The following is a 144,179-nucleotide window of genomic DNA, read 5'->3' on the forward strand; positions in this document are numbered from 1 at the left end:
TGCTTCAAATGGAAATTAAAATGGTTTACAAATATTTGATTTCCAAACTTTCTGAAAGTTTTTTCCCCCCAAGATCTGACAGAAAAATGCCTCGCACAACGGACAACAGCACTTTCCCAAGCTTTGTAATACTGCAGCAATTTATAATAACCAAGCCAGTTATAGAGATGCTGACCTCTGTGATGAGAAAACTGAAAACTTCAAAAGACTGGTTTATCTAAAAAATTGTTTCCAAAGATTTAAACAACCTTTTAAATGTTAAAATTACATCCTTTTAAATTGCCCAATTGCAAAACAAATCACTCCCCCCCAAATAAACAGTAATGGAAATAAAAATTGGATAGTCTCCTCATCTCAGGAGCAATTTATTTGTGTATTTCTGTAGGAATGTGGTAGTTTCAGGCTATGCCTAGAAAATTTTTCACACACCTTGAGCAGAAAGTAATAGAATGTAAGTCCATCACTATTGGATGTGAAAAGGAAAATAATGATAAATTCTAAACAATCCCATTGGACAGATTACAGACATAAGCTGGTTGTCTAGGCTACCTTTCTCTCTCTTTTTGGCTTCCTCGCTCTGGGAAACACTAACTTGTGCCTTCTGCTTTGTTGACCTTGGCTGTGTGGCTGAGCATCCTAACAAAACTATTCTCTGTTCTTTCGCTTGTCCCTTTGCGTCCAGTGGGGGAAGGAGGGGAGCAGGGAAGGGGAAGCTATTAGCTCCCCTGTTTTTTTTGCCAGGGGGGTTCTTGTGCTGTTTATAAATTGTAAATACCTGTAAATATATGTAAATATTGTATATTTTGTACATATGCATTGCATTTCATTTTAGATTGCAGTTTTGCTTGTAAATACAGCTTTCATTTGCTTCCAACTGAGCTTCTCTGGCAATTTAATGTTGGGGGGAATTTTCAACCCGCCACAAGAGAGAACTCATACAACCAAGACTTCACAGCTACACCATACATGGTTCTGTATGCAGTAGTCTATTGTGAAGAAAAATAGGTAAACAATAAAACTTTTACCTCAAATATGACAGAAGGTATGCTTCAAAATTCTTTTACAGTGTTTCTAGTATGTTCAACATGAAGCTCTTACTTCTGCAGTATGAAGCCATCCTTGATGAGTTAGCCACATGGCTTCTCAGCCATGACAGCTGACATTCAGTACTAACAAAACCAAGTATTTATTAAAATTAAATTGGTGGTTTCAAGATAAATGGATAAAGTATGTTCTGCCACTTGTGATTATTATTTTCATTTGCTACAAATTTGATTATGATCTGAGATAACTGAGTCATCTCAGGAGCAAAGGAGGTTCATGCTGTGGTTGAGGAATGCCTTACCTCCAGCATGACGTATCTTGCACAAGAGCTGGAAACCCAAGTTTTCTCTACACTTGTTCAGTTTAAAGGGACCGGTTAAGGGGTAGCAGGAATAGCAAAATCAAGACCCTGTATGGTTCCTCAATATGCTTGGTGTGTGACTAACATCTGAAATGGAAAGAGTACTTTGTCTTTTATTTCTGCATAGGATTTACATAGCAAAATACACTAAAGAGCACCAAATATGTTCCAAATATGGAACAGAGCACTAGCTGGTGTATAAGACACACAGTAGACAGGATTTTGAAACAACATTTGGGATGGACCTGCCTAATTACTAGATAGACAGCCTCTCTTCCCTAGCAGTGAATCCCTCACACAGAGCATATGCTTCATAACAAGGAAGCTGAGACTGCAGCACTGTCATCTGTGTCACAGCTGCCTCCAGCCTCGCCCAGGTTCATGGAGCCACTATGTTTCTGTAAGGCATGGGGACCTCATGGTCCCCTCTGTCATAGCAGGTTGCTCAAGAGGAATTGGGGAATGTGGGCGGTTGCTTACCCCACATGCATGCACAAACCCAGGTGTGTCTCTGCCCCATAATTGCTCACAGACCAGAATTACACAGTTGGTACTTGCTGAGTGCACTAAGAAGATTTCTGGAAGATGAAGTTCTGCTGATTGGTGTCATAGGGGCTGAGTTATGAGCTATGTCTTTCCTGCTCCACAGCATTTAGAGAAGAAAAGGAGGTATTAATTACACCCTGGGCCCTTTCCTAGTCATCCTTTCCATAGGCACAAGCGGAAGCTAAGCTTAATTTTGCTGCCATTGGCAAAGTGGAGCAATCCTGTCCCTGACTTAGTACAAGCTAATGAGGTTCCATAACATGACCATCTTACATCATGAAATTGACCCATTTTAATTTTTAACACACAAGGCCATTTAGACTTTAGAAGTGTGATGAATGCTGTTAAATATCTACTTGCTGCCAATGTCTCCATATTCAAACAATAATAAAAAAACATAGAGGTTGTAGATTTGACCTTTGACAATAAAAACTTGTTCAAACTTTGGCTTTCAAGAAAACCTGTTAAATAATGTGGTGGGTTGAAGTTTCCCATCAGCATTAACTTAGCATGACTAGCTCATCTGGAAGCAAATGAAAGCTGTATTTACAAGCAAAAACTATACTCTACAATGGAATGCAATGAATATGTACAAAATATACAGTATTTACAAAATCATACAGATATTTACAATTAGCAAATAACACAAACACACACCCCCCTGGCATCCCTCTGGTTTCCCCAGAGACCAGGGAAAGTGCTCCACTGCCCCCCAAACCTCCTCACTCCCTGTAGCAGAGGTAAAAAAGGAGTTGAGAGAAAGCAGTGTTAGTTCTTATCTTTCTCAAGGCCAGCCAGAAGCTTTATTATTATCTCCCAAGCAGAACAGCCAAGCCAGAGAAAAGAAAAGGAATGGGAATGGAAGTGAAATGTGAAAGACTGTTACAGTACAGCTGTGTCTGTCCCAGACATTCTGTTCAATGAATTTGTTACGAATAATCTTTTTGTTTTCCTTCTTACACCCAATAGTCATTCATTTATGTTTTTCTACTTTTCTGCTCAAAATCTGCAGCTAAATTTTAAAGGCATAGCCTAAAACTGCCACAAACAACTGTCATGTCAATTCAAAAAAGCAATGCTCAATTCTACAACTTGCAGTCCCAGGCTAAATGCTACATGTACCAGCTACAAATAATTCCGACACCGGTGGATTTGGGATACTCTAACACAAGCCTTTCATAGAAGTCTTGAATGGCTGAGGTTGGAAGGGAGGTCATCTGGTCTAAATCATTAGCAAGGCAACGCAGAGCCCTTTTCTCCAGCTGTATCACCTGTCATCTTCCTGCAGAAACAGAAATAAGGAAAGATACACAATCCTATACCTTAGGTCTGTTGTACAGAAAGTCTATGGTCATAGAAAGTTGTCTAATGCCCACAGCATACTTCATGATTAAATTTTGGAGGTTTCACGATTAGAGGATGACATTAAAATCTTAGAAACTATCTATTCTGAGTGCTTTTGCAGTTTTTAAGTGGCAACGGCTCAATTTGATTCAATTCACTATGCAGGAATCAACAGTTAAAACAAAAAGAACTATATATTCATATAAATATTGATCTTTTTGAGGCACAGTTGAGTAATACAAAGCTGACCTTCTGCTCCATTGAAGCACTTGTAGGTGTTTTTATGGGGAAAGACAGAAGTGCTTCAGTTTAGAGATGCTCAGCAGCATATAGACATTCACTATTTATGAAGGATGGAAGTGGGAGGGGGGGTCTTCAGATCTGGACCCATTCTGTGACATTATCCTCAAAACTCATGTTGATGCCTCCTGAGATAAAACTCTCTATAGAGAGCAGACAAGGAATATCAGGAAAGCAGCTCCACGGAGAAAGACCTTGGAGTGCTGGTGGACAGCAAGTTCTCCATGGAACAACAATGTACCCTTGTGGCCAAGAAAGCAAATGGTATCCTGGGATGCATCAAGGAAAGTGTGTCCAGCAGGTCTAGGGAAGTCCTTCTGCCTCTCTAGTCTGCCCTGGTGAGACCACACCTGGAATACTGCATGCAGTTTGGGGCTCCCCAGTTCAAGAAAGAGAGAGAACTGCTGGAGAGAATCCAATGAGGAGCCATGAAGATGATTAGGGGACTCGAGCATCTCCCCTATGAAGTGAGAGACCTGGGGCTGTTAAGTCTTGAGAAGAGAAGACTGAGAGGGGATCTCATTAATGTGTATAAATATCTGAGGGATGGGTGTCAAGTGGAGGGGACAAGCTCTTTTTGGTGCAGCATAATAATAAGACAAGAAACAACAGGTTCAAGCTTGGAACATAGAAGATTTCTGCTCAACATGAGGAGAAACTTCTTTACAGTGAAGGTGCAGAGCACTGGAACAGGCTGCCCAGGGTGGTTATGGAGTCTCCTTCTCTGGAGACTTTCAAAACCCACCTGGATGCATTCCTGTGCAGATTACCCTAAGTGATCCTGCTTTGGCAGGGGGCTTGGACCTGATGATCACTTCCAGCCTCTGATACAGTGATACCATTTGACCCTTCTACATAGACCAAATGCAATACTTCTACAGGCACACAGATGTATGTTTATATACATCTAACTAGCTAACAGAAACACCCAAAACTCAATGAAAGTACAAACTACAAATCTGAAAAACATAATTTTTGTTTTGTTTTGTTTCTATCTAGCCATTGTGATGGTATCCAGTTTCATCAGCCCTCCTGTTTTAGCCCATGTATTTATGCTAGGGACTACAGTATGCTGCAGGAATGTGGAACCCTTGACCTCCAGATCATGCACTCAGATATGTCTGAGGACTGTAATGCATAAATGCTTGTTCTGGGAGACACTAGGGATCCCAAGTCTTGAACTGGTAGACTACATCTGCTATGCAAAACCAGAATCACATTTAACATTAGCAGAAAACTGGTAGAGAAGAATATTTAAATCCACCTGCCAACACAACCACATTTTCCTGAATAAACAGATGAAACATTAGGAGGACAGACTGAAGAATGTCATAATGCCATAGACCACTCTGGTAGCTTCTAAAAAATTAAACTCACTTAAAACAAGACACAAACAAATAAAAAAGAATAATAACCTTTTCTTCTGTATGACATAAACACTGACTAATGAAGGTAGTTCAGATATGGCAAAAAGATGGATGTGCCCAAAGGTTATTCTCTTCTACAACTACTTTTCATATTAGAAAATTAAAGGACAAATCTGAGTTAAAAAAAGATCTATGGTCATTTAAGAAAATGTCAGCTTTGAAAGAAAATTTTTAACATTAAAAAATCTCAGATTTTCTCATTGACAAAGATTGTTTATGAACAGAAGTCCAATGGCTCTGGAGAGGAGTCAGTGGAAATAAAATCTCAGAAATCTCAGGAAGCATTTGTATGTCTCTCTCAGATGGCAACATTCAGCTCTCACAGGAGTAGATGAAACAATAAAAACGTAAATAAACACAAGCCATTATTTTTAGATTTCAAAGGTCACTAAACTGAAGTAGATAAGACTACTGAAAACCAAGTGCACACAAACCTATGAACTTTGGGAGTTATTACATATGAAAACATCTCTACTACTCTGAAGAACTTAACAAAGCTTTTATAAACCAAAAGGGTTATTAACATAACAGTTGAATTGCTTTAAGATTATTGATGTAAAAATGCAGTTTACATTAATACACAGAATATACATGTCTGTGTCTGTACATTTGAGGGTTTTTTTTATTACTTATTTCCTCTTAAATGTTTTGAATCCATAGGTTACATACATGGTACAAAACATCACTTTCATTTAGCAACAGGAACTGTTTTTCTAAATCAAGGTGTTAATTGCTGAAACCTAAAGAAAATAGGTGCTCTTGCTCCTTTCCAATAACTTAAAAGATTTGTTTTCCCCTTGTTTTCTTCTTCAGGGCTGTAATTATACAGATACAGAGGAAACTTAGGGTATATTATATTTCCTTCAGACAGTTCATTAATTCTATAATGAGCAGCTAAAGGAGAAATAGAAACTTATTTGTCTGATGGAAATATGACATTCTAGAAGTTAATAATTACTTTGACACTTTGCACAGGTTCTTGATTACATTTCATTAAATGAAATATAATCTTTAGGACTTTTTTTCAGTTAAAGCACTGATTTCACATGTGACCAAAGTCTGATTTAAGTAAAGACTATTTCTTCTTTTGTGTTTTAAAGCTGCAATTAAGAACCAAAAGAAGTTGTGTCTTATGTAGAAATAATATTATATAAATATAAGCCACTTTATATTTCAGAGGAAATGGTTTCCTCACAACTACTAATTAGTTTTACTTTGTATTCCTCTAATATTGAGTTTTACTTTGTACTCCTGCCATGAAATTAAATAAAAATTGCCTGAAAGATGCTACAGAAAATTGCAAGATCTGGGATCAAAATCTTTACAAGGCCTTCAGATTTCAAGTCTGCAAACTCTGGAACTTCAAATGTCACCAGCTTTAATTTACTTTTTTTTCTTAATGTACTTATGTATTTATTTATGGTAGCTATTTTGAATATTGCCATAGAAGTGTGATAACAGCATACTTCTATCAACACAGTAATGCTCAAAAATTACCACATGCAGACATGTCTTATCCAGTGTATAAAATGCATTAATGAAATCCTTTTATGATCACAGATTTCATTTACTTACAGCACTGTGCTTCTGCATGGCTGGCAAGTGGTTTAGAAAATGAAACATCAAACACAGAAAAGTTGCTACCATGATTATATCTACACATTTTATGTGGGGAAGCCTTAGAATCTGTGCTTTCTTGATGGATATTGTATATTCAAGGATCAAAGGTAGTTACCAAGACAAGAGTGATGTGGACCAACACAGTGCTTGCCTGAATTATTTCCACTAGACACTGGCTTTTGCAGTGGACCAGATCCAACCCAAATTTAGATTCTTATCACAATGCCTAATTTCTATGACCTTGTCCCTACAGAGACCCATTATAATCCCAAGCTTAGTGTCCCTTTTCACATGTTCAGGAGGATTTAACATACAAGTTGGTGACTGTGAGCCAAGGACATTTTAGATGTCTACAAAACAGTCTCCTGAGAATTTCAGACTCTGATGATTTTGTATCTGTGGATTGCATGGGCTGCTCACTCTCAACTACACAAGGAAACCAAAGTGTATCTTGTAATTGGGAAGTCCTCACTGAAGAACCTAGTAAGCTGGCAGTTTGTTTGACTCCATTTTTCAACAAATTTTCAAGGATGATAATCGAGCCACAAATAATTGTGTGCAGGCAGCCTTAGACTTGTCTGGCTCTGGTTTAGCTGTCTGGCCAGACACTGGATTTCTTGACAGTCTCTCTGCTGAGGTCTTCTCAGTGGCATGGAAAATCATAAATGAGGGTGATAATTGCCAATGACCTTTGCTCCATTACAGATGCAGCAAAGTAAAGTTGAGCTTTCTTAAACAGAAGTACTAGTGGTCTGTGGTGGGTTTCCATGTGCATGATGAAACTTGGGATGAATTTGAAGGACTTCTGATGCCAGAAAAAGACAGGCCTGGCTGAATGGAGAGATTTGGTTGCAATTTCAGGAAAAGGAGAGTCGATAGTCATTGGAAGAAGGGGAAGGCCACTGAGGAGATGTCATGAGGTTATGTAGGGAGAAAATTAAAAGGGCCATGCCCAGCTAGAAATTAACTAGGCTTCAGCTGTCAATGAGAATAGGAAATGCTTCTATAAATACATAAACAACAGAAGGAGAACTTGAGGAGAATCTCTGTCCTTTATTGGATGCAGGGGGGAACACACTGGTCAAGGATGAGGAAAAGGGTGAGTTATTCAATACCTTCTTTGCCTCAATCTTTAGTAGCAAGACCAGTTGTTTGCTAGATACCCAACCTGCTGAGCTGGAAGATAGGGATGGGGACCAGAATGAAGCCCCCGTAGTCCAAGAGGAGATGGTTAGTGACCTGCTGCACCACTTAGACATCCACAAGTCTGTAGGAACAGATGTCATACATCCAAGAGTACAAAGAAAACTGATGGAAGTGCTCACCAAGCCAATTTCCATCATTTACCAGCAGACCTGGCTAACCATGGAGGTCCTAGTTGACTGGAGATTGGCAAATGTGATACTGGTCTACAAAAAGGTTAGTAAGGAGGACCTAGCAAACTAAAAACCTGTCAGTCTGACATTGGTGCCAAGGACAGTCATGGGGCAGATCATCTTGAGTGCCATTATGTAGCACGTGCAGGGCAACCAGGTCATCATGTCCAGTCAGCATGGGTTCATGAAGGGTAGGTCCTGCATGACAAACTTGATCTCTTTGAGATCTCTTTGATCTCGTTGAGGGAAAGTCTGTGGATGTTGTCTACCTGGACTTTAGTAAAGCCCTGGACACTCTCCCACAGCATTCTCCTGGAGAAACTGCTTATGGCTTGGATAGGTGGATGCTTTACTAGGTTGAAAACTGTCTGAAAGGCCAGGCTCAAAGAGTGGTAGTGAATGGAGTTAAATCCAGTTACTGGCCAGCCACAAGTGGTGTTCTCCAGGGCTCAGTATTGGGACCTGCTTTCTTTAATATCACCAATGACCTGGGTGAGGGAATTGAGTGCACCTTCAGTAAGTTTGCAGAGGACAAGTATATTGGGAGGGACTGTTGGTCTGCTGGAGGATAGCAAGGCTCTGTAAAGAGATCTGGACAGGCTGGATTTATGGGCCAAGGCCAACTATATGATATTCAACAATGTCAAGTGCTGTGTCTTTTACTTCAGTGAAAACAACCCCATGTAATACAAGATGCTTGGGGCAGAATGTCTGGAAAGCTACCCAGCAGAGAAATACATTGGGGTGTTGATTGATAGCCATCTGAACACAAGCCAGCAGCGTGGCCTGGTGGCAACAAAGTCATCCTGGCCTGCATCACAAATAGCATGGCCAGCAAGACCAAGAAAGTGATTGAACCCCTGTGCTCACTACTGGTGAGGGAGCACCTTGAGTACTGCCTTCAATTTTACAGCCCTCACTAGAGGAAAGACATTTAGTTGCTGGAGCACATCCAGAGAAGGGCAACACAACTAGTGAAGGGTCTAGAGAACAAGTCTTATGAGGAATGGCTGAGGAACCTGGGTTGTTTAGTTTGGTGAAGAGAAGGCTGAACGGAGACCTTATTAGTCTCTACAACTACCTGGAAGGAGGTTGTCGTGAGGAGGGTGTCAGTCTCTTCTCCCTAGTATAAAGTAACAGGATGAGAGGAAATGGCCTCAAGTTGCATGAGGAAAGGTTTAGATTGGGTATTAAGGGTATTTTGAAAACTTTCTTTATTGAAAGAGTTATCAAACACTGGAATAGGCTTCTCAGGGATGTGGTTGAATCCCCATCCCTGGAGGCATTGAAAAGATACAAAACATGGTGTGCTAAGGGTCATGGCTTAGCACCCGATTTGGTAGTTAGATAATGATTGGACTTGATGATCTTATTTTTTCCCCAGCTGAAATCATACCACAATTCTTATATCCAAACTTGCCTTAAAATGCCTGCTCCCTAGGGCTCCCTCTGCTTGTTATTCCAACTCCATGTGACAAAGGTAGGAATTCAGGCTACTCATATAAATTGCAAACTCAAGCCAAGACCATGGTTGCTGTCTAAGTCAATCACCTAAAGTTCCTTTCTGTTTGAAAAAAAACAGGCAGGCAGCTTGAATGTCATCCATTTGCTTTACTCACCTTTGTTCACCAACTGTGCAAAACATCTCACTTGGGAGTTCAGGCGAGATACTGGTCTTTCAGAAACCCACCAAGCTGGCTGTGGTACATTGACCCATGGTCATTGCCTTTCTGCACAGCTAATCCAGGCTTCCAGCGAAAGCAGCAACAGGCATGAACTTTTAATGGGAAGGCTCTGCACTGGTGGGCACTGGTTTTTATGGGTCCAGACCACGCAGCCCCAGTGTTATTACCTCTAGGGGTGACCCAGCAGCCACGTGAGCTCAGCTTCTGATCAGCTTCTCCGTCACTTCCACCTTGCACAGCCCAAAGCAGCTGGAGAACCACCATATGCAGGCCAGCATCAGACAGGTGTTGGCATCAACCAGCCCACAGCACTGCACCATCCCACCCCATACAAGGCTTACATTGGGATGAGATTGGACTTTGCTGCCCATGCTCATATTTGCAGGTAACTTTTCTACTCTGCCCTTAAAAAAACAAAACAAAACCCAACCAAAAAAAACCAACCCAAACCAACCCAACCCAACCACAAAACCCAACCCAACCCAACCCAACCCAAACGAAAACACCACACCCCCCCCCCAAAAAAAAAAAAAAAGAAAGAAAGAAAAGAAGGAAAGACCCACAAAAAAAAACCCCAAGCAGCGTTCACTGTGCACCTCTGCTTCTCCAGGGCACGTTTCCTTACTAGAGAACATTCCCGACTACCGGGAACATCCGGCAGAGGCGGACAACACCCGGTCCTCGCAGGCGGGCGGCGGGAGGCAGCCCCCCCGTGGGCCGCGCCAATCACAGCTGCTGGCACGGCCGCCTCCCCGCCCGGCCCGGCAGCCACCGCGCGCCGTCCGTCCGCGCGAGACTCTTTAATCTCGCGACGGCGGGGCGCCGCCATCTTACCCGCTCGCTCGCTCAGTCCAGCTCTGCGGCTGAGGGGAGAAGGGGGGTGGTGCGTTTCTCAGCCGCGCTCAGAGCTCCACACTCTTCAGGCCCGTCGGCAGGACTGTCCTCCGCCCGCCGTTGAGGCGGGAGGGAACTGCGGACAGGCCAGACGGCCCTCTTCTGTTCAGGAGCGGCGTGAGCGGGACCCGCAGGGAGCAGCCGCTGCTTGGCTGGTTCCGCCCCCTTCGTGTGGCTGGGCCTCCGGCCTCTGCCAGGCGCTCTCTGCCGAGCCAAGAGGCAGCCGCGGCCTCGGTGGGTGGAGAGAGGCGCGGCGGGAGCCGGGGTCCCGGCCGGTGGGGCGGCGCGGACCCCGCCGCCGTTGTTGCTGCTGCTGCCGGGGAGGCGGGGGGCCCGGGCCGCTCTGGATGGTGGTTAAAATGATCATAGAAAACTTCGAGGCGCTGAAATCCTGGCTCAGCAAAACCTTGGAGCCCATGTGAGTAGTCGCAACCCTTTCTCTCTCTTTCCCGTCCCCTCAAAAATAAACCGTCCCTGGGAAAAGACGGTGGTGCTCGTAGTCGGGAAACGCTTTGCCGAAGAGGCCCGTGAGGACATCCCAGGAGATGCCCTCCATAGCGCCCTTCTTTCCTCGTCGCCTTCTATAGGGGGCTACGTCGTTCCCCCGCTCTACCGGCGCCGACCTCCGCCGGGAGGTAGGACCGTCTTTCTCCGGAGGATGCAGCTTCCCCCCCCTAGCGACCGCATTCGTATTTCCTTTTGTAGCCCTGGGTAAGCGGGAGATAATGTGTCTGCGTGTGCAGCTCGCTGTTCCCTGCTCTCAGCCCCCGTAAAGGCCAGGTTAACAACCATGGCCTGCCGTCCTGGCCATGGATCTTCTCTGAGAGAGCTCAGGTGCTATTGGGATGATTTCAAGGATCCCGAGATCATAGACTCGTCGTACGTCACTCTCAGTTTTCAATATTTGACGTGATCTTGTTTCCCTTCCCCCTCCCCCCCCCCCCGAATAAAAATTGCATCAGTAGAGCGCTGGGGAGTAGGTACCTCGGAGAATAATTTGTCTGTTTGTGAATACCTACTTGGCCTCTAAGCATAGCATTCATATGAGTAATTGGATTTCTTCTGCAAATAGTCAAGGTCTTCCTTCTCTGATTTTAGTGGAACCGAGACGTGAACTTGGTTTTAAAGGTTTCATCTTCTCTAAGTATGGTGTCTGTAGACATTACAGATCAAAGCACGCACTGGACTTGTCATTCAGAAACACCGTTTTAACATCTCTGAATTGAATGATTGAAGCCTGATTCGAGTCAATAGAACTTAGACATTATTTTTGTTAACTTCTGAGATGTGTGTCTACTGTTGTTTTTAACTGATGCTATGAAATGGGAGTTGAAAAGGCAGTATGCCTCCATGGCCATTACTTAAGTATAGGCATGTATATGTATACTTTGTACGGCTTATGCTGAAATAACTTGAAGTTACTAAATGCTGGGACAGTCTTAGAAGAACTTCACTTAGGTTTTGGGGATGGGTGTGGTGTTTGTAGGGTCTGCTGGGCCTCATCCAAACCGCACTGAAATGGATGAATCTTGAACTTAATTTCGCCAGACTTTGAATTAAACCTGCAGCATATTATGCTGAGTGTCTTTTAATAAAGGATTTTATGATTAAGAAAACAAATCTTGTAAAGGTGTAGTTTTCGAAAGGTGAGTTAATCTTTGTCTTGGGTCGGTGTAAGGTAACCTTAGAACAACAGCAGGTTGTGTTCTGTCGTAATAGAACTAGCTAGTCCTCTGGTGCAGAATGCTCCTTTTTAGTCTCTGGTTACTTGTATGATTATTCTGTTAATGGCAATCAGCAGTTTGATACCTGTATTTAGAGTGTGCCGTTCAAAAGGCTTGGTCTGGTCTTTTCCAAAATACATGTTGGTAATTTGAAAGGGTGAATTACATGCACTTAACTCTCAGTTGGTCAGCAGCTGGGGATTGATAGTTAGTTTCAAACAGCAGTAAGCATTTAAAAATCCTGTGAAATCTGAAACTGGAAGTCTTTTAGTGGTGTTTACAGGAGGTTTCAGCTCACTTCATAAGCCTTTTCTTCAGTAAATACATTAGGTTCTTTGGATTTTACAGGTCTGTATTCAAAACTAATTTATACAGTTTTTATGCAGTTTCTTGAGTATTATTTATAAGGAATTGAAGCTTGACTTTCACCAGTGAATAATGAAAGTTTCCTGTTTACAGTATAAAAAGCATCTAAAGCTTCCCAGATAGTATTTAGCTAGAGGTCAGTACGGCTCCTCATTTTTTTCTACCAAGCTTCATTTGTTTGTCATTTGTAGTAGTAACTTCTTAATCTGGTAGTAAACTCTGTTCTGTGTTTCTCTATTTGTCTGAATGTTGCCCTGTGATATCTGCTAGCGATAGGAGTTGAAGGGTGAAATTGGGATTACCAGATTTTGTGATCAGTGCAATTTTTTGCTTTTTAGTGCTAAAAGAATCACCGTGTTTCTGTTAAGTTTCACGTGGTGCGTGAGCAGTTCAAATGTGGTTCTTATGCTGGAGAATTATATTGTGGGGTCAGGAATTGCTGACTTGGAGTATGTTGAGTTCTCTGAGTTTTTGGCTTTGGATGGAAGCAAGCCAGCGGGGACTCTTAAATAAAACTGTCATTGAGTTTTGTGCAGTTTCCTATGTAACTGCATTATTCTAGTAAATGTTGGAATTGGTGGAGAAGTATTATTTCCTAGCAGTCAAATACTCTTGGCTCTGCTTCTGATCTCAGCTGTCTGAAGTTTGTGCCTACAGCTATAGCTTCTGGCAGTATGAAAATTCTAGTGTGCAGTTCGTAGAATGTAACTTGGTGCAGTACTAGTACAATGAGGATCTAAGTGCTGGCTGTCTAGAGGTGTTACCATAGCCTGGAAATAACATCTACCTTGTCTTTTCCTTAATGATACGAAACAAAAAAAGTGCCAACTGTTCTTATCTTGTGGCTCTTTCAGAAACCTTTATCTGCAAGATAAAATGTATTGGAACCTTATGGAGATGGTGTATAGCTTTAAGGAGAGAAGTGCATTTAAGAAGATAGGTAAATAAATTTTATACACACACGTATAGGTCTTCATTTATCTAGAGTTGAGTAGTTAGAACATCCTTTATTTCTGACTACCTAGCAGCTTTTAATCAGGATTTATATAGCTTGTTCCAAAGGCTGTAACACAGGTATTTCTGAAGCATAGTGTAGCACCTAAGACCCTTAATGGGAACGTTGTGAGTTCAAGCCTGCAGTGGGCAGTAGTGCCCTCCCTACTCTAGTCATGAGGTCTGTGGTGAGAGGTTGGATTCGATGATCTTTGAGGTCTCTTCCAACCTTAGTGATACTGAAAGAGCTTCAAGATATTTCAGAACTAGAAGATAGAAATATCCATAAAGATTAGTTCATTTTGTCATGAAGTTTTATCTTTAATTATGCTAAAGCATTATCAAGAATGGTAACTTTTTAGTGTAATGAAACATGTATTCTATAATTGTAGGGACCAAAAATCATTCGGTTGCTGGATTACATTCATGTGGTGCCTCTGGGAAACACTCTTCATAGTAGACAACAATGTTTGGAGGAATGATGGAGGATTTAAGTTTTGGAATTTGTTGTTTGTTTGCAGTGCGTTGTTGGCATTGTTCATTTTGAACTGCTCTACTGCTTTTTTCAAGCAAAGCCTTGGTGATGCTCCATGCAAACAGTCTTTATCTGCATCTGGTCTCGTTGCAGTGAAGCAGAAAGTGTAAATGCTGCCATGCAGTCCAGCACTGCTTCAGGGGTGGTAGTTCTCTAGTAACTTTCTACAGCTCTCCAAAGAGGCTGCTTTTGTGGTTTTGGAAATGCTTTTTGAGTAGCTCAGTTTGGTGTACTGAATACTACTAAATACGCACACAAAACCATAACAGATGCAGTTATGGGACTGTAGTAATTAATAGTGTAAACAAAGTGGCAAGAGTACTTTTGTGCTGTGGCTGCTGTGTATTTGACTGGAACTATCTTGTAGGTTCAACTACAGTCATCTTTTTAAAGAAGGTTTTTGTTGTCATTGTTGCTTGTAAACAGCAGTATACTTTTTCTAGTGTTACATGCTTCCTGTCCATGGCATGGTTCCTGTTAAAGTGTTTGAAAATAACGTTAAACTTGGAATATAACCTTACATCTTGTCACTTCTAATTTTCTGTACTAATAAAGTCCTTGCTGAGCCATGTCTATAATGATAGATTTCTTTTCTGCAAGTTAATTTGAGATCCTGTATAAACTCTGTATGTAGTCCTTGCTGGAATATCTGTGTTGGCAAATTTCTGAGCAGAAATGTCTTTTTTTGGTTGTGTATTTTTATTTTTTATTTGAAACTCTACTTGTGTAAAAGAATCAGCTTTTTTGTACTAAAGCTGCTCTCATCGTTTTTCATTTTAAGACTTCATGACGTTCTCCCTGTGCCCTAGTTCTTTCCAGTGCAAAATTGTCTTGTTTGTAATTACTTTGTGTAAAATAAAATTAATTAAAATCTTTTGCTGGGCCACTGAATTTTACTTACAACTTGATGAAGTCTCCCCCCTTTTTTTTTTTTTTTTCAACTTCACTGTATTTACACTTTTATGAAGATTTACTCACATACCAAATTAGACTTGCAAGGAAGACGAAAAAATACCTAAAACAATATTTATGCAGTTTATATACATCCATTAAAAATGAAACTTTTTTTCCCTATTTGTTTATTCTGTAAGTGATCATGATGATGTCAGGGGGATTTGATACAGTTTTTGACCAAATTGATAAGCTGGAAATATGAGAAAGGTAAAATATGACTACTATTTATTAAATATATGTAAAAAAAATCTGAGCCAATTTGATCCAGGTTCCTTTGCCCAATCGATGATAGGTTAATTACACACAATAGGATGCTAATGAACAGTGGAATAACAGTCTAGAAAAATCAGAACTTGCGGTACAGAGGAACAAACTAGAAAACTCTCATAAGCGCAAAAACAAACAGCAATGCTGCCCCGGGTGGCAAGATGCACCACCTTGGGTTCAAAACAGAGCTGATCAACAGGTAAACAATCTATAAACCTTAGAAATAGCCAGGTAAATTAGTGTAAGTTACTCACAAACAGCTGAGCTGTTAACTACCAAAACCTTTGCTGTATGATGCCATACTCTTGAGTTTGTGTTTGTAATCCAAAGGGCAGGAATAATCCAAAAGGTAGTATCCAAAATTAGAGGAAGTGAGAGAGAGTGAGACATGCTGCTGTGGTGGTGATCTAAACACTATGCTGCGGGAGTGGGGGAGGAGAAGCCCAGAGCTTTAAGAGAGAGGCTCTGAAATCTTCCCATATAAATTCCCTTTTTGAAAAATGAACGTCCCAATGGTACATTAGCTATTTAAATCCCACCGCTCAGTTCAAAATGTCTGGCAGGCAAAAGTGCACACGCCTTCTCTCATAGCCTCTGACACGTGCAGTTGCCTCTCTGAAACGTGAGGCTTGGGGTCCAGCTTCCACCCCCTCCAGAAAGCCTTAACGGCACCTGCATGTTGGCTCCTCGACCTCAAACCTGGACCCTGCAATGGGATGGAGGAGAAAGGGCAGTGGCCAAACAGGTTCAGCTGGCTTGTTAATGCCTCTTCCAGGACAGGAATAAAATCCAAATTGTTTAAAGGATGTTTTGAATATATTTATCATGGGAATATTTTATGATAAATAGTATGCTTAGACATTCAGTTATGCCTTCACTGTTCTATTTGTGTTTGTTATACTTAACAAAGAAAGGTTGAAAAGCATAATTTTTTGGCTGTTGGATCCTTGCTTAATTGTCAGTAGATTATGACTTAGTTATCTTCACCTAGTTACTTAAGAAAGGTAATGGGGGAAAAAAAAGGGTTTAATACTGATGTAACAAATAGGCCAAAATACTGAAAGAATAGAAATAGAATGAAAAACTTCAGCATTCCGTTCTTCTACATGTAGCATGCCATCTTGCCAGTTATGCTTATTGGCCCACCAGGAAGTTTCAGTCTTGTTTCCTGTGAAAATTCCTAAAAGCAATAGCTGTTTCTTTTAATTTCACTTACTCTGTTAACACTTCACATTAAGCTATTAATGACTAAGATACAAGACATACTGTCTTCAGCATGTCACTGTCTTAACACTAGTGAAGTTACTCTCCTGTAATGAGGAGTAACTCAGGGAGAGCTGCTGTATTTGAGAAGTTGAGATTCCTAACTTAACACTGCTGGTACTGCTAAACTTTTGTGAAAAATACTATGATAGAAATAAAATATTGCTATTATAAGGTGTAGTTGAAAGGAGAAAATAGAGGAGAAAATTACTCTTATTATAGGAAACCAACCTTGTTCTTGCACTGAGCATCACCAGCAAAATGGAACCCTTTGGCTACATCACAAGTCAGAGACACTGATGATTTTTGCTTTCTGCATTGAATGCATCTTGGATAGCCAGCATGCTGACAGCTGTTCTGCCTCATGAGAACTGTCCTGAATCTAGGGGTGACATTTAAGCCTCTGGTTACTGGTTGCAGCTCTATGAACATGTCAGATCTGGATATTGTGAGAATTTAGAACTATTGTAATGTTATTGGTAATTTACTTAACATCATTGGAAGCTGTAGCATTCCTCTGTATTTCTATTACTTTCAATACTGACAAAAAATTAATGAAAGCAAACATTTTAAGTGGTCCCACTCCTTTACAGTAGTGAGAGATCAAAGCTGGATCTGCAGAATGAGTCCATCATTCATTTTAGTTACTGACACTGTTGCTTTTAATAGTGGATTTATTTGGTTGGGGAGTGGGTTGGGTTGGTTGGTTTGGAATTTTTGTTTGTTTGGTGGGTTTTTTGGTTTTGTGTTGCAGAAACACAACAGAATGGTACAACTGCCTAAGTTACGCAAGCTGCTCTGCCCGACGTGCAACATATGTTTTTCTTCACCCACTCAGCCTTGCAAACACAATATGTGTCTCTCAGCTTTAAGATATAACCATGTCCACCTTGGTTTGTGTCAAGAGCTGAGCAGTGTTCTAGAGAACTATAACTTCAATCTGTAGGCAACAAAATTTGTCTCTGGTTGTAAATTCTGAGGTTCAGAGTATGAGAAATAACTTGTACCTACACATTATTTCCTTTATGGAAGGACCATTTAGTGTCTGGAGGACTTCATACATGCCTTTGCAGTTTCAATGTACTGTGATATTTTAAATTCGTCAAGGACGAAGTTCCAGGACTTGCAATACATCCATTTTAAAAAATGAAGGAAAAAACACTAGGTAGTTTCTGTTACCATTTAAAGTAGTGCACTCAACACTAGCTATGTCCAAGATGAAGTCTAAATTGAGGATCTTGGCATTAGCTTGAATTAAAGGTGATGAAATACATCTGAAATGAACAAATACAATGATCTAATGATTATCGGTTTCTTTTGGTCCTCATGCTTCTCCCTCCCCAAAGTACATTTTTTTCCCCTTAAGTGAGTAGCTGTGTTCATTTAAGGAAAACTGTCAGATTACAGTTTGACAGCTTCAGTGTGGGGATTTTTTTTTTGCCTTCCAGATGGTGAAAAGGTTACATGTCTTATAGTTAAACACTGCTTCTGTATATCTGCCTTTGGGAATTTGCATACATTTTGTGAACATTATCACCAGAGGGCAGACTTTGTAACACTACTACATTATTTTTTTTTAAAGACACATAGAAAAGTATGAATTTAATTATATTGCCAGAAGCTTAAAAAGAAATCAGATTTGTTTTCCATGTGATGGTTGAATTGTTGTCCAATACCTGTAAAATTTAAGCAGTGGTTTCTTGTGCAATGCCAGTGAGATTTTAAGCAAAATCAAGGGTTTTCCTCCTGTTAAACCTATTTATTTAATGTTTACTACAGCACCATAGTACCAGGTCTGTATCAAATACTGCAGAAACTACTTTAAAAGAGAAAATCACCAGAAATAAATACTCTTGTAATGTTCCAGTTCTAAGTGGCCACTTTACTTATTAAGAACTGACTTAATTGATGAATTGCAGTATGAGGAACTTCACTGGAGCACTGGACAGGTGTATATTTTTTTCTGAGAGGCAAGTATCTGGGTTTAGGTATTTCAGATTTCCCCTCAGGCTAATTTGTTAATACTTTGTAAGGCTTCAGATTGATATGTATGAAGGAAACCTAGAATATGTATCTTTACTCATTCTGTGCTTTGTCTTGTTTGAGAATGTTACTTGACGAACTTGGACTACAGTAGGATAGACAACATCAATAAACTATTTAAATATGTGAATTTTTCAATTATTTTAGCAACTTCACAGCTATTGTTCTTGAGTCCACTTGCCGTTTTTTAATTCCTTGCTTTTTTTCTTCTTTCTCTTGGTTTAAGAATTCATCAGATGTTTGGGGTATTTTTTGCTGTTGATGTAAGTATTTGAACAGAAGTCCTAGTGGTCTCATAGTTGGTATTTGCTTTGTGGAGAGTTCAGGACCCTGTTAGAGACACATGCCCAAAGTCCTCAGTTGATAGTGGATTATTTAGTCCGACAGACTCTTTCAGACCTGCCTTCCCTTTTGATACCTTTTCCATTAAAAATACTCAGACATGCTATTTGTTTGTTTTGGTTTTTTTCATAGTGATGCTTGAAACAAATTTGTAGGCGCTAACTTGGTAAAATATGTCCTTAGCATACTGTACTCAAAGTTTGTGTTTATTCTTTCTTAATACTTGAGGGGTACTTAATGTGTGCTTATATTCAATGTCTTTTAAAATAGTTTTTCTGCAATATTTATGTACAAGGGTGTTTTGCTGGTTTAGCTGTTCTGCCTTTTTAATTACTTTTAGCTGTTGGTGAAATCTAAGTCAGTGTAAGCTCTGTTCTTAATAAGGGGTTTTATGTGTACAGATACACCAGTAAGATCCAGCTTTTGCAAAAAACTTGAATATGTATTCCATATCCACTGAATTTAAAAGTTAAGGCTGATGCCTGTAATTGCATGGTGATTACAAAAATCAAGGTGGGTTCTCAAAATATGTTTAGTATTTAATATTTTTAAAAATGTCAATCTGAATGTTGATAAATCAAGTGGTGGTTAATGAATTGCTAAGTGTTCAAATAATAAGAAAACTCTGACCACACAGAGAAGTGAGTCCTCTCCAGCTAAATTACTTTTGCTTTCTCAAAACCTTATTATTTAAAAATGCTTATATTTTAAGGCTTAAATTTGCTCTTAACAACTTAAACATTCCTCTTTATTTTCCTTATTTGAAATGATAATTTCAAACCATGACTGCAAAGTAAGTTGATGCGAGAAACAAAGGATTTTGAGCTCTTCTGTGAGGATTTTTGGCCGTTGTGAACTCTTGCTTTTACAATTAAGCATGATATTTGATTGTGTCTTAAGTTTTAAAGTTTTGGTATGGTGCTTAGCAGTTGGAGTTATCCAGATCATTCTCTGAAGACACATGTAGAGCTTTAATAAGATAGTCCTTTCATCTGCGCCTGTATTTTAAATATTGGTTATTAAAGCAGGATTACAAAAGCAATCTCCCATATTTAGTAACAGAGCAGTAGACACTGCATGTTCTCTGATAGACTAGACTCTGCAAAAAAAGCATTACTAGAGGTAAAAACATTTAACTTTACTGGGTAGGGTCATATATTCAGAAAGTGAGTGTAGAAAAGTGTACTGCAGTGTTTAAATGTATCAGGAACTGGGATGCAGATGGACTACATAATGTTTAGAGGTCCCTTCTAACCCAAACCATTCTATGATTCTATGTACTTGCTGCAGTGGAAATGAGTGCAGTTGCTTGTGCCAGCTGTTGGTTAAGGAAAACATGAAAGAGGAAATGGGAGAAATATATCTCATTATTGTTGTTTATTACTGCTTGCAGCACATGCCTACAAAAAGTTGAGGGGACAAAGAGATGGCATTCAAAGCTGAGAAATGTTTTACAGGTTTCAGTGCATGTGACTTTTTCTAGTTGCAAATTTCTAGCATAAAAATGAAGTTATGTGTAAACTTCAGTCAGCTTTTAACACACAGATTCCATCTACATTCAGGTCTGTGATGTGACACTGTATTCAAGTTAAGCTAAGGATGCAAACCTGTGTCTAATAATTGTAAATACTCAATCACTCTGTGAACAATAGAATTGAAAAATAGTATTCTTAATTCTGAGTGCAACTTAGGCTATTTGAAATGTGTAAGTGGTATTTTGGTTAAAAAAACACCTAGGTTGAACTCTGAATTTGTTTTATAATCTGCAAAAACATAGCATGATGCATACTGTATGCTAAGTTCTTAGGCTGACCAGTATATTTTGCTGATGACATCACTGAATAAAATAGCATTGAAAGAGGCTTAGAAGAACTGATAAATTTAGCTTAAAATGGTCGAAAAATTTGTGTATGCACAAAAAAAGGTAGCGCAAACACATTGCATATTTTCACATAAAAAGTCTGCTGTTCTGTAAGAAAATAATGCAAACTGGAAAATGTAAGGATTTGTTTATCAGAAAAACTCAAGGCACCTACAGTCCAAGCCAGCAGGTTTTGTCCCAACAAAAGGATAGAGAATTTTTATGCACAACATTTCAGAATTCAGAAAGGAATTGCTTCAAAACCAGCAGTTCTTTCCAAACAAAGCTATTAACGATGATTTCCACAAATTGAAACAATCATGGTCTTTACAATAGTGTGGAGGAGACATCAATTCGTGGGTGTCTTTGAGCTTTCAACGGACATAGAGAAGTCTTCTAAGTCAGTATAGAAAGAAAAATCAGCTTTTTGCTGGGTAATGATCACTTGAAGTTTAGTTTTAAAAATGGAAATAATACAAAATCCTACTGTCAATTTACACAAAACATTTTCTCCATCTCTCTGTACCACAAAATGCATTTTATTCACTATTGCTTAGTTGGTATTAACTTAAAGTAATTTGACAGTATTTCTGAAAAAAACTTGCTGAGTAGCCAAAATAAATATTCTTACTGTTATGTGCAGGGGAATTTCTAGACTAACACTATGTAATAGTAATAGAGTTCAGTACAATTTCTTGCATTGTTCATATGTGCTTGTATTGCACAGGAGAATGTGATTCTGCTTTGGAACTTATAAGTAACATTTATGTACACTTGAGTGTGTCTTGGAGATGGGTGGGTAGATTCAAATTCTGAGGTTACTCTAGCATGGACAGTATTACTATGATTTCCAAGATCATCATGGTGGGGCGCAGTGACAGCACTACTTACTCATTATTTTTCAACCATTTTTGTTTGCTTGTGTTTTGAAGTTTTGTTTGTCTGTGGCTGGTGGTTTTTTGGAGTGTGGTTGGTTTTTGGTGGCTTTTTTTTTTTTTTTTAACACCTTTTGGAGTCTAGGTGGCTTTTTAGACAAGATTTTCCATTTTCTATACTGCTCATGAGAGAGGAATTACTTTAAACTGAATACTTGTAGTGTATTATCTAATTTCTGTGGTGAATAGAAAGGAGATGAAAAGAACTGGGAATTGCCATGTGAAAATATTCTCTTCCTCCTAAGTTGTTTTCCTGTTATAACTATACCTAGATAATATGAAAATAGCACACTAATTTTCTGAGGCATGATTCAGCTTGAAAGTGGTAGAGGATTCAAAAAAACTGTATTATAGGTTGGACTTGATAATCTCTAAGGTCTTTTCGAACCTGGTTAATTCTGTGATTCCGTAGTAATACTGCTGTTGCATTGAGGAACAGTAAAAAAATAAATAACTTTGCAAATTTGAGCATTGCGAAGTTATGAAATGTTGACCTTGGGATCTTCTGTGTGCTATACCAGGTAAGAGCTCTTCATTGCAGCCTGTGATGAACAGCTCTTCAACACCAGACTTTCTGTTAGTATGTTTGGATTATGTGCTTAGGTACTAATAACATAAAATGACTTTGCAGACCTACCACTCTTGTTGTAGGTGGTTATCTGCCTGCTTCCAAAATATTACAGGAAGGATCTGAAGGTGCTGGAATGTGTCCAGAGAGGAGGGCCATGAGGATGATTAGAAGGGTGGAGCACCTCTCCTATAAGGACAGACTGAGGGAGCTAGGCTGTTTAGTCTGGAGAAGAGAAGGCTCTGAGGAGACCTAATTGTGGCCTTCCAGTATCTGAAGGGGACCTACAAGAAAGCTGGGGAGGGACTTCTTAGGGTGTCAAGTAATGATAGGACTAGGGGGAATGGAAAAAAATTAGAAATGGGTAGACTCAGATTGGATATTAGGAAGGGTGGTGTGACACTGGAACTGGTTGCCCAGAGAGGTGTTAGAAGCTCCATCCCTGGAAGTTTTTAAGGCCAGGCTGGATGTGGCTCTGAGGGATGTGATCTAGTGTCAGGTGTCCCTGCCCATGGCAGTGGGGTTGGAACTAGATGATCCTTGAGGTCTCTTTCCAACCCTTATGATTCTATGATGTGGTGCTTGCATTTTTTCATCTGAATGGGGTAAACTAGGTGTGATAGTTGAAGGAAAACATTTCTGAAGAGTTTTCAATTGATGTCTGGTCTGTTTGTTTGATTAGCAGGGTGTATTTGCATTTTGTCAGTTTACTGCATGCAGGCTGTTCTGGAATGTGGATTGGTTGTGACCTCTCATCTCCTGTATCTATAAATAATGCAGACTAACACAGAATACTGCGGTACCTCCCCTAGCAGCTCAAGTTGCTTTTACAGCATGAAATTCTGCTATTGCCTATTTTCTAGAGGGTGCTGAGTTGTTTGAAGCTCTGACCTTTAACTTCAGAGCACTCTATGCTGGGCCCAAACTATCCAGAGTATCTCAGGATGGATGCTGACAAATCTGCTTCCTCTGCTTATTGGATATGTTTTCAAGGAGGATGCATCTTGCTGTGCCCGAGATAATATTTTGGGGAGAAGAAATTGCTGGTGTGATATAATAATGTATTTGGTTTCTCCTACCCAATGTCTAAAAGGCCTGTCATTTAAATGATCAATATTCAGATTTGTAATTAAGATCGGCAGTGAAATTTCATTTCTTTTAATGTGGAAGAAATTGGGAACTGCTGTTTTATTCCTTTATTGTGACTAGTGGACTTCTGTGTTAGCACGGTAATATGTGTGATACTCAGTGTAACTCCCTGACTACTGCTTAATTTTTCTTATTTCCCCCATTATTTTTGTTGAGGAAACCACACAATTAGGATGCATCAGTGCAATTTTTTCCCTTTTATTGTAGTTTTTAAAAACACTGGTACTAACTTTGATCACCACCAAAACAAGCTTAACTGTCTATCACATGACCAGCACGTGTGTGAAATCCTGCGTTTTGTGGATTCTTCAGGGTCTTTTTTGGTTTATGCTAAATAATGGGATTAAATAGTTCAAGAAAATGCTGCTGGTCTGCCTGATAAACCAGTATCTTACCACTTTATTAGTTACTGGCTTTGAATTATGAAGTGTGAAACAGTGTTTTGCAGTATTCTCATTTGCTTTGGCAGGTTTTGCTCTATAATACCACTACAGAGTTCAGTGTAGATTATTATTCACAAAGCGTTAAAATAAAACTACGTAAGTTATATTAAATAATGTTCTACTTACTGTGCAAATACAGCTTACTTGGTTCTGATTTTTTACTGATGTGTACAGGACCATCAGCTTTTACATGGGAGTGCTCCATACTTAATTTTAGGCTGAATTTAGATGTCTGAAATGGATAATAATCCCCTAACTTTCCCTTCCTCGTGTGCCTCTCATAGTGATTTCTGTGCTAATATAGGAATGCTTTTACTGTAAGCTTTTAAAATTATTTTCATGTTTTAATGATGTTTATATGTAGGTAGTAATATGATTCTTTAAAAATATTTTTAGGAGAGTCTCAGTTTTTAAATTTTTAAAATTTATTTATAGCATAAATCACTTCTACTTTATCACTGTATTCATAGATTCATAGAATGGTTTGTGTTGGAAGGGACCTTGGAGATCATCTAGTTCCAACCACCGTGCCATCAGCAGGGGCATCTTCTGCTAGACCAGGCCCCTCAAGGCTTGATCCAATCTGGCCTTGACCACTGCAAGCAAAGGGGCATCCACAGCCTCCCTTTTTCCTTGTGAACAGTCACGCAATATTACACTCAGAATTACTGATTTCATCTTTGTGAAATTGTGGAAGTATTTGTTGTATTTGTAATTAGATTTAAGACAATTAGGCAGTTGAGGCTGTTCCATTCTAAATAGTTCTAGTGTGCTATAAGGTGTTCCTTGAAATACTTTTTGGAAACACTCTAGGCAGTTACTTCTCTAGAAAAGAAAGATTGTGCTTAACAATCTTGCATATCTGGACTCTTGTCTTAAATGCCACTGGGTGTTCTACAGTTGCTTTGATGGGAAATGTTTTGATGTATTAGTCATACCAGTTTCAGACATAAACTTATGTAATTTAATTCTGTCTATTTAATTTTTTTAAATTAATATTTTTGTAGATGTGATGCAGATCCATCTGCCCTAGCTAAATATGTTCTGGCGTTGGTAAAAAAGGATAAAAGCGAAAAGGAGCTGAAGGCGCTGTGTGTTGATCAGCTGGATGTATTTCTTCAGAAAGGTATGGTCTTTGGCCTGACTGAAGAGACTGTCATGTTTAATTCATTCAGACAATCTTTTAGCACAGAATCATACATTTATTTCTTTATTAGATTTATTACTTTTAACAGTGGAGTAACTCGTTTTATAAACCAGTTGTATGCACAAAATGTGTATATTGTGTGTGTTTTATGTCTCTTTGTATTCCTGGAAGAGTATTACGAATATTAAAGAGTTAATGCCATCAGTGTTGGAGCTCGGTATGTATTCAAGAAGTATTCTTCCAGGTGTTTTAATATGAGACATTATCTAATGTCTCAAGGATTGAAAACTTTTGAAACGTCATTGTTACTGACATATTTCTTGACTCAGTAAATGTCCTTTTTAATACCATTTTGTATAATCATGTAATTTAACTTTTTGTTGAATGCTAATTTTGGAGATGGGGGTGGCAGATATTTATTTATTTTAAAAGCAAATTGTAGCTGAAGGTTTGAGTAATGAATGCTTGTACACTCTTTACTTATAGAAACTCAGATATTTGTGGAAAAACTGTTTGATGCTGTGAATACAAAAAGTTACCTACCTCCACCAGAACAACCATCATCAGGAAGCTTGAAAGTAGAATTTTTTCAGCATCAAGAAAAAGAGACAAAAAAAGAAGAGGTAGGCATTGTTGTGGGGTTTGTGGTTTGTTTGGTTTTGGGGGGGGGTGTTGTTTGGTTTGTGTGGGTTTTTTTCTATTTTTCATTTTTCATGCATTTCTTTTCTCCTCATCCTTTAGTTTCCTTATATTATATTGCTTTTATTATTTTATTAATGGTAGTCTCAAAAGTTACACTATGCTATTAAAATACGTCTGAAGATTTTGTGCCTAGTACTTTGAGTGCTGCTACACAATTTTTCTAAATATATGTGTGTGCTTCAAAAGTAAACCAAAATGGTTCTGACTAGGCAGATGTCAATAAAGTTACCAAGTAGCATATAAATTCCAGTGCAACCTATATTAATTTTTTGCTGGGAATTGCCATTGGAGTTATTACACTCTTTAATTCAGCATAAATCCAGGCTGCCATTCCAAATGGCAGTGCTTGTTCCTTCAGGTGCTCGATCCAGGTAATGACTTTATTCTGTCACAAGTGTTCATGTAGTTCTTTGAGCCAGAAGGGGTTTGTCCTTTTCAGCAGCAGCCTAGGTTTGGCTGCATGAAACTGTTTAACCATGAGCTGAAACAGCTAACCTTCTGATGAAGAAAAAGACCTCGCTGTGTCGATTGTTGAATATTCATGTCTTCCCAGATCTGTCACTTCACCTTAGTATGGATTTTTGTTCACTTGTGCAAAAGCAGAAGTATTTTTAGTGCTGCACAGTAAAGACTACTTATGCTCCTTCATTTTCTCCTAATCCATGTTTTGAATATTCCTAGAAATAGAAATCTATTGGGTTACAAAGATTCTCTAATTGCATTCGACCAAAAATGTCACTGCTGACTTTGCTCAGCCTGTTGAGGTTTTGGTTTTATTTAATTGTACAGAGGTCTCCATTATAGTATACTCATGTTTTGATCCAATTCATGTACTTGAAATTCAGATCGTTAAAGAGGAAGAGCGAGAGAAAAAGTTTTCTAGAAGGTTAAATCACAGCCCTCCTCAATCAAGTTCTCGCTACAGAGATACCAGGTAATAAATTTTGCTTAACCTTTTGTATAATAATAGTAATGAAATGTATCTGGGTTTTTATGATGTTTCTAAATGTTTTCTTTGCGTATTACCACCTAGCAAGCCTAAAAATAAGGCACTCTGCTTTTATGCATGTGTAGTTAAATGATGACTATATAAGTCTAAGCTGTCTGAGTTGTGCACAGCTATCACATTTGACTTCTATGATTCAGTTTTATGTTAAATTCATGGTTTATGCTACAATACTTACTCTGCTCAGTATTGAGATTGAATTGTGATAATTTTAATTTAGAGCTTTCTCTTTAGTAACTGTTACCTTTTTTATATTTCTGTGGCCATTGCAATCCGTTTGTCTGAGTCGTTATTTCTGCCTGTGGTGGGGAGGGGATCTGCCCCAACCCATTACACTTTCCAACTTAGGAAGTGCAGCATTGGTCAGAAAAGGAATTTAGCATGTGTTAAATCTTACTGATAGTAAAGTGTAACACATAAATCAAATTACAGAATTTTAAAAGTCTTCTCATACTACAGGAGTGGCCATAGTAACTTTTCTCTAATTTTCTGTTGCTGTTTCTTGAGGTTTCTGTTGGTAGTTAAAGTTTTAAATTACAGATTAATAATGCTTATGATTTTACTCACAAAATTGCATGTTTAGAAGCCGTGATGAAAGGAAAAAAGATGAACGCTCTCGGAAGAGAGACTATGACCGAAATCCTCCCAGAAGAGATTCCTATAGGGATCGATATAACAGGAGAAGAGGGAGAAGTCGAAGCTACAGTAGAAGTCGAAGTAGAAGCTGGAGCAAGGAGAGATTGCGGGACCGGGATCGAGACCGGAGCAGAAGCCGGAGTAGAACACGAAGCAGAGGTACCAACAGTTGGTCTCTAAAATACGGTGAATGTCGCCTACAAAATTTAGAAACTAAACTTAGCAAGATATACCAACATTTCTTCTGTTATTTTTATTACTTTGTTCAAATGTAGCTTGTTTTTTCTATGAAATTAAGGTTTATGTGATATATTTTCAATGCTTCTTTTCCACTGTCTCCTTCCATTCTTCTATAATATGTTTGACTGTGGTGGCCACTTTTAAGCAGTGTTGTAAGAGAAGCAGAAAAATTCAAGTTAATTATATGTGATTACATTGTAGGAAACTCAGAATCATGTGGGAAGATGCAGGAATTAATACCTATCTACAGAGGTAGAACTGAGAGAAGTTACACATTTGGCAGCAAATGACTTGTCAAGCAGAACAATACAGCCTCTCCTCTTTTCATCTTGTCTTCTGGACATCATAGGGAGGGGCTGAAATGATTATAGTAAATATTTGCATATGCACATATATGTAAGACTAAAGGCTTCAGTACATTAGCTTTTGAAACCAAACTTCTTCAAAAACAAAGCTCTTTATTCAGCAGAAAAGAGTGCTTTCTCCCCCCACAGTAATTACTGATACATTGGAAAAGAGCATTAAGAGTAATTTTATATCTTTATTCTGTGTTAGACAATATAGATAGTGACATAGTCTGATTTAAGTCTCCTGTGTCTTATTTTACTTTGTGTAGAATGGGCCTTGGTAACTCATCCATAAAAGTAGGAATGCAGAGCAGATACTTTCCAAACAACTTAGGAAGAAGCAAGTTAAAGAACATGTAGCAGTTTAACTGAAAGATTCCAGTGTAACCAAATCTTAAAGATTATTTTACATAAGCTGCAATGATTATATCTTACAGTTAAGGATTTGTTTCTTTTTCTAAGCACGTTAAGGAAATTCTGTTCTACCCACACGTCTGCCATACTTAAGACATTTTTATTACTGTCCTTTCAATGTGGGGTTGAGTCTACCAAATGTTCTACCTCATGATCTTTCTGAATATGGATACCTGACATTTATTTGAACATAATATTAGAAAATCAAGACACTAGTTTGTACGCCGAATAAAAGGACATACTACTGCTGTATCTATCCAGGAGTGTTCTACACCTGTCAGGCACTCTTACTTCTCTAGTCACGGCATAGCTTTGCATGTGATAAATACATGCATTTGAATGCAGATAAAATGAAGGTAAACAACGTGATGATACAACTAACAGTCTTGCAATGTTTTATATGTGTAACTTTTGCAGTGTTTTCAAGTGGTGATTACCTTGTTCTTGCCCATCCCTTCCTTTTTTTTTTTTTTGAGTAACTTTCCATCTGAAGTTTTTAGAATATATTTATCAATATAGAACATATACTGTGCTTGAAGTTAAACAGGATTTATGCTTTACTGGGGGAATAGGTATTTTTAAAATACACAGTGTCTGACTGTGTACTTTCAGATTGCTATTTTTCTGCTTAAATCTTTGGAACATAGAATCACGTTTCCAAACATTTCACCAGCTTGTCAGGATTTTGCGCTTTCTCAGGGGTGAATTTCCAGGATTCCACTGCCCTAAGAATTTACTCAGATGTTCCCATACACCCTGCCACTCATCATTATTCAGCATTGTGGCAGATCTCTCAGTGATATTCTTAAGAAAGTCCTGTATTGCCCTGCTCTGCAAAAACTCTGGCCTGCCAGTATCCAACACAGGAGCATCAGAACTGTAAGCCATTCCCCTGAGATAAAGGTTGTCACCAGAAGGAATATATACAAAATGCCAATGCACCAGAGCTGGGTCCCAGCAGAAAGCAAATACTCTGACATAGTGAACACAGCACAGGAGAAAAAAACCCCAAAACTATATAAAACTTTTAACAAGCTTCAAGCCTTAGTTGAATCCCCTTGTTATCTCTTTTTTGTTATCTCAACCCTTTGTGTACTGCTAAAATTGACTGTCTTAATTAAAACAGCTACTTTCGCTGCACCATGTTGGGTGCCCAAATATATGTGATGGTTTGAATTGGAACAAAATGGGTCAAACCAAACCAGTGGATTAACCTGGCTGTTTTCCCAACACAGAAGTGAGGGAAAAGTGACACACAAAAACCCCTGGAATTCAGACCAAAAAAAAAAAAAAAGGTGAGAGAAGAATAGAGTTTATTGATCAAGAATCAGATAAATGTGGTACAAAATGCGTAACTATCCTAGCCTATTTGCAGAAGCATGTCACAAAGCACCAACAAGCAGAAGCAAGCAAGCCAAAAACCCAAGCCATAAAACTACACCCCCATGCCTCCTTGTCCCCCTACCATCCAAGCAGAAAAGACCAACACCCAAAAAACCCAGAGGCAGCAAATGGCACAGGAAGCCTTCTGTGTTGCAATCTGAAAGTCAAGCCCCATAATACTTTGCTTCAGTCAGCACTTTAATTTTTAAAGCTGGCATGACTCTGGCATGGTATGAATAACAACAGCAGGTTCAATTCAATCCATGACAGCTGGAATAGACCTCAGAATGTTACGTGTTCCAACTCTACTTCTCAAAGCAGGTTGCAGTTTGAGCAGGTTGCTCAGGAGCCTATTCAGTTGAGTTGTAAGTAACTCTAATGGTGGAGACCACAGGCACTCTGGGCAACCTCTGCAGCATTTCAATTAACATTTTTATACTTCGAGGTTTATTAATATGGAATATAAATACTTAACGCAGGCTAGTGGCAGCTTCTTTTGAAAATGTGCAAGAGAAATCCTCCAATGTAATGTTGTTGCTTTCTTTTTCTTGCAGAAAGGGATTTGGGAAAGCCAAAATATGATATGGATAGAACAGATCCATTAGAGAACAATTATACTCCAGTTTCTTCTGTGACAAATATTTCATCCGGCCACTACCCTGTCCCTACACTGAGCAGCACTATTACTGTTATTGCTCCTGCTCATCATGGAAATAACACTACTGAAAGCTGGTCGGAGTTCCATGAAGAGCAGCTGGACCATAACTCCTATGGAAGACCTCCACTGCCAAAGAAACGTTGTCGAGATTATGATGGTAAGTCTGTGTTATTGGTTCCTGCAACTATGATTGTCCCCTTCATGAAAAAAATGAGGTAGTTTCCTTATCTCCTTTAAGACTGTGGGGTTTTTATTGCACAATTATTGAATGCAAAATTTATCTCATTTTTCATTAACTTAGGCTTTCTTTATTAGTGTTTCTATAAGTTTTTTTCAGTTATTAGAATTATTTTATATAGATGAAAAGTAATATATTTATACAAAGAAGTTAAAAATCCAGTATTACCTAGATTTTCTGTCATACGTCATGTTTAAGCCAAATACTGCATTGGATAATTTTGACCATGAAGAAGAGCTTAGTGACCTAATTTTTTATTATTTTTTTAAAAATTATTATTCCATCCTGTTGAAGAGTAATTTTTAACTGGAAAAGTCTAAAGCCTGCAACTTCATGGGCTCATGTTAACTCATATTTTCTGTGTAGATGCTTCTTAAGCACAAAACCCCCCATAATTTTGTCTTAGGCTATTGTTTTGCATGTCTTGTGCCAAAATCAGCACAAGAGACTGCTGCAGTTGGCAGTGTCTTAACTGGATTCAGCCAGTTGACCTGTTAGCTCACAGGAGTTCACATTTCCCCCTGTAGTTTTTTTCTGATTTTTTTTTTTTTTCCTGTTGCTTACCACAATGACTAGTTTAAGATCTAGGCCAGTTTACATTCAGAATTATTAGTAGAATAGGTTAATTTTATTTTATTTTTTTTTAGCAAAAAAAAAAGTGAAAGGCTGAAATGTTGGCAGAGTTGTACTTGTGAAGAATTGTTTTTCCAGTATAAGGCACAGCAATACTGCAGAGCAAGTAGAATTGTGGAAGTTTGTTTGAAGTTTTCTTCTGATGCAACCAAGCTGTAGACAGTTGTGTCATAGTCTCCCAGCTCTACAGCTTTTTAGAAAGGAACTAAACGTGCAGGCTAGTCTACTTCTGGAGTAACATTATAAGGGATGACATCTTTCACAGAGTGCCTTCTATAATAGTACATGGTTTCCAGTTTCTGAGTACAAAGCAAATGATGATGTTGGAAAAACTTGATGTAGCTGTCATCAAAATTTTACTGTTTGATGTCCCTCACCCCAACTCTGTTTCTCTATTTCTGACTATTACTAAAATCTCTAGTAGACATCTCTTCCTTTTGCTTTTCTCATGGTTGTTTGTGTCTTCTAAATTCATAAGATCATCTCTCACTTCTGGTCTTCCTTGCTGTGCTTTCACTCTTCTCTGCAGAACTTAATTTTTCCTTAACATTTCTATGTTACATGTTCCATAACTTGCTAAAGAGAGGTAATACAACTACTGAGCATCCTGTTTTGCAAGTGGACACTCGGCTTTCTATCTCTTATACCAGAAATTGTTTTGAGCTTGCCCCTCATAGTGCATTGTATAATCATTGGGTTTTTGGTGGGTGGTGCTGCTAAACAGATATATCGTGGGTTTAGGTTGGAAATGACCTTTAAAGGTCATCTAGTTCCAACCCTTTTGCAGTCAGACAGGAAGTCTTCAATTAGACCAGATTGCTCTGAGCTCCATCCAATCTGACCTGAACTGTTTCCAGGGATGAGGCACCCACCATTTCTCTGGGCAACCTGTTCTAGTGTTTCACCACTTCCACTGTAAAAGATTCCATCCTTTTATATCTATATAAAATATATGTGTATGTATATACATGTATATAGTCTAAATCCACTCTAGTTGAAAGCCGTTACCCCTCGTACTGTTACTGCAGGTCCTATTACAAAGTTTGTCCCCGTCTTTCTGTCAAGTGGTAGAACGAGATGAAATGGCCTCAGCTTGTGCTCCATTCAGTGGAGGTTTAGGCTGGATATTAGGAAAAATTTATGGAAAGAGTAGTCAGGTATTGGAATGGCTACCTAGGGAGGTGGTGGAGTCACCGTCCCTGGAGGTATTAAAAAAAAATGTGTGGACATGGCACTTCAGGACATGGTTTAATGGTCATGGTAGTGTTAGGTCAACGGTTGGACTCAATCTTTGAGGTCTTTTTTGCCTGAAATGGCTCTGCAGTTCTTCTAGGCCCACTTGAAATACCTAAAGGCTGCAATAAGGCCTTCCCAGAAGACCTACAGGGAAAACATCTCAATATTCAGCCTTTGCTCACAGGAGAGGTGTTCCAGCCCACTGATCATTTCTGTGGCCCTCCTTCAGACCCACTCCAATGTTTTACTTGCATGTAAAGAAAACCAAAAGTGAATATATATTCAATTTGACTTGTATGTGTGTATTTTTTATTTACATGTATGTGTGTGTATATACACACACACAGAGTACATATGTAAATAACATAATTTTCTTTCTCTTACATAATTTTATTAAACTATGGCAAAATAATTCTTACTGAAATAATTGTAGAAGAGAAAAAAGAACTGGCATGTGTTTTTTCATGTTAGAATTTTATGATATTAACTTCTCTCTCTAATAAAGTTTCTCAATGTAAGTATCTGCCCATTTTTACTTAGAAACCCTTCATTCTTCCCTTTCACAGTTTGTTACAATTTGGTACAGGATTATATTTTCAAGCAAAATTTGACTCCTGTATGTATTCTGCAAGAATATCACGGCAGTCTCTGTGCTGACTGTTAAATGCTCAATTTCACTTTCTAATAGAAATTTCTGCTGGTATGTGAAGCTTTTAATTTACGAACTGCTGCATTACACATAGAATGTCTCATATCCGCTCTGAATCAAAGTACAGCTGTTGAATAGTAACAACAATTTTCTTCTGATTTTCATGTTTCAGAAAAAGGTTTCTGCATGAGAGGAGACATGTGCCCTTTTGATCATGGAAGTGATCCAGTAGTAGTAGAAGATGTGAATCTTCCTGGCATTCTGCCTTTTCCAGCACAACCCCCTGTTGTTGAAGGACCACCTCCTCCTGGACTTCCTCCCCCTCCCCCAATTCTGAGTCCTCCTCCTGTTAACCTTAGACCTCCAGTACCTCCACCCGGCCCCTTACCACCTAGCCTTCCACCTGTAACAGGTAATGAAACAACACTAAGACTTACTTTTCAGTAGTAAGGCCGGGATGTTCCTTGGGTTGAATGCAGTACGAAAAGCTATTTTAAGAATGCCAGCTATATTTTGGAAAGTTGTAATATGCTCTACTATGGCATAGCTTGCCTCATCTTGATTGGTTTATATGGTAATTGTTGCCAAGTTGCAAAATTTGCATGTGAACCTTGAATTGTGGTTAAGTAAAAGCAGGGCATGGCAAAACTCAGTTCCTTGAGTTTTACAGGAGAAGTTGCCTGAAACTGAAAAAAGTTGTTAGAGAAGAAAGGAAGATCCTGGAAACAACAGATTGGATGATCTTTGAGGTCTCATCCAACCGTATAATATTGTGTGATTCTGTGGTATTTGACATTTCATTTGTAATAATAAAGGAGAATTCATGACTACATGAAATTTACTCCTGAATATGTAATTTGCAATTAAAACCGAAAATTCGGACTAAGAAAAGATTCTCCATCTTGTACTGGAGACTCAAGCACTAAAAATTACCTGCGTGCCTAGCTCTCATTTATAAAATAGTTTAGTATTCTGTTCCCCTATGTGGTTTAAAAACTATGATGTTAGTTTTATGTGATTAATCCTTTGTCTCATTTTTTATTAACTTACATATTCCACTTGCTAAAAATACTTAAGAATAATTGATATTTGATATTGCATGGAAGTTTCTTGAAACTGTTTCAATTTCCAGTTGATAAGGTCTGAATGTATTTATTTCACTGAGTACAGAGAGTAACTATTGCTGGGGTGATGAGTTCTTTTGGATGCTATTTCCAGTTGTTTGGAAAGTCCAAATATATGACTTTATCTTTTTCCAGTGGTTTTGAAAAATTAAATTGATGGTCAGGCTTGAAAACTTAGCTTTGAAAGTGTCATGTTATCTGTTCTAAAATCAACCCAACTAAAAAACTCCACCAGTTTTAAGGAGGATCCAATTGTCTTTCCACAAGAAAAATCAATTCAGTCAAGTTGGTTACTATCATTGTAGAATTTTTTGTTACACTATTAAAACTAGAATTTGTTTCTTTGAGGGGATTCTATAGAGGATTATAAATGCTTTCTGTTGGTAAGGTGAAAGTGTTAGCAATTAAATTTTGCTTACAGAAAGAAAATATTTGGAGATATGTTAAGCTGTTCAAATGCTTATCTCTAAAAATTGTTTTATTTGCTGCTAGGGATTATTCTATGTGAATGACTGGTATAGCATCATGTCTATATGCATACCCTCTTTCTCTCTATTTAAAAAAGGCTTGAAAACATTTCAGGTCAATTCCCTATGTAATGCAATTCTAGTGGATAATAGGTGAATGCAGTGTTTTCCTTTGGCTTTGACAGGACCACCCCCTCCACTTCCCCCACTGCAGCCTGCTGGAATGGATGCCCCTCCAAACTCAGCAACTAGCTCAGTTCCTACTGTTGTTACAACGGGTATTCATCACCAGCCGCCTCCTGCTCCACCCTCTCTTTTTACAGCAGGTGTAGTACTGAGGCTTTGCCCACAAGGTTTGCTAAATAGAATAACGTTGATTCATATTATACTGTACTTTTTAGAGATTATAATTTCATAGTTTGAGAGAATGTTTGTATCATTTAGACTGTGACAGTAACTTAACAGTTTTTATAACTTGGGACAGAAGTAAAATTTGCAAGTAAAGTTGTGAATCTTAACTGTGGAATAGTATTTTCATTCTGTTTAAGCAGAAAACTTGACATGGCAGTTTCTTAGGATAATTCTTATACAATTATTCTGTTTTAACTGTGTCTTGTAATTAAATGAAATATTACATTTGAAACTTCAGGGGTCTTAACTGCATTATATTTTAATTAGACAATTTCTTTTGTTACCAGAAACGTATGACACAGATGGCTATAATCCAGAAGCTCCAAGTATAACAAATACTTCAAGACCTATGTATAGACATAGAGTACATGCCCAAAGACCAAATTTGATAGGACTCACATCAGGTGATATGGATCTACCACCCAGAGGTATGCTCTCAAAGCTACATTTCTTTAGTTTAGCTCATTTCCTTACATTAGTGCAGCTGGAGGCAGTTTTCAGAGAATGTAATATTGGAAAACATTGCATTTTAAAAAATCTGAAATTAAGAGAAGTTTAATTGAATAGGAAATTATGCTCATAGTTGTTTTGTGTGTGCATTTTTACAGGTAAAATGAAATATCTTGCTAGAGTATTGCACGGTTATCCTTGGCTGTAATAACTGGTCACTGACATCTGTTACACAGGAAAACATAAATGTTTCTGTACTGAATCTTAAGAAGATTTTTGCTGCAGAGAGGAGGGAGTAATTTTTATCTGGTAGCACACAATCATGCATGAGTAATCTTAACCTCCTAGTTTCTGTGGCCCTGAGAAGAATTGGCAGCACACAAAATGAGAAGGGAAGAGGGATAAACCCCCCACATTTTAAATGTGGCTTTATTTACATTTGTATATATTTGTATTTAATCTTGCTATATCTCTGATGTGTTTTCATTATGAAATCTTGTAATAAGATTCTTCAGGAAGGGCCACTCCTCTCCCACTCTATACCTAAGTCTTGTGTTTGCCATCTAATAGTAGAGTGGAGGTGTTAGCAGAACTGGTGTAGCCTCAGTGTTGTGTGGGACTTTGTGAATCAGGGAGAGCAGTCATCTTGAGGCACATGCCTTCTGTCGCACTCTTGTTTTCCATATGTGCGATGTTACTGTGACAAGATGAAAGCTGTTAGCTATTTCGATCTGTCACAGCATTTGTTGATAGTTAAGAAGAAAAATCTATGACCAATATTTGATTCAGTTTGAATAAGGATCATAGTAATTTCCAAATAAACAATCAGGCTTTTCAGTGCAAAGTCAGTGTGAGCAGAATACGTTTTTACAATCACACAGAAGATACCAAAAAATACTGTAAAATTTTTTCATCTGTTTACAGAAAAACCTCCCAATAAAAGTAGTATGAGAATAGTGGTAGATGCTGAATCCAGGAAAAGAACAATTGGTGCAGGGGATGGTGGAGTTCCTACAAAGAAGACATGGTTTGACAAGTGAGTGAACGTTAACAGAAGCTTGGCTTAATACTTGGAATTCTGTGGAGCTTTTTCCTGCAATCTGAAACATGCAAGCAAGTTAAACTGTGATTAAGATGATTGTATTAAAATAATCACGCTGTAGAATTACCTATATTAGGCTGTCTTCACTCAAAGGCAGTATAAAGGTAGTTGAAGTTGCTTTGAATGATACCAGGATCTGCTCCTTGAAAGCTGTAACAATCTAAGAAGCAGAGAAGCTGCAGTGTGGTGCTTCTTAGAGATGACTGATGTTAGTTGTCAATTGTGAATTGTGTCATTGCTGTTTTGCTTGGAATTGCCAGGTATGTTACTGGCAGAAAATACAAGGTGTCCAGGTGGCAAAAGGTTGAAGGGGTTTCAAGACATTACTGGGACTGGGGAGAACCCTGGAGTAACAGTTTGTTGGAATGGGGGGAAGATGCTGTGTTGTAGCTGAGAAATAGTTTTTGTAGAGAAGTAATGTGGAAGTTGGGAATTACTGGCAGAAGCACATGACTGTCAATTATCTCCCAGATTTCTGTGCTGGGATAGGCTGAAAGTATCAATGGGGAAAGCTGCAGGCTGTGTGCCATGCTCTTGTACACTTCTCTAAAACTGTTGTTTTTTAAGTCTACAGATACTTCTGTCTCTCATACACACATGCTCGTGTGTAAGCATATGCAATCTAACATTGTGTTTGCTAGCTTGCTATGGATTTCTGGCTTGATTTTTTATTTGTTGCAGGCAAAATTTTAATAGAACAAACAGTCCAGGTTTCCAGAAGAAGGTGCAATTTGGAAATGAAAACACAAAACTTGAATTGAGAAAAGTTCCCCCAGAACTTAACAATATCAGCAAACTTAATGAGCACTTCAGTAAGTTTGGAAACTTAGTCAACTTGCAGGTAAGAGTCCAATATGCTTAGATGCTAAAAAGAGGAAGCCAGGTGTTTATTAACTGGTTCTCTGAACCTGCTCTCATTATTTTCCTAATTTGTTTCTTAAACACGGTCTGATTGTTTTAATGGAATTTAATTTGAAGGTGCATTCCATTTTTTTTGGAACTGAAGATAAATCCCATTTTTAATAGAATTTAATTGAGAATGGAAAAAATAAATGTTCCAGTCCTCTTTCAGATTCTGAGCAAATGTTTTCCTCTTACATGAGACATTCAAGACACCTTGTTTAAAACATTGAAAATTGATGGTAAATGTTACTTCTTCAGCCCTTTTCTCAAGTCTGGATCTGGTATTGTAAACAGTATTTTTTGAGATAAGTCATAAACACAGGAAACTTGTATTTCTCATCCAGAAAACAGTCCCTATGATACAATTGCTTTCTGTTCTCAAAGTAGTGGCAGTTTGTCCATTAGACTTAACTTCTTGGTATATCTGAGTGATGAACATAATTGGAGAAAAACACAGAACAGATGCAAAGAGCTAGGGCCTGTCTCGGACTCATGTATGTTTAATACCAGTATTTCATATCTGCTTTCTAAGCTACTCAATTTGATCCTTCGTCATGCTTCATTATCAAAAAGTTTCAGATGCCAGCTTGTGTTTTTATATACTTTTTCTTGTTTGCACTGAGACGTTGAATGAGGAGTTGTAATATTGCAGTAGATAGTAAGCCTACTGTGTTTATCTAAACACCAAAGAAGTTTAAGTTCTCTTAATTGTTCTTAAATACAGTAAACCTTTTTGTAGTTCACACAAGAATATGGGTCTATTAGCAGGCAATGTAATTCAGTAAAAAATGGTGTGTGGCTATATATAGAGGGACAGACAGATATGCAGATAGATATTACAAGCTATCGTCTTCCTGCAAAAGGTCTCATTTTGTCCTTTAAAGGTGTCTAAAATAATGTCCTCATGTTCAAAGGAGGAAACCAAAATGAACTTTGTTGTCTACCTCTGATACAAGATAGGACATTTATTAACTGACCTCTGTATTTTTTGGTAGTAATTTACTTCTGTGATGCCTACTCTTTTTCAAATAACCTCATACTTGCAATTAGAAATAGTGTTTAGCTGTTTAGGGTATTTTATTCCTGGACTTGTTTGGTTTTTTTTTTTTTTGTTTGCTTTTTAACTATTCTTGAAGTTTATTATCTTAATTTCAAGGTTGCCTCATAACACCAGGCTTTTCAAGCAGAATCATGAATGGGAAATACTTCCCTAAGAACCCATATTGTGTTCAAACTGTAAGCTTTTGAGCCTGATGCAAGTGATTATATGATAAGGCATAAATGAAAATCCTACATGCAGTAAGTTTTGTTCTTCTGTTTTAAATTCTAGGTTGCGTATCAGGGTGATCCAGAAGGTGCCCTTATTCAGTTTGCCACACATGAGGAAGCAAAGAAAGCGATATCAAGTACAGAAGCAGTATTAAATAATCGTTTTATTAAAGTTTATTGGCATCGAGAAGGCAGTGCACCGCAAATCCAGACTACCACACAGAAGGTAGAAGATCTAAGCCCATCTAGAACTTCAATGAAAAATACAGTCCTGTAAACATTTAAAAAATGCTTAGAGAAACTAAACTAGACCCTTTCAAAATAGGAAAAACGTCATGTAATGATTTTCCAAAAGTTACTCTTTATTCTTTGACCTGAGATACAGGGTCAGGTAAGCTAAGACTGCAGGAATTTAAAGAAAGCACTTCTATGACTTGTGGAGAATTCCTCTGTCATCTGTCATGTGAAGCAAGGTTAATGCTGCTGTCTGCTGAATAACATCTATTTTGCTTTAGCTAGTATGGACTCTTCTTTTCTTCTTCTGAGTGTAAGAAATACAGCAGTTATGTTTCTTTGTTCTAAGATAATCTAAGTTTCTTCCTAGAAGGTGCTGCTTTTTTCTGGTCTTCTGTCTTCCTTTACAAATGAGCATGCACACTGCTGTAGAATGTGTAGCAGTAGAATTTGCTTTACTCAAAGCTACCTTACATGTATATAGAGGGATTTACATACAGATGTGTAGAGAGATAAGGCAGGCAAACAGCAGTATAAGAGGAGAGCTGTATTAAACTAATTCTGTAGGAATGAATCAGGAACATTTTACAGTTTTTTTTTTTTAGTGGAGAAGAAGGTGCTGATCTCCATGGTGCCCAGAGACAGGACACATGGGAATGGTTCAGAGCTGCATCAGAGGAGATTGAGACTTGATGCTTGGAAGCATTTCTTTACCAAGAGGGTGGTCAGGCACTGGAACAGGCTTTATAATAGAGGTGGTTGATGCCCCAAGCCTGTCAGTGTTTAAAGAGGCTTTTGGGTAATAGCCTTAAAATCATGTATACATTTTTGTTCAGCCCTGAAGTGATCCTGCAGTTGAACCTGCTGATGCCTGTAGGTCCCTTCCAACTGAACTAGTCTGCATTGTTGGGTTTACTATCAGTGTGGAACATAGTCTACACTGGGAAAATGAGGCAGGTTGTGTAGAAGTAATATTCGTGTATTAATATACACTGATAAAATGAACAAATGAGTTAATAGAGGATTCTTTCAATGGCTGCTGTAACTTTTGAATTCCTTCGTTCTCTGGATGGTGTATGTTGTCATCATCATTCAGAATTAATGACCTAGTTCTCCATAGCAGTCTTGCTGTAGGGTTTTAACAGTTTCTCTCCTTTTGTAACAAATGCTGCACTTTTTATCTACAAAATGAAACTTTAACAACACCAATCTTGCTGTCTCCTAGTTATCATCCTTTATGTTTGAGATTGGAATCTAGTTTATAAATAACTTTGATGCTTGATCTGAACTAGTGCTACTCAAAATGTATTTTCTAAGCTTGGTTTACATCTCATCAGCCAGAAGAGGGCAGTGGAGTATGCCGTTTGTGTTCATGCAAACATTACCTCATTTGAGAAGGATGGCTTAAACAGTTATTGCCATCAGTTTTCTGCATGCATAATCAGCAAATTATAACTGTGTATTTCCAAACAAAGTTCTGATCTCTGTAAAAGACTTAGAGTTTTTAGGGATACTTGCTAACCAGCACACTCTTTTTTGGCAAGTTAACAATGATGATTTGGGAATTAATTCCCCTTTATACCAGATGACCGTGCTACAGGCTCCCTCTTCACAAAGAACAGCCTTTCAACACATCTTAGGAGACTACAACATGAAGTCTTCTATAAGTGATAGATGGCACATGATAACAAGAAATTTTAGCAGGAAATTAAAAGTGCAATGCTTTCATGTTCTTCTAGTGTAAAATGCAAAAATTACCAAATTGTTGAGTCAATAAACAGGTACTTTGAATTCAGAAGCCTTTCAGGAGCATGAATATTTACTTCCCTTTTAATGGAAATTGGTCTGAGTACGTAAAAGTACTGTGAAAACTTTCCTTTACAATACTTCTCATACTTCAAGTATCAAAATTATTGTCAAAATTTCTGGTGTATTAATTATAATGGAATTAGTTTTGGTTATGTTTATAATGATTTCCATGGCTTTTTTTCAGACACTAAAGACAGGCTGTTGAATCTTTTTTTTCAGTGTAAATTCAGATAGATATAAGCTGTCCCTTCAGTAGTATTTGGTCCTGCACAGTTTCTTGAGTTTCCTCAGCAGGCCTACTTTGGAAAATTTTTACTGTGGAAATTCTGAAAGCAGTGGAAGTACTTAGTAAAGATGATGGGAGTTAACCATAATAAATCATCAAATAAGACTTCTGCCAGGGTGTAGAAATAATGTGTACTCCACATTCATGGCAGAAAATAGACACATAGAATTGTCTTGATTGGAAAAGAGCTCTAAGATCATAAAGTCCAACCATTGGCCATTGAACCGTGTCTGGAAGTGCTATGTCCACACTTCCAGGAATGGTGATTCCACCACATCCATGAGCAGCTTATCCCAATGCTTGACCACTCTTTTCATAAAGAAATTTTTCCTAATATCTAGCTGAGGCCATTTCCTCTCATTCTGTAACTAGATACTCGGGAGAAGAGACCAGCAGCCACCTCACTGAAGCCTCCTTTCAGGTAGTTGTAGAGAGCAGTGAGGTCTCCCCTGAGCCTTCTCTTTTCCAGACTAAACAGTATCACAGTATATTAGAGGTTGGGAGGGACTGCCCCTGTCCAACCCCTCTGCCAAAGCAGAATCACCGGGTCATCAACTCCAGGTCCCTTAGCTGCTCTTCAGGCTCTGTCGTTCATAACCATTTACCAGCATCATTGCCCTTCCTTGGACACACTCCAGCAACTGAATTTCTTTCTTGTTGTTAGGGCCCCAAAACTGAACACAGTACTCTAGGTGGAGCCTCACCAGTGCTGAGTACAGGGGCACAATTGTGTCCCTACTCCTGCTGGCCACACTATTTCTCATAGAGGCCAGGATGCTGTTGACCATGTGAAAGAAATTGCAAGATTGCTTACTACTTCTTATTCAACTCAAACAGTTGGAAATTAAGATAGTCTAAGTAGATGTGATTAATAGAAATACACCAGAGTTACCTCACTACTTCTATGAGCTGCAAGTGCAAAATAGATGTTCTTGCTGTGCACTACATAAATAGTCAGCATAATGTCCTCAGTGTCATGAAGTGTTTGTTTTTGCCATCAGGTGAAACAGCTACAGAATGGAAGGAAGAAATGTAAATCTGAATGCTATTGCAGCAGTTTCATTATGTGTTTTTTGAACTACGTATGTAGCATCCTTTTGTTGTTAATGTTATAATGTGCTTTTTTTTGGGGTGGGGTGGTGTTACAGGTAATACAACCCTTAGTTCAGCAACCTAGTTTGCCGGTAGTGAAACAATCAGTCAAGGAGCGATTAGGTCCAGTACCTGCAAGTAATATTGAACCTGTGGAAGCACAGAGTGCCAACACAGAAGTCACACAGGTATGTATGGTAATGAAAAAATCAGTTGCATGTTTTTTTTTCTGTAATAGATTGTATAGTGTATCAATGTGTTACAGTTACTCACAGTGCACATTCCAATTTACTACTTTTAAGTGCATCTAGTTTGGTTGTGAGTGGTGTTTTGGTATTAAAATTTTCTTCAGTGCTATTTGGCACTTTGAATTTTTAGTATCATAACTTCTTAGTTTAAAAACTAAACCAAAAAACCTCCAGCAAACAAAACCCCCAAAACAACAAAAGGCTATGAAAGTATTGCAGTAATGTCATGTTAAGTTCTACTTTTCTGATTTTAACATAAAGCTCTCCTTTTTTAACATTATATCTGTTAAGCCACTAAGTGTTCTCACTGTACTTAGCTATGAGGAAGAATGTAACCTCAGTACCAATATGAATAGTGATGGAATCTGGCATGTTGTTTTCACTAGAAATAGACTTTAGATTTTTATGTTAGAAGTAGCATCATGGCGCTACTTTAGCTTTACTTCTGAAAGGGTGGAATGTCAGACGCTTATTTGTTGTTTAAATTCAAATTACGAAAGCTGAAGTGTATTTTAAGAGGGTCTATATAGATAGTCCTTTGTCAGCTAGCATGTCATGGGCTTCTTTTAAAAAAATGCATAGTATAATGTTTGATTCCAAATCTGGCTTCATCTATTAGACATGAGGAAGAAGCTCTTTACTATGAGGGTGGTGAGAGACTGGAATGGCTTGCCCAGAGAATGTGGAGACATCTCAACCCTGGAAGTGTGATCTGATCCAGTGGGAGGTGTCCCTGCCCATGGCAGGGGGTTTGAAACTAGGTGATCTTTAAGGTCTCTTCCAACTCAAGTCATTCTATGATTCTTTTCTATTCTGTGACACTATTTCTTATGTATTTATAGATGGATATTAACTGTAAATTTGTAAATCTAAAATTACTTTTATCAACTGCTCAAATATTATTTTTCTTGTATTTTTTTCTGAACAGTTCATTAAGTATGTTTTTTTACACATTCCTAGCATTTGGAATTACAAAGGAAATAGTAAAATAGTAATAAAGCATATGTAAACTATATATTTTTTTTTCATTTTCTTAGAATGTGACTAAATTATCTGTGAAGGACAGACTTGGTTTTGTGTCAAAGCCAGTTACTCCAACAACTGAAAAGGTAAGAGAATGTCTCATATTCTGTTCCACTCATATTTAATTGTAATAGAAAAAAATCAAGTGTAGGCATTAAGATTTTTTGGAACTATGAATAAAGTTTTGTTAGAGGCCAGTTTTACAACTTACAGCAATCAAAACTCTAAATTATTATAAGAAGAATAAAATATGTGAGGACAGAAGTTGCTTTCCTCTGGGTTTTGTTTTAATACAGTAGGTTCTGTTTATTTAGTCATGAAAACAGGTAGATGTGTTCCAGGATCCTGAGTTGATAAAAAAATACATTAAAAAGAAAAAAAGATGAAAAATTTTACACTACTCTTGAATCTGTAGAAAGCCTTTCTATAAAAATTTTTTTGAGCTTCTGTGTCACTTAGAAGATGATGCTGTAAACATTTACCCACTTGTTTGGCCTTAAAATTTGCAGTACTTGTGTAAAAGATAAAGTGGAAATTAATCAGTATAGAAAGGACAAAGAAAGGTAAGGTGGGAAAGGTGCATCTGAATTGTGGGTATGAGTTAATGTATTTTGCCCAGTGGTTGCGATTGGCAGAAAATTGTCAGAACATGAGGCTGTTGAAGTGTTTACTTCAGTAGCATAGTTCATGATGCATGTTTCCAGAACTGTCTGTCACCTTAGGGAACAGGATTTTCCCAGTGTTCATAACGTTTGTTAAGATGACTTGTGGTAAAAAGACAGGCAAGTTTTACCTGGTAACAAGATTCTTCTGTCTGGGTATCTGTCTTTTCTATTGGAGAATTGCCTTGACTTGAAATGAATGCAGCATCTACTGCATTTGCCCCCTCCCCCCCCACCTTAAGGTATCACAGTAAATGCATTTAGTGAAAGCTAAGAAAAATTGTCCTCAAAGAAACTGTGCTGTATTTAGCGTACAGAGGTAAAAACATTTAGTGTTGAGTTACAGTTACAAAGGATGTCTCTTCTATTCATGTCAAGCCAAGCTGTCCATTTAAATACACTGATCTTGACTTCTTGCCTATATTCTTTTTTTGCTGGTTTGGTTAGTTGTATTTTTATTGCCCTGAATGAATCGTGCAGGTATGTTTTGTTGTGTGTTCCTGAAATAGAGGTTGCGTATGTTCTATGTGCTTACTTTTAAGAATAAGAAGTCTGCTTCAGTTTCAGTGGAAATACTTTGGTTTGCTCATTCTCTAAGAGTTGAGTTACGCTAAAGCACTTTTCTACAAGGAGTAAATTCATGCTAAAATGGTGTTCTGCTATGTTGTCTTAATAGTAATGTACTGGGTGTGAAGCAGTAGTTTTCTTCTGGCACTTTTTGTGGTGTTCCGAAACTTGGTTTGACTTGGTTTTATCTGTTACTGTCCCTGTACAAGGAAATACCTTGCTTTTGCTTGCAATAATGCTCTTTAACCACTGAAATTGGACTGACAGCTGTCAGAAAAAAAGACGTGTAATTTCCTATAGGTTTTCTGCTCCTGAGTGCAGAGTTTGACAAAAACTTTATGGTAAAGAAGTCAGTAGCTACATTTCCCAAAGAGCAGGAGGAAAAGATGCAGCAGTCATCATAAGGCCTTTTAATATCTATGTAGGGACTTGGAAATTATGAACTTCAAGTTAAATTTCTTTAACATTATTCAAGAGAAATAGAAGACATTAATGTGTTGCTTCTTGCTCTTCTTCACTCTGTCATGAAGACAGTTCAGGGTCAAAAGAGTGTGTCTTTATTCTTGTCTTTACTTGGTCATCCGTTTGCGATGTGCGCTGTCCTAAAGCTACTTTGTAATAGGAACTATATAATTGGGATGTGCTTTAAGTCAAAATTAAAAAATCCTTCGTCTTCATTTTAATGGCCTGCTTAGTCTGTTTTACATCGCCTTTTATAATACCCCATAACATGCTTTTATTTTTGTTGTTGTGCTTCTCTCTGCACTGCTTACTCTAGAAAATACTGTGGAAAGAAATAGTATAAATAGCACAACAAAGTTAAAAGCCTTACATGAAACATTCCTGTTGTAAACTCTTCTGATCTCTTGATCTTTTCTGTCATTCTGTTTCTTGACTGTCTCTTTTTTTCTCCTATTGATGGGCATTGTATCTGTTTTATGGAGTGCATGGTGACCAAGAGACTGCATGCATCTTTGATTTTCCACATATGCATAAAGTATTTTTAAACTCCTAGAAATTATCTCAGTTGTGTAGTTGCTGTGATTTGCTAACAGGGAGGACAGGATCCTGCCTGTATTATCTTCAGTACTTAGCAGTGAATTTTTCTGTTCTAACACAGCCCAAAAGTAGCATGATAAGAAAACAGAATAGTTCAAATCTTCAGGTATTGTGGAATGTACATAGCATACTTTAGAGAGGTGGTAAAGCAGATAGCTGTGTTCTCAGTAAGTTGTGAAGAAAATTCATACCTCATTACAAACATGGGAGAGAGACATAGGAGTCTCATCCTTTGCTGTATGATGTTGAAGACTTCCCTGTACTTGAGTTACTTTTTGTTGATTGTGCAAGCTTTACTTTGCACAAACTGCATGTGCAAAGGAGCTATTGTATCCACTTTGGACCTTAGTCATTAAAATTATGTTGAATTTTTGCTTGGAAAATCCAGGCAGCCATGACAAATTCTATTTTAAACTTCAAAAGAAAAAAGACAAAGTTCAGTTATTCTTGGGGAAAATCTCAGTCTTCTGTTTCCTTAAGTATGATCAAATATGTAAAGTTTTATATATTTGAAATTTGGAAGCACATCTGATTTTCCAGCAGAAAGAACTTATAATCTGATGTTTGTAAGTCTTATATATTGATGTGGTGCTGCCTCTTTAAAAATGAACTGAAGCAACTCTAGATAGATGTTACACCAAATTTTTATATTCCATTATCATCGAAACAGATAAAACAAAAGACACTTTTTTTTCTAAGCACTCATGGGTTGTTTTTTTTTTAATTGAAATTCACTGGCAAAAAATATAAAATGGTTTCCTCCTATAGGTTTTATCTACTTCTACTGGCTTGACAAAAACTGTGTACAACCCTGCTGCTTTGAAGGCAGCACAGAAATCTTTGCCTGTTGTTTCAACTTCCGTGCTAGACTCTAATGATGCACAGAAGAAAAAACAGGTAAATTACATATGCTTCTTTATAAAATGGACCTAGACTGGGAACTTGTGACCATTAGAGGTAGCTCACTATGTATATTCATATCAGGAGCATGGATGAAACTAGTTATAAAATTAAATTCACTAGAATGTGGGGTTTGGGTGTTGTGTTTTGTGGTTTTTTTCTTTTCCTCCCAAAGGACTAGAAAACTCAGCATCATTTTGTTATTTTTTTCACTGCATGTTCAGGAAGTAGATGCAGGTTTTAAACTCTGAGAGTTCAAAATGTGAAATACTTCATCCTGGAAGCAGAATCTCCATGCTGAAGCCCAATTTGTCTGTTATGAGTGAGAAGAGAGTATAGTGTAGTCGCTACTTTGTATAAGGCCTTTCTGGAACTGGCCTTTATTATGATCAATCTTGCCTTATCAGTATTCTGTACTATCAAACAAAATTGTTTCTTCATTTGAGAGAACCGAGAACTTTTCTCTGTTCTGTTGTTTCCAAACTGAAGTTCTTATGGTTTTACTTTTTTTTTAAATAGTACTAAGTTTTTTCATTTTCTTTGATGTTAGAGAGGAAATGCAACAAAAATGCATTTGACCTTAAATGGTCACTCAATTGTAGCTTAATTTGCATAGATTTTCTGAAGGGCCCAGTAAAGCTCCTTTTCCAGGTTTATTCTTGTCATTTACAAAAATTTATATAGAGGACAGTGTTTGTCTTACTGGTTTCAAACCACATATCAATAGTTCGATACCAAGTTAGTTTCAACCATAATCATTGAAAGCAGAGTAACTTCTAAAGAATTTTAGCTTATTGGTAAACTTCAATAACTGATGTCTAATGCAATTTGAAATAGCAGTTTGTAGATGCACATCAGTTGTGGCATTGGCCCAGACTTTTAAAAAATCACTTAAAATTTTGAGATTTAATTTCATATTTGTCCCCTAAAACATGATTTTCAGAATTGGAGCCTTTACACTTCAAGTTAAGATGCTAAGTTCCTGTGAAATGGCAAAAAGCTCGTAATAAAATTGACTTGTCATAATACCTGTAGATTTATTTTTTTTAAGCTAAGACACTGAAGATGTGTTAAGTGATTGGCTCTTTTCACATGCTCTTATGCTTCTTCCTCTCTTCAGAGGCTTCTGTTACAATATACTAGTACTTGTGGAAAAACATGATTTTGTGGGACTCACTCCCTTCTTTCCTCCTGTCTCCCTAATTTTTCTTAGCATCCATCCCCTTGTCTTATCTTCCCTTTCCCTGCAGAAAAATGATTGCACACTGTTTGCAATTCTAACATTTCATGCAGCAGAACTTGTCAGTATTTGGGAAGAGAAACAAAATCTTTATTCCTACTTCTTTTTTTTTTTTTTTCCCCATATAGCTGTTGTGCCTTTGCACTCTTTCTGTAAGATAATCCTTTCAGCTGATCCCAATTGGTTGGTGATCCAGAGGTGTAAAGTCATCATCTTCCTCTCCTCTCTTACACCATTAGATATGCTGATTAACTAAGTCCTGGTTTTCTGCAAGTATCTTGCTTTTGAAGGCTTCTATATTCTGTATCTGAGAGCAAGAAGCAATTGCTTTCTCTCAGACAGCATTAGTAGGAGCTGAGCACAGCAGCTGTGGTACCTCCTCCTGCTTCTCCTCCTGAGTGCAGTATGTCTCAGATTTCTCACTTTCAATTCAATTAGCCCATCGCAATCTCAGTTCTGTTTTTTTTGTTTTCCTAGCAAATTGAGCGGTAGTACTTGTCACTTCTAAATTACAGAATTCAGATGCAAAAGAGATTGTTCTCTTTGGGTAACACATTAATTTTAGAAAATAGAATTTATTTTATTTTGCTTGTAACTGTACGTAACAATGTGTTTTTATTGATGAACTTGATTTATGGTTGCTTTCAGGATACTGTCCGTACACATTTAAACTCATGTATGTTGTACCTTTTGCAGTCCTGATATTGTGTTGCCTTTCAGCTTTCCGTGGAGTTGTGTAAGGGATTACTCTGTATATAAGTAATAATGAAGTCTTCCCAGCACAGATCTGAGAAAAATCACTAGATCCTTCACTAATTTGGTGATTCATTGTTTTCCAAAACGTAATTTGAAGTATTGCATATTAACACTTAGAGTTTCTGTTACTAATTTTTTCTGTGTTACTGTAAGTTACTACTATATAGTTGTTAGGTATAGTATAGTAGTCTCCTGGCATTATTTTTCAAAATCTAGAAACTTTCTGCATTTTTTGTGCTTCTAGGAAGCATTACGACTTCAACAAGATGTGAGAAAAAAGAAACAAGAAATCTTAGAGAAGCACATTGAAACACAAAAGGTAAAATGTTAGCATTAAAGAAACATCAATTCTGTTGTGAAATCTCAGTTCACTTGAAATATTTCATTACTTGTAAGCATGAGATAAAAAACTGACCTATAAAAGAAGCAATCTCTTAGAATGATATTAGCATACTGTATTAAATTTTGAATTCTAATCTAACTTGTCTTGCCAGTTCACTTAAACTGCGAGCTTATTCAGTTCAGCTTCAGTTTTAGTTGAAATCGCCTAATTTGGATACAGCATTTCGTACACGTTTTGGGAGAAGTGAAAGCCTGAGAGTTCTACTTGACAAGAGTGGGAGAGATTGACTTAGAAAAATATGCGTGATTGCACTTAGGCTTAGGAGAAAAAGGCCAAAATGCCATTGAAGTTGAATAAAAATTTTGAAATCATTTAAGTATACTGAACAAATCTGTCTAAATTAGAGACATCAGATGTTCATGAGCAAATTAATCACAGAGTCAGACAAGGATTTTAATTTAATGTAAGGTCTTACCAGCCCTATGTAATGAGATCGAGGATGACATGCAAGAAATGCAATACTCTGGTTTTCTTGTAGTTGTAATGAGTACTAAAACAACTGATTTCTGATAGTTTCTGTGTAAGAAGGTTTTTCTTACTAGTTTTTAATTTGGACAGATGCTGATTTCAAAGCTGGAGAAGAATAAAGCCATGAAGTCAGAAGACAAAGCAGAAATCATGAAAACACTGGAAATTTTGACTAACAGCATTACCAAGTTAAAGGATGAATTAAAAGGTGTATCACCAGCAGGAGGCACTCCTTTAAAGAGCATGAAAACTAAGACTCAGGTATGGGAAGTTTTGGTCAGCTTTTTTGTAAAATGAATTCCTGTGATTATGTCAATAGAATAGAAATGCGCAGCCACATCAGCAGTAGTTAGAACCATACTGGTTTAATTTTGAGGCAGCCTTTCAAGTGGGATAGGGTTTGCTTTCTTTAGAAGGAATATAGTTAATTTTAAAGCCAGGGCTGTTGTCTAAAGGGCTTACCTACTGTTACAGAGATGCTACATCATCTGGAAAATCAGAAATCAAAACAAGGCATACAATTATTTCCTGTGTCTTATGCAGTCTTTTGTGTATCTTTTATTGCGGTCTCAAATTCTGAATGGAAATCATGAAAACAGTATTTCTTAGGCAAAAAATATTAACATTATGTAACAGTGATCTCTGGTCAGGTTTAATACATGAGCTAGTTGACTAATACTTAATTTTCTATGTCTTTTTATAAAGTTTCTGAGATTTTTCAATATATTACACTTTCAGATTGAAGATCACACTGGTCACTTTTCCTTACATCTAGCTAGCCGTGCTTGGGTTGTGACTATGAGGGGTGTTTCTCTTCTCTGCTGTCATTCTTGTTAGTATAAGCAGTATAACTGGCTATAACCAGTTTCCTAGCTGTTTGAAGATGCAATTATATTACATTTTAGAAGGAAGTATTTTGCTTTTTATAGAGGTGTTCTTTCCTAAACAGGTCACAAGGTGATTAAGAATTAAGCAAGACTTTGACAAATAGCATCTTAGGAAATGATTAAGTGTTCTTTTAAACATATTACAAGCTTTTCTTTTATGTAGTGAGGAAGTGCATACTAACAAAAGAGCAGGGTTTTATACAGACTATTTTCCAGTAAAGATATGATTTTTCTCAGTCCTGAGGAATGTCCTCCAAATGCTGTGACCTTTCAAAAGATACTTGAGGTTGGCTTTGCAAGGACATCAGCAAGCTCCCTCAGTACTTACTGGCTGCATCGTATTGGGTCCAGCAAGTCTCTTTCTCCAGGCATTTCCAGTAGTCTCAGGGTCCTGGGATTGCTGGAGGCAAGTCTGTCCAGTAAAGACTGAGGAGAAGAAGTTGTTAAGTATCTTCACTGTTTCCGTGTCTATTGCCAGGTCTCCTGGCATATTCAGTATCTGACCCTCGTTTTTTGACAGCGTAGTGTTCCTCTTACTGCTGATACACTTGCATAAAGAAGCCTTTCTTCTTCTTTCACTCTTTGCCAGATTCAACTCTAAATAATTTCTCTGTATTCCTTATATTCCTTCTGTGATCTGACCCAGCTTCCACCTCTTGTACAACTTGGTTTGTATTTAAGTTTTGTTAGGTCTCCCTGTTCATCCAGGCAGGCATTCTGCTGCCTGTGCTTTATTTCCTGCATACCCTGGAACGTGGAGAAAGTGATTCTGGAAAATAGCCTACCTTTCTAGCAGATACCTAGACCTGGATCTCCAGACAGGAGACTTCTTTCAATTATATGAAAAAGGCCTCATTTATTTGTTTTACCTGCTGAGACAGTGTGTAGTACATACCCACTGTGATCTCACCCAGGTAGATCTGCTGTCTTAATCTTGACTCCTAAACTTCTGACATCATCTGTCCCCAGGCAGAGGCCCATGCATTCATACTGCCCTGTCTTATAAAGGACAGCTCCAGCTCCTTGGTATCCTGACTTGTCCTTCCTTAAGAAACTACAGTATCCATCGGCTGCACTGCTCCAATAGTGTGTGTTCTCAGGATGCCTCTGTAGTCCCTCTGAGATTGTAACCCTCTAACTGCACACAGACTTTTAGTTCCTCTTTTACACCTTACGTGCATTATTGTACCACAATCTTTGGAGAGGCACTGATTTCCTAGAAAACAAATTTGTATTTTCCCCTGTGGTACTGTTCTGTAGGCTCTCCCTTGTTTACTTGGGTTGCTATGTGTATACTTGAGGTCAAACCAGTTTAGTTGATCTTGAGATCTCTTCTGCCCACACCACTATTTTTTGTCAACCTGGTCCACCAGTTCCTTGTGTGATTGTTGTTTTAGCTTAATAAAGTACTAATTTGAATTACAGTTTTAATGATGCAGTTGTAATATGGAAAGTGAAGAAACATTTCTGGCAATCCTATTTTGTAATGTACAAAATATCCGAACTGTAGATAAGTTGATTTTTATTGATAGCTTTTGTCTGAAGGGGACTGTAGAGTGTCTGTTTTGCTAGCACTTGAAAGAGTGAAAACACTCAGTCTCATCTGACCTTTGTGAAAGTGAGAAATTAATAGAGCCTTCAATTAAAATTTACAGCTTTGACAATTTTCTTAAACACTTTGCTCTAGATTGTCTTCCATTTTCTTAGCCTTTAAAACCTGGGGCAGCTCAGAAGACCCTGACGACTTGAAGATGAGGGCAACGATCTTTACCTGTCTTTATCTTTCTCTAGTTCCTGAAGATTACAAAATACTCTTCCCCTCTCCACAAGGTGTAGAATCATTTGCTGCCTCTTGGTGTATCTTAAAGGATGTAGTTTCTTCTTGAGACCCGATGTAGCTCTGTGTAAGAGAAATCTTCATTGAGTGCACTAGAAATACATTTCCAATTTTGAAAACTAAGAAACTGTTACACAGGAAATAATGGATTTTTTTTCTTTTCTTTTGTTATAGTTGTAGATAATCAGAAAGTGGGGCTGAAGGGGGTTCAGTTTGAAGTTAACAGCTCAAATAATACAGCTTGCTTTCTTTCAAAGCTGCCAGGAAAAAACAACCAAAGAGCCCCCTGCCCCTTCTTTGTCATTCAGTGGTGATACTTGTTTTGCAACTGTCACAACTGTGAAACCTTCATCTCTTTACAAATAGCTTTTGAATACATGACATGCTATGGTTTTAGATCAATGAGTGTAAATATAAAACTGTTTCACCCGTAATCTATAATTTTTGTCCTTCATTTGTAATGTCATTGGAACATTTGTCTGCTGTTTTTTCCATTTAGATTTAAAACCAAAAAAAAAAAAAGGAAAAAAAAACACCTTAATTTGGAACATCACTTCATACAAAATTTTGATGGCCACATAAATCCTTATCCTGTACCAGCATCTGTACCTCGGTGGCTGCAATGAGCATGTATTTGAATTCAGAGATAACTTTCAGTTTTACACAAATGTTTGAACTTTCTAATATATTTTTTTGAGGTGCTGGAAATGCAACTCCAGGTGCATCAAAGACCAACTCTTTGCTAGCAGAAGTCTTGTTACTGTGTTTTTTCTACTGTGGTCTGAACAGAACTATTATTTGTGCATTTTTACACTATGGAATTGTAATAAACTTAGATGCTTTTTCTTAATACTGATTCTATACTGTATCCATTCATAATTGTACTGCAGCTTTTTGTGCTGGCATACCGTTTTATCTCATTGCTACCATGTAATTTTGCATCTACTATTTCGCATATTTCTAGTTTACAAAAAAGTTCCATTAACTTTGGCTTTATGTGGTAGTCAAAAAGTTTTTGTATCACTGAGCTCAGAAACATACTGCTTGCAAATCCATCTTTTATTCTGCCCACAAGGCTCCTCAGCTGTTGCGTGGTTTGTTTTTGGAAGTGGAAGCCTAGCATACTAAGCAGTATACCTGCAAAGTTACGCTGTGATGTCAATTAATAAGTCGCAACGTTAAGGTTAAAATTTCACTACACTTTCCAGTTTTCAAATTTCCTTTCCTTACTTTCTAGGAATCTGTTTTCCAGATAAAGCTGCTGTACTTCCACCTTACCTGGAGGCTAGTGCTAGCCAGTGTTTTAAGTAGTTATGTATTTCTGAAATTGCCTGCTGATAGGAGCATAGCAATGGAGTCTTGTTTTTTATTGGAAAATTATTTCCTCAGTATAGAATGTACTCTGTGGAACTAATAATTTACCATAACAATTCCTTAGATGCAGAAAGAGTTGCTAGATACTGAACTGGATTTATATAAGAAGATGCAAGCTGGGGAGGAAGTTACTGAATTAAGACGGAAATACACAGAGCTACAGCTGGAAGTATGTGTATCTCTTCTTTTGTAGCAAGTTAATCAAATATTTCTGTATCTATTTATCAGATTGTATATTGTATCATAAACTTATTTTTTCCACAGTGCAATATTGAATTCTATGTAGGTGGAAGTTCATAGCAATGATACTTTAACAAATCAGTTTCTGAATTTGAGGTAGAGAAATAGTATTGTCTTTATTTTTGATTACTAATGTATTTCAATTCTGTAACTATTTAGATACATGATATTTTATAGATATGTGGCATTAATAATTCCTGGGTAGCATGTCGTGGTTTTTAATTGTTACCTGTAGGTGATTATGTGTTTGATACAGAACAGTTAAAAAACACTGCTTGAATTTTTTTGTTTGTTTTTAAAGTGTTAGCATTCTCTTAATGAGATTAACCAAAAAGGCTGAAGTGTTGGTTTCAAGAGGAGGATTTGCCAAAAGCAAATGTAATGTTTCAAGAAGTGTTCAGTGTATAGAAACACTTTTTCTCGAGGTACTTGCTTTGAAAAAAAAATCAGAAGGCTATGCAAGATTCTTAATAACTTCCTTATTTTGAGAAATTCTGAATGCCATGTGTTATTTGGTCTTCTGTTATTCTCTTACATAATTGTCGTATCTGTTTAATTGCATAATAATCTTATCTCTTTTTACTGTTAAACAGGCTGCTGTGTCGCTTAAATCCCTCTTACCTTAATGAAGTTTGATCATGTCTTATATATAACTACAGTTATATACAGTGCACATACATATGGCTAAGTTGTATTAAGATCTTACTTTGAAACTAAGTTTTTGCATAGTTTTGGTAATTGTGGAAATAGGTTGTTAGTATCCCAAGCCAATTGAATAGATATGTAAAATCTAATGGTGAATAAACTTTTATAAATGTACTGAAAGCTTATTCATAAATAACACATTTTAGAAAATACGTGAATTGAATGATGTGTAAAGTAGCAATAGGAAAGTAGATGCTTGTTCAAGATCATTACACCATAGCTGAGTGTGCTAATACTGCTCCTCTTGTTGCATCTGTTTGTATTTTTAATTGGAAAAAAACCTACAACCCTCACAGATGAGGGGTTTTTTTGATAATTTGGTTTTAATACCTGGATCTTTTTTACCATTTCCATCCTATTTTTGGTCTGTTAATAATTAATGATGCTAGCTTTTTAATGCTAATAACATGTTCATTTTTTTCTTATTTTAAGACCTTGAAGCTGTTCATTCTGGGACTTACTCTGATGTTTCTTAAAAATACATCCTCAAACATGTTCTTGCTGATTTTATCTAAATATTTAGATTATGAATTTTAATACATCAATATGTTATGTATAAACATCGTAGGCTGCCAAACGAGGGATTCTTTCTTCAGTTCGTGGTAGAGGGGTTCATGCAAGAGGTCGGGGTGCATCTCGTAGCAGAGGTAGAGGAATACGAGGCCGGGGTAGAGGCAGAGGAGTTCCTGTGCATGCAGTTGTGGATCATCGACCTAGGGCATTAGAGATCTCTGCCTTTACAGAAAGTGACAGAGAAGATCTTCTTCCTCATTTTGCGGTATGTGGCAATTTCACTTTTTCTGTTCTTTGGATGACATTTGTCTTTTGAATGATTTTTCTTCTCTTGATTCACCTAATCTGGAAATACTGATTAGGAATTAATCTTTAATATGATATACTTGTTCATGGAAAAAAAGAAGGCATCAGAAAAAGGTGAAACAAATTGCACAGTTGATTCAACTACAGTTAGAACTAAGTTCATAGTATTTACAAGGGTTGAGTATTTTCTTAGAAGGGAGAATGGGAATATAAAGCAATGAATTATTTGTCCAGGATATGTGTAAAATTATTACAGATTCTTAGATACAATAACTGAAGGAAATGTGAGAATGAAGGCTGATTCAATACCAAACTTTCAGTACTTGAAGTCTTTTTGTCTTTATTGACATATCTTAACAAATCATCAATGACACTTTCTCTGCAAATGTTTAATGCTTTTGCCTAATTTTTCTGAATTTAAGAATCAAGATGAGAATTACACAACTATATACATACACATCTTGGCAGGGCAAACAAAGGTATCTGTCCATGTCTGTAAACGTAAGACAGAGCTTTTTGTACATTTTTCTTATGATTTTATTCAAGAAAATGATAAATTGATGTATGTAACTGTTGCAAATATTTCACCAGTGAATATACGTTTCCAAATACATTCTCACTATATAAAGTGAGAAATCAACAGATTTATAAAAATCTCTTATCCTCCATTAAAAAAATTAAAGGAAAATTGTTCATTCTGTGGAATGAATGCCAAAAATATCTAGTGGCATGAAATTGTGTGAATCCTCATCCAGGTATTGTCCACCATCCCTCCCCTGCATTGGGTTAGAGTTTTGTTTTTTCATGATTTATTTGCAGTGGCTCTCTCTGAAGGTAGAAGTCCAAGAGCAAGCAAGGCCAGTAAATTCTACTTCAGTCAGTGCTCTCAGTAATTACTGTCTGGCAGCCATGCAAACAGTTTTTCAAAAGGACAAAGCACAACAAAGACCAAACAAAAACCCGCACATACACACAAAAACCCCCAACACAATAAAACAAAACCAGCAAAAAAGTACATCTAACTGTAAAATCAAGTGATATAATCCACTTTGTCAACCATATGACATTTCCGTTTCAGTGATGTGCATTAATAAAAATACTTTTTTTTCACATACAACATCATACTGTGATTTAGTCTGCCTTACGATTTTTGGTAATGTAAGTTTTGCTGGCCACTGTAGTTTTTAATTTCATTATGTACTTCTGTTACTGACTGAATAATACAAAAACAAAGACTGAGAATTTGGCACTGTTAGAAGCTTGATACATGGTGTCAGCTTGTGGTCGTGAATTGGCTCAGAACATAATTTTTTAATATATACTTCAGTTTTATTGCAGGAAGTAACTTACTATCTTTTGTTTTGTTTTAAAAATCAAAACAAAAAGATTGTATTCCCAATATTAGTAGTGTAACACTGAGATAAATTACTTAATTTTGCAAGCTGTACATTTGCTGTTTCAGACTTTCTCCAGATTCCATTGGAGTGACTGTGCTGTATTTCCAGTTCTGTGATAAATCACAGCTCTGCACGTGAGCAGTGCTCCAGTTGTACATATTTGTTGGGCATCACAGCCTGCAGTGATGGCAGCATTAAGGTAGCGATGATACAGAGACCACTATAGGAACAGATGGATCAGGTTCTTGAGACACTGAAGTTCTGTTAAGTTTTGAAAGTTTTTCTGCAGTCCCCGCATCTAATAAATCTTTTTGTGGAAGCAGAGGAACCACTTTTACTTCATATCTGTATGTTTACAGTCGGGAAATCCAGACACTACAACTCTTCCCTGTTTTAAAAATGCAAGTAAAATAACTGTGTTCCTTGCAAAGACAAGTACTCCCATTTGCATTACAACTGTGAAAGGTACATTGTTCAAATTTTACATGGTTTTGTGATGGTGTGTGATTTAGGACAGCATTTTTGAAGTTGTAAAGCTATTTCACTAAGCTTTTTTTAACTTCTGTTTTATTAAAAGCAATACGGTGAAATTGAAGATTGCCAGATAGATGACTCCTCTCTTCATGCAGTGATTACCTTTAAAACAAGAGCAGAAGCTGAAGCTGTGAGTATAGCCTTTGTTGAAAATACTCTCCAACATTCAGTTAAATTTCTACTTCTATAGTGGATTGAATATTATACTGCTAACTATTTTAAAACATTTTAAAAGAAGTCTGGCACTTAAGTATAATTCCAGGTTAAACAACTTTACCAGAACAGCATATTCCTGAAATACTTGAGATACTTGGGAAGCAAAGATATTTATAGCAAACTTAAATACAGGGTATGCAAGACAAAGAGAAATGTTTGGAATTTGATAGATGGATATCAGGTTTTTTTTTTAACCTGAAGACTTGCTATCCTTACAGTATTGTTGAACTCTGACATCCCACATAGCGAGACTGTATATCCTGTTTGGGATCAGTTGGATTTGTTTTTACCTGAAAACCTGTCTGATGTGATTTTCTTTTTTGTTCTTCTATTTTTGCTTTATTTTGTTTTTAAATTGGGAAATGAAAAAAATAAATATATTCATGCAAGTAATTTTTAAAGACTAAAATCCAGGGTTGACCTACGTTATATTTCAGCATCCTTAGGATCATTAGGACTCTGTATATAGGCACAGTGGGGCCCCTGCCCCTGCCTTATTCAGCCCATGATGTAGGCAATGTGTGAACCTGTGCAAAATAACAAACGTAGTTGTTCTACAAATGATTTTGTTTTCTTTGAAATCCTTGCGTCACTGTTTGGAAGGAGTTATCCTGATAGCAGGGACTCCAGAAAGAATGGATTCATATTTACGGTATGGTTGTATGGAAAGATTTTGGGTTATGTTTATATTTTTGCAGAGTTCATCTTGTAGAATCTACAGTTTATACACCTGCCTAGACTTCTCTTTTTTTGTTTTATTTATTTTGAGATACCAGTGATATTTACAATGCAGGTTAGCCAGTGAAGACAGTAGTTTTTGATACTTACAAAAACATTTTGCTGATTTACTTGAAAACCAATTTGATGTGTGTGCCAAAGATGTTTTATGGAAACACAGAAGTTTTGTTTGTGAAACTCCTACATATAGCAGTGGTGAGCACTAACTCAAAGGAGATTGTGTCATTTTACAAAATAATTACATAATTAATGCTACGTGCTATATACTGACTGATAGATACCAAAAGCTGTTGTAATTAGTATACATGTAAGTAGACTGAATTAAGATGGGCATTTTAGTTTTGGTGCTTCCTAACACTGGGTACTTACTTTGCCCCTTCGTATTGTTTCATACTGTAGTTTATGTGAGGAATGTTTTAAGTCAAGAACTTCTGCTTCCCAGAAATTAAAAATGTCACCTAGAACACTAATCTGTTTTTGTGGACCATCCAAATAAAATCTTTACTTTTCCCAGGTGAAGTATGATTCACAACAAGGAACATAACAGTCTTATTACAGAGAGTTGTTGATCAGCAAAATACAGTATTTACTGTTACAACTTTTGTTGCTTAAAAATTGACATAGAGAGTAATTTCAGCTGTGGATAAATTTCTGTACCCAAAAAACTGTCTTTTGGAACTAAACATAAAATTATAAAGGTGGGAAGCACCTGAAAAAGAAGTGCAGAAAATGCTGGCAGGGGAAGAAAGGAAATTTCACTGCATTTAAAAGCACTGTGGTTTTCTACAGTCCCTCTCAAATAGAATATATGGAGTTTTCAAGCTATATTAAAGGTGAAGTTCCATGATGTGGGGATGTTTTAGCTGGGTCAGAATTCATGATCAGTGTTTGAGATCTCTGTGTCCCAGTTAACGTAAAAACTTGTAACTGTCTCATGACTTTGTACCTAATTGCACCTTCAGTTTTAAATTAAAAATTTATCAAGACCATGTTTGTTCAAATATGGTAAAATTTGTATTTTCATTAAGATGTTCTTACAAGCTATGTATTTCCATTGGAATTTCTGTGTTTACTACTAAAACAGACTTTTAAGACTGGCAGCTGGGGAAGTTGTAGAGGGCAATCATTAAAAGCCTCTGTTGAGGCCAATTGTGAAGTAAATGTAGCTAATATTTTACCTTCTTAAATGAAAATAGACCTACAGTTTATGACCATATATCTTCTAGCCTCGAAGGAAGAAGAGGATTCCCTATTGTAAAATGTTGCATTTTTATGTAGTAGTAATTTCTTCCAAAGATTACAAGTTGTTTCTGGACGTAAAATGTCACGTATAAGTACTTCTAAAAATTCTACTTGTGTGACATTGTGATGAGACCATGGACAAAAAGCTCCTGAGCTGCATTTTAATAAGCATAGAATCTTTTAAATTTATCATAAATTTATATGTACAGATTTAAAATTTATACCTGGGGACTTATAATATCACACAATTCATGTTCAGATGTCATTGAACACGTAATTGTTTCTACATTTCACATTATGCTGTGCTTTCAGATTGTACTATAAATCTTCTGTGGCCATGACGGTTATTTCGGAATGTTGCTAACGCTGATTTATGCTCATTCATGTTACTTTAATTTGAACATACTATTTCCAAAGCAGCCACTTAATGCAGCTGGTACTTAGAAAGGCATGAATATCCCATAAGTTAAATTTTTTTTACGTTTCAATTACAGTGGCTTTACAGGAAGTGAAACATTTTCCAGTAGATTAAGTTGTAACCACAGAGGGGATTTTCTTAGTTATTTGAGTTTTGGCATTTCTTAAATATTTGAATCATTTGTATTTGTGGGATGTCTTACTTCTTCCAGTAAGCTATCCATTAACAGTTTTGTGCCTGTCTGAAAGGCGAGTAACCCACCCAGACAGTACTGAAAACTAGGAAGATTTGGTTCAGTATGTTACCCACATCACCAAACGGTTTACGCTTTCCCAAGCTTACATTCTTTTGAATATATTTTGATGATTTTCCTGAAAGAATCTGTGAATTCCATGTGCAGTGAAGGAAGCTGATTAGTTTTAACCTGTTAACAGTAATTCAGTGTGAGCATATATTGTGACTTGAAATTTCTTTTGGAAGAGCAGGCTGTTGGGTTTTTTTCTGTCATTTAAGCATTACTAAAATTACTTTTTCCCCAGAAAAATATGTAACTAAAAGCTTTAAACTTGTTTTAGGCTGCAATTCATGGATCTCGTTTTAAAGGACAGGAGTTAAAGTTGGCATGGAACAAGCCTGTTGCTACTATGTCAGCTGTTGAAACAGAAGAAGCTGAACCTGAAGAAGAAGAAGTAAGCTTGTGTTTTGGGGTTTTTTTGCCTTTTTTTTTTTTTTTTCTTAAGACAAAAGAACAGCATTTTCAAAGGAAAATAATTTGTTGATTCATCCTTTTGTTTTTTAATCTAGCTCATGTTACAATAGCAGAAAAGTGGATTAATCTATAAATACATTTCTTGTTTATCTAGACTGTTGAAATTCCAGACATGTTACTTTTCCTGGCAGAAATGTTTCATTTCTCACCCAACAAAAATTCTAGAGGATATTCCTAGAAAAACGGCAGGGGACCAGTATTGAACTTGAATGAGGGAAATTTGAGGATTTTGTCCAAAACATGTGTTTGTACCATTCTAGAGGAACAAGTATCAGAATGTAATTTTCCTTTATAGAGAGATGGCTTGGTGAATACAGGTGAAGGAATAATTTTGAGCATTTATTAACTTTTGTTACACCTGCTGAGTGTTGATCTTCATCATAATGCATGGAAGACATTCAAACTTTATCCATATGCCCTTAATTGGCTAATGTAGGAATAGTGGGATAAGATCTCTTCATGCAATGTCTCATTATACTCAAAATACCAAATTGGTTTGTGAATTTTGAAAAAGAAATGCCACTAGGGGAAGAAGTCAAAACAGTCTTTTTCCAGTTAACTGTACTTCTTTCTTTAATGAGAATGGATTTTTTTTTAATTTTGTACAATTGAATTAACTGTCACCAAATTTCTTCACATGACAGGTTTCTATTCAATATTCCTTGGGCAATTTTGTATTTAGATGCCATTTATTCTGTGAGCTTTTCATTGCTATTAGCATATGGTTAAGTTAATATATGAAGTATTGTGTTGTGATCCCCAGGTCCCAGATGGGTTCAAGAACTTCATGTTAATTAACAGAAGTTCAATCCAGTCTATGAAATCTGACAAGTTACTATGTCATTACTGAAAGGAATTAAAAATAGATTAATATGTTTTGTGTAAATTTTCTAAATACCTTGTTCCCTGCTTCACTGTGTTAAACTTTATCAGTTTTATGCTTGATTAATCAATCAAAAATCAAAATACCTGAGATTCAACCTTTTTGATGCTGTAGTGCAGGTAGCTTGAGCTCTTGGATGAAAACAGTTGTAATTACTGTGGATGTGCAAAACCTAATGTTAGTTTTCAATAAATCATCCAAACTTTCATGAAAACTTTGCAGATTGGCCATGAATTATACACTGAAGAATCAGAAGAGCTGTTTGATAAATATGAAGTGGATGTCTCCCAGTCATTTTGAAGTGCAATGAAAAGAAAATAAAGTTTCATTTGCCATTTATTCATATATGTGTAAAATGTGTACACATACGGTCCGCTTTTTTGAAAGCATTACTGTTTGTTGATGAAAAATAGATGTGTTCTTTATTAAATGATAAGTATCAGATTTGTATTTTGCCTTTTGATCTTTAACCATCTGACATCCTTTTTCTGTTGAAGTTTCAGGAAGAATCTTTGGTGGATGACTCGCTGCTTCAAGATGATGATGAAGAGGAGGAAGATAATGAGTCTCGTTCATGGAGAAGATGATTTGACTGATCAATGGCAATGCTAGCACTGCACCTGTGTTGCATTAGTATTATCTAATGTACTTCTGCATCTTTGTATTAAAAAGGGGTTTTGTGATGAATTTGGATTCAGATATAGACTAAAAAGCAGCTGGTCAGTTATATGTTTTGAGAGATTGATGTTTGAGTTACATTTCAGTAAATGATTGCTAAAGACATCATACTAGGAACATATGCAATGTTTTTATTACATAGTTCTACAGGAAGTTACAGAATTCTTTGGGTTCTTTGTAATTTACCAAATTGGTCAAACACAAATGACCAAAAGTTGTTATAACATAGGTAATTTTTGTTTTATTCCAGATACGGAATGGAAATTTGCATTTAAAATCTTTGTGAATGTTTTCAGAAATGAATAGATAACAGTACTAAATCAAAGTCTCTAAAGTTATGTATTCATAATATTGCATAGTAGTATGCTTAGGCTTTACTATGTACTAGCCTTTTGTTGGATTTGTGTACGTATTTTACCTATGGGTTTTCATGATAAAAGTGTATGACTGCTTTGCATATAAGTCCTTATGACTTTAAGATGTTAAAAAATAAAGAAATGGAATGGTCTTAAAAAAAAAAAAAAAGGCAAAAAAAAAAAAGCAATAACCAAAAAAAGCTGAGGCAATGTTCCTTCATAATGAAAAAAAAAAAAGAGAAAGAGAAAAAAAAAAAAAGAAAAAAAAAAAGAAAAAAGAGAAAAGACCATTCCAAATGGCAACCCCACCCCCATACTCACAAAAGGAGCTCTAATCACTATCACTTACACTAAAATAGCATTGAATATAAAAGGAATCTCTACATAATGGTATTTCATTTACATCAACACACAGGTGTACTGTTGCAGAAAAGCTTTTGGATTACTTTGGAATTTTAAACTGATCAAGTCTAATGGTAAACAGCATAATATTTCAACAATAAGGCGTTTATTCTGTATCCTTGTACTGTGCAAGCAGAAGAAAATTTGATCCCACAAAAATACATGAAGTACTGAACAGTAGTTTAGAAAAACAGATTAGAAGGTGAAACACATGGTAGGTATAATTCTAAAAGTAGTCTGTATTTAGCATTTTAAAATGTACATACACAAAATGTAAGTATACTCCACACAAATACTTTATTGGATCTTTCAAACTGGGTGTTTGGTTCTGTGAGGTCTGAAGTTTCTCCTCTTACTAGGAAGGGAAACTACCTGGGCTTTTGCAGTAAACAGCCTCTCTCACTAGAAAGACTTGGTTTCAAAGGAAAATCCATTTATTAAATGTTAGACTTGTGGGTTTTATTTTGGAGATTTTTTGTTTGTTTGTTTCTTTTTTCCCCGTGAACCCATTAATGAATGCAGCATAAAACCAGTATCTCATTTATCAAAATCATGTAGGGGATAGTACTTCAGTTAACAGTATCTTTTCTTTTTGGGGGCATGGAAATGGGGGAGAACTGCTATGTCATGTCCTTGCCTTCTTTCCAAAATGGAAGCAGTAATATCCCAGAGAACAGAGTTCCAGCTGTACAATTTTTGTTCTATGCTTTTCAGCTTTGTGAGGGGGTTTTGAGACTTGGATCTTTACCCTGCTAAGTGGTAGATGCCCTATTCTTGGAAACATTCAAGGTCAGATTGGATGGAGCTCTAAGCAGTTTGGCCTTCTTGAAGGTGTCCCTGCTCCCTGCAACATGGTTTGAACTAGAGGGCCTGTAAATGTCTCTTCCAACCCGAAATCGTAGATGTTTGCGATTCTGGCTTGAGGGGTGTGGAATATGTACATGGGTGTTTGGGGGGTTTTTTGTTTGTTTGTGTGGTGTGGTTTTTTGGGTTGTTTTGGTGGGGTTTTTTTGTTTTGTGTTGTGTTTTTGTTTTTGGGGTTTTTTTTTTGTCTGTTTTGTTGTTTCATTGTTGGGGTTTTTTTTTAATGTCCCTGTGTGTATGTCTATCTTGGTGCAAAAATATGCACTTAATTTTTTGTATAGCTTTAGTTTCACATTGAAATTTCACAGTTGACTGCCATGCGTGTTACAGTAAGTTCTAAATCTTGCCATAAGAAATTGTATTTGGGAAACTGATTTCCTTTTAAACTGAATTTCAGGCAAAATAAAGTATTTTAAGAACCTTTTTATCCAGTGCTCTGAATGAGCTGTTCTAGTTCACTGAATGAATACAAGCTTTCCTACTTTTCTTTTTAAATAATTCAGTACATCAGAAAGGTGCAAGATTGACAGTCTGGAAGGTGAAAGATTTTTGTGTGTTGAGAAGAGGTACATGCACAGTAAAGGACTGTGCATGCTGCCCAAACCTGCCATTTCACTTCAGACAACAAAAATTAATGACAGCTATTGGTGTGTTCTTTACATGGATGCTTCTTACAAATCATCTGAAATTGCAGCATCACAAAATTTCAAATCAGTATTTCAAATTTTACTGCTAGTGTGAATTCAGCCTGATAATGCAATAACTGTTTGCACCCTGGTCTACATGCAGGAGGTTGAAACCTTTTAAAATTCTGTTTATCACCTTCCTTCCCCATATTTCCATCAGTTAAAAGCTGTCTGAGGCAGAGGGGGAGGATTTTGACTGGTGTGTATTCTGTCCTCAGCTCTGCACCTTGTGGCACTGAATGATTGAAAGCAACATGGATCAGAATGGCTTGACTTACACATGCTTTAAGGAACAAACCAAATGTATGTTCTGGTCAAGGGCAGTGTTTGGCGATGTAAATAGGTTCTGTACCTATTTCTGTCATTGTCCAATCACTTTCTTGATATTTCTTTGGGGCTTACTCTGTCTTTCTATTCCTTGTCTCCCTCTGCTCTCCTTTCCTTTTTTTCCTTTTCTTTTTCTTTCCCCCCCACTACCTTAGCTAACTCTTGTCATTTTAGTTCAAGCAGATTCTTACTGGCATGGCCTTCAGTGAAGTCTCTTGTCACCTGGAGCAGCATCCTCAATTTGCATCAACAAACCGAGCATCCTGCTGATTTTCTCTTCCTTTACTTAGTTCATCCTACTGAATGCATACCCAAGTATGACTCCTCTGTGATTTTCTAAATCATTGGGGTTTTTTAACAGTTCTGCAAATGGATTTTCTTAGTCTGGAAAACTGAGAGTGGGATTAACTCGGTTCTCCCCAGACAGCTTTTCAAAGTTTCTGTGGAAAACAAGGTAAACATTTAAGAAGATATTTTTCTTTTCCAGCAAGATACTAAAGGGCTTGAATAAGATATGATCTGAGATATTGTTCAATGGCAGTGTTATAGTAAAACATGTTTGCTTGAATTGCAAAAACATTTAATTGAGGTCATTAATTGAGACTGTATTACAGTTTGTCTACAAAACAGAAAATAACAAGAATACCTCTTTTGAAGTATTACTTATAGGCAATGCTATTTGTGATTTTTCTTCTATTGGAAGAAGAAGTAGAAATCTAAGTTTTTAATGAAACCCAAAGGTACAGGACTTAATATGCAAGCAAGGCTAAGCGTGTCTATTTCTTAAATACAAAAAGCACCCATTGAAAGGAATTATTTCAGGACTTAAAATAGGCTTATTTTCTAAACTACAGTCTAAAATCAGTGTCTCTTCCTTAACCAGAAGCAGGGTAAAAAATTATTGTCCAGGTAAACTATCTGAGAATTGCATAGCATGATAATTTTGAACATCTAGTTTTGTTGTTGACCATCAGTTAGATAGTACCCCCCAAACTGACTAAGTTCACTATTATTGTTACAATTGGATAACTTTAAATTACTGTGCATTTATTTGAAGGTATTTTAGATGGGATGGAAAATTTGTGGTTGTCTTTTGTCACATGAGCATAGAGCACCAAAACATGCACAAGTATTTGGTATTGGCTCAAGAAAGGGTATTGGCATGTTCCCTGTACTGTATCTCTGATCTAGAAGGTCTCACTAAAGGTAGATGGAGAGGGAGATCTATTGCTTGTCTTTCCACCAGTCATGCAAAACTGTTGTACCAGCACACAAACTATCATAAAGGGGCATAGACCTTCAATGAAGGGCATCTTTTACTGTAATTCAATGTTGTTTTAATGCTGCAATTAGAGAAGATACAGTCAAAGTTAATACTGTATTAGCAGATTAAGTTGCTATTAACAAATTAAGGTTAGACCTGGAACAAATAGCAAAAATCAGAGGGGGTTGCATAACAGGAAAATTACCTGTTCTTGAGTGGAGCTGTTTCATACTGTACTGATGTTGCAGCACCTGATTACTTTCACATTAACCTGTTAAGTCCGGCAAAGTACAAGTTCTTGATCATGACCTAAAAACCCAAACCCAAACAATTTATTTTTCAGTTGAGTCATTATAGCGGTAACCTACTCCTTGGTGAAAGTGAGCTTCATGCATGTTTTATTCTGAACCATGCTTTAAATCTGTAGGTAACAAAAATACTTGCAACAAAACCAGGATGTGGTGATTTTAGTCTCTGAATTTACTTTAGATCTAATTAGAATGAGAGGGATTTCAAGAACATGCCACACAATAAATTAATCTGTTTAGCTAATGGGTCATTATTTGATGAATTCTTCTGTATGTGTTAATACTAAAGCCTATTTGAGTATCGGTATTTTGTTCTTTGATGGTATGAGTGAATATTAATCTTTGGTTCTTCTTACAGTAAGCTTGTATCCTGAGACTTATTGATGGCTTTGAAAATCATCACATCTGACTCTGTGGTATTTTATCATAATTTCATGTTACAGTTTGAATTCTTGAATTCCAAGATGATTCTTGTCTCTGCTAGCTGATTGCCTGGACTTCAGTATTTCTGTCAGCAGCTGGGAGAAAGAAGAAAATTGAGGCATGTATTCTTCAAAATATATTCTGAGAAACATCTACAGTAGACAGACATTATTTTGAACTTTTGGATGCAGAGAGGGTAAAATTGTCTCTGTGTTATTTTACTACTCTTCTTGCAGGTTCACATAAGATTTTGGGGTAGTAATTTGGGTAAATATTTTCTTCTATAATTCAGTTCAGTTTAGATCATCTTGCATATTCTTCTAATTGTTTATGAATATGTGAAGGGTGAGTGTCAGGAGGATGGATCCAGACTCTTCTCAGAGATGCCCGATGATAGGACAAGGAGCAGTGGGTGCAAGCTGGAGCATAGAGGGTTCCACATGAACATAAGAAAAAACTTTTTCACTGTGAGGGTCACTGGAATGGGCTGCCCAGAGAGGTTGTGGAGTCTCCTTTTCTGGAGACATTCAAAACCCACCTGGACGCATTCTTTTGTGACCTACTCTAGGTGATCCTGCTCTGGCAGGGGGGTTGGACTAGATGATCTTTCAAGATCCTTTCAAATCCCTAATGTTCAGTGATTCTGTAAAAGGAAGGATGGGGGTGGGGGGGGAGGGGGAAGGCAGCTAACTGATACTTACAATTTCTCCTGACAAGCTATGAAGGTTATTTGAAATCGGTGATGTTATTTACAGGCCTCAAAACTTGAACTGTGCAGATGACTAATTCTCGCTTGCTAAAGAACAGCTTCTTAAGCTTTAGTGTTCTCTTAAAAGGAAACACTAACTTCTTCAAAGTTTTTGCCTAACAATCTGCAGGTAGACAGAAAATGTCTCAGCTGTAAGGCACACTAACTCTCCTCGCTATACAATAATTTGCTCTCTAGGGAAATGAGAAAAGTGTCTTGGGTTTTAAAGATTGTAATTCTTTTGGCACAGATTTTGGTGCAATAAAGATGCTTGAGCCAAAATTTCTCTTCCTTGTAGAGAAAACAAAGACTTCACAAAAATGTATGTTCATATACGCCTGAAAAATCTATATCCTTCTGACAACATCTTTTGCATGTTGCTAATGCACGTACAGTGCAGGTGAGATCTACAGAAGTGCAGAAATGCCTGTAGGGTACAAGAAGTCTCCTTTTATAGAGATTCCTAGCTCTGCAGGACTCTGCAGCATAAAAGCTGAGAAGAGTGTCCTTTCCATTAAAGTAGCTTGTTTTTAACATGAAGAAATGTTCTTCCTCACATTTGCAAACTGTGCTTTCTGTGTGTCTGACTTGGTGGATTTTTTTTTTTCTGACTAAGTCCTGTAATTTTTCGTTCGACTGCTAGAGGGCACTATGGCTACACAAGTGAGAAACCATAACTAAAGGTAATTTGCTTTCATTTCAACACTTCTGTAATATTTTTTTCTTGTTTCAATTCTCATACTAATATTTGCATTTCTTGCAGAAACCTGTGTAGATCTCTACTATGTCAGCAGAAATTCTATTTGTGTGAACTGAAACAAAGTATCTCTCTTTGGATTTAGGTACCAATGATAAAACATGACTCCAGGTGTTTAAATCTGAATAAAACAGAGGAACAGTTCTGTGTTGCAGCAGGCATCTATCCATCTCCTTGTCTGCTCTGGGAGTTGATAAAATGCAGTTAAAGTAGTAGAAAACTTTGGATAGCTACATCCTGTTTGTGAAAACTTTTCATAAAAATCTGTAAAGCATCTGTTTATGCTGTAGTTTTGGGGATATGCAATGAATTGTAAGCTAAAACTTTTTTTGCTGGAAGGAGAGGGGTGGGAGGAGCAAAACTGGAAGATACTACATTTTTATACAAACTACAAAAGAAAATGCTAGCCTAACATGATGTGGAGGAATTCCAACACTAGCTGTTTATCTTTGCTTTATGTTAAATACATCAAAGGATTGCTACTCTAGCTCCACCAGCTGGTGCAGTATAACTCCATGAAACAATTTCTCAACTATGATACAGAATACTTGTCTACCACCCTGGTACTACTGATACACTGTCTGTTATTGTCTTGCCCAGCAAGCTGCTGGTCACCCTTTTATCTCTACACTTGGAACTCTGTGCAACATCCATGCACGCAAAGCACGTTTAGGCCAGCAACATGCAGGATGCAGATGTGACTTAATCTGTGTTGTTTTCTTTTCCCTTACAGTTATTAGAATGATACCAGAAACCACTGAGGTATCATGAATTCTATCATGCTCCTCTTAAGTCACAAATTCAATGATGTGGCAATCTGTTGGGCTCTTGCAAGATGCAACTTGTTATCACCTGTATATATATACATAGTCAAATGCTCAGTATCTATGAGTTCACTTAAAGATGGAAACCTTACTCACCAGAAGTGATTGCGAGAGGAAAAATTCCTGCTGAAAAAGTTGTGAGAATTATCTGTTTTCATTCAAATCTTATGGATTATTAACATTCACTCACTGCTGTTCTCAAGAAAGGTGCAAGATAATGTTTAAAATTATGTGCTGTGTCCACCAGTTTGGTAGCGAATACAAGAGACGTGCTACGTTCATATGTGTTTTGATAAAATTTTGAATCATGTTTTCCATTTGTATTCCCTACAGTAATAGTTTCCCTTAGAAAACAGAGAAGACTGGTAGGATACTATTTTTGCATTTGCAGAGTTCTACAATCTTAATTTTTCTCGTTCAACCATAGGCTGTTCCATGCTTCATGTATAAGACAAAAAAAGTAAAGGGGGAAAAAAAAAGGAGTAAAGAACAGAAATATTCAGTAAACAGCAAGTGAGTAGGTATAGAGATACTTGCTGCAGTATAGAATGGTGCCGTACAGATGTTCACAAAGGTGGACTTCCTATACCTGAGTAATTGAAACCTTGACCACCTGCCAAACAAATTGTTACAGTGAGGGCAAAATGTTATCTGCTCATACTGCAATACTTTTTTTTCCATGAGCTATTCCACTGATTGAATGAGCCTGGTTATGGAAGGATCACTGCTTATCTACTGTAACACATTTTAAATGGGTTCCACCTTTTTACAGAGAGAAGAGAAAACTTCTTCTGCTACTATATCCAGGAGCACTTACTTAGTATCTTTCACAGGGTGGGAGGAAAGTCTGTCTAGTTTTAAAATACTAAGTCAATAATTGGTAAATATTTGTTTCAAATATTCAGGGATCTGAACACTGGGGGTCCTACAAGCTACACGTGTTGCGGGGTTTTATGCTGTGGTAAGATGTCATCAACTGGTTTACCTTTTGGACTCTGAAATAAAGGCATTTTCTGTTTTTTTTAGAATTGGTACTGCTTTGTTCCCAGAAGCAGCATCTTATACTTAGTGTATTTAGATGTATTACTGTGATGTAGCCACTTTTATGAGTATTCAGTTACTGAAAAATGTGAGGTTAAAGTGCAAAGAGAAGTAGCGGTAGCTGTTACAGCAGAAGAAGCTGAGAGATGGCTAATGTACAAAGCTGTAGTCAGAAGACTACAGGTGACCCCAATTACAAAATTATTTTTCTGTTACAAATTATGTAAAGATAACAGACATCTAGCAGGATGAAGCAGCACCTTTTTTCCCCCCCTGTCAATATATAGTGAAAAATTAAAGGAATGTAAGTCACCATTACACCTTAATAACATTTAACAAATTAATGCTGTCTATAGTTGCAATGTTGTATTGTTGAACTTCCAACAATATTTGTTCACTAAAGTTATGTTTTTATAACTTTAATGTTAATATAATTTAACATATACTAGTTTCTTATATTTCAGTGTTGACTTATCTCTAAATATCCTTTCAAGTGAGTTTAAAGTAAGTGCTATTTCTTTCCTGTTCTTATTTACTGTAATGTTTCCTGTACTGAAAATACTGGTGTGTTTGCTCTTCTACTGGCTCTTCTCTGCAAATTTATTATATATTGAATTTTTTGAAGACAGCTTGCCAGGGAAACACTGAAGAAATAGCTTTGTGTTAGGGGAATAAGTTATGGAAACTGGGATCTGAAATAATAACAATATTAACCAGTAACATTCACTACACTGCAGTTTTCAAGACAGCAGTATATCATGCTATGATATTATCTGTAGGTAAGCTTTTGTTAAACTTCTAAAGTAATTTGAGTAGGTAATTACTAATATTTTAGTAGTCTAAGGCAGGACTGATGGCATCTTGATTGGCTGTAGCAGTTACTAAAGTTCACATTTTATGACCGCCTTAAAAATATTAATTTAGAGGCTTATGAATTGCTCTCTGGAGTCACCCTGAATTAACAAACACTGAGCTGCCTTGGCTTTTGAATCTTTTTCTGAAATAATTTCTGCCTACTACCGAACTTTATAGTGTTTTTAAAGAACTCATTTTCTAGATAGCAGTAGTAACTCTTTGATGGCCAGAACTAAGTTGTGCAAAATGTTTTCATAAACAGTCTTGTTCCATGCCAGCATTAAAGACCATGGCTCACTTTCGTGCATCCCTGATGCTTTACACAGCAGGGATTTGTGTGATGATACAGTAATAGAGTAACTGGGTTATGCTGTTAAGAATGGGGTAGTCCAGCTGAATTATCTTCCTAATCTACTTCACTACATGGCTGAAAAGATGTTAGTGGTGGGGGATGCTGAGGCAGGAGAGGGAAGCTAGGATCAGTAGAGCTTTTCACCCCACAGGTTTGGTTGAACTTCCACTGAAATCACCAGCAGCACTGTGCTGTTCAGTCACATGTTTGTCTTCAACTCTTGGTTTTCTCTGATTTACAGGAACCAGGACAAAACATTTCACAAAGCATTTAGTAAGCAGAATGTGGCAGCTGAAGCGTTTCCACAGAAGATCAGAAGAACAGTTGAGAACAGAAGCATCTCACTTGCACATGTTCCTCAGAAATACAAGGCATGCTGTGGTTCAGCAGTGACCTGCTAAATTGAAAGCTGCATGGCCCTGCATCTGAGCTGACCTGCTATACCCATTTAGAAGTCAATACAAAGGCTTAATTAGCTTTGTAAACAGGGACTTCACTGTGGGAGCTGTAGTTGCCTTTGAAGCATCCCTCAGTTGTTTCGGTAGGGTGGGGATGGGAGGGAAAGGCAGTCTCAGATAAGTTGTGAATCATCTCCAAAGAATGTTTGTGAAGCCTTGGAAGAATTTTGAGAGACCTTTTGGATCTTTGTTTGGCTTATTGTGAGTGTAGTAGTTTTGTGTCAAAGGCTGTGTGACTCGCGTCAGTGCAGTGCTAATGCAGTAGCAGCAGGCTACTTAGGAGAATGCTTTCCCCTCATCACCACTGAGCAGCAATGCCACAGTGCCTGCACTTTCACTTCCTAGGAGAACTCAAGTTTGCCAGCTGGGTGAAACAGCCCTGAGGCTAGGTTGAAGCAGGAAGATATCATTGCCTCTAATGGATCTGTGTAGACAAGCTATTGGATTTAAACATTATTCCCTTCCCTTTGGAAGTGAACATGGACATTTCTGAAGTCATTTAGGGCCTGGCATCAGGGAACCAGGGAGGTGGGAAGAAAGCAGAATAAGTGTAGGAATGTGCCATGCACTCTATAGGACTTGCAATTATATTAGACAGTATCAAGGCTGGTTTTGTTGAAGTCTGTTGGGTGTTGAAGAAATAAACTGCCAGTATTAAACAGCTAGAAGGATATGCTGAGGTTTCAAGGTCTTTAAGGCCAAACAATTGGTTATGTGCATGTTTCCTTTCTTAGCCACTGTCTGCTGTACCCTTAGGTAGCCTAGTTTGTTGCAGAAAAGAAAAGACTTGCTATAAAAGGTTTGGGAAATACTGCTTAATTCATGGAATGGGGCAAGGAAATGCTGGTTCTCTGCCGCATGCCTTCACAGAGGCTTCCATCTGAAACATTAAAGCAGCATCCAAGTTACCTAACAGTTTAGTGAAACCTCAGTTTAATGATGCCTTCTGGATGGTTTAGGAATCACAGAATTCAGTATTCCTTATTATGAACCCTTAGGGAGTATGTTGTCAATTACTTGCTTTTTGAAAGACTACTTTTCCAGTTGTGGTGGGTTGAGATTTCCCCCCCCCAACATTAACTTTGCCAGACCACCTCAGTTGGAAGCAAATGGAAGCTGTATTTACAGGCAAAACTACGATCTGCAATGGAGTGTAATGTATATGTACAACATACACAGTATTTACAAATATTTACAATTAACAAACAACAGAGGTCAGAGACCAGGAGAGCTGTCTCTCTGCCCCCCCTACCCCCTGTCTGAAAGGGAGAAAGGAACAGAGAATTAAGTAAGTAGCAGTTAGACTTCACCAAAACAATGCAACCAAGGTCAAGCAGAAGCAGATTAGTCTCTCTTCAGAATATGACATGAACCGAGAAGAGATCAGAAGATTGTTTTGGTACAGCCAGTTTTATAGCAGATATTTCTTTCCAATGGAATCATCTCTAGTTTTCCTTTTTACACCCAATAGTGACTTATTTACATTCTTTTACTTTTCTACTCAAAATCTGTAACAAAATTTTAACAACATACCACACCAGTCATAGAGTGTTTGTGTATTCAAACCTGTTTGTCCAAGTTAGGTAGTTAGCTTAAGCAAGTAATGAATCTTTCCTGGTATTTAAACTGTGTAACCCTGGTACTTTTGCAGTGGAAAGCATTTCAGTACCTCCTTAGACCTGTCCAAAGAATTAGTGAATGTGTCTTGCCGTTCTTTCTCTGGATAGATTTGGTACCAAAATGAACATCTGAAGTGTTGGGAGCCCTATTAAGTACTGTCTTGCCTGAGAGGAGTTGTGCATGCTTTGATGACTGCTTTCTGAAATCGGGTAATCAGAAACATTAAAAATGAAAATACTGGTATGGAAGGAAAGATAAACTGTACTTTTACATCTTTGTTGGAATCCAAACATCACAATGAGCAGTAATTTTCTGCTTCTGTCTCCATGGTTCACAGTTCTCAAAGGTGACACTAGTACGCAAACAAATCTCAGAACATACCCAAACAGCACATGTATTGTCAGTTGCAAAAAATACACATCGCCATTTGAAGAACTCAAGTTTGTTTCCTTCCACGTGTCCAAACAAAAAATGAGTTATCTTCTCTAGCCCCTATTTAGCATAATTTAGTGGTTATGGGGGTAATGTCTTAGGAACCCTCAACATAAATTCTGTGATAGTGTTTGCAAGGATATAAATGACGTTTTCAATGATGTGAGTATCTCAGGCTCTTCTGAATTTCACACCAAATTTTTATGGGACAAAGGACAAATGATTGCTTACAAATTGCACTCCTATCCCAGTTTTCAAATGAATAATGAGAAGAGCTGTGGTATTTTGGCCCACCAGCATTAACAAAAACGCGGCTCACTCAGTCGGGGAAAGCAAATGGAAGCTCTGTTTACAAGCGAAACTGCACTCTACAAGGGAATGCAATGAATATGTACAAATACACAGTATTTACAGTATTATACAGGTATTTACAGGGAGAAAACAGCCTGGAAACCCCCCTGAATGGGGGAGACTGCCCCGTTTCCCCCCTTTCCTCTTTAATTAGAAGAAAAGAGAAGAGATGTTAGAGAGTTTGTGCACTTATCTCAGGGTTAGGCTGATAAAGTCCTCCCAGCTGAGCAGAGCAGAAAAAGCAGCCTCAACATCCAGAAGAGAGAGAGGAATGAAGAAGAATGTGAGATTGCTAGGCTATATCCCACACATCTGACCAATGAAATTCCTTTAGAACAATCTCTTGTTTTCCTTTTTACACCCAACTGTGGATTTGTTTATACTTCACTCTTCTGCTTGAAAATCTGCAGCTAACTTTTAAAGGCATAGCCTAAAACTGTCACAAAAGCCCACTGATGTTCTTGCAACATCGACTGCTGCTACCTGTACTGAAGAGTTTGCAAGGTGGTAGATTATGGTGGCTTCCAAATGCCTTGTTGTCACGTAGTTATGCTGTGGTTTAGTCTGCTTGCCTATCTGGCACTATCACATTTCAGCATGTCTTTGTAGCTTTTCCTTTTAGCAGAACTCACTGGAGACATGGGTTATTTCAGTGTCTTGTTCCCTGTCTGAACATTGGTTCTCAACCTCTTAGTCTACAAAAACACTAGTAAATTAAACATGGGTGGGACTGTTTTCTGATGCTGAGGCAAACTGCCGTGGACAACTCTCATAAACAGTTTAAGGCTTCAAAGTGGGACAATCACATCCACATTCTCTGCTGGGAATGTTCTCTGGCTTGGGATAGCTAATCCAGATCTCTGCAGTGCTAAGGCCTAACAATTCAATAGTACCAGTGATAAAGCTCCAGTGCCTGTGTGTGGTGGTGAGAGAAGGCCCAGCTCTCCCTCCCCCACAAAGAAAGAAACCACAGCTGATTCAGTCAGAGAAGCAAAGGGGATGAGCTGTATTTACAAGCAGGATAAAATGCAAATGGATATATACACAATATACAGTATTTACAATATATACAGAAATATACAGCTAAGAAAGTAATACAGAACAAACCGTCCCTCCTCCGGACAGAGGAGGGTTCCTCCCTGTACCCCATTTCTCCCCCCACCTCCCTTTTTCCTAAAAGGGTCAGAGAGAGAGAAAAGGTAGTTATTAATGAGGAAATTCTTGTTAGGCTCAAAAGCGCATGCAAGGATTAGTTTTCTTATCTCAAGGTCAGCTCCGGCTAGTTGCTTAGACAGGCTGGAAAGGCAGAACAGACTGGAACTGAGAAAGATTCCAACTGAACTGAAACTTAAAGTTGCATTCTACCAATCTACCAATGAAATTCGTTTAGACCTATCTTTGTTTTCAAAATATTCAGCCAGAGTGTTCCAACACTGTCCCTTTCTTAAAGGCACAGCCTAAAATGGTCACACTATGATACATGCTAGACCTGTTTGTTGTGCTAATTCAGATGTTGTCCAAGCTGTGCAGAGTCTTTAAATACCAAGCTTTGTTCAACAGCAGTAGGTAATGGGATCTAGTTCAACTGATAGACAGAGGGGCCTTGAGGAAAATAGGTTCTTTGGAAAGGCCAGAAAAATTAACAACACTGTTCTGCAAGGGATCCATTCTCTCTAGTGACAAATATCACTAGCTGAAAGACAGAAAAAGGTCACTTAAAAAAAAAAATCCTAGTATTTTTGCTAATATACAAACAGTGATAGCAATCAAAAATCTATGGTCTAGAGCAACCATTGAATTTAATAAGTGTAAAATACATGATGGTCTTGTGAGATACAGTGTTAGAAGAAACCTTATTAAAAAGTAAAAATATCAAAGCTGAAATGCACATAGGCAATTATATCCAAACTTTCATATCACCAGTAAGATTCAGAGGTCTCTTGAACTATCCACTAATATTATCAGCTTTCTTAAAAATTAATCTAGCAATAATGTTATGGCCCAATCAAAGAGGCAAGCTGTGACACTTTTCCATGCAAATTTACCTATAGAGTTGCAGTTTCCTCTTAACTGACAAAGAAGGAGCTATGCACAGATCATTTGTCCTTTAGCTCTTTGTGTGCAAGTATGCTTTCTAGAACAATTCCTCACCTTAATTATTGTGCCTTCTGCAGCAGGGTGGAACTTTCTGACCAGATAATTTCTGTTGCCAAATTACATACACATACATCGTGGAAACATTTTCTATGCCCATACATGCATTTCATCAGCCACATTTCCATTTGTCAAAGTGGAGTGAACATTTTAATTGCCTAATCAGCTTTCTGTGTCTCCCATGCAGGCACAAAACCACCACAGTGACTTGTATAGTTACAAGATGGTGCATAAGCAATTACTAGAGGTAGTTTTCCCAACTTTGGTTCTTTGGTGGGCAACAAGCATGTTGGATTTAGTCAGATAGCCATGGTTATTTACTAGCAGAAGCTGATGTTTTTCTCCCCGCTATTTTTACATTTGAAGATAAAGTACAATTTATGTTCTGGGCATCATCTTGTGGAAGTTCTAAATCACTTTGTGAGGCTTTCAACCTGGCTTATGTCATTTATCCATCAGCACTCAGTCCATTTAATCCAGGCCTCTCAGCTGTACAGACCTAGCTCCTGTTGTGAGTGATCGGCCTGCTTGAGTGCTCCCAGCTTCTCCTGTCACATCACATTTGCATAAAAGAGGACGGATAACCAAATTTGAGCACACAAATGAAAATGCTAAGCGCTGAACCTGTCACAGTTGTTGTTCAACTAATTGTGAAAAATTTGATTTGCTGGCTTTTCACTGTTTATCATGTGGACCCCCTTCTCAAATTTGCCTTGGCTTCTGCTTCTGTACATGTAGCTTTTAAACTCTCTACACAAGCAGCCCACCCTGGGGATTACTTACCTCTCCTACCAGCTTTTAATGTTGGCTCATCTACTTGACTAAATTAGGCCACCATGGCAAACAAACACATAATTAAAAACCTGGGAAAGACAACTGCAGTTGCACTTCTTAAATTGATTTTGCAGTCTATTACTGCTATATGCCTTTGCATTTTGTGATTTTATCTTGTCCTCCTGTAAACCCTGAAAATCTCTTTGCTTTTGATTATAAATATGAGGACCATGTATTATTTCAAAATGAAGACTAGCATTTCCTTCTCAGGAGGGAACAGTAAATATAAATACATTCTTATTTGGGGGAAATTTGGGGCAGCCTTATTGCAGAGGTGCTGTATTCATTTGAGATTAAGACTCATGTTTGATCTGGCATTGAAAGCTCAGTCTGTCCAATTTGCTGTGATTTTTTCAAAATTCTAAGTTTTTGGCTTAGCTTTCCAAATGTACTTAAAACTGCTGTCATTCTGTTTCAGATCACCTTCTCTTGACTTATCTCTATCATGTACGCATCACTTTTTATAGTGCATGCAAAAGGTTACCAATTAAAACAGTTGAATGTCATGTTGCCTTTTTGTGAGGGGAAAGGAGACAACAGCTAAATCATGATCTATGCAAAAATGAAAAAAAAAAAAAATAAATCTATATATCCAAATCATCCACCCCTTTCATACTGGTTGTACTCTGAATGTCCATAGCTATCATTTTTTAAGAAGGTGGATGATAACGTGGACGTAGTGGATACAAATCTCTGCAAATCTTTAGAAGCTTCTGAAAACAACCTGCTAAGAAAAGCTTGTCTTTAGACATATACAAACAATTGATATTTTTCTGTCCTAATTATTCATTTTTTTTTTAATGAAGAAAATAATTTTGTCAGCAGGTATGACTGAAATACTGTTAAAAATGAAGTTGAAAGCATTTTGCTTTAAATTCTTTTAAATTCTTTTAAATTTCTTTTCATTTGGTTAGTGAAGGGGCAAAAGTCCCTGAAGCGGTCTTAATGTGAAGTTCACTGACAGCCGTGGTAATAATATGGCATAATCCCTTTCATAAACTGTTCAAGATGTATCTTAGCATCTTGATACTGTAATCTGTTTCCCTGGCAAGGCTGTACCTAAAAAAAAGGCCTTTTTATTTTGTATTTTTTTCCTTTTCCCCCTAATTATTATGTTATTTGTAGCCTAAACTTACATACATCCAGGTTAACTGTGGTTAGCTGTCCTTTGTTTTAAGGACCTTTTGTCCATTCATGGTGCTTACTTCCTTGATATGTTCATGAATAGCTGTTGTGTTGTCACAGCCTTCATTTTACTAAGCTAAAGGGCTGAACTGTAAAAGGGCTTTGACAAAATCTAACGTATTTAACTGCAGCAATTTAAGATATTAACATTCACAGCTCAATGCCTTGGAGATCTTTGTCCTTTAATTCTCTATTAAATTTTGCTCTTTTCCTGATTTTTATGACTAAATTCCACTGTCGTTGAAATTGCTTGTAGAGAAATAACTCGTTCTCAGCGCTCACTACATTTTGCTTGTTTGTGATCATTAGACTGCTATCAGATTTTTATTTTTCACATGCTTCCTTCACATGATGCTACTTTCTCTTTTTCCTCATTAACAGCTTTCTAAAGCTGACCTTTCCTGCCCTTTTCTCAAGGTTTGCCTATAATTACGCTAAATACACAAATCATATATGCAAAAGAAAGTATTTGGGAAAGAGAGGTTCAGACATGTTTGGAAGAGACTATCTACTACCGTGTCAGACCCACAGCATCAAACTGAGAAGCAACAGAAATTCAAGAAATGAGTTATCTAACAAAAACTATTTTGTATTTGAGAAATGGTAACTACCCTGCCAGCAGGTTTGGTTCCAAAAGTCAAGTAAAGTGGCATCTCTCGTTCCAGACTAAAAGGATGGCTTGTGGATTTCCAGAATGTGTTACATCTTTAATAACATCTGAGTAGTCTTCAGTAAGATGTTTCATAGCAATCTAATACTCCCTCCTAGCTTCTCCCACTGGCAAAATACATCCAGATAGCTGAAATGTCCTAACATGTCTTTGTAATCAAAATAATCTTCTTCCTATCTACTCGGGAAAACAAGTGCCATTTTCAAACCCCATTTTCTTAATATAAAGAGAATAAAAAATTCTTAATTATTCTGCTCTTCAGCAGTGGGGTTAGTATCTATTGATAAGCTATCATCTCTTTTTGTCATGTAAAGATTTTATATGGAAATCTCAGAGATATTTTAAAGCTGGTTGAACTGAATTAAACATTTATGCTTGTGCACCACATTGGCCTCAGGAAGGACTATGCTTGTGGACAAGATTGTCTGCTTTTTATCATATTTTAACATGAAAACAAGACAAATTCCTTGCATTGTTTCTAATGTAACTTTTTGGAACATGGAAATTTTATTGTTAAATCTTGAAATGTTTTAAATTAATAAAAAACCCTTGCCAACAGTACTCATCTCTTGTTTTACCTGCCTAGCTGTCTCTAAACTGGTTATTGGTGTATTAGTAGACTTACTCTGAAGTAGTGCAAGTAAAAGAGAATAGAAGAGCTACAACAGCGAGAAAACCAAATACTACCTCTCAGGGTAAGTTTTGCAGCCAAAATACTTCCGAGATGGGTGTTTTCCAAAGGGCCACTATGTTCTAAACTTTCTTAATGAAGTTTATCTGTCCCCATGGTAAATGTGAGCATGCAGTTCTCCAAACTTGGTTCTTGATGTGAATGCCTGATCTACAATTTCAGAAACCACACTGTAAAATTTCTTCAGGTCCTATATCCTTCCATGTAGTTATCCATAAAATGTTTTGCTTGACAAGTCAGAGAAACACAACAGACTGAGGGCAGGAAACGCATTTAAAATTTTGAACAAGTACTAATGGAAAATGTTTTGTCATATTCCCTTGGCTGTAATAAAATGTACACTTTCCATTTATCCTTCAACTAGATAACTATTGATGTTTGATTAAAAACAATCTCCCCTGCTTCAGTAAGTACCCTCATGTAATTCATGGGGATTTTCTCATTTTCCCAGGTCTGCTTGGGTAAATAAAGGTTTCTCTTCAGTTCAGTCTCTTAGGTTGAATGTTAGAATAAACAAACTTCCATTAACTTGCTTTTTGTTTTGCTTTAGATTGCAAGTAACTTCATCAGCATGTGAGAGAGGCAACTGCTCCATCATTTCCTATATACTTTATTATAGAAAGCTGACCCCCTCCTTCCCATGAGCTTAGGTCTTGACTATAGCTAAATGCAAAAAAAGGCAGATACAGAAGGGATTAGCAGGTTACACATACACATCTCAGTGGTTTGTGAGTATATGCAAAGACAGACATATGTTAAATTGCCTGTTCTTTTTGTATATAAAAGTTATTTACCATATGGGTAGAATGTGTGTTGACCTACTGCATTACAGTGTAAGCGTGAACAAGGTTACTTTTCCCCCCTTTCTGCTAAATAATAAGGCAACTCATGCTGAGGGTACACTTAGACTATGCCTATAAGTCTTGGAAATTCATAGATCGTAAGGCCAAATGGGACTATTATGATCATCTTGCCTGACCTCCTCTATAGCACAAACCATAGGGTTTCGACAACATAACAGTATTTGTAATTTCATATGCATTAGAGTGCTATTTATAGGATATACATTGTATTGAAATGGCAGAATATTCATTGCTCTGAAATTCTGCTAGATAATTTCATTACTGTAGTAGCATCTACGGACTCTCCTTTGGTACGTATCAGTAGTTAAAAAAAATTGAACAGAATTTCAAGTAATTTGCTAAAAAACCTGAGTCCTCTAATAAGCAGAGTGCTTAGTATAACAGCTCTAACATTTAACATAATATTTAATGTAAAAGTATAGTTTTATACAAAAGAAGCCTAGTAATTTATTAATTCCCAAGTACTGTAGAATTTGAAGTCTAATTAAGAAAATGAAAACTCTAACTGGTCCCTTGCACGAACAACAATATTGTAGCAAGAACAGAGAAAACTGGAACAAGGTTTCTATAGCTTTCACAAGGGTTACTCATATCTGTGCTCTGAAGATCTTTTCCTTTGGACTGATAGCAAGAAATCACAGTATCACAGTATCAGGTTGGAAAAGACCTCAAAGATCATCAAGTCCAACCTGTCACCACAGACCTTGTGACTAGACCATGGCACCAAGTGCCACATCCAATCCCCTCCTGAACACCTCTAGGGACGGTGACTCCACCACCTCCCTGGGCAGCACATTCCTATGGTGAACAACTCTCTTAGTGAAGAACTTTCTCCTCACCTCCAGCCTAAACTTGCCCTGGCACAGCTTGAGAGAGTGTCCTCTTGTTCTGGTGCTGGTTGCCAGACCAACTCCCTCCTGGCTACAACCCCCGTTCAGGTAGTTGTAGGGAGCAATGAGGTCTCCCCTGAGCCTCCTCTTCTCCAGGCTAAGCAACCCCAGCTCCCTCAGCCTCTCCTCATAGGGCTTGTGCTCAAGGCCTCTCGCCAGCCTCACTGCCCTTCTCTGGACACGTTCAAGTGTCTCAATGTCCTTCTTAAACTGAGGGGCCCAGAACTGGACTCAAGGTATGGCCTAATCAGTGCTGAGTACAGGGGCACTATGACTTCCCTGCTCCTGCTGGCCACACTATTCTTGATGCAGGCCAGGATGCCATTGGCCTTCTTGGCCACCTGCTGCTTACTTTTCATTTTCATGGAGCCAGTGGTATAGATGATTGCAACAAATGAAAACTGATTTTGAATGATGACTAGGGCAGAATTAGACATCTGTACTGCTAGATATGCAAAGTAAGCTGAACTTCATCCCTAGTCTTGCTCTGTAAAAATACCACCCTTTACATGAGGAAGTATTTTTAAAAATAACATTTCCCATTTAAAAATTATTTTTAAAACACACAAAACTGTTAGTCTTCTTTTTTTTTTCCCCTTTCCTACCTATGAAAGCCAGAAAATGTTCTCTGCCTTTTCTGCAGGAGTCACTAATGAAATGCACAGCATTAAACAGTCCTAAAGCTCTCGATCAAACCAAACTGCCATCACTGGTCAAATCTTGGAAACAGATAATATGCTTGATTTTTAAAGATAAGGATCCAGATATCACTCGTGCTTGTATTTGCTGCTGGGAAGGGAGCAATAAAAGAGCAATTAGCATTTCTACTGATCATTGGTTAAAATGATTTAACCTGCCTTTTAGCAAAGTAATAAAGATCCTTGAGGTAATTACATCATTTTGTTAAACACTGAGAATGATGAGATAAAACAACATGGATATCATTGGTCAAAGATGTTTATCTGTGTGTATTTAAAAGCTTTTAAACCTGATCGTATAGAATAGCCTATGCCATTCAGGTCGGTCCCTTTTTCTCCTTGAGTTCTCTTAAATGATTTAAACTTAAATACATAGATTTATAAAAACAGCTGTGACTTAAAAAAAAACCACCCAAACCTAAATGTATTACTTAACAGAAACTTTCAGGAATTAGTTGCCAGCAAAATAACTTGATTTTGTAAAATCTGAAATGCTTTGTTGAGTCTCCCTGCTGACAAACTTGTCACAAGCGAAGGAGGAGGGTTGTGTCTTGAGGTTTGCATTTCGATCCACTCACTAGTAAATTCTCTGAGAGCACAGATAATTACAGCATTTAGCTAAGAAAGGTTAGTTTAAAAGCAATTTTTAGAGATATTTCAATGGAGGGAAAGACAGTGGGGATGAAGAGACCAATTAACCAATTTTTCTTGGCCTTTGTCTCACGCACAGACACATTCTGTACAAACCTGTTTTGATGTATTATTTTAATTAATCCCAGTCTTTTGATTTCTGCAAAAAGAAGGTTAGCAAATGTAACAATACTCGAGAGTTTCTTTATCGTAAAAGACACATAATTTCAAGCATTTAATAAGGTAGATTTATTCTGGGTAGTTTAGTTTGCACATTCACTCAAACAGCCCTCCCCAAAGACAACATTAAAAATGTGATTAGTTAGCTGCCATCAATAACACAAAATAAGAAAACACTCTCTGAAGGGACAGCTTTGTGGAGGGCACTGCACAGTGTGTAGTAAAAATATATGGCCTAATAAGTTTACATTTGCAGGCTCATTTGTTAAAACTCTTGAATTTCTAATTTGTGTCGGAAAGATGAATGGATGGGGCCTCAGTAAAGTGTGAGATTAATACTGATGGATGGGGATTCAGATTTTTGCTAGCCTCTTACTTCTGTACAACCCAGTAGGCAGTTTATGGGGAAAACCAAATGTAAATAAAAAAAGAGGACATTATTTACCTTGGTCAAGGCCAATTACCAGTTATATTGTTCTTTTCAACTTTATTGTTTGGATGTAAATTACCCTTATCTAATTATTGTTTAATGCATTTTGGTAATCAAGCCCTTGCAAAGTGTAATTAGATGCTAAAAAGGAGAGGCACCCAATGGTCACTTTGAAGTACTGCAAATCATCGAATGGTAGAAAGGGAAGCTGCTGGAGGTTTTTAGGGGTGCAAGGTGGAGGAATAATAAGTAAAATATATAATTAAAAAAAATCAAAATACATAAAATGAAAATGAACTGAGGTTAATACTAATAATAAAATAAGTTGGATCAGCACATGCTATACACAGCTCAACAGCTTTCCTTTCACATGCAGTTGAAGGTAGTGCTACCACTGTGCTATAGACATGTCAGAGGCATTTCTTGCCTGTCTGACAGAAGGTACTTCTGAACATGGATGAATTTTACCAACACAAAGAAAGAAATTCTTGGGTTCTAATAAAGTAAGTTGCCAGATATATTTTAAAACTAAATTACAAATATAGACATCCCAGAGGAGCAGGCTCTTGTAAAGAAATAAAAAAAGGGGCACACTTCAACATGAATGAACTAAACACAGGTCACTGTTTCTATGCTTCTCTATGTACCTTTAGATCAAAGTTAATCCAGAAATATTCAATATTTGTCAAACAGCATCTGTTGACAGGTAGGTGCAGGGTGGTTGAATCTGGTAGCCTCATGGAGATGAACCTGCCACAGCCCCAGGTGCCCTATTCCAAACATTGCTGAGGATGGAGATGTATTCTCTGTAGGCATAAGAACGAATGCATGTGTACATTGAATTCCTTAATTTTATATATTTCCTCTAATACTGGTGGCATCCCATTTTTTTTATTCTGTGTGTGCAAAATAAATATAATTGGGAAACTTGAAGGCAGATGCTTTTTCGGTTTCAGCATCATCCATTGCAATTGAAGGTGAATTATTACTCCAGGTACTCCAACTTGTAGCCTTACTCCACAGATATATGGTTCAGGATATCAGTGCTTTGTGAACTTGAAGAATCAAATCCCAGGTATACCTTGTTTGATTTCATTAAGGAAGAAAGTTACTTTTCTTTCTAGCTGCTCTTGTGGCACTGTGTTTTAGATGTGTGACCAAAATAGTATTGACACCTCACCAGTGTTTTAGCCATTGCTGAACACAGCACAGATTCAAGGCTTTCTGTGTCTCTCTGTTAAGTGAACATCAATACTCATGCCTCACTCTTGCACACAAGGTTTTCAGCTCCTGAGCCTGGAATTTAGGGGTAACCTGCCTCTCTGCCTGTTCTGCACTGAGGACTTAAAAGGTCAGCATGCATCTCTTTCCTGCAATTCTTTTGCTAAATGCTGCACTGTAACTGAACCTTAAATTGCTGTACATGGTGCAGAAACTACATCTGGTAGTTCTACAGCTAGTATTAATACAGAGGTGGGGATAGGTTGGTTCACACCACTCTTTACTACTTTTGGAAACTTTGAATCTCTTCAAATGGATACTTTTGTCCTATATACTTTCGTTATAACAAGAAGACTGACAGCTGTTGTTGCACCATTTTAGCTCTAGTTTCTGTAGAAGTCATGCATTGGTGTAAGTGTATGTTTAAATGCATGCTTATTTGAAAAGGCCACAGGTCATGTTAGAACAGCCCGTTTATGGTGAATAAAGCTATTACCTTGTTTTTAACAACCTGCAGCTCTACATTAGGGCTAGATAAAGGATCCATTTGTATTACAGAAGCTCCCGGCTTGAAATTTGAATTTCATCACTGAAAGCAATTACAGTACCAGTGCAGTCTCTGCACGTAATTTCTCATTTAGTAATTTAATTAAAAACAAGTGGTACCATGAGCACCAGAACTAATGAAGCTTAGTTTCCAATAGAACTGTGTTACATGGTTGATTGACTTTAAACTGAGCTACGAGCAATCTTTAGTCCGAGTCCCTTCTCCGTTTCCATCATTTCAGAAAATATCTAACTTCTAGTTCCCAAAGCATTAAAGATTTTGCACCTTCACTGTTCCTGACATGATTTAGAGTTGCAAGAAGGAAACAAGTTTGGTTGGGGCAGTCATTGCAAGAAAAGGCATCTCATAATGATCTGTGCATTCAAAATACGTGACAATCACTGCTTTAACTTGATTGCTTGCTAATGATGAGGGAACAGAGGTTGTAAGTCAACTACTAAATATGGACATGGCTAAGAATAATGAAACGGTGCCATGGAAATTCACAGACCAAAACACTGTACTTCAGATTTTGTAAAGGCAAATGACAAATCTAGTCCCTTGCTTCCTTTTTAATTCCCCTATTAAGTTCTGAGTTTTCATTCTGCTATTGAAAAGAACAGGTAGGAGACAAAATTGTCCAACAGGCTCAAGACAAGGGAAATTAAAGCGTTCAAGCAGGCTGACATCTGAGTCTGCCAGTTGCTGACATCTACTACATGCTATGCCCATTTCCTAATTTAAAAATGATACACTCACTAGCATATCCTCATATGCAAAAGTTAAGTCTTAATTCTTCTGTTGAAGAGTCAATGCTTCTAATTTCACAGTTGGGAGGATTTACAAAAAACAATGACATTCCTGCACTCTGGAAAACAGACAAGCTTTTTATTTAAATATTGAAATGCATGACAGCCTGATTCTTTCAAAATTAAGGCCTGCTTAAGCAAAGTAAAAGCAAAAATAATCTGTGTATGTATATGCAAGCACACTTTTTTGCCATATACCTAGACATGAAATTTATTAAAGCCAATAGCTAATACCACCTCAGAGACAGTATTACACATCTATGGATTTAATTCAACAGTGTGAAATTGTCTCAGCACTTAGAACAGGAAGAATAGAATAGAATAGAATAGAATAGAATAGAATAGAATAGAATAGAATAGAATAGAATAGAATAGAATAGAATAGAACAAGTTGGAAGAGACCTTTGATATCATCGTGTCCAACCCATCATCCAACATCATCTAATCAACTCTTGGTTAATTTATTTGGAGTTGTTATATTTACAAAGGGAAAATATGTATAAAGATGTAGACAGAAGCTGGACTACTTAAAGTTATAACTGATGTAGTTATTTTTAAAATATTAGAGTAGAATAGAATAGAATAGAATAGAATAGAATAGAATAGAATAGAATAGAATAAACCAGGTTGGAAGAGACCTTTGAGATCACCAAGTCCAACCTATCATCCAACACCACCTAATCAACTAACCCATGGCACCAAGCACCCTATCAAGTCTCCTCCTGAACACCTCCAGTGATGGTGACTACCACCTCCTCAGGCAGCCCATTCCAATGGGCAATCACTCTCTGTGTAGAACTTCCTCCTAACCTCCAGCCTAAACATCCCCTGGCACAGCTTGAGACTGTGTCCTCTTTTTCTGGTGCTGGTTGCCTGGGAGAAGAGACCAACCTTTGCCTGTCTACAACCTCCCTTCAGGTAGTTGTAGAGAGCAATAAGGTCACCCCTGAGTCTCCTTTTCTCCAGGCTAAGCAGCCGCAGCTCCCTCAGCCTCTCCTCATAGGGCTTGTGTTCCAACCCCCTCACCAACTTTGTTGCTCTTCTCTGGACACGCTGCAGCAAGTCAACATCCTTCCTAAACTGAGGGGCCCAGAACTGGACACAGTACTCAAGGTGTGGCCTAACCAGTTCAGTGTACAGGGGCAGAATGACCTCCCTGCTCCTGCTGGCCACACTGTTCCTGATGCAGGCCAGGATTCCATTGTCCCTCCTGGCCACAACATTAATTCATGGACATTAAAAAAAATTATTAATGATTGATGCTTTGCTTTAGCATGAAAAATCTCTGTAAGAACAAGTGCAGGAAAAAGAATTGTAACAATAGGGAGGTGGTGGAGTCACCATCCAATCATAGAAATTTTCTTTTCCTGAGAACAGCTGCAGTCAGGTAGAGGGTGCCATAGATGCGGAGGGACTCGGACAGTGCTCCCTGAGTGATGTGCAGGATGGCCATGGAGCAATGGGGGTGCCAAGTGTGCCCGATCTCATAACAGCTGTGGGGGATGGACTTGCTCAGCACCGCCATCTTTGCCGCGCACGGAGACAGCAAACAGACAGGAGGTGTTCAAGATGGGAATGGACATGGCACCTAGTGCCACAGTTTAGTAGTCACGAGCTCTTGGGTGACAAGTTGTACTTGATGATCTTTGAGGTCTTTTCCAGCTTTACTGATTCTATGATTGAATAACCAAACAGGATTACTGTAGGCTATTCAGTTTGAGGTTTCTTCTGCAGAACAGCTAAGGTGGAACAATAAAGAATAGAGGTGTAGTAGCAAAGTTATTTTAGACACTCTTGTGATTTTATGGAAAATATATTTTATTTTATAACACTTGTGTTGCTCTTCTGACAGAGCAAAAGTACCTCCAAGGTTGTTCTGTGCTATGGTGACAGTTGGGTTTCTGCATGGCACTTGAGTGTATACCAGGTCACATTGTGATGCAGGATCAGTTTAGAGCCAGCAATGAGTAGATTGGAAACCGAAGAGTTGCACTTCATAGAAACTTCTGAAAGCAAGGATGTAACAGTTAGGACAGGTGAGACATGGATTTGGCATGGGTCTGCATGGGCCGAGCTTGCAAGGAAGACTGCATCCATTCAATATGTGAAAGGGAGAAGTTTTTGTGAGTTATGAAATATACAGAACACAGTTTTTCAGTGCCATGTTTTAACCACTTTGAAACACAGATACCTGTCACATACACAGTGGATGTGTATTCAAGCCAGAGACATCATGCCGTATCTTAAATGCTGTTGTGTAGCAACTGGTACAGTGTGTTTCGTTCCAGTGTCTCCACTCATGAGGAGCATTAGGGGGGAAAAAGAACAAACAAAACCTCAACACCTCCCCAAACACCCCCCCCCCCCCCAAAAAAAAACCCACACCCACCAACCCCAAAACCACAAAAAAAACCCCCAACCTCCCCAACCCAAAACAAACCAAAAAACCAAACACCCTCCCCCAAAAATAAAAATAAAACCCAAAACAACCCCCACCACATGCTTCTGCCTGTTTATGTAACAGATCTCACTGAAAAACAGCTATCCAATCCATGATTGGATTGGTATCAGGAGTTGGCAGAACAAAACAATGTGAGTATTTATTAGTGCAGGAAAGTACAAACACTCTAGGGTAGGATAGGATAGGATAGGATAGGATAGGATAGGATAGGATAGGATAGGATAGGATAGGATAGGATAGGATAGGATAGGATAAACCAGGTTGGAAGAGACCTTCAAGATCATCGTGTCCAACCCCTCAACCAATCCAACCCGCCTAAACAACTAACCCATGGCACCAAGCACCCCATCAAGTCTCTTCCTGAAAACCACCAATGAGGGTGACTCCACCACCTCCCCAGGCAGCCCATTCCAATGGGCAATCACTCTTTCTGTGAAGAATTTCTTCCTAACATCCAACCTAAACCTCCCCTGGCACATCCTGAGACTGTGTCCTCTTGTTCTGGTACTGGCTGCCTGGGAGAAGAGACCATCATCCATCTGTCTACAACCTCCCTTCAGGTAGTTGTAGAGAGTGATAAGGTCTCGCCTGAATCTCCTTCTCTCCAGGCTAAGCAACCCCAGCACAGGATAGGATTAATCAGATTGGAAAAGACCTTTGAGATCATCAAGTCCAACCTATCACCCAACACTATCTAATGAACTAAACCATGGCACCAAGCACCCCATCCAGCCCCCACCTAAACACCTCCAGTGATGGTGACTCCACCCCTCCCTGGACAGCCCATTTCAATGGCAAATCACTCTTTCTATGAAAACCTTCTTTCTAACATCCAGCCTAAACCTCCCCTGGTGCAGCTTGAGACTGTGTCCTCTTGTTCTGGTGCTAGTTGCCTGGGAGAAGAGACAAACCCCCACCTGGCTATAACCTTCCTTCAGGTAGTTGTAGACAGCAGTAAGGTCTCCCCTGAGCTTCCTCTTCTCCAGGCTAAGCAACCCCAGCTCTCTCAGGCTCTCCTCCTAGGGCTTGTGCTGCACACCCTTAGCTAGAAAGAGAGGAAAAGACAGCAGCTCAAAATTGAGTGCAAAACAGTTATCAATTTAAACCTTGAATTTAGAAAGAAAATTGTTGGTGCTTTTTACTTTTTGTTGTTTTATTTAAACCTAGTGCTAATGAATCTTTTATTTTAGACACTTGATTTAATGGTTGCTAATTACAGAGCTTTCTTTGGAGATGCCGCCAAAAATATTTCACTTTACAGTCTCTTGAGACAATTGCTTCTGGTAAACTATTATTGATGATTGCACATTGGGACCAAAACTACACATCCACTAAGTCTGTTGTTTTATAATGTAATTGCAACTCTTGAAAAAATAATTGAAATGACATTCACATTGATACCCACATTCACAAAGGCATACATTCACGTCCATACACACTCGAGAAAGTATGTGAGCATATACATGGGTTTTAGCCTCTATTGATTTCAACAAGATTTAAACAGATTCTTGAGTTCTTTGCTGCTACAAGTCTAAATGTAAGATTTCTGTCTAGCATTGACAATACCACAAGCATTCAATTTACTAACCATGTTTAGCAACCAACACCAGAACAAGAGGACACAGTCTCAAGCTGCACCATGGGAAGTTTAGGCTTGAGGTGAGGAGAAAGTTCTTCACTGAGAGAGTCATTCACCATTGGAATGAGCTGCCCAAGTTGCTGGTGGAGTCACCATCCCTGGAGGTGTTCAAGAGGGGATTGGACATGGGACTTGGTGCCATGGTTTGGTAGTCATGAGGTGTTGGGTGACAGGTTGGACTTGATGATCTTTGAGGTCTCTTCCAAGCTTGGTGATTCTGTGATTCTGTGTGAATAACAAGTTTTAGTGATGGCAGATGCCCATTTTCAGATCTGACAAGGCGGAATTCTGTATCGCTCATTCTGAATACATCATTCTAGTCTTGCACGCCTGAGTTTTAGTAACTTTTTCTTAAAATGAATTCCCTACCTGTTCTCTGTGTGACTGCTCAGAAATGTAGCTCTTCAGATTAGTTTGAAAGAAACAAGTTGCATTTTGTATGACATCATTTTAAAATTCGCTAAATGATCTATAATAGCAAGCTGTTTAAATGAAATACCAGAGATAAAAAGGATCTGGCTTTCCATTAAATAAAATAGTTGACATTGTCATGAATTATTTCTACACCACTTTATTCAATGAAACCACAGTGCACCAAGACATTCAACTGTGGAAAATAATTGCCACCCCACTCTTACAATTTAGATGAAGTCATATATATAATATTCACCACACACCAGGCTGAAGTGGTTTAATCCCAACCAGCAACTGAGCACCACACAGCTGCTCATTCACTCCCTCATGGCAGAGTAGAGGAGAGAATCAGAAGGGTTAAAGTGAAATAAAGACAGCTTAATAGGCAATGCAAAAGCCACATGCACAAGTGAAGCAAAACAAGCAATTCATTAAACACTTCCCATCAGCAGGTAGGTGTTCAGCCATCTCCAGGATAGCAGGGCTCTGTCACATGTAACAGTTGCTTTTGAAGACAAATGCCATTACTGTGAACATCCCCCCCACCTTGCTGCTTCTTCCCCCAACTTTTTATTTTTTAACATGACTTCATATGCTATGGAATATCCCTTTCGACAGTTGGGGTCACCTGGCCATCTGTGTCCCCTCCCAACGCCTTGTGCCTCTTCTCCTTTCCAGCCTACTTGCTGGTGGGGTGATGTGTGAAGCACAAAAGGCTTTGACTGTGTAAGTATTGCTTATCAATAGCTACAACATCTCTGAATTATCGAGACTGTTTTCAGAGCAAATTCAATACACAGCCCCATGCTATCTACTATGAAGAAAATTAACTCATTCTTAGCCAAAACCAGCATATAGGCTGTGTCAAGTGTGAGTTTATCACTTTTGACCAAGGCAACAGGGAAGTATTTTTTAAAATAATCAAATTATTCATAAATAAACCAAATATTTTCCTTCTTGGCACTCAGAATTTGCAGTGACAGAGAGAAACATTTTCACAGCCTTCTCCAGATGTTCCACACTCTTCCACATTCATACTCCAGTATAAATTTAGTACCATGCACTACTCAGGACTGCTTAGGACCAACATGCTCAGCTAATTAATACTGTACAGCAAGAGCCTCTGCACTAAAACTAGTAGCAGCCAGGGTCATTCAAGAAATTCATTCCAAGAAATTGCAAACCCAGTGAAAACTCACAGAACGCCATTGCAATGCAGAAGAAGTAAATAGTATCTAAAGAGACCATAAACTGGGCTGCATGTACCCAAAAGTCATTAGTGTCCTAGCTGCCTCTGTACACCAAATGGGTGACCATGTATGCTCCTTTGATAGAGAAGCCTAATTGCAGAAGCTCAGCTCTTTTGTGAAACCTGAGTATGACTTGAAGAGATGAGCTTTAAGCACTTGCTTTAAAACTATCACCATACATGACTTCAGAGTTCTCTCAGAAATGTGTGATGAGGGACTGTAGGTTCAATGAGTTTCAGTAACAACAGAGGTGGGTACAATGTCCCTGGCTTTCATGCATGCCTGCATGGCACATTAGCTGAAAAGGCAAGCATCCTTCTCAAAAGTTAAACTGCTTAAGTAGCAGGATGGAGGCTGGCTGGTTTCATTGTTCTTCATGAATTTTATGTAGAATAGGTATCAGTTATGAAATGAATCCATGTGCAACTGCTTTCAGCTCTTCTCCAAGAGAATGACATTCCTGTGCATGTTCCTCGCCATTTGCAGCTCAGATGGATCACTGCATTTGACATTTCAAAGAGTAAAAATGATCTAAAAAAGAAAACCAAAACCCAAAAAATAAGCACACTGCAATAATTTTGTAGGCTGATCAGCCTTTTAATGTGTTGTCACTTGACTGTTATTTTGTAAATTAGGCAGTGATTTGATTCTTTATCAATTTTTAGTGGTGTTTAACATCACCCCACTCATGAAGAAGTCAGCATCAGTAGTCTGAAATGTAATGAAGCTTTTATCTACTTGAGAGACAATGACAAGTCCTTTAAAAAAATTGGAATGACTTAAGTACTTATGAAAGATTCTGATAGCATTAGCTAACACAGATACCATTCCAGTGTGCCTTTTGAGCTTCTGTGCAAATCTCTGACAAGTCCCTTCTATCTGTCCCTGCAGTCTTAGAAAGGGACATCTACTTGAGCCCTGAGTCCTGTGAAAAAGGGGAAATTCAAACCAAAAAAGATGATACTGATACACAGCTCTCTTGGATTTGGTACTTATTTACTCTATTTCAAGTTTCCAGTCATGAAAAATGCACTCCCAGCACACTGAACAGGGAACTATTTATGTGGTTTCATTATAGGGGAAATCTCTAAGTCCCACTTTTGAAGACAGAGTATAGTTCTATTGGTGCAACTCAACAACTATTGCCAGTAGTGAGTGCCTCTTTATTGTTATTATTATTATTGTTATTATTATTATAATGATTATGCTTTGTTAGTTTTTTGTTTGTTTGGGTTTTCTTGTTGGGTTTTCTTTTTTTCTTCTTTGTTGGTTTGTTAGGTTTTGGTTTGTTTGGTTGCTAGTTTTTCTCCTTTTGAGGTTTTACACTATGTAAGAGACTTTTTCAAAGGATTTTTTTGATTTGGAGAGGTTCCAGATCCCACTACAAAAAGCATGTGAGGCATCACCTAGTAGATGTATTTGCAAAAATAATTAAAATTGCCTAGAAGTGGAGTGCAGATGTCTTTACTAAAAGTGATAAGACGCTGTATCACTGTGGTAGTGAGAGAAGGTTCAGTTCTCCCTCCCCCACAAAGAAAGAAACCACGGCTGACTCAGTCGGAGGAGCAAAATGAATTAAAGCTATATTTACAAGCAGGATGAAATGCGGTGTATATGTACACAATATACAATATTTACAATATATACAGAAATACACAGCAAAGAAATTAATACAGAACAAAACTCCCTCCTCCAGCCAGAGGAGGGTCCCCCCCCTGTACCCCCCTCTCTCCCCCTACCTCCCTTTTTTCCCAAAAGGGTTAGAGAGAGAGAAAAAGGTAATTATTAAGGATGAACTTCTTTTAGGCTCAATGCGCATGCAAGGGTTAGTTTTTTGCTTACCTGTTATTCAAGGTCATCTCCGGCTAGTTGCTCAGAGAGAGACAGAAGCAGACAGGCCGAACAGAACAGAACTGAGAAAGATTCCAACTGAACTAAAACTTAAAGTTGCATTCTACCAATCTACCAATGAAATTCATTTAGACTTTATCTTTGTTTTCATTACATTCAGCCAGAGTGTTCCAGCAACTGTCCCTTTCTTAAAGGCACAGCCTAAAATAGTCACTTCTGCAGAAGACCTTCATTCACAGAGGTACTGAATGCTTCTGTTAAGGATACCCTGGCATTTTTGTGATTAGTTGTGAGTGATTGTCAGTGGCAAAACCAACTTCACATGGCAATTTCGGCACAACACATTAGTGGTGAGATTGCTAGTGGCATATTTGTATCCAACATTGGTTTCTTGGAGGTAAAGCCCGTTTTGGACTAAATTGATTTACCATTAAATTTAGCATTACAATTACTTGATTGTCAAAAAACTGTTTAGTGGGAGGCAGTCAGGTCTATGGGAATGTGGAAAGAATGTAGGTGGCCTGAAGCAAGTACAACTTAAAACCAAGAAGATGCATTTGAGGTCTCTGCAATGGAGAAGCAAAGAGAATGTGAATTTGAATAGAAATATAGTGTACTCTTAATGCACGTTATTGCCAATGCTATGGTTGATTTTTCTGCACCAAAATAATTAATGCCAGTCATTACCAAGCAAGTTAGGTTTCCAAAAACCATGAAATGGATAATCCTTCTGATTTTTGCACTATTACTCTGGAAGCGGGAAATTTAAACCCTTTATGGCTGCCCTGTCAAAATAGTTTCATGGCTTCTCTTTCAGCCTTTGAGTTCTACTTTAAGATGGAAAAGTCATATGAATTCTTACCATAGTGAGAAGGACTCTAGACACCTGCACTGAAACAGGTTTTCTGAAAACAAAAGTCTTCCCATGCATTTAATGGAAACATATAGGTGCATTTAGAACATGATATAAAAACCTCAAAACCAATCCCAAACCAAACCAAAACCACAACAACAAAGAAAACCCAACCCAAACCCCCCACAGAAAACCCCAAATAAACAAAACCAAACCAAAAAACCAAACCAACAAAAACTGCAAGCCTAACCAAACAACAACATAACAAAACCAAACAAACAAAAAGCAGGTTCTGGCCTCTTCCACCTGTGTGAATGCAGAGAACTCTGCCAAAATCCATCAGGGATGAGGAAGTAACTCCAGGCAGGTCAGGAACTCCAGGAATATTGGTCTTTGGTCTGGAGTGACAGTGCCATACCTGATTCAAGCCCTGCACATGCAATGATGTAGCTATTTTGAGTGAGCAGTGCAGGGGCAATACTTTGCTCATTGTCTGCACAGTTCCTAAAAGTACTAGCAAATAGTTTAAAATGTACTTTCTCTTTAAAATGGTGGAATAATTACCTGTGGGGAGTGAATATTAGGAAGTATATGAGCAGCAAATAATTTACTACTGGCATTATCTAATAATTATCTCTAGATGAAATTGTAAGACTGCAGTGGTTTTAGAGCCCATTTGTGACCCATAAAATATGGGTTAAAGCCTCACATCCCTCCACTTGCTTTTGCAGTTATTGCTGCAAGTGGTGGGAAAGTACAAAGCAATCACTAGGAGAACAGATCTTTGAACTACTGTTGCTTCTAAAAGTAATCAAAGACCTAAAAAGAAATTGCCTAAAACCTTGATACCCATTTAATTTTGTTCACTAGCAAGACAACATAGATGTAACTTGCAGAAGTAGCAGGAATCTCCTTCCAAATTGATTTGCTTCTAAGTGATACAATTTTTCTATCATAAGAAGAGCTAAAACAAGATCTAAGATCATATTTAGAAAAAAATAATTAAGAAATCAAAGCAGGGGCCAAAACAGAGTGAGACTGCCTTCTACCAGCATATCAGGATGAATTCTGGAATTAAGAAGAGCTGAGCTTCAACCATGTCATAAAAGAAATTTCACTCACAATAAATGTACATGAGTTTCTTCTGTTGATTAGAGCAGCAAGAGAGGTTTCCCACATGAAAAAAAAAAAAAGAAAAAGAAAAAGGAAAAGAAAAAGAGAAAGAACAAGAAAAAGAGAAAGAAAAAGAAAAAGAAAAAGAGAAAGAAAAAGAAAAAGGAAAAGGAAAAGAAAAAAAAAGGAAAAGGAAAAGAAAAAGAAATAAAAAGAGAAAAATAAAAATAAAAAGAAAAAGAAAAAGGAAAATAAAGAAGAAAAAGAAAAAGAAAAAGAGAAAAAGAAAAAAAAGAAAGAGAAGAAAAAAGAGAAAGAGAGAAAGAATAAGAGAAAGAAAAAAGAGAAAAATAGAAAGAGAAAGAGAAAGAGAAAGAGAAAGAGAAAGAGAAAGAGAAAGAGAAAGAGAAAGAGAAAGAAAGAAAGAGAAAGAGAAAGAGAAAGAGAAAGAGAAAGAGAAAGAGAAAGAGAAAGCAAAAGGGGTAAATCCCCAAAGGAACAGTTTTGAGGTGTGGTTCAAATTCATGATGTAGACAACATGTGCTACTCAGTCACTCCTGGTAACACTGAACTGGATGGAAATATCAGGAAGTCCTTAACAGACTTAAATTTTCAGAACATAAACAAAACCTACAGTAAGGGGTTTGGGTGACTAAACCAAAATGAGTAATTCAATCGCTTGCTAAGGACAAAAACAAAAATAGGAAGTCTTACATCAGTTGCAGTGTTTCCTACAAGGAATATTTATTCTGTTGGAACACTCAAACAGGAAATGTAGCTTGAGAATTAGGTATGATCAAGATAAAGTTTATGAATTCAGTTCTTCTGTCCTATTTCTACAAGCTGGTCTGCAGGTAAAGCATGAGAGAGAGTTCTCCAACAATGGAGGCAATTTGTAAAAGTACGAGAAAAAGCCTTTCATTTAAGAGGCACATTGGCTTCAACCAGTCAAGCCTTATAACCTCTGATGACTGGAAACAAAGGATTATCAAACTATTTGTGTAAAATCCAAACTCAATCCAGTCAAAACCAAACTCCCGACATCCCCAGCACACTTGATAGCGTGAAAATAAATGAGGTGATTTATGGCAGATGTCTACTTCTTCATGGAAGCCAAGTGCAGCTTCTCTTGCCATACTGCCTTGCCATCACTAAGTGGCAGTATGTTAAAGTCTATACACAGACAGCATCACTACTAAGACCTTGCAAAGCCTGTTCATATATTCCATAACCTAAAATGGCTGCATGCCAACATCACAATCTTTCATGACTTCACAGAAAACTACTGACCTATTCGTTTCAGGAAAAGTTTTCCATGTCTCTACCTTCTGATATTAAAAGTCATTAGAAGAAAAGGCCTATGTAGCATAGCAACTTGGCAAATGGATTTGTGTGTCTTCCCTCTAAGACCTTTCCTATAACTCGGTGTAAGTTTTAATACAAAGACCTACATTTTCTATTAGTACCCAGATCAATCCCTTGGTTTCAACGTTCCTACAGTAGTTTGATACCTCACAAGAAATAGTGGAAGAGAATTTAACAGAAATCACTGACAGAGTAGAAGCACTGAAATTACTTCTGAGAAGCCACTATAAAGACATGGTGACCTTGCTGGAATTACATGTTATGATAGGATCCCATGTTACTCAGGTATGATGAACCAGGTGACTCCATAGGAGCATACCTAATTTGTGTAGCAGTTCCTTATGCAGAAGAGTCTTGTGCCAACCTGTGTTAGGAATTGTCTCATTTAGACTTCCATGAAAATATGTCATTAGGGCTCAATCACCATTTTGTGGTGAAGTGTAAAGGAATATTTACAAGCAGTATCACACTAGGATTTTTTTTCCCCAGAAATGCACTTGACCAAATTACTTACTGAAGGAGCCCAGTTGTGACTGAAAGATCCTTGAATTCTCATTTGAACCTATCTTCACCGCCTTTCCTGAAACCTCGTTGACCTGACCCATACGTCAAAGGAAGAAGGCACTTTTGTTATACAGCTGAGTAACAAGCAAGTTTGGCAGAATAACTTCTTTCTGCTGCACTAGAACCAGAAACACCAGATACATTATCTTCGATGGGGAACCGTGCCAGGCAGTGAGGAAGAGGGAAGCAGAAAGGAGAAGAAAGGAAGGGATATCTGATAGTTGTGTCTGAGCTGTGGAAGGGATATCTGATAGCTGTGTCTGAGCTATTGATGAAGCATATGCAGGCATGTCAGGCATCACCCGCAGCATCACACGTGCTTTACAAAGACCTAGGGGCAATGGTTTTAAACTAGAGCAAGGTAGATTTATATTAGACATTAGGAAGAAGTTCTCTACTCTGAGGGTGGGAAAATACTGGAACAGGTTGCCCAGGGAAGCTGTGGACACCTCATCCCTGGAAGCATTTAAAATCAGGCTGGATGAGGCTTTGAGCTACCTGGTCTAGTGAGATGTGCCCCTGCCCATGGCAAAGGGGTTGGAACTAGATGCTGGCAGAGGACTTCCAGTTTGGAGGTATTCTCCTCCTACTTCAATTTTCCCTTTATCCATGGCATTCCCTTTATCCAGGCATATCCATTGCCTACATTTTCAACAGTAAGGCAGGAGGACTTCAGGATAACTGTCCTCCTGAACTGGTAGATGGGGTCAGGGAGCAGTCTAGTACCCCTGAAATTCATGAGGAAGTAGTTAGGGACTTGCTGAGCCACTTGGATCCCCACAAGTCCATGGGAGTATATGGGATCCATCCTAGGGTGCTGAGAGAGCTGGCAGACAAGCCGGCCAAGCCACTGTCCATCATTTACCAACAGTCCTGGATTACTGGAGAGGTCCTGGATGACTGGAAACTGGCCAATGTGGTCCCCATCCACAAGAAGGGCTGGATGGAGGAACCTCAAACTACAAGCCTGTCAGCCTGACCTCAGTGCCAGGAAAAATTATGGAGCAGATCATCTTGGGGGCCCAGAGAATGGTGGTGAATGGTGCCACAACCAGCTGGCAGCCAATCACTAGTGGTGTCCCCCAGGGATCAGTGCTGGGCCCCATCCTGTTCAGTATCTTTATTGATGATCTGGATAAGGGGATTGAGTCAGTCATCAGCAAGTTTGCAGATGACACCAAGTTGGGAGCAGGTGTTGATCTGTTAGAGAGTGGAAGGGGTCTCCAGAGGGAGCTTGACAGGATGGACAGATGGGCAGAATCCAACATGATGGCATTCAACAAGTCCAAGTGTTGGGTGTTGCATTTTAGCCACAACAACCCCATGCAGAGCTACAGGCTGGGGTTGGAATGGCTGGATAGCAGCCATGCAGAAAGTGACCTAGGGGTACTGATTGACAGCCAGTTGAACAGGAGCCATCAGTGTGCCAAGGTAGCTAAGAAGACCAATGGCCTCCTGGACTGTATCAAGAATAGTGTGGCCAGCAGGAGCAGGGAGGTCATTGTGCCCCTGTACTCTGCATTGGTTAGGCCACACCTTGAGTCCTGTGTCCAGTTCTGGGCTCCTCAATTTAAGAAGGACATTGAGACTCTTGAACATGTCCAGAGAAGGGCAACAAGGCTGGTGAGAGGTCTTGAGCACAAGCCCTATGAGGAGAGGCTGAGGGAGCTGGGATTGTTCAGCCTAGAGAAGAGGAGGCTCAGAGACCTTATTGCTCTCTGCAACTACCATAAGGGAGGTTGTAGCCAGGAGGAGGTTAGTCTCTTCTCCCAGGCAACCAGCACCAGAACAAGAGGACACAGTCTCAAGCTATGCCAGGGGAAGTTTAGGCTGGAGGTGAGGAGAAAGTTCTTCACAGAGAGAGTTGTTAGCCATTGGAATGTGCTGCCCAGGGAGGTAGTGGAGTCACCATCCCTGGAGTTGTTCAAGAGGGGATGGATGTGGCACTTGGTGCCATTGTTTAGTAGTCATGAGGTCTGTGGTGACAGGTTGGACTTGATAATCTTTGAGGTCTTTTCCAACCTTATTGATTCTATGATTCTATGATTCATTGGTTTAAATATGCTTCCTGGATATAAATGTTTCCATGCTCTCTCTGCATGAACAGCACAACTGAAATGTTGACTACATTTCCCTATGGCCACACCTCAGCAGACAGCAGCTGATGCTTCACACCAGGGAATTCTTGAACACAAAAAGAAGCCTTGTAGTACTAAACAAAGTAGTTTATCTGGCAGTTGAGCAACAGCCTCTGACCAGAGGACTCTAGCTAAAAAGGTTTCATTATAGAGGGAGAAATGGCCGTCCCTTGAATTTCTGACATTTCTTCTAGTCCCTTTACTTCACATGCTGTCCTTTCCTTCTAAGAGCTGACCTTTTCTCTTCCTGCTCACCCCTGTACTTAAGTCTCCCTCTCTCTCACCAACAAAGGATGTGCTGTCACTTGGCAAACTGCTTGCCATCAAAGCTGTGCATATGATTTAAGGAGGTCCAATTTACAGCTCCATGAGGTCAGCACAGATCCTTTCTGTGTTCTTCAGATACCAAGCTGGCTCACTCTTCTACATGAATCTGGCAGAGAGATGTTCCCTCCCTCTCCTCGTCGTTTTATGTGCACATTAAAAGTATCCATGACCAAATCAAAAATTGTGCAGCTGTTTCAGTAGCTGCAAAACTGCTTAGAACGGAGAGCCCAGAGTACAGAGAAAGAGACCTTTGTGAATTGAACACTCTCTGAACTAACTTGTTTGTGAAAACTCATGTATAATTAAAGCCTCTCTTGTTAGTGAATGGAGCTATACTTAAATACACACAATGTATATCTTTATTTCCAGCTTGAATCTTTTTCAGGATGTTTTCCAGCAATGTGTATTATATGGCTTCAGCAACTGCAGTGCATCATCATCATCATTCAAACAGTGGAGCTCCCTGCTACATTATGAGCATCTTTCCCCTAACATACTTTTTGATGGACTACAGTATAGCCAATCTAGACCTGAACTGCATAATAAATGGATGCTATGATTCCTCTAATGGCAAGGTCCTTTCCCCAGCTGCAAATGGAGATGTAATTCAGATGCACACTATCTCACCCTTTGCATGCTGAGAGACAAAATAAACAGCAGCATTCATTTGTCTTTTTCCATTTCCCATACAAAAAAGCCAAGTTCCAAAGAAAATGTTTACCAAAATATTTCCCTGAACAGTCTGAATAATATTTTAATGGACCACTTACTTAGTTAGTATCTAATTAAATTTTGCAACATGAAGAGCATATTCAAATCACTGTGGTATTGTGAATAAGGTTTCAATAAAATATACAGGGTGAAAGAAATCTGCAAAATAACCACCATTAAAATAATGAGTAAAAATTCAGCAGCTATAATAAAATCCACCAGAGAACAAATAAACTGCAAACAACTGTATTACCAAACAATATTAGTCAGGTTTCATCTTGTTCCCTCATGCATCCCTGCACAGACAGGAAAAAAAAGAAATACTCAGAGGAGAAGGTTTTGACAGAAGTAAGGGCCAAACACACATACACAGAGGGATGCAGTAAACACTAGCAGCTGCATGGCTTAGGGTACCAAATAGTATAAAATCTCTTAATTAAAAAATGAATTAATTGTTGTGAGTCTATTTCTCTTGACAGAGCACATTTATGCTGATGCAGAATGCAACTGTTAATAACTTTGAAAAATAAGCTCTCTGACAGTCATGCCAGTAATATAAGAGAATAATGTTAAGGACAAGGAAGCAAGCAATCGGTCTTCCTCTTTCACTTGGACTTGGGCTTGTCACACTCCACCTGGTTCCTATAAATATCTTCCTAAAGGTGGCTTGGTTTCTTCTCTGCTCTGTAACCCAGTCCAGCAATACACATCCATAATACTGAGCTTGAGCTGCTCCACAGAGATCAATACTCACGTGCCTAAGAGCTTTGCTGTGAAAGGGACTGGACAGCTATAAGGCCATCACCCTGTCACTCCATCCAGAGTGATTTCCCTGCCGTGCAATACAACTCTGTAAATGTAATCTGTCCAGTATTCCAAATAAATATTTCTATTGGAACATTCACCTAGGCTTATTTGTGGTGTGTGTGAATGGTATTTATTAGAAAATTTGAACATTATTGCAGCCAATTAGAAAAGCATTTTTTTATTTCTTGCAGCCTTTGTTGTTTCCAGTGCCCCACGTCCTGCCAGTTGATACCACTATTACATACTGGCTTACTTAAAAGGCACGGTGAGTAAGCATGCCCAGCTCTGCAAAGATTTCTGTAATCTGAGCTCCAGGCACATTGTTAGCCCAATTTCAGCTGTATTTCTTGTGCTTAAAAATCAAGCAGGCATGAACACGGAGTATTTGAGGGATCCAAATTTCTACAGATTCATAAGTTCAAAGCTGAACCAGCCAAAGAGAGGGGTTCACTCCTCTGAGCTTTTGTTCCAACAAAAAAGGACATATTTTTGGAAGAGTAGGCTCCTGTCCTCCATATTCCTGATTTTTTGAATGCTTTCCAGTCCACTTCCCAAAGAACCCCATAACCCCATTGGGGTTGGACAGAACCTCTCGAGATCACAGAATCACAGAATTATTGATGCTGGAACAGAACTCTGAGATCAAGTCCAACCTCCCTGCTAATGCAGATGTATCTCCCCATGGGTATTGCTTTGCTGTAGGTAAAGCAGTGCTTCCTGAAGAGTTCCCCTTACTCTGCTGTTTGTCTAAGTTTTCTTAAATGTCTGCTCCTTGAGGAGATAGGAGAGGCTACCAATTTGAAAAAGCCCTTATTGTAAAGTTATGTAACTGCAGACCAATCCTACAATTTAAATATACAGAAGATGGTAAAAGAGAGGAGAGAAGCTGAACTTTGGGAAGATGTATTTTCCTCCTTTACTTAGTAACCTGACATTTAGGACATGCCAGGATATAGGAGCCCTATCTTCAACTAACTTTTCTCTGTGATATTTGACTATCAGTCTCCTGTTACTGTGGGGACTGTCTTGAATATGCAATGGTACCAGGTTCTTAGTTTCTCTTAAGATGCTCTTTCCTTTTATATGACTATTAAATATTAATGTGAGAAGGGTCTGCTGTCCAGACCTCTCACACTCTGGATGCATGCCCTAATCAATAGGTTACCATAAAAAAAAAGGACAAAAACTCTCTCTGCAAATCTGCCTTTTCATGTTCCTGTTTTTCTCCTAAGCTCCTACAATCAGGTTAGTTTGATGTATTTGGTACAAAATTGAGCTCTTACACTTTTATTTAATGGAAAAAACCTTGGTTTAATTTAAGCTTTTGTTCCTGTCATCTGAAAGAACCAACTCAAATAGCCAACTCAAAGGGTCAGCTTAAAGAGCCAACTCAAGGCTAGAGAGGATATGCAAATAGAAATGAAGGACAGCAGCCTAAATGAAACAACCATGAGCAGAGCTCCTGCTCAGAGTTATGTCTGCATGTTTGATATTTCCTAATTAAAAAGTACAGTTTCTATCATCTGTACCACTCACAGTAAGGGAAAGGTTATGCTGCTTTTGTCTTAATGGGAACTGACACAAGAAGGGTTTGCTATTGCCATCACAAGAGCGAGGCATGATTTGATGTGCTCTACAAACAACTTCAGTTGAATATTCTTCTCAAGAAACCTCTGTTCCCAGGTGAAGCAGTCTGGGATATATCCTTATGTCCACATGGCTATTCCACTTTTGCTCTAGCTCTCAGAAAAAACATTTACTCTGTAGGCCAGATTCAAACTAAAATATTATCTGCTAAAAATCAGACTGGTGGAAAGACTTCTGGGCAGCAATGAAAGAGCTCTTGCCATGTTTTAATCTATACTGTAATAAACACTTTTCATGTCTACAGTAAAACACCAGGAAGTGACTTAAAAACCCATGTCTATGTTATTTTCATGTCAAGGTCCCTCTGGAGAGACTTTCTACCCTCTAACAGATCAATACCCGCTCCCAACTTGGTGTCATCTGCAAATTTACTGATGATGGACTCAATCCCCTCATCTAGACCATTAATAAAGATATTGAACAGGATGGGGCCCAGAACTGATCCCTGGGGGACACCACTAGTGCCTGGCTTCCAGCTGGATGTGGCACCATTCACCACCACTCTCTGGGCTTGGCCCTCCAGCCAGTTCCTAACCCAGCACAGAGTGCTGCTGTCCAAGCCATGGGGTGACAGCTTGGCCAGGAGTTTGCTGTGGGGGACAGTGTCAAAGACCTTGCTGAAGTCCAGGTAGACTACATCCATTCACCACCACTCTCTGGGCCTGGTCCTCCAGCCAGTTCTTGACCCATTTCAGAGTGAATCTGTCCAAGCCACGAGCTGCCAGCTACTCCAGGAGTTCACTGGAAGTGTTTAAATAAGACTGGATGAGGCACTTAGTGCCATGGTTTAGTTGACTAGATGGTGTTGGGTGATAGGTTGGACTTGATGATCTCCAAGGTCTTTTCCAACCTGGTTAATTCTGTATTCTGTATATAGGATATACCTATGAGCCAACTCAACTCAGAACTGCTAATGGTCAGCAACAGATGTCTGGCCTGTGGTTCTGCGACAGCAAAACTGGGACCACACATTTTGTTTAGGAGTAAAAATGGGAAAAAAAACAAAGAAAACAAGAAAAACAAAAAAAGAAGAAACTCCTTTGGTGAAGATTGTACCAAGCCTGCAGCACTACACCTGGGATGCTGAGAGTAACTGACCATAAACAGAAAGTAAAAATGTGGGAGGTGTTTCTAGGGAAGAAGAAATTGGGTGGCACAGTACAAGCAGTGGGACAGGGTTGGCAAAATTGTGCAATTTGATGAAAGCAGGAAGGGAAAGCAAGAATGAGTAGAGCAGAAATAGCAGAGCAACATTAAAAAATAAAGCAGAAAAAACAGTATGATTTGGGGATTGCAATAAGAGGGAAAGTCCTGGGCATGAAACAGAAGTTGGAATGTATGTGAAGAGGGAAAGGCACTTTGAGGGAGCTAATGTCTCTGCATTGCACCTGCAGAAGAGCAGGTCTCTCTGAGACACCAGACTGGGAAGGGGTATTGCAGCAATTTCTCTGGAACAATATTTTTATGCAAGTATGACACAATCACCTCCAGTGTCATTCTTCTTCTAGTCAGGCATAGGTGAGAAAGCAGGATCATTATGTGAAGCAAGGACCCACAGGATAAAGTCTGAATTTCTTGATGGAAGATTGGATATCCATGTCACTGGAGCTGTTTGATATCCTCTTTATGGGTGAGAATTGGCTCAATTAATTATGTTTATTGGAAATCTTTGGAAGGGAGAGAAAATAAAGTTTTCAGACTCTTTCATATTTAAATACACCATCTTCTCACATTCTAGGCAAAGCTCTGGTCAATGCCTTTAATGACACAACAGCTTCTTCCTTATCCACTCTGCACAGTTCAATACAGTAGCAAGTAGCAGAAATTTGGTGTTTATTTGTTTGGTGTTTCTTTTCCCTACTCGAGCTCAGGTTTCAAAGGCTTACATTTTTTTCACCTTTACTTAAAGACATTTTGGCTATTGGTGAAGGAAGGAAGGAAGGATGGAGAGAGACTGTTTACAAAGACCTGTGGTGATAGGACAAGGGGAAATGGTTTTAAACTAGAGAAGAGTAGGTTTAGATTGGATGTTAGGAACAAGTTCTTTACCATGAGGATAGTGGAACACTAGAACAAGTTGCCCAGGAAGGTAGTTGAGGCCCCATCCTTGGAGATATTCAAGGTTAGGCTTGGCAAGGCTCTGAGCAACCTGATTTAGTGGAGGATGTGTCTGGTTATTGCAGGGTGTGTGTGTGTGTGTGCACTAGCTGACCTTTGTAGGTCCCTTCCAACCCAAACCATTCTATGTTTCTATGATTCTATGAACTGGATAAACCAGGACCTGCTGTGTCTGTCACAACCCAAAAACTTGTGAAGTGCTACTAATATACTCCAAACCAAATGAAAGTTTACAAAAATATAAGGGAGTCAAAGCTATTGAGACAGAAATAACAGCTTACAAGTCAAGAATGTGTTTGATTTTTCAAAGAAACTGTTCCCTTTTGGGACAGTGAGAAACTAGTAGGCAAGATTATCTTTACAACACTTATGGTGTGCATACTTTGAGAAAAGAAAGACTTTGAAAGAATTTTCATGATTTATTAGTTACTTTGTAAACACTGCAAAGAAAATCTATCTAGTGAGACATTTTGGAAGTTTTGTCAATCTTTGCTACAAATTATTACCTTTTTTAGAGGAACATACATTCCTCACATATTCTATAATTAGATGAATTCCATTAGTTAAATTCAATTTTGTGCATAAATTTAATTTGGGAAATTATGAGTCAATTGTAATGAAACAATGTACTGTGCCCATCTCTTGGGACCCCAGCCCAAGAAGTACATCAACCTGCTGGAGTGGGTCCAGAGGAGGGCCACAGAGATGATCAGAGGGCTGAGCACCACTCCTATGAAGAAAGGCTGAAAGATTTTGGGCTGTTGACCTTGGTGAAGAGAAGGCTCTGAGGAGACCTTATAACTACATTTCAATATTTGAAGGGGACCTACAGGAAGGCGGGGGAAGGAATGATTAGAAGACCTTGTAGCAATAGAAAAGGGACAATGGTTTTAAACCAGAACAGGATAGACTTAGCACGGACATAAGGAGGAAGTTCTTTACAATGAGAGTGGCAAAATACTGGAACAGGCTGCCCAGGGTTGTGGTTGCGGCACTGTCCCTGGAGACATTCAAGATTAGACTTGATGTGGTTGTGGACAGCCTGATCTTGTTGGAGGTGCCTCTACTGCTGGCAGATGAGCTGGCCAAGATGCTCTCCATCATTTTCCTCCAGTCCTGGCTCACTGGAGAGGTCCCAGATGACTGGAAACTGGCCAGTGTGGTCCCCATCCACAAGAAGGGGTGGATGGAGGAACCTGGAAACTACAGGCCAGTCAGCATGACCTCAGTGCCAGGTAAAGTGATGGAGCAGATTATCCTGGCGGCAATAACTGTGCACCTGAAGGATGGCCAAGGGCTCAGGTCCATCCAACATGGATTTAGGAAGGGCAGGTCCTGCCTCTCCAACCTGATCTCCTTCTATGATCAGGTGACCCGTCTGGTGGACGTGGGGAGGCCTGTGGATGTGGTCTACCTGGGCTTCAGCAAGGCCTTTGACACCATCCCCCACAGCAAACTGCTGGCTAAGCTGTCAGCTCATGGCTTGGACCACAACACTCTGTGCTGGGTTAAGTACTGGCTGGAGGGCCGAGCCCAGAGAGTGGTGGTGAATGGTGCCACATCCAGCTGGCGGCCGGTCACCAGTGGCATCCCCCAGGGATCAGTGCTGGGCCCCATCCTCTTTAATATCTTCATTGATGATCTGGATGAGGGGATTGAGTCAGTCATCAGGAAATTTGCAGATGACACCAAGTTGGGAGCAGATGTTGGTCAGTTAGAGGATGGAAGGGCTCTGCAGAGGGACTTCGACCAACTGGACCAACAGGTCCAAGTGCCGGGTGCTGCACTTTGGCCACAGCAACCCCATGCAGAGCTACAGGCTGGGGTCAGAGTGGCTGAGAGCTGCCAAACAGAGAGGGACCTGGGGGTGCTGATTGACAGCTGCCTAAACATGAGCCAGCAGTGTGCCCAGGTGGCAAAGAAGGCAAACGGCATCCTGGTCTGCATCAAGAACAGTGTGGCCACCAGGAGCAGGGAGGTCATTGTGCCCCTGTACTCTGCATTGGTTAGGCCACACCTTGAGTACTGTGTCCAGTTCTGGGCCCCTCAGTTTAAGAAGGATATCGAGACACTTGAACGTGTCCAGAGAAGGGCAACGAGGCTGGGCAGAGGCCTTGAGCACAAGCCTGGCTGAGGGAGCTGGGATTGTTTAGCCTGGAGAAGAGGAGGCTCAGGGGTGACCTCATTGCTCTCTACAGCTACCTGAAAGGTGGTTGTAGCCAGGAAGGGGTTGGTCTCTTTTCTCTAGCAACCAGCACCAGAACCGAGGACACAGTCTCAAGGTGTTTAGGAGGGAAGTTTAGGCTGGAGGTGAGGAGAAAGTTCTTCACAGAGAGAGTTGTTAGCCATTGGAATGGGCTGCCCAGGGAGGTGGTGGAGTCACCGTCCCTGGAGGTGTTCAAAAGGAGATTGGACGTGGCACTTGGTGCCATGGTCTAGTCATGAGGTCTGTGGTGACAGGTTGGACTTCATGATCTTTGAGGTCTCTTCCAACCTTAGTGATACTGTGATAATGTGATACTGACTGCAGGAAGGTTGGATAAGTTGGCCTTTGAGGGTACCTCCCAACCTGATGCAATCTGTAAATCTGCAATATTTATACGACGTTATTGAATATTGTGCTAAGTGCATCAGTGGGACCACAGTCAAACCATCATTTCTGGTGGTCAAACAGTTGTTCCTTTATGAGTTGCACCAGATATTTCTTGGTTTTGGTTTAAATCTTCTGGTCAATAGTGTTGCAGGTGGTATCTATGGAAAAAATGGTGGGCCTCTGCCTTGCCTCTCCATTATTTCCAATGTCATGGCAACAAAGACCACCAGCTCTCTCCATCCAGCCTCTGTGAGCACTCCACTCACCTTATGTTTATCTGTGCTATGTTGTGCTATGTAATTTTCCACTCTTCTATGCTTCCAGTACTTACATCCCCAATGTAAAGACACCAGTGTGGTGAGAGAAGGGTCCCTCCTGACAGTCAAAAGCCTATACAGACCCTCAGCAGAAGCCCCAGCTCTAAACCATCAATAGTGTGTTCAGATGTGAAAGAAGGAATTTATTCAGCCTTTTGTTCATTAATCTTGATCAAGTCAGTAACAATCTTTTCTTCTCTGAGAAACAGAGTGACTATGGGGCTACCCTGAAGTGCCTTTGCTGTGGAAACTCCCAGAGCACCTTTCAGCCCCTGGTCGTAATCCACTGACTGTGGCAGGTAAGTTTGTACACCAAAGGCAACTCACCAGTTATTGATTTCCTAAGGGAAGCTTTTCTTTCACATTTTACTTTCTGGAGGGAGAGGGTCCCTGTTGCAGTAGTGAGCTTTGCAGGCTTGTACCCTATCAATGGGAATCTGTATATCTATCACACCCTCCTGTTGCTGCTGCAGCCAGGCATGCACCGATTTTTTTGAAGTTACAGTGGTCAGCAGTGAACCACTAATAAGAAAACTTCCATCTCCATTCACCTGATGTTTGTAGCAGGAGAGAGAACTGAGGCATTGCAATGAAGAAAGGGAGAGGGAGAGGGAGAGGGAGAGGGAGAGGGAGAGGGAGAGGGAGAGGGAGAGGGAGAGGGAGAGGGAGAGGGAGAGGGAGAGGGAGAGGGAGAGGGAGAGGGAGAGGGAGAGGGAGAGGGAGAGGGAGAGGGAGAGGGAGAGGGAGAGGGAGAGGGAGAGGGAGAGGGAGAGGGAGAGGGAGAGGGGAAGGAAAAACAGGAGGAACAGGAAAGCAAATATGAGAAGTGAGATTGTGACTAAGGAACAGATTGACTCCTCCAGTATGCATACCCAAACTTCTGATATATTTGCTGGGCTTCTGAGAGTAACAGAATGGTGTGCTGTTCCTAATGCAAACACCGTTCCAAGGCTGTTCATTTTCATATTTAGTCATATCACAGCAAAGCTAAGGGGCTGTCAATCACACTCAGTACATCTGACTGGGAGAGCACTCCCTTCACAGCTGCATCTGGCAGAATACACTCCTTATTTATTATAGTTTTAGTAAGGCATGCTATCTTGTTCATGTGTGAGAAACTGTAATGCATCTTTCACATTTAAAGTGCCCTCTGAAGCTTTCTGCCTCACAACCTCCTGCGTACTTTCACTGTTACCACTAAATTTTTTATATTGTCTTGAGCATCTCAGAAAGAATTGCAAATTCCAGATAGAACATGATTAATTTAGGACTGTCGTCTCATACAATATCGTGTACAGACGTCCATCCTTCTTCGGTGTCGCTATGTCTTATCTCGGCTCTTAGTGAAAAACCAAATTAAGGCAAAGGCTGAAGTCACTCATGTGTGCTACTTTTAAAATTAATTTTTGCTGACAGCATCACAGAGTCAAAAGCATGTAGTTGCATTATGAAAGCCAGAGCAGAAATTAAAATATATGTGTATTTTTGTTATTCCAGGAAAGGGAGTCTTTTGCTCCTTCTGCATTAGTCATTTTCCCAGAGGACTCTACATTCTTTCTTATTTGGGGAGTAAAAGTTGAAACATCAGTCTCCTTTCCATTTGCTAAGGATTTCTACTTCTTACTGTGTTGAACTCCTCATACCCGCTATCATCATAGTAGCATAGTATCATAGTATTAGTCAGGGTTGGAAGGGACCACAAGGATCATCTAGTTCCAACCCCCCCGCCATGGGCAGGGACACCCCACACTAGATCAGGCTGGCCAGAGCCTCATCCAGCCTGGTCTTAAACACCTCCAGGGATGGGGCCTCAACCACCTCCCTGGATAACCCATTCCAGGGCTTCACCACTCTCATGGTGAAGAACTCTCTTCACATCCAGCCTGAATCTCCCCACCTCCAGCTTCATTCCATTCCCCCTAGTTCTAGCACTCCCTGATATCCTGAGAAGTCCCTCCCCAGCCTTCTTGTAGGCCCCCTTCAGATACTGGAAGGCCACAATTAGGTCACCTCGGAGCCTTCTCTTCTCCAGACTGAACAGCCCCAACTCCTTCAGTCTGTTCTCATAGGAGAGGTGCTCCAGCTCTCTGATTGTTCTCGTGGCCCTTCTCTGGACATGTTCCAGCACCTCCATATCCCTCTTGTAATAGGGGTTCCAGAATGAGATCTTCTTTATAAGATGTGAATGAAGTTTTATGATGGGCAGTTTGGGTGAGGGAGATGAAGGGCAATTTGGAGACGTATTTTTTTTGGCGGTGTGTCTCATTTAAACCAATTTTCTTTGACAGACACTCTTCTCAGTTTCTAAAAGCATAAAATGGTTCTGTTCTGTGCACTTAAAACAATTCTTCCCCCTAAAGTTTACTTTTGTTTGAATTTTAAAACTTGCAATATGTTCAGTATGGAAACTTTTTCTTAACAGAATTTTACATTTTTTCAACTTCATGACTATCCAGGAACACAAAACTTTTCTCTCAGCTTGACCTACAGCAAGTTTAAAAAATTCACTTTTATTTTAGCTTTAAAACTTGTAAAATGTTCAGAATCTAAACAATTATTTTTAATAGTGGAATTTTGCAGAATTTCACCTTTTTGACTATTCAGGAACATGAAACTTTTCTCTGATTGACCTACAGAAAATTTTTCATTGTAGTTGTAAAAACTGCAGACTCCACATCTGTGTTTGCTCAAGTTGAATTTGTTTTGCTCTCCTTGGTCTTACCAGGACCCACTTTGTGCCTCTGTGATGCAGAAGTGAAACTGAAATAAGAACAGTGGGGAAATGAATGTTTTCTATGCTGGAGCTGCTTCGCCAAACCTACATATCACTGTTCAGGCTAGTGTGAAGTGAACAGAGGCAGGATCCACCGCTCTTTGCATACTGCCCTCTGAAGCACGATGAACTACGTTCACTGTTTTCCAGATTACCAGAGAGGTTTAGTTCATGCTTCTGAATCAGATCAAAGACAAAGAGAACAGGGACAAGCTCAGCAGCAGCCTTGCTCATCCAGCATTCCCTTTTAACGCAGCTAACATTAAGCAATAGTCTGACTTTCCTCACAGTGACCATACTTATGACAAGCCTTTGCAACAGCTCTGAAGCATGTCTCTTCCAGGATGTTGCAGTGAAAATAGACCCTTTGAAAATGTGTTTAAAAGCAAAGAGTGATGTGCCATCAAATTGAGCTCCTCACAAGATGTATATCAAAGCTAGCAGTTAGAACAGTAAGAAGACAGTGTTGTGATGGCTTAACATAACTGCATGGACTCCCGTTGCTGTAAATGCACTTGTCAAGGGACATTAAAGATTGTATCCACAGGTAGCCCAGTATACACAACTCTATGCGTGACTGTTGCAGGAAAGGACTTTTAGTCCTTTTAGTCCTTTTAATCCTTTTAGTCCTTTTAGTCCTAGGTAGGTAGTCAGAATGATTTTGATGAATAAGAGTGACTGTAAGAGACTAAATCTTGTCTCCCTTGATATGAATCAACAAAGACAAAATCACCTTTGCTTCCAGACAATGCCACTGGGTAACAACTCTCTGGAATGTGCACAGACAAGACCATCTCTACCCATCAGCTACCCCAGAAAGGGAGGATGGTGAAAAGGACAATGGATTAGTCCCTGATGTGTATTGTGTGTATGGGCAGGTAAAAGGTGAAGGAGGAGGCAGATGCCACCCCCTCTGCTGAACCCCTGTAAGCAGGCAAGGAATACACAGGAAGATTCTCTAGAACTGATATCTGGACACATACCAAAAAAACCCCTTGTGACTAAAAAAATATCTATAAGACCTGAGCAATGCCTGCTCAAAAGGAAAAAATACAAGGAGAGAAAAGGACAGACACAGAAGAAAAAGACATCACCATGTAGCCTGGAGGCAGCAGACCAGGAGGAACCCTCTCCCCGTGTCCTAATTTCTGCCTGCTACAGCTCATGGAGTTGAAGAGGCAGCTCAGAGAAGGACTTGTACTTTGGGATCTCTCCCTCCCCTCCTCCAAGGAGGATAGCCCAAGCCAAAATGGATGACATCTTCTCCAAGCCAAAGTGGCAGCGCCCTTCCCTGGATCCAAACTGTCTTGGGGGTGTGTAGGTGTGGTAATGTAATTCCTTTCCTCTTCTCTCTCTCTCACTCTATTTCTTCCCTCTCTCCCTTCTTCTCTTCTATCCACTTTATTCTGTAATAAATAGCCTTGCTGATGATACTTTGGCCTCGTTCGTGCCTCTAATTTCATAACCTGGGAATATTTAAAAAGAACAAAGTCTCTGGACTGAGACAGTAACATTCTATACAAGGTATAGGAAAATAGTTATACACAAGGATTTATAATGGATCACAAAATAAACATGATATATCTTGTGACATATCAATAGGAGCAAAGCTTTCAAGATGCATGAGTACGTCCTAGTCTTGACATCCTTGACAAGGTCTCTACTATAAACTGTTCTTGGGTACTGTATTTCAAGGCAGATGTGGGCTAAAGCAAGAACTCCAGTGAGAGTTACAAGAATGCTGAGAGGTTTAGAAAGATTTTCACTTTTGTAATTGGGACTGTTTAGTTTAAAGAACAGTAGTTCAAGTGGGGACACGGCACTTAAATTTTATTCTCAAAGAGTGAAAAATACTCACCTTTTTTCATGTTCATGTGACCAGGAAAAAAAAAAATGCACTGAAATTATCTGTGCTGGATTATATATATATCCAGATTCATGCTTATTATTTCTTATTACAGAGCATATTAGAGAAAAAGTGATCAGGAGTGCTATGAACAGAGCTGATACTGTACCGCAACAGTACAACAGACAAGATGAACTCTCTAGGGCCCTTTGCTATCTACTTCTTATTAACTTAGCACTAGTCCACAAGATGGCCTGCAAAAAGCATGAGTAAGGGTTTAACAAATACTACTTTATACATCTTCTAATAAGTGTATGAACAAGTCAACAGTGACTGCAAAACGTCTGCTGAAAGGAATTTATAATGTTATTCCGGATGGGATTGTTAGTTCTAAAATGCACATTAAATCTGCCCCTGCTTCTAACAGATAAAAAAATAATCCATGGATAATAGATGGACAAAAAATCTTTCTCAAAAAAGAAAAACTTTGCCATGCACTCAGACCATAAGACATTAGGTGTCACATGCAGATGAGCACAGATCAGTAAGCAAAGACTCCTCCTAGTTTTTAGAAAGCTTTGAACAAAGAATGCATGACTGAAAGGTCTGTTCTGGTAAAGTGCTCTTCTGGTAGATGGCCATCTCTGCACAACTGCTTGGCTTCTGCTGAAATGAAAGAAACAACTCAAACCAGAACCAGTAGAGTAAAACACTGCATTTGTAGGTATGAGGGAAGAGTGGTGGAACTCCTTGTTAGTATCTGTGACAACTGCAATATATTGTGAATATACTTGGAATACTGTGAATATATTTCAAGGGCTGAGCTCAGAGTGCGGTGGTGAATGGTGCCACATGCAGCTGGCAGCCAGTCACTAGTGGTGCTCCCCAGGGATCAGTGCTGGGCCCCAAGCTCTTTAATATCTTTATCGATGACCTGGATGAGGGGATTGAGTCCATTATCAGTAAGTTTGCAGTTGACACCAAGCTGGGGGCACGTGTTGATCTGTTAGAGGGTAGAAGAGCTCTCCAGACGGACCTTGACAGGCTGGACAGATGGGCAGAGTCCAACAGCATGAGATGTACCACATCTAAATGCAGAGTTCTACACCTTGACCACAACAACCCCATGCAGAGCTACAGGCTGGGGTCAGAGTGGCTGGAGAGCGACCAGGCAGAAAGGGACCTGGGGTATTGATTGATAGTAGGCAGAACATGAGCCAGCAGTGTGCCCAGGCAGCCAAGAGGGCCAATGGCATCCTGGCTGGTATCAGGAACAGTGTGGCCAGCAGGAGCAGGGAGGTCATTGTGCCCCTGACCTCAGCACTGGTTAGGCCACACCTTGAGTCCTGTGTCCAGTTCTGGGCCCCTCAGTATAGGAAAGATGTTGAGTTGCTGGAATGTGTCCAGAGAAGAGCAACAAAGTTGATGAGGGGTTTGGAACACAAGTCCTATGAGGAGAGGCTGAGGGAGCTGAGGTTGCTTAGCCTGGAGAAGAGGAGGCTTGGGGAAGACCTTATTGCTCTCTACAACTACCTGAAGGGAGGTTGTAGCCAAGTGGAGGCTGGTCTCTTCTTCCAATCAACCAGCACCTGAACAAGAGGACACAGTTGTGCCAGGGGATGTATAGGCTGCATATGAGGAAGAAGTTTTTCACAGAAAGAGTGACTGGCCATTGGAATGGGCTGCCCAGGGAGGTGGTGGAGTCACCATCATTGGAAGTGTTTAGGAAGAGACTGGATGGGGTGCTTGGTGTCATGGTTTAGTGGATTAGATGGTGTTGGGTGATAGGTTGGACTCAATGATCTCGAAGGTCTTTTCCAACCTGGTCAATTCAATTCAATTCAATTCAATTCAATTCAATTCAATTCAATTCAATTCTATTCTATTCTATTTGATTCGATTCAGAAACTGAAACATATGACAGAAGAGCATTTTGAAAGAAGGCTGGTATTTTACTCATTAACCTTTGAGAATTCACTGAAGGTCAGTTCCTTTTTGAGGGCTAAGATCTCTATGGAAGACTGAAAACACCAAAGTAATTCCATAAAAAGTGTGATTGGAAATTGTAGGGGTTTTGTGCAGATTATTTTCTTCTGTGAACAATTATCCACTGAAATATATTGGATTATTTTGTAATGATGCTATGATTTTGCCCAGACACCAACATGATTGAGGAGCCTAAGTCTCATCTTCAAGTGCAGTGAAGCAACAACTAAAAAACAAATTATTTCAGCTCATCAGGCCATAGTTTACATCTACTTGATTAAGGCTCAGAGGGGTGATCAAGTGATTTGCCTATGGAAAGAAATTTGGTATTGTAGTTAGGCTTTAGATCTGTTCCAGTTCTTCATTTTACTTCCAAACTGACAATGAGACTTTAAGAAGTATGTAATGAAACTTAAGCCCACACTTAATTTTCACATGCCTGAGGGGTCATTTTTGGTGAGGATACAGACATCTATAATTACATGGAATAACTGTTGCTGCAGTGATTAATTTCCATGTAGGATGTGTAACTACTGGGAAAGAAAATAAAAAAAGAAGCTTTTTTAAAAATGAAATCATATCAAAATTAGTGACGTAAATGTGAATGACAGCTTTTTTGGTCTGCCAAGTAAGTGAAAAAGAGAAGATAGATTCAATGAAATAAAAACCCCTGTTACTTTAATTCAGGCTACAAAAAGCAAATCCAAGAAATTTCCTCGCAGATAGACTTGAAAAGATCTTTGACTGAAGGGGCTTGGGTTCAAGAAAACAAATCATTTAATCCTAAAAACACTGAAATGAAGACTTCTCCCTTAATTTATTTACTGACTGCCTCATTTTTCTAATTGTTTGCATCAGAGCTATTTGACAAATTGACACGGAGCTATGTTATATATTGAACTACATTTTTTTTGCTGGTGGTTTGCAAAGCCAGAAATAAGGAAACTTATTCTTAAACTTCTGGCCATATATTTGTTAACACTGATGTGAACAGTTTCATTACTTCACAAAAGAACCCCCTTCCATTCATCAATTTCCTTGTGAAGACTGGTTTTTAATGTACCTCCCATGAAAGTCAGTGAGACTTAAAGAGTCTATGCCGCTTCATCATTTTAGTAAATTGCCCTCCAACCTCCTAATCCTACACATACATGTGTGTACAGATTTCTCTGTACTCCATGTGTTATAAATAAAGTAGCATTAAAGCAGTATTATGCAAAGGGAAAGAAATAAAAGAAAAAGGAAATTCTGAGATTTAAGTGTCATATATTTGAGCTTTAAAAAGAATGAAATGCACAAATGAGAAGAAACCGCTACCACAAACACCTCAGCGTCAACTTCTAGGGTGCGAGATCATTTTTAAACAGCTCTCTACAACCCCCTAACCATGTTCCCATTAGTCTCTCTGGGTAAACAGCTACACAAGAGAAATAGCAGCAGTTTACCCATCAAGTTTGTGATTTCACAAACTCTAAAGAAAATATTACAAATGACAAATTGTCTAGAGTGAATTAAGAGTAGTATTTGCACATTTTTCTGCTTGGCTGAGCTCGTGTTGGTTCTTTGGGAATAAGCTATCAGTTTTTAACATTTCCTTTGCCTTATTCCCTTAGCACAGCATCACTCATCTTTCACATTTTCTGCTGTTTTATCTCTGTGAGAAAGAGGTGTAAGTTAATTTTGCTCTTGGGATAGAGATGTGTAAGAAGCAAAATTTCAAAATATCTGATTAATGGCTGGAGGCAACCAAAGGATCCTCTTTGTCATGAGATTAAAAGACTGTTGCAGGCTGAGTGATGCTTTCAGGCTCTTGGAGTTTGCACCTGAAGCCTATTGTTTAAAATATCACCACCAATTAGGTTGTTTGAAAAAGAAAGTCCTGCACCACTTTCTCACCTTTCACATGAAACCATGAAGAAATTCATCAGTGTCTGTGGAAAGACAGGATGTCACCTCTTTTGCAGTGCTTGTCTTTTCCTCCAGAGTGCTGTTACAATACATTGTCCTGTATCATAGTATCAGTCAGGGTTGGAAGGGACCACAAGAATCATCTAGTTCCACCCCTCCTGCCATGGGCAGGGACACCCCACACTAGATCAGGCTGGCCAGAGCCTCATCCAGTCTGGGCTTAAACACCTCCAGGGATGGGGCCTCAACCACCTCCCTGGATAACCCATTCCAGGGCTTCACCACTCTCATGGGGAAGAACTTCCTTTTCACGTCCAGCCTGAATCTCCCCACCTCCAGATTCATTCCATTCCCCCTAGTTCTAGCACTACCTGATATCCTGAGAAGTCCCTCCCCAGCCTTCTTGTAGGCCCCCTTCAGATACTGGAAGGCCACAATAAGGTCATCTTGGAGCCTTCTCTTCTCCAGACTGAACAGCCCCAACTCCTTCAGTCTGTCCTCCTAGGAGAGGTGCTCCAGCCCTCTGCTCACTCTCATGGCCCTTCTCTGGACACGTTCCAGCATGTCCATATCCCTCTTGTAACTGGAAGCAGTACTCCAGGTGGGGTCTCAGCAGAGCTGAGTAGAGGGGGAGAATCACCTCCCTTGACCTGCTGTGGCTCAGCAAAACTGTTTGATACCTTTAAAATTTCCAGAATCCTTTTGCTTGTGTCTTCCCTTCCACTAATAATAGTTTGTTGGGGATTTTTTATGTCACAGAGGAAAAGGTACACAAACACATGATTTGGAAGAGAGGTCACCTTGCCACTGCAGGGTGGCAGCGGAGAGGTATTGCTTAACTTTAATAAACTACAAGAAACAGGGGATCACGTCACTTGGGAAGGCAATGATGCCCTCATGTACCTTCCTAAGGTTTTTCCTCTGTGCCCAATTCACATGACTAGTGCCACAAGCTCTTTCTGTCCACACATCTTCTGTTAGCAATGGAGAATCGAAAAGTCCACAGTCTTCTGACCATTTCCCCAGTTTAGCAAGCCTTTTCATGCACTAGCAAAAGTACTTGTTATTTGCAGGCCTGGGGTAGCTTGCAGAGATATTAAGACAGAAACACATTAGGTCTCAGCATATTTCTGCCACAGCAAAGTGTCAAAGGAGGATTTTTTGGGTTGAATTTCAATCACAGGGACTATGACTCTCACGCAAGGCACCATCCCTGAGTCTTAGCAACTGGAAAATAGTACACGGAGATGATTTTGTTCAGCTCATATTTTAAAAATGAGCCTGTATGTAATAGCTTTCAACTTGCTGCTGGAGGAAAGGCAGGAGCCCTGTGTGGATAGAAAGGAGAAACTAAAACCACAGAATGTAGGCACTGTGCCAAGAGAGGTTGCCCTTTCTTGACATGGGTCCATTATAACTGCAGCAAGTTCTGAAAGACCTCATTTCACTCCAAGCAGCAAAACATCAAGTATGGGTTGATTTTAAGGACTTTTTCTGTTGGTCCTGTGCTGCAGAAATAGTTTGTGCTTTTTCCCCACCTGTGGGTAAGACTATCAGGATATTGTCTGATGGTCCTTGTGACAAGAATAGTAGCCTCGTGCTAGAATAGTAGCCACTTCAGCCCAGGTGACCTTCACTCCTAGGTCATGAAATACTCCACATTTTATGTCTTGGAAGTTTTCATCTCTGTAATAGGACCTATGTAATGACAATATCAAATACATCCTCTATAAAATCCATTAGGAAACAAAGTGCAAGGTCTTACATCTGGGTCAGGCCAATCCCAGACACAGATACAAGCTGGGTGCAGAGTGGGTTGAGAGTAGCTCTAAAGAAAGAGACTTGGCTGTACTGATTGGTGAGATGCTCAACATGAGTTTGGCACTGCTCACGCAGCCCAGAAGAAAAATCATATTCTAGGCTGCATCAAAATGATCTCAAAGATCTTTTCCAACCTGGTTAATTCAATTCAATTCAATTCAATTCAATTCAATTCAATTCAATTCAATTCTATTCTATTCTATTCTATTTTATTCTGCAATAATTTTAAACTGGTGGGAAAAAATTCCTCCATTTACAATACTCAGAGGTGTTATTGCTATATCCTAGAAATATTTTGATGATCAAGCACCTTTTGGAATCCTGTTTTGCAGGAGAAGAGAATCACAGCACCTTAGGCTATTTTTGTAAAGAAAATGCAACAGATGACCAGTGGCTTTAGAAGATATCTTTGGAAAGTCCTCCCAGAATGTAATGCTTCAGGTCAGAAATCAAATCAACAAATAAAATATGCATGAGTCTTAAAACTCATTGGCATTGCAGCCATTGTTAGTTCTGGCTCAGCAGAATTGATTTCAAACTAAATGTTTAATTTTCTTTTATCGGTATTACTCTTTCACTGACAATAGGCATTTGATTTCATTTGTCTTTTCCCTTGTTTAGGTTCATGAATACCTGTCACAAGTAACTCCACAGGTGCTTTGTTTAGATGTCTTCTCCTGATTAAATGTAACATTACCGTACATTTGCTCGGAAAATAGATGTCAGTAGCAAAACAGAATTTTGTTCTAGTATTTTTCTCCCTGTTTTGAAAATCAGAACTGGATGAATTCATAAAGCTTGTGCTATCCCTCACAAGAGCCATGAACTCCACATAGGTTTTAATGAATAAAGGATTTGAACGTGTTTTTTCAGTGAAATTATATCACATAATAATAGCAGCCTCTTTCAGTTTTAAAAGTGTAGAATGTTGTGCACTGTGGCAAAGAAAGACTTTTTAGTCTTCACTCTGAAGCTGATTTTGTCCCATTTTCACCAAAAGAACTCCAGCAGTGCACTCTGCAGCAGCTGGTGGCTCCACTTTGCTACCAACCTCTCAATATCTTTTTCCATTTAGCGGTCTGTCCATTCTGTCCATCACCCAATCAGAAATGAAAGTGACCACAGAAAGGCATTGCCAAGCACTTAACATGTGGCTTTTATTTAATGCCAAATCACAAGAAAACATCTCTTTAAAACTACAAATTTGTACACCTGGTTTGAATCTCAACAGACAGTGAGGAAGAGTTCAGTAGATAAAGGAACATTTACCTGGGTGGTTATTTAACTTTGCAGGCTCATTAATCAAGCAGGACAAACCTCATTCAACAAACAGGTGTTTAATTGAATAGGTTTTTTCATCCATCCAATTTATGTTAAAATACCCTGTGCTAATTAGTTCACAGTTACTCCCAAGTTGATTTGCAATCAATTCATGTTCTTCACAAGCACTGCTGATCTTTTCTGGTGAGAAGTACACAACAAATGAAAAAACCATACTATTTTGAACTGACCTAAGTTATTGTCAGGTTGTTGTAAATATTGATCACATAATGCAAAATGTTAATCACATAATGACCAAAGAGTGCAAGAACAAGAGGAACAAAGGGCACTACTTCATTTGCAGAGAGAGGAATGCCCTTCTGCATTGGTCTCTTCCTGAAAGTATGCAGAGTTTGTAGCAAGGTATAAGGAAATGTATTTGAATAGTCTGTGAGATGAAAGGGAATCAAAAGGGGTTTGGGGGTCATTGGTAAATGATATCATAGTCTTCAATACATAAGTCACAAGTCAGCTTTGAAAGAACAGGCAACATCAATGAAAGATCTTGGAAAGACTAAAGTTTACCAATCAAAGGACAAGCAGAAAAAGCTTGGCATATATATAATAGGCATAGAAAGTCAATAGCTCACAGGCATTTATATTGGAGGTGAGAGTCCTCGCAAACAGATTTCCTGACACATTCTCCAGCCCTCCATCTTGCATACTCCAGTTTTCTCTCTCATATCTCAGAATCAATCAACTACTGGGAGAAAAGCCAGCTGATATTGTATTCTTGTTTTGAGCTCACTGAAAATTATATTCTGATGAACACTGTGTGAAACTCTCAATACTTTATTTCAAATTGGTTTTGAGCACAAGCATGTGGGAAGCAACTATCAAGTTTCATGGTGATAAGTTGATTACAGATTTTACACAAATACTGTGGTTTTGGACCTTCTTTTGGATTTTAAGGTGTCAGCCTGTGATTTAAATGGGGCAGAAAATGCCACAGAAAGAGAATTATTCAGTTTCCTAACAGCAGGAGAGACACCAGAATTCTAGATATGTAACAACTACCTTTAGAGGTGAGCCAGTGTAACAACTACCTACTGGAGAGCAAAGGAATTTGAAAGCTTTGCATGGTGAGTGGGGAGCTGCTGGAACACCAAAACTAGTAGTGTTCTGTTTGACTTTCATTCAATAACAGTTTCAAATATAGCACAGGCAATCACTTTAAGGTGTCAGCTGCCTTAGATGGCATGTTGGGTGAGCAGAGAAGGGAAACTAGGAGGGCATGTTTGAATGTCAGCTTCACCTTAAGCTATGTGGGACCCTGACCTTACAGAACGAGCATACATGACGAGGACTTTTGAACTGTAAAATGGAATATAAAACGGAGAGACATTGTTTTATGATACCAAAGTTCTCAGTTTAACACAGGCTTTTGGAGCTGCCTTTGCAGCTCTGTAAACATGAAATTATCTATGCCAGGAGACAAGGCTACAAGGTTTCTTTTCAAAGGAGCAGATGGCAGAAGCATCGGAGGCATCCTACTTCTTTCTTCTTCTGTGTAAATAGATATATTTTAAAATGCCGAACCTGATATGAAGTTTATTTCAATAATTAATGTAAGTGGTATGCACTTGGAGTCTAGGAATTCCCATCACTTCTGGCCAGTGTCCATAGAGAGCTCTTGGAACAGAAGAATCCTGTGCCTTTCAAACTGTCACAGAGTTTTTTTCTTTCATACAGGATGCATTCATTTGTTCTATCAGCATATTTGTGGAAATGCTAGAAAAAATGTATAATGTAAAAACCACAACAACAACAAAAGTATGAAAGCAACCTTTTCTGTTTTGAAACCTAAGAATCCCCTCAAGTCGTGGCTGTTGCTTTTTCCTTCTTCTTACCCTGCTGCTCTTTGATCTGTGTCTTCCTAAGTGGATAAATATATTTTAAATTATTGCTAGCCCCAGGGGAATCAAACTGCTGTTAGCTAGCAAGGAGATGCTTTTAGGAAATGTCACTAATGTAGGTGGTGAAAATGGCAAGAAACTGTTGAGGACTGGAGAAGTGTGTGGGGCAAGCCAATCAAATACTTTCTAAGACTCACAGGATATGATTCCTTTAACCTAATTTTAGATATCTCAAACACAGATGACAACATCTGAGCCAGACATTCTAGGCCCATCTATAGATGACAGAAAGAGATGCCAAAACACACAAGTCTCTCCTCTTTTGGTTACACTGAGTAAATCTCCTCCTCTGAATCTCCTTCTCTGGAGATATTCAACCCCCACCTGGACCAAATCCTGTGCAACCTGCTCTAAATGAACCTGGAGGGACACCAGAGGTCCCTTCCAACTCCTACCATTCTGTGATTCTGCAAACTGACTTACAGATATTATCTCCGTGTCTCAGAGATGCAGCTGAATTTCTGAAAGGGATGCAAAACCACTTTATCTGAGGGTCATTGCTTCCCACAGCTCTACTGAAACACAAATCACGACATCTATTCCTTTGTGCTATGCCCTAGACACCTATGACAATATTTACAATGGGAGAAAGGCAAAAAAACCCAACCAAGCAACCAAACAAGGGATAGAAAATGGAGTTTGTGGGGGATATTTTATTACTTTCCTCCCCTACTTTCAAACAAGCTCATTGAATTTTAGCATAAGGAAAGAAAGAAAGAAATGCCAAGTTTGAAATACATCAAAGATGAAAGTGGGTTTTTACATTGAATTCAATGGATGGTTTTGGTCAATCACAAGTTATGTCTACTGTCCCAAGGGTCTGTCTCATAGACCTCTGCAACATAGCTCCTTCATTTTCACAGAATCGCAGAATCACCAAAGTTGGAAGAGACCTCAGAGATCACCAAGTCCAACCCGTCACCACAGACCTCATGAATAAACTATGGCCCCAAGTGCCACGTCCAATCCCCTCTTGAACCTCTTGAACACCTCCAGGGATGGTGACTCCACCACCTCCCTGGGCAGCACATTCCAATGGTGAACAACTCTCTCAGTGAAGAACTTTCTCCTCACTTCAAGCCTAACCTTCCCCTGGTGCAGCTTGAGACTGTGTCCTCTTGTTCTGGTGCTGGTTGCTTGAGAGGAGACCAACCCCCACCTGGCTACAACCTCCCTTCAGGTAGTGGTAGAGAGCAACAAGGTCTCCCCTGAGCCTCCTCTGCTCCAGGCTAAACAACCTCAGCTCCCTCAGCCTCTCCTCGTAGGGCTTGTGCTCAAGGCCTCTCCCCAGCCTTGTTGCTCTTCTCTGAAAATGTTCAAGAGTCTTGATGTTGTTCTTAAACTGAGGGGCCCAGGACTGGACACAGTACTCAAGGTGTGGCCTAACCAATGCAGAGTAAAGGGGCACAATACCTTCCCTGCTCCTGCTGGCCATACTATTCTTGATGCAGGCCAGTTTCTTTCTAACATTTCTAAAAAATGAATACCTTTAATTTTTCATAGGAAACAAAAGCTTCTGATTAAAATATTCCAGATGATTCATATAAACTTAAGCATAGGTTATGAATTACAGCATTGGCTCTACTCTGCAAATTGATACCATTTTGGAAATGAGAGGTTTTGACCAAACCAACTCCATGAAGGTGCTGACCCTGAAGGAAAGAAAATTTTAAAAAAGGGGGAAAAAAGGGTTATTTTGAAATTATTAGTATTATTGGGTAATTAAATAATAATCTCCTGCTTGTTATTGTTTGGATTTGTCAGACAGACTTAGCGAATTTTTGTGATACCCTGGTGAATCACTGCATTTATGGCCTGACAAAGGACTCCACGTCTCATCTCTTTCAGACCATTGAGTCCAATCTATCACCCAAAACCATCTAACCAACTAAACCATGACACTGAGTGCCTTGTACAGTCTCTTCTTAAACACCTCTAGTGATGATCACTCCACCACATCCCTGGGCAGCCCATTCCAATGGCCAGTCACTCTTTCTTGCTTCGGGACAGCTCAACTTGGTTTGTGAGCTTTCTGCTTGGATTTTCACCTTGCTTTCGGGGTTTTGCAGGTCAGGAGGAGTACTGGTGGGCAGGGGTGCCGGCAGGACCGTGCTCTCGCGAGTGTGTGTGGGAACAGGAGCCTGACGTCAGCAGTGGGAGGAGACGAAGTGAGGAGAAAGTTCTTCACCGAGCGAGTCATTCGTCATTGGAATGGGCTGCCCAGGGAGGTGGTGGAGTCACTGTCCCTGGAGGCGTTCAAGAGGAGATTGGACGTGGCACTTGGTGCCATGGTCTAGTCATGAGGTCTGTGGAGACAGGTTGGACTCAATGATCCTTGGGGTCTCTTCCAACCTTAGTTATACTGTGATACTGTGAAACTTCTTCCTAACATCCAGCCTAAACCTCCCCTGGCACAGCTTGAGACTGTGTCCTCTTGTTCCGTTGCTGGTTGCCTGGGAGAAGAGACTAACCTCCACCTGGTTACAACCTCCCTTCAGGTAGTTGTAGACAGCCATAAGGTTTCCCCTGAGCCTCCTCTTCTCCAGGCTAAGCAACCCCAGCTCCCTCAGCCTCTCCTCGTAGGGCTTGTGCTCAAGGCCTCTCACCAGCCTTGTTGCCCTTCTCTGGACACATTCAAGTGTCTTGATGTCCTTCTTAAACTGAGGGGCCCAGAAATAGACACAGGACTCAAGGAGTGGCCTAACCAGTGCTGAGTACAGAGGCACAATGACTTCCCTGCTCCTGCTGGCCACACTGTTCCTGGTACAGGCCAGGATGCCATTGGCCTTCTTGGCCACCTGGTGCTTACTTTTCACTTTCACTGGGTCTGATCCCTTGGCCATCCTATAAGTGCTGTGTGATTGCACTCAAGATGACTTGTTCCATAATCTTGCCTGGCACTGAGGTCATGCTGACAGGTTTGTAATTCCCTGGTTCCTCCTACTGACCCTTCTTGTGGTTGGGCATCATGCTGGCCAGCTTCCAGTCATCGGGGACCTCTCCAGCAAGCCAGGACTGGTGGAAAATGATGGAGAGCAGCTTGGCCAGCTCATCTGCCAGCCCTCTCAGCACTCTAGGATGGATCCTGTCTGGTCCCATGGACTTGTGGGGATCCTATTGGCTAAGGAGGTCTCTAACTCTTTCCTCCTGCTTTAGAGGGAAATGATACTGCTCCTTGACTCCATCTGCCAGCTCAGGAGGCCAGTTGTCTGGAAGACAACCTATCCTGCTATTAAAATTTGAGGCAAAGAAGGCGTTAAGTACCTCTGCCTTTTCCTCATCTTTTGTCTATGAATAATCTGTGATGATAAGGCAATGAATTTACCCTCATTCTGCAATGTCTTAGCAGCACAAATCCTACTAAAACCACACAGGAATGTATTACCAATTTGTTTTGGAAGAGTTTGTAATTTAAGCATTCAAGCTTTATTATAAAGAGGTGGCTTTTAGTGCCAATAAACATTTGTAATATGAATCACAGAGGTTATGTCTAACATGTTTTATTAACAGCTTGAAGTTGAAAGAGGAAATGAAAATATTTCAGTGTTACCAAAAATGTATCTGCAAAGAGTTAAAAAGTGCAAACTGCAGTTCTTAACATTCTCATCCAGGTAACACCATCTTCATAGATACAATCCCCAAATTTGCTTTTTGTAGTTAATAAAATACAACAATTCCTTGATGTGTAGGATTTATTATAGACAGCCATGTACTACTTTTTTTCCCCCTAATTCTCACAGAAACTGAGACACTAAGCTTTTATTTCCCTTTTCTTTAATACAAATGTGTAAAGTTTCCCAACAACATATAAAAAGTCTTAAAACCATGTTAAATACAAGGTAAGTTGTTAATATAAACATAAATTGTCATTTTTCATTCAGTTCTGCCATAAATACTAGTAGAAGTTGCAAAAAGTTTAAACCCCCTTAGTTTCTCTGCAGGAAGAGCTCACATAGATCAAGGCCAAAGGTGTGCAGAACTGTCCATTTGACATTTAAAATGCTTTGTGATAAAGACAACTATGCAACCATTCTGAAGAATGGTTATATCTTTTCTGTGGGTACCTTGTTTGTGCATAAAAATGAGCGCTTTGTCTCTCTTGTAAAGTTTATTTTGGCTGCCTGAAGGGCTTTCTAGTGCTCTACCAAGTACTTCATTGGTCTTCTCAAAAATGGATGTGGCTGGTGGTGATTCATCTTGCGCAGAATATTTAATTGGCGTTTTCAAGTGATGAGATCAATCTAGAATGATGTGATTTGGGTTATTTGCTTAAAACAGTATTTCACTTATTGACGGTGTGTGGTTTCTGTCGTTATTTTGATGTGTAATGGCAGAATGCTCCAGATAAAAAGAGCTGGAACTTGTTGTTACAGAAAAGAGCAAAATACCATCCTACGTTCCGTTTGAAACCATGAGATGATTTTCAGTGAGTTTGTGCAGTGGACTCCTGGACATAATTAAACAGCATGAGGAATTCATAAGTTCACAAAGGTCCCTTCACAAAGCCTTTGCCCTAAAATATCTAGTCTTAAACATCTTTAATGAAATCCTCAGAGCAACAAGTAACTCCCACTCCCTACAAGTGGATTATTACAGTCTTCACAGTCTTGTGGAAGTTTTAATTGAAGGGCACTACTTAAAGGGATGGTGTGGGATGACTCTAAGGTAAGATTGATCAGTACAGGCAGAATTTTATTACAAGTGTCAATTAGATTGAAAAGTGTTATAAAAAAGATCATTTGCATAGCTTTAGGGGACAAGGAGACACATTATTCTGAAATCTCCTTTGCTGATTGTTTAGTGATTCTCTAAGGGTAACAGGGAGGAAATATTCCCTCCTGCAAGAGGAGACAGTAGCCACTTTCTGACTGGCTTTGATTTAAAGCTCGTTAATGAGATATGTGCAGCTAATTAAGAGCAGAGAGAATTTAGCTATATACCACGGTGCAGAACAGCATTTATCACAGAGGATTGGACTGTTGCCCTGTGGAAGTTCAGTGCTGTGTTAGCAGGAACAATTCAGTTCCAGTGCTGCAGAGAAGGACAATATAGCAAATAGCTAAAGCTGGTTGAAGATACCTTTTTTTTTTAATACTAGAAAAACAATGCTTCATTGAAAACTTATTCCTTTAATGAAAAGCCTCATTTTTGTTAATTCAACATAGTAAGGACAAGCTCTTCTTTTTAATTTTCACCTTCTTTTTCCTCTGGAGGAAAGGAATAAATTAGCAGACAGAAAGCCTCTGGCTATTGCTACTACAACTTTTTTGGTGCTTGAGGTGGATTGTGAGCCTACATACAGTAATATTTTTGCTGGTCACAGGAACATCCCTCTGAAACAAATCTTTCTTCAGCCTCCCACTTTCCATATTTCTGTTTCAATCACAGAAATGGAAATATGATCACTGAAAGGAGCATGCATGAATTAGATTTCTTTTTAGACTGAAACACATCTAAAAGAGAATGTCCATGAAAGGAAGTTCTTTTCAGACTGGAATATGTCTGAAAGATCTACTCCAGGCGTACACTTAATCTGTTTCAGTTGCTAATGGGCATTCAGGCCCTGAACCAGTCTACAGATAATCCAAAATAAAAAGCCTTAATAATAATATTGGGCTCTCAGCACTGTTTCACTCTAATTATTTCTTCTTTTTGGGCTGCACTACTTACTAAGCACTTACAATATGTCTCTCTAGACGGTATTTCCACTCCTGCATGACTCCAGAGAAGGGCAACAAATCTGATGAGGGGTTTGGAGCACAAGCCCTATGAGGAGAGGCTGAGGGAGCTGGGCTTGCATAGCCTGGAGAAGAGGAGGTTCAGAGGAGACCTTATTGCTGTCTACAACTGCCTGAAGGGAGCTTGTAGCCAGGTGGGGGTTGGTCTCTTCTCCCAGGCAACCAGCACCAGAACAAGAGGACACAGTCTCAAGCTGTGCCAGGGGAGGTTTAAGCTGGATATTAGGAAGAAGTTTTTCCCAGAAGGAGTGATTGGCCTTTGGAATAGGCTGCCCAGGGAGGTGGTGGAGTCACCATCACTGGAGGTGCTTAGGAAGAGACTGGATAGGGCACTTAGTTGAATAGATGGTGTTGGGTGATAGGTTGGATGTGATGATCTTGAAAGTCTCTTCCAACCTGTTTAATTCTATTCTATTCTATTCTATTCTATTCTATTCTATTCTATTCTATTCTATTCTATTCTATTCTAATTTCATAAACACACAGCCAGTAGTGAAGTTTGACTTGCTGTATGGCACTGGTGACACACCCACACTGACCTCATATATTAGACCCAGGTCATCCAGAAAAATCTTCTCAGTGTGCCATGGTGAAGGCCAAGTGAGATATGCCACAGTGCCTAAAACGATATGTGTCTGTTTTCAGGCAGTGCAACCCTGCTCACAGTCATTTTGTCATGTGAGCTGAAGCACCAAAGCTACAAAAAACCCCCCAATAACAACCAAAACAACAAAACAAACCAAAGAAACCCCCAAAACCAAACCAAGCCAAAAGAAGCCCAAAACCCAACCCAAATCCAACCCAAACAACAAACAAGCAAGCAAGCAAACCCCACACATACACAAACAAAACAAAACAAAAAAGCAACAAACCAAACAACTGAGAAAAATTAGAAATACTTGATTTTGGTGCATTGCAGGTAGCAGATTCATTGCATGGAGCAGTCATAATGTGTGCCATTGCAACAAACAGGTCTCCCTTCTGCCATTTCCAGCTATCAAGACTATAGGTGTTAAAGCAGTTCTTGGTATTCATCGCTCAGTGCATCACCTTGCACTTTGTACAATTAATTTTTAAACCACTTTCTTTACTGTAGTCTCCAGAGTCATTTACCTGTTTCTTTAAAATGCTGCAACATTCCTTTGGATGGATGTGTGATGCAACTTCATGTTGCTGGCAAATGTCATTTCAACACAGTTATATTGCTTTGCCTGAATAAACCATCAAAATGTTAAATAAGTTTACTTGTGGATGTTTAGGAAGGCCTATTAAGAACCTCCTTCCAGTCCAGTGAAACTCATTGTAATATAATGCCTTGAGCTGGCTTTATTTTATCAAATAAATATTTTGTTGTTGTTGGCTCTGTGAAAACTTACTCTTTCATCAAATTTCCACATAGTGATGGAGATAGTACAAAAATCAGTAGATACTAATCAATGTTTCCCCCTCTTATGATGCAGGAATTTATTTTGCTCTTCTCTCAAGCATTATAACTCCACCCTGGTGAGACCTCCCCAAGGCATACTGTGTCTAGTTCTGGAGTCCCTATTACAGGAAGGATCTGGAGGTGCTAGAATGTGTAGGGCAACAAAGCTGATGAGAGGCCTCGAGCACAAGCCCTACGAGGAGAGGCTGAGGGAGCTAGAATTGTTTAGCCTGGAAAAGAGGAGACTCTGTCTACAACTACCTGAAGGGTAGTAGTGACCACGAGATAGTGAAGTTTTCAATATGCAGGGAGATAGGGAGGAGTACCAACAGAACCTTCACCTTGGACTTCCGGAGGGCAAACTTCAGCCTCTTTAAGAAACTTATTTGTAAAGTTCCCTGGGTACCAACCCTCATGAACCGAGGGGTCCAGGAGGGTTGGACCTACTTCAAACAGGAGCTCTTGAAGGCACAGGAACTGGCGGTTCCCATGTGCCGAAAGATGAGCCGGCGGGGAAGGCAACCGGCCTGGATGGACAAGCAGCTCCTGAAGGATTTAAGGGAAAAAAAGAGGCTGTATCACCTTTGGAAGGAGGGGAAGGCTTCTCGAGGTATGTTTAAGGAAGTGGTTAGACTATGTAGGAATAAAATTAGGGAGGCAAAGGCCCAGTTGGAACTGAAGCTGGCCACCTCTGTGAAAGATAATAAAAAGCAATTTTACAAATATATCAATGCTAAAAAGAAGGGCAAGAAGAACCTCCACTCCTTACTGGACCTGGAGGGGAACATGGTGACCAAAGATGAGGAAAAGGCTGAGGTCCTGAACGCCTTCTTTGCCTCAATGTTTAACAGCAAGGTAGGAGTCCAGGATGAGTGGCCTCCTGAGCTGGGTAATAGGGTCGGGGAGCAGTGTAATGCCCCAGAAATCCATGAGGAATTAGTCCGGGACCTGCTGAGCCACTTGGACACCCATAAGTCCGTGGGACCGGATGGGATCCATCCTAGGGTGCTGAGAGAGCTGGCAGATGAGCTGGCCAAGCCGCTCTCCATCATTTTCCTCCAGTCCTGGCTCACTGGAGAGGTCCCAGGTGACTGGAAACTGGCCAATGTGGTCCCCATCCACAAGAAGGGACGGATGGAGGAACCTGGAAACTACAGACCAGTCAGCCTGACCTCAGTGCCAGGGAAAGTGATGGAGCAGATTATCCTGGCGGCAATAACTGCGCACCTGAAGGATGGCCAAGGGCTCAGGTCCAGCCAACATGGATTTAGGAAGGGCAGGTCCTGCCTCTCCAACCTGATCTCCTTCTATGATCAGGTGACCCGTCTGGTGGATGTGGGGAGGCCTGTGGATGTAGTCTATCTGGACTTCAGCAAGGCCTTTGACACCGTCCCCCACAGTAAACTGCTGGCTAAGCTGTCAGCTCGTGGTTTGGACCACAACACTCTGTGCTGGGTTAGGAACTGGCTGGAGGGCCGGGCCCAGAGAGTGGTGGTGAATGGTGCCACATCCGGCTGGCGGCCAGTCACCAGTGGCGTCCCCCAGGGATCAGTGCTGGGCCCCATCCTCTTTAACATCTTCATTGATGATCTGGATGAGGGGGTTGAGTCAGTCATCAGCAAGTTTGCAGATGACACCAAGTTGGGAACAGATGTTAGTCAGTTAGAGGGTAGAAAGGCTCTGCAGAGGGACCTTGACCGACTGGACAGATGGGCAGAGTCCAATGGGATGGCATTTAATAAGTCTAAGTGCCGGGTGCTGCACTTTGGCCACGGCAACCCCATGCAGAGCTACAGGCTGGGGTCAGAGTGGCTGGAGAGCTGCCAAACGGAGAGGGACCTGGGGGTGCTGATTGACACCCGCCTAAACATGAGCCAGCAGTGTGCCCAGGTGGCCAAGAAGGCCAATGGCATCCTGGCCTGTATTAGGAATAGTGTGGCCAGCAGGAGCAGGGAGGTCATTGTGCCCCTGTACTCTGCATTGGTTAGGCCACACCTTGAGTACTGTGTCCAGTTCTGGGCCCCTCAGTTTAGGAAGGACATCGAGACACTGGAACGTGTCCAGAGAAGGGCAACAAGGCTGGTGAGAGGCCTTGAGCACAAGCCCTATGAGGAGAGGCTGAGGGAGCTGGGATTGTTTAGCCTGGAGAAGAGAAGGATCAGAGGCGACCTCATTGCCCTCTACAACTACCTGAAGGGTGGTTGTAGCCAGGTGGGGGTTGGTCTCTTCTCCCAGGCAACCAGCACCAGAACAAGGGGACACAGTCTCAAGTTGTGTCAGGGGAGGTTTAGACTCGAGGTGAGGAAAAAGTTCTTCACTGAGCGAGTCATTCGTCATTGGAATGGGCTGCCCAGGGAGGTGGTGGAGTCGCCGTCCCTGGAGGTGTTCAAGGGGAGATTGGACGTGGCGCTTGGTGCTATGATCTAGTTGTGAGGTCTGTTGGAACAGGTTGGACTTGATGATCCTTGGGGTCTCTTCCAACCTTAGTTACTGTGATACTGTGATACTGTGATACTGTGAAGGGAGGTTGTAGCCAGGAGGGTCTTGATCTATTCTCCCAGGCAACCAGCACCAGAACAAGAGGACATACTCTCAAGCTGCACCAGGGGAAGTTTAGGCTTGAGGTGAGGAGAAAGTTCTTCACTGAGAGAGTCATTAGCCATTGGAATGGGCTGCCCGGGGAGGTGGTGGAGTCGCCATCCCTGGAGGTGTTCAAGAGGGGATTGGACGTGGCACTTGGTGCCATGGTTTAGTCATGAGGTCTGTGGTGACAGGTTGGACTTGATGATCTTTGAGGTCTCTTCCAATCTTGGTGATTCTGTGGTTTTGTGTCCAGAGAAGGGCCATGAGTATGATCATAGGGCCAGAGCACCTCTCCTATGAGGACAGACTGAGTGAGATGGGGCTATTCAATCTGGAGCAGAGAAGGCTCTGAGGAGACCTTATTGTGGCCTTCTAGAGAGAGAATGTAGCATAGAGATTAGTATTCAGCTTTGTGGACATGGAAATGCATGCCTGTCTGCGTGGAAATCGCCTCAGATTCACTGAATCATGAAATCATAAAAACGTTGGTTGGAAGATCACTTAGACCTATCTCCTGCTTGAAGAGAGAATGTGGTCAGTGCTGAATTAGGTCAGACATGGCTCTGTGTAGCTTTTGGTGGATACAATTGCTTGAGTGTTTTAACATTCAAGGAAAGCAAAAACAAATGGGTCACAAGTAAGGGTGATGTGAAATTCAGATTTGCATTTGAATAAATATCTGCAGATCTCTTTCATATTACTCCCTCAGGCCATGAGAAGTACAGGCACAGATAACTGAGAACTCTCTAGACTGACTGATTGATATGGTTTGTATTTGCCATGTAAATGTATAATGTTTAATACTGTATCTATACAAATATAATGCTGATTGACAAACTTGCCCAGAAAGAGTCATCTCCTAGGAGGAGAAAGTCATTAACATTTTAAAAAGCAAAATCCTAAAGGAAGGCTGTTCAGACACTGCAAAGGACGGTGGTACTTTGAAATGTGTGAAGGTATGAGCAGTCAATATTAAGGATTCTTTTGTTTTTATTGGAACAAAATTCAAGGATTCTTCTTATTTTATTTTTTTTTCCCCAAGAAGAGAAACACTTGATGTGCAAACTAGAAGAATTCAAAAAAAGGATTTAGGAATAATTAATTGTATGATATATATTTGAAACATAAACCCAGAATTGCAAATTGCACATTTCAATTTAAATAAAATGAGAAAAATGTGCAACATGTTAAAGAAGCCTTTAGCATTTGAGCTCCACAGAGGACTATAAAGAAGGACACTAGCTCTGCATATAGCCTACTTGCTCATACATTTCCAGAGAGCAATCCCCTAAGTAAAAAAAACACACCCTACTGTTCAGGGGAAAAGTACACCATTTAGTAGGTAAGTTTCTTTTTTTTTTCACTTAGGCAGCTTATAGCACATGAGTAAGATAACAGTTAAGATAGTTACCATTTATCCTAGTGCCCTGTCTTGAAGAATGAGAAAGTAGTTTCCATTTTAATGAGCAGTTGTAAAGGAGGTTGTTAGTTCACATAGCACCATGGTGAGAATTGCTGATGGCATGAGCAAGAAGTATAATGAGTTTTGTTTTTATCAACAAGGTTTGCTGCATCTTCCAGTTTTCTTTTCACTCCTTGTGCAACTTCTTGTCAGAAATGGTCTCTGCACCTTTCTTCATGTCCTCAATCTACTTTACCTCTTTTGATCCTTGAACCATTATTTTTCTCTGGTTTTTTATTCTGTGTGGCTTTTTGATTCCCTTTGCCTTTTCACTGTTTCTCTTTGCACTCATTGCTTCTTCTCCTGACTGTTAAAATGGAAGACATCCAGGTGCCATGGATTTTAGAACTGTGGGGTTTGTGACCATCTTTCTATGTTCTGTCTGTGCAAAAAATGAAGTCCAGGCTGACTGTTTTGATCACCTGAATAGAGTGCTTTCATCTCCCTCAAAATACTGAAGAACAATGATCAAGAACATATGAAGAGCTGTATTTGATTTTATTTGCTGGGTGATAACAGAATTCTATCATTTATTGCAGGAGGCCTTTAGAATTGTAAGTTTTTGAGGGCACAGAAATTGGCTCCTCACTTCATTGCAGCACATCTGAAATATAACATGAAAGCTGATGGGGCTGGCTTGGAACATATTAAACTGACTTGTTTCCTAATAACACTGTGAGTGGAGAGCTGTCTGTGTGATTCCTGAGCCACAGAATGACTCACTGCAACTTGCTCTGTTGGAAAGGGGCTTGATGCAAGACCCAGTGCCTTTCCAGAAGCAGGAGGTGGTGCTGTAAGCCTCCTGCACTAGCTCTCTGCAGGCTGACCAGTGACAAATAGAATAATGAATAAAAAGGTAATGAAGGCTATATTTGAAGGCAAGCTGTCATCCTTCAAGTTCAGCTGAACCTAACCAAAAGATGTTTTGAAATGTACCAACCTGATGTACTAGAAATGTGATTTCTAGAAGGCAACAACCACCTCTCTTTCTTTCTAGGCCTATAGGACTAGAATTTATTTCTCATTTCCAGTGTAGTTAAAGTAATGACATTTAAGGTTGATCATTCTGCCCCTCAGTGTTGCCTGAGAATCAGTGTGTTTCCTGAATTCACACTGTTATCAGGATGTCCCTGAAGGTGCAGTCCTTTTCCATGATTTCTCTAGTAACAAGGAGTTTCCATGGCCAATCTATTTGCCTTTTTAAAAGTTTGTAATTTCCTCTATTTGAGCAAGCTGATCTACTTAAAGGTGTTGCTGCTTATTGCAGGGGGCTTAGACTGGATGACCTTTAAGGGTCCATTGCAACCCAAACCATTCTATGATATACTGATTCTATTTGCTCTTCTCCCCTACTTATTGCCTTATTGTCTATGCAGCAGTATTTTTCCAACTATTTTTGCAGTCATGACATAAAATTATTCATTTTAGTGATCCCATGTTTTACAAGTCTTCTAATAACAAGCAAGAGTGTGCCAAAGATGATTTGTCAACAATGGTGACTTTCAATATTATTTGATACTTAAAATATTCTAGGCCTGACACACCAAAAGTAGGTCTTGGCAGCTGCCTGCTGGTTCCAGGTTCTCCTGGATACTTTCCCCTCTATTCCTGCCTAATCTTTCTGTCTTCCCCTCTTATCTCGCCATCTTCCCCTAATCTTCTTATCTGCGTTCAACCTACATACATTCTCTCCTTCTTCATGGATTTCATTATAGGTCCTCCACTTTCTAGGGGAAACTCCAGGAACTTTTTGTACCTTGATCTTCTCTTTGATCAACAACGTGAAGCTAGAACAGGGGAGAAAGCAAATAAAGAGTCTTCTTGCAGGCAAAGGTAAAATCGCAAAGGAGATGGTCCTTGAAAGCTGTCAGTACTCCTCATATCTTGCATATGGCACACTTTTTTATTGGGACATTTATTGTTAAGTGTAGAGCAATTTGTAAGCATGCAAATCAGTAAAATATCCCATTAGTTTCAGAAAGCCAGAGGTCTGTTGAGAGAAACATAAAGTATCTACCCAGCCCATTGTGAGTATGGTTCACAGTCCACTGGAGGCAGTTGGAATCTTTCAATAGGTCTAGGATCAGTTTGGGCAGATTACAAACCCTTGTTTCTCTTGGTTTATCGGCTCTGTTCATAAATACAATAATAGACGCTGTAGAGGAGTCTTGCAGTTTTTGATTACTCCTTGTGAACATAGTTATTTTAAATCTGTGAGTGAAAAATATTAATCCCATAGCAGATCACATTGCTGTTGTGATACACACTTATAGAATCATAGAATTGTTTTGGTTGAAAAAGACCTCTAAGATCATAGAGTCCACCCTTGACCTAATACTACACTGGCCATTAAACCATGTCCTGAAGTGCCATGACTACACAATTCTTGAACACCTCCAGTGATGGTGACTTCCTCTCTTCCTTTGGCAGCCTGTTGCAATGTCTGACCACTCTCTCAGTAAAGAAAATTTTCCTAATATCCAATGTAAACCTCCTCTGGTGAAACTTGAGGCAGAAGAGATCAACACCTACATCACTACAACCTCCTTTCAGGTAATTGTAGAGGGCAACAAGGTCTCCCCTCAGGCTACCCTTCACCAGCTTCACTGCCCTTCTCTGGACATGCTCCAGCACCTCTATGTCCTTCTTGTAGTGAGGAGCCCCAAACTGAGCACAGTACTCAAGCAAGTACATCACTAGTACCAAGTACATGGGCACAATCACTTCCCTATTCCTACTGGTCACACTATTTCTGATACAGGCCTGGATGCTGTGGACACTTTGGCTACCTGAGTACACTTCGGGCTCATGTTCAGACGGCTGTCAACCAGCACCCTGAGATTCTTTTCTGCCAGGAAGCTCTCCAGTCACACTTCCCCAAGCCTGTAGATTTGCACCAAATATGTAGGTGTGCACCAAGAGCAGGATCCACTACCTGGCCTTGTTGAGCATCATGCAAATTACCTCAGCCCATCAATCCAGCCTGTTCAGATCTCTCTGCAGAGTCTTCCTACCTTCAAGCAGATGAGTAGACTCACTCAGTTTGGAGTCATCTACAAACCTACTGAGGGAGCAGTCAATTGCCTAGTCTAGATCATTCATAAAGATATTAAACAGCAGTGGCCCAAATACCAACCACCAACTGGATTCAACTCCATTCACCACCATGCTTTGGGCTCAGCCATCCAGCCAGTTTAGAACTCAGTGAAACATCCACCCATCCAAGCCACCAGCAGCCAGTTTCTCCAGGAACACGCTGTCAAATGCTTTACTAAAGTCCAAATAAACAACATCCATTAACCTTCCCTTCACCCCCTAAGCAGATCAAATTGTCATAGAAGGAGATCAGGCAGGACTTGCCCTTCATGAACTCATGCTGACTGGGCATGATCACCTGGTGCTCTGCACATGCTGCATAATGGCACTCAGGATGATGCGGTCCATGGCCTTGCTTGGCACTGATGTCAGACTGACATATCTTTAGTTCTCCAGGTCCTTCTTCTGGCCCTTCATGTAGACAGGCATCACTTTGGCCAATCTCCAGTCAACTGTGACCACTCCCATTAGCCAGGGCTGCTGGATGGAAAGTGGCTTGGTGAGCACTTTAACCAGCTCCATCAGTACTCGTGTGTGTGTCAGCCAGCCCCATAGATTTGTAGATGTCTAAGTGGTGCAGCAGGTCATCTTGCATTATGGGGGCTTCATTCTGCTTCTCATTTCTGTCTTCCAGATCAAGTGTATGGGTATCTAGGGAAGAACTGGTCTTACTAGTAAAGACTGAGGCAAAGAAGGTATTGAGTGTCTCAGCTCCTTCCTCATCCTTGACTACTACATTTCTCCCCTGAATCCAACAATGAAGAGAGATTCTCTTTGGTCCTCCTTTTGTTCCTAGTATATTTGTAGAAGGATTTCCTGTTCTCTTTAACAGATAAAGCCAAATTAATTTCCAGTTGGCCTTTGTACCTTCAGATTTTCTCCCTGTGTTGTAACCTCATTACAGCTCGGTAGTCCTTCTAGTGGCCTGCCCTTTCTTCCAAAAACCTTAGACTCTCCTTTTCTCCCTAAACAGAAAACAAACCTCTCTACTTATCCAGGATGGCCTTCTTCCCAACTGACTCATCTTTTGGCACATGGGGGATGGCTTGTTCCTTGCCTTTAGACTTGCTTCTCAGTGCCCAGACTTTCTGGATTCCTTGGCCCTTCAGGAAAAAAAATAATGTATTTGAGGTCTTTAGTCATAAGCCTAAAAGGGAGAAGGAGAGAGGGTAAAGCAGAGCTCATTTTCAGGAATATGATATTCAGAGTGGAAGAGAACAAGTAGTCCTGGTGCAATATTTTTTGATTGAAGCATCAATTGTTTGAGAGTCTGTGTAGAAGAGTGAACCTAAAAGAGAATGAACACATTTAATTCTATGAAATAAGGAAGGTATTAGGTAATAGATTGGACTTTATGATCTCTGAGGTCTTTTCCAACCTGGTTGATTCTGTGATTCTATGGTTCAATGTTTTTCAGTAATCATAGAATCAATAAGGTTGGAAAAGACCTCAAAGATCATCAAGTCCAACCTGACACCCAACACCTCATGACTACTAAACCATGACACCAAGTGCCACAGCCAATCCCTTTTTGAACACCTCCAGTGACAGTGACTCCACCACCTCCCTGGGTAGCACATTCCAATGGCTAACAACTATCTCTGTGAAGAACTTTCTCCTCACCTCGAGCCTAAACTTCCCCTGGTGCAGCTTGAACACTATCTAATCAACTAAACCATGGCACCAAGTGCCTCATCCAGTCGCTTCCTAAACACCTCCAGTGATGGTGACTCCACCACCTCCCTGGGCAGCACATTCCAATGGTGAATCACTCTTTCTGTGAAGAAGTTCTTCCTAACATCTAGCTTAAATCTCCCCTGGTGCAGCTTGAGACTGTGTCCTCTTGTTCTGGTGCTGGTTGCCTGGGAGAGGCGACCAACCCCCACCTGGCCACAACCACCCTTCAGGTAGTTGTAGACAGCAGTAAGGTCTCCCCTGAGCCTCTTCTCCAGGCTAAGCAACCCCAGCTCCCTCAGCCTCTCCTCATAGGGCTTGTACTCAAGGCCTCTCACCAGCCTCGTTGCCCTTCTCTTTACACATTCAAGAGTCTCGATGTCCTTCTTAAACTGAGGGGCCCAGAACTGGACACTCAAGGTGTGGCCTAACTAGTGCCAATATTCCATAGCAACTTGAAATGTGGACATAAATAAAATTTAAAGGTCATCACACTGTTGACAATTATTTTCTTTATGGTTTATGTCAGTTCCAAGGTAGTCTTCATGAGTAACTTCAGCTTTTGAGATATCTTTTCCTGATATTGCAGACCAAGAATGGCCATTTTTCTTCTTATCTGGAAATACCACTTGTATTAGTAAAGTTGAAGGCAGTTAGGAAGAATGATATCAAGCAGCTCTAGATTTATCTCCAAACTGAGAAATCCATTAAACAGAGTATCTGCTAATTTCTCAAAGAATTCTCTTCCTTCTTATCAAAGGCTTAGCAAATGTAATCCAGTATTAAGAAAAAGAGATGGAAAAGGTAGATATGAGGTATACTATTTTATGGCTAAATTAAGAAACTTTTGCTTTCCACATCCTAGCAGATGCAGTCTCAATGATTCTGAGGATCTAACTTGGAGTCAGCAGTTTTCAATATGGGTAGAAGATGCACTCAATGCATATCCTAAGAACATGGTGAAAAAGGGGAATTTTATCAGTGTGCTGCTGCATTTCAAAGCTACGATGTTTATTTCTTGATTTATATATAATGAGATGATACAAGTGTCAGAGACTTTGGGAGGGGAAACTAATCAGAAACACTTACACAGACTATAGGACTCAAAAAAAGCCAGCAAATTTATGAATTGAAAACATTTTTGAAGGTAGGAGGGATTTGCATTCATGCTGACAGCTTCTGTATCAAGTGTAGCCCAGTGGGAATTGAAACCGCTGAGATATTAAACCTTGAAAAGAGGGATTTATAATGGAAAGGCTGACAGAACTTTAATTATAGCCAGTAGCACTTTAAGCATACTTAAATGTACTATGTTTTTATAAGGACATTATAAAAACCAGAGGGATAGAGGTCACAGATTAGATTGTGCTGGAGTAACCACTGGAACATCTAAGCCTTTAGGCCACTTTTTTTGCTCATGTTGGCTGACGGAGAGATAAAAAGTCAAATATCTCAGAATCTAGGTAATATTAGACAACAAGATTTCATGTTTTAAAAATTATTTCTCTAACAATATTCAAATACATGGGGCTGGTGGTGGTGTGTTTTTATTTCCTTGTGAATGTGTAATAGTAGTGTCTGCCTTATACAAATACATGAAAAAAATCAAAATAAGGCTAAAGAATCTTTTCCTTAGTCAGACAGTGTTATGTCCAACCCATCTAGTACATTATACACCTAAAAGAAATACACAAGGTTACTAAGAGTCTGATATATTTTTACTTTGTGATTTGTTCATTTTCATAGCTCACACATTTTGAAGGTCTCTGTGTATAATATTGTTAAATACTGTGCTATATGAACAAATTAACTACATATAAACTTCTGGTTTTTAAAGCAACATTTTACACTAGAGAAGGAGCAGTATTGACATCCCTGCTAAATGAACTTCTTTGTGTATAGAGCAATACTGGAGCAAATATCTCAGTCACGGCAGTGGGTTTAGGACATAAGACCTAAAATCAGAAACTAGAAAATTTGTCTCCTGAAGAAGTCACAGTAACCAAAACTATCTCATTAGAAAGGAATAACTTAAGTATCAAATGGACTGAATATCATTATGGTCACAAGGATACTAAAGGACTATAGAAAGTACTTTGAATGAATCAGTATGCATCAACAAATCTAAGTTGTTTTACAAGGTGATTCACAAAATATACATTTATATGACATATTAAAAGGTTAAAATAATATAATAAAAGAAATTGCTTGTGTATAGGTTCATTTTTTCCACTTTCAGCAAGGAATACCAGAGAACAGCTGTCCTCTACACTCATGTAGCCTTTGAGTGATTGGTTTATGTGATGCTACTGTGAGAGAGAAGAAGAATGTGTTCTGGTGAGAATAAGTTCTGTTTCAGTGAGACTTAGGCTGGAGAGCTGGGCAGGGGAAAATGTAATGAAATTCTACAAGGCAAGGGTAGAGTCTTGTACCTGGGAAAGAACAACCCCAGGTATCAGTATAGGTTTGGGACTGACCTACTGGAGAGCAGTGAAAGGGAAAAGGACCTGGGGGTCCTAATGGATGGGAGGTTGACCATGAGCCAGCAATGTGCTCTTGTGGCCAAAAAGGCCAATGGTATTAGAAAGGGTGTGGTCAGTAGGTTGAGAGTGGTTCTCTTCCCCCTCTACACTGCCCTGGTGAAGCCACATCTGGAATATTGTGTCTGGTTCTGGGCCCCTCAATTCAAGAAGGACAGGGAGCTGCTTTGAAGACTCCAGCACAGAGCCACAAAAATGATTAAGGGAGTGGAACATCTCCCTTATGAGGAGAGACTAAGAGAGTTGGGGCTCTTCAGCTTGGAGAAGAGGAGTCTAAGGAGTGACCTCATTAATGTTTATAAATATGTAAAGGGTACCAAGAGGATGGAGCCAGGTTCTTCTTGATGGTGCCCAATGACAAGGGGCAACAGGTGGAAGTCAAGGCATAGGAAGTTCCATGGGAACAGGAGGAAAAGTTTGTGAAAAGCATATGAGACAGAGTCCTCTCTAATCCAAAGACCTTAGGCTAAGACATGCAAAGTTCTTCCCTGACAGAGCAATTTGCCATTGGAATGTGCTGCCCGGGGAGGTGGTGGAGTCACCGTCCCTGGAGGTGTTCAAAAAAGGCTTGGATGTGGCACTTGGAGCCATGGTTTAGTTGTCAGGAGGTGTCGGGTAATAGGTTGGACTTGATGATCTTTGAGGTCTTTTCCAGCCTGGTTGTTTCTGTGATTCTGTGAAAATCAATGTGTGCCACTGCTTTGATAAATGCAGACTGATGATCTCTTGTGATCTAGATAAACAATTTATCATGGTTATTAATAGTGATTGATACCTAATGGTGAGTTATAGCTAATATCACTAATGTTAGCTAGCCTGCAAGTACTTAGCTACCTTATGGTCTCAAGCTCCACCTTTGTATCTTTCCAACCAAAATAATATCTGAACCACTGGTATTTATTTCAGGGAAAAAAAAAGTATTTTCACATAAAAATCAGTACTTATAAATTAAAAATATTCTGTGTTAAGCAGTTTTAATGTCACAGCTTCAAAAGGCAGGAATGTTAATCAAGAAGACCAAGGTACTCATCATTCCAGTGTGTACTTAGATTGTACCCATTATTGTTTCCAACTACTTAGAGATACCAAATAGATAACATAAAAAGCATAGAAATGGAGTCAGGAAATGAGGGATCTAATCAAGAATGCATTAAGGACCAGTTCTTATTCCTTTATTCATTTGTTTATCCATTATTATTACCTTGGAATGGTTAAAAGACACATATGTCTCAGCTCTCCTTATTGGCAGTCAAATTTGAAGTCACAGAATCATAGAATCATAGAATCAGCCAGGTTGGAAAAGACCTCAGAGATCATCAAGTCCAACCTATTACCTAATACCTAACACCTCCTGACAGCTAAACCATGGCTCCAAGGGCCACATCCAAGCCTTTTTGGAACATCTCCAGTGACAGTGACTCCACCACCTCCCTGGGCAGCACATCCCAATGGCCAATCTTTCTCGAAGTCTTTACAGTTTGCTCAGTCTTAGAAGTGTAGAGAATAGAAAACATGTTTTCTTTGCTTTTGACTGCAATAACATTTTGAGTACTGCCTAGCCTCTCTTTTTTTTTCTGAACATAGTGAGTCAGGCTGACTCACATTCCTACTGTCTCTAGACCATGCCACGAAAAAAATGCACACACAGGTTCACAGCACTTTGGCAAAAAGTGTGAGCTGAACCATGAGGGAGTTTGTTGCAAGGCTGGGAGAAATGTAAGCACGCTGGTAATTTGTGAAAGACTTGCAAAATGGAAGAGGGGGAATACAGTCATGGACCAGCTCCACTGTGGACAATCTCCAGGAGACCAGAGACAGACAGGAACATATCACATATGCAAAACATCAAAGAGAAATGTAGATGTGTGATTTCAGGCATACCTAAAGGAATCACAGCATTTAATCTTCACATTTCAAAATGTGAGGGTGGCTCTGTCACTTAGGATAGCAGCCAGTAATCAAATGTGTAGAAGCATGGTATTTCTGAAATTTGCTCCATTTTCTTAGTGCAGCTACAGCCAGCTCATATTCTCCAACCAAACATCCTTTGAAAACAGCACTGCATTGAAAATATATACATTTTAAAACCCTGTCTTTTTGTTTCCTACAATATTCATTGATTTACTTTGTGTGTATCAAATAACATTTTAGGGCACACTGTTGTACATACAGGAAAAGCAGTAAGCATAATGTATAGGCCATGCAGAGTGATTTATTGTGCTGGCTGTTTGCTGAAAAGCTAAGCAAAGGGCTGATCTGATTTATGGTTCTAATTTTGTTTGGTCACAGTATTAATTGCCTTTTTTTTTTGTAGTATGAAAAGATTACTATGAACGATAAACTTCAAAGAATCATTATCTCTGGCATTTGTAAGTGTGCTCAAATTGAGTACTTAATTACAAAATCTCAAATGTGTGGGTTTGGTTTTTTTTTCTATAACTTTCACCTTATTAGGGAAGAGAGATTTTGAATATCTCCCCCATAGAAAATGAGCACAATATTCTATGGCAGCAAACAAAAGTGCAAAACCAACTTGTCTTTAAAAGCTAATGAAAATTATTTGTTACGCAGTTTTCAGCCTTGCAAGATAGAATAGAATAGAATAGAATAAACCAGGTTGGAAGATGTGACGATACTAGAATACAAAGAAATGTGCATTCTGCTTGCAACTGATAAAACCCACTGAGAGCTTACTAAAATAAATTAATGATTAATTTATATAACTACAAATTTCATTTAAATACTAAGAATTTTTTCTGGTTAAAATATATTTATAAGACCAGTAATCTGAGAGAGGGACTGAGAGAAAAACTTCACTGCTATTAAGAGCACAGATATTGGAATTCAATTACATGAATGGTTTGAAACTGTAATCGATTTTATTTTTCAATGGGTGCTCATTTCATATTTAAAAGACATTTGGTACATCTATGTTTGTATGTGTAATTCACATTACATGGGATTAAACCTGCTATCCTAAGCTTCCTGCAGCAAGTAGTTCCTAAGAAAACTTCTCTTTCTAAGTAGTTAATTATTGCAGGATAAATGTCAACTTGCCATCCCATTCTGAGTGACTGCTTAAAATTTGGATTGTTACAAGAAAGCACCATCTGACTGTCAAAGTGGTAGAGGCCATTTCGGGGTTGGGAGCTCAGTTTTGTAACTCAAAAGCCATAGCTGAATCTGCAACATCAGTATCACACAGGTATCACAAACCCAGATATTACAGAGTCCCATGGTAAAGACAAGGGCTAATGGGTACAAGTTGCAACTGGGAAGATTCAGACTGCATGCCAGAAAAAAAAATAATTCAGTATTTGGACTATAAGACATTGCAATAAGCTCCCAAGGGTGGTGATGGATTCCCCTACATTAAACAGTTGCAAGGGCCAGCTTGACAGGGTGCTGGGCCATCTCATTAAACTATATCCTTACCCTGAAAGTTTGGACTAGATGATCCTTGAGGTCCCTTCCACCCTGGTATTCTGTGAATCTATGAAACGTATTGTAACA

The 144,179-nt window shown here is 39.2% G+C and overlaps 1 protein-coding gene across 5 annotated transcripts; it reads left to right on the top strand.

Moving 5' to 3' along the window:
• Positions 1–10,548: 10,548 nt before the first annotated feature.
• RBM26 (RNA binding motif protein 26) lies at positions 10,549–63,120 on the top strand. 5 transcript variants are annotated; one of them, XM_054162993.1, is made up of 22 exons: positions 10,549–11,015; positions 25,048–25,166; positions 25,674–25,810; positions 26,735–26,823; positions 27,479–27,717; positions 30,470–30,730; positions 33,502–33,741; positions 35,106–35,273; positions 35,619–35,759; positions 36,706–36,817; positions 37,565–37,724; positions 39,117–39,281; positions 42,533–42,664; positions 43,762–43,833; positions 46,804–46,932; positions 49,176–49,250; positions 49,893–50,063; positions 53,965–54,069; positions 55,414–55,623; positions 57,639–57,725; positions 60,785–60,898; positions 62,359–63,120. In XM_054162993.1, exons 1-22 carry the CDS (start codon positions 10,945–10,947, stop codon positions 62,446–62,448), a joined length of 3,087 nt encoding a protein of 1,028 aa, XP_054018968.1. In that variant the 5' UTR covers positions 10,549–10,944; the 3' UTR covers positions 62,449–63,120. The 5 variants fall into 5 exon arrangements, with proteins under 5 accessions (XP_054018968.1, XP_054018970.1, XP_054018969.1 ...); XM_054162995.1 differs by having other exon boundaries at positions 35,106–35,246; XM_054162994.1 differs by having other exon boundaries at positions 27,479–27,690; positions 62,359–63,119.
• Positions 63,121–144,179: the final 81,059 nt, after the last annotated feature.

The sequence above is a fragment of the Dryobates pubescens genome, chromosome 7 (genome assembly GCF_014839835.1).
Source record: "Dryobates pubescens isolate bDryPub1 chromosome 7, bDryPub1.pri, whole genome shotgun sequence".
Lineage (NCBI taxonomy): Eukaryota > Metazoa > Chordata > Aves > Piciformes > Picidae > Dryobates > Dryobates pubescens.

Bases quoted from the DNA above. Each gene is read 5' to 3' on its own strand.
- RBM26 (XM_054162993.1), top strand. From the start codon at position 10,945: ATGGTGGTTAAAATGATCATAGAAAACTTCGAGGCGCTGAAATCCTGG. The intron at 25,167-25,673 runs GTATGGTCTTTG...CTTTACTTATAG, and splicing joins GGATGTATTTCTTCAGAAAG to AAACTCAGATATTTGTGGAA. The intron at 54,070-55,413 runs GTATGTGTATCT...TAAACATCGTAG, and splicing joins ACACAGAGCTACAGCTGGAA to GCTGCCAAACGAGGGATTCT.